Source organism: Pezoporus flaviventris, unplaced genomic scaffold (genome assembly GCF_033815535.1).
Source record: "Pezoporus flaviventris isolate CSIRO_AGI_PZ_B2104156 unplaced genomic scaffold, CSIRO_AGI_Pfla_v1 ptg000036l, whole genome shotgun sequence".
In the NCBI taxonomy this organism is placed as follows: Eukaryota; Metazoa; Chordata; class Aves; order Psittaciformes; family Psittacidae; genus Pezoporus; species Pezoporus flaviventris.
The window spans coordinates 35,014,522-35,158,700 of NW_026892584.1; the positions used below are offsets into that span (position 1 = coordinate 35,014,522).

General features: G+C 38.5%; 4 protein-coding genes across 19 annotated transcripts; 1 reads left to right on the forward strand and 3 right to left on the reverse strand.

Annotated features, from left to right (window-relative positions):
- Window positions 1-1,430: 1,430 nt before the first annotated feature.
- On the reverse strand, window positions 1,431-17,021 carry DDX24 (DEAD-box helicase 24). 2 transcript variants are annotated; one of them, XM_061463889.1, is made up of 8 exons: window positions 16,254-17,021; window positions 12,152-12,523; window positions 10,321-10,474; window positions 9,394-9,909; window positions 7,253-7,328; window positions 6,502-6,690; window positions 4,433-4,562; window positions 1,431-2,623 (listed from the first exon to the last, which is right to left on the reverse strand). In XM_061463889.1, exons 1-8 carry the CDS (start codon window positions 16,984-16,986, stop codon window positions 2,388-2,390), a joined length of 2,406 nt encoding a protein of 801 aa, XP_061319873.1. In that variant the 5' UTR covers window positions 16,987-17,021; the 3' UTR covers window positions 1,431-2,387. The 2 variants fall into 2 exon arrangements, with proteins under 2 accessions (XP_061319873.1, XP_061319872.1); XM_061463888.1 differs by having other exon boundaries at window positions 1,431-2,619; window positions 4,429-4,562.
- A 10,058-nt stretch (window positions 17,022-27,079) lies between these two features.
- Window positions 27,080-111,336, forward strand: PPP4R4 (protein phosphatase 4 regulatory subunit 4). Of its 12 annotated transcripts, none has more exons than XM_061463895.1 (25): window positions 27,081-27,508; window positions 27,999-28,072; window positions 51,753-51,855; window positions 58,312-58,459; window positions 59,135-59,208; window positions 61,695-61,801; window positions 64,249-64,356; window positions 67,214-67,335; window positions 69,916-70,038; window positions 72,367-72,536; window positions 73,595-73,714; window positions 75,585-75,662; window positions 77,028-77,111; window positions 78,410-78,592; window positions 79,272-79,377; window positions 80,191-80,338; window positions 81,752-81,896; window positions 82,759-82,800; window positions 82,889-82,963; window positions 85,117-85,192; window positions 85,594-85,674; window positions 86,011-86,104; window positions 86,535-86,605; window positions 87,480-87,615; window positions 91,105-91,564. In XM_061463895.1, the coding sequence occupies exons 1-25, from the start codon at window positions 27,392-27,394 to the stop codon at window positions 91,154-91,156; spliced, it is 2,637 nt and encodes an 878-aa protein (XP_061319879.1). In that variant the 5' UTR covers window positions 27,081-27,391; the 3' UTR covers window positions 91,157-91,564. The 12 variants fall into 12 exon arrangements, 11 of the variants coding, with proteins under 11 accessions (XP_061319881.1, XP_061319883.1, XP_061319879.1 ...); XM_061463898.1 differs by lacking the exon at window positions 91,105-91,564 and adding an exon at window positions 111,173-111,336 and having other exon boundaries at window positions 27,082-27,508; XM_061463893.1 differs by having other exon boundaries at window positions 27,082-27,508; window positions 91,423-92,591.
- On the reverse strand, window positions 95,567-103,328 carry SERPINA10 (serpin family A member 10). The gene is made up of 5 exons (XM_061463904.1): window positions 103,175-103,328; window positions 99,466-100,206; window positions 97,765-98,038; window positions 97,514-97,661; window positions 95,567-95,779 (listed from the first exon to the last, which is right to left on the reverse strand). The coding sequence occupies exons 2-5, from the start codon at window positions 100,172-100,174 to the stop codon at window positions 95,588-95,590; spliced, it is 1,323 nt and encodes a 440-aa protein (XP_061319888.1). The 5' UTR covers window positions 100,175-100,206; window positions 103,175-103,328; the 3' UTR covers window positions 95,567-95,587.
- A 9,811-nt stretch (window positions 111,337-121,147) lies between the features above and the next one.
- Window positions 121,148-130,811, reverse strand: LOC133274547 (alpha-1-antiproteinase 2-like). Of its 4 annotated transcripts, none has more exons than XM_061463905.1 (6): window positions 130,729-130,811; window positions 128,683-128,752; window positions 125,149-125,814; window positions 123,895-124,165; window positions 121,955-122,102; window positions 121,148-121,394 (listed from the first exon to the last, which is right to left on the reverse strand). In XM_061463905.1, exons 3-6 carry the CDS (start codon window positions 125,795-125,797, stop codon window positions 121,200-121,202), a joined length of 1,263 nt encoding a protein of 420 aa, XP_061319889.1. In that variant the 5' UTR covers window positions 125,798-125,814; window positions 128,683-128,752; window positions 130,729-130,811; the 3' UTR covers window positions 121,148-121,199. The 4 variants fall into 4 exon arrangements, with proteins under 4 accessions (XP_061319889.1, XP_061319890.1, XP_061319891.1 ...); XM_061463906.1 differs by lacking the exon at window positions 130,729-130,811 and adding an exon at window positions 129,102-129,244; XM_061463907.1 differs by lacking the exon at window positions 128,683-128,752 and having other exon boundaries at window positions 130,729-130,806.
- Window positions 130,812-144,179: the final 13,368 nt, after the last annotated feature.

Below are 144,179 nucleotides of genomic sequence, written 5' to 3' on the forward strand. Positions count from 1 at the left end.
CTCCCTTCCTGCAGTAACCTGGTTCCCATTGGAGGAGGGCAGCTAAGTGGTAATATTTTCCAGTTATTGTTTAAAAACTTATTTAAATGAGGTAAAGCAAGTATAAGTTTTTTCTCTAGGTAGAGGACTCAAGGTATGCTGGTAAGGACAAGGCAAAGCAGGAGGCCACAAGAGAGCTTTCACAGCGCTAGACAAGTATTTTTTTTAAGACACAGAGATATTTATAGAGTCCAAGCTCTCCTTGAGCTCCTGTGGGGGTGCAGCATCAGCAGATTAAGCATTGAGAACTCAGGCTGAGTACATCAGAGGCTGTGGGAGAAAACCAGCAGCAAAGCATGCCCCACAGACGAGCATGAAGGTGGTGAGGAGGGCAGAAGTGTCGAGATCCATCCTGGGGGGACTAAGCAAGACAGCGGGCTAGGAGTGTGAGAACTAGGTTGGTAAATATAGGTTAACAGAAGCAGCTGAAAAACTTGACAGGAATGATGGAGAGGAAATAACAACCCCCTCACTGTCACCCAATTCAGTTCTCATAATTATATGGAATTATAAATTGCCAAAACTGTCCTGCCTTATGCAAATTTCAAACAAGGGAGGAGATGCACAGCTCTAGTGTCAGGATTCAGCCTTGATTTTGCTGATGAATTATAAGCAGAAATACATCACAAGATGCAGAAAAGGCCCACCTGGTCTTCAATCCCTTCAGGGATGCAAAGTCAATGCAAGTTTCCTTTCCATAATGTAAGAATGTGATTAAAAAGGCACAGAAAAGGAAGGCAGGCATGCTTGCCTTTGCTCAGTTATTTTTTCCTTTTCAGATTTCCTTACAAGGAACATCCTTTAAATTCTTTTTCAGATGTCACATTAACTTCAAAGATGTGTCATCTTTTCACATGGGTGAGGAAGCAGAACCCTACCATCTCTTCCCCAGCAAAACTTCCCCCTTTTACTCTGAAGGGCACTGGACAAACAGTGCAATGCAAGCAAAGTTTCATACATAAATGATAAGCTCTGTATGCTTATGTCACAGCTCTTCAGTAAGGCAAGAAAGCAAAAGAAAAGCCCTCCAGAGATAGGAGGTCGGAGGGGGCTTAATTACTTACATAGATTAAAGAGTAAAGGCTTTGCCTTTCTCACATAACCAGCAAGTGGTTGGAGGGGGCACGCAATGCCACAGATTGCTCTTTCACTAGCTGAGTAAACTGGTGCCTCCCATCCTGGCAACAACACTGGTTCTATACTGTGTGACATGCAAAATCTCAGCCCGATCTAGAGCTCACAGCTGAAGGTTCCCTGTGCTCCCATCAGCGCAGATCCCAGTGCTATTTCTTACCTTTTGGGTGCTTTTCCCCTCCCCTTGCATGCTAAGCGCAAACAGCATCTGCTACGAGGAATTTAGAAATCTCAAGGGACTGTAAACAGACACAGTCTTTGGGATTTACAGCAGATATATTTTGACAAAAATTAAAAATATACTTTTCTGACATATTTTTAAAAATATGTTTTAAAAATTATTTGCTCAGGTCAGGTAAAATGATTTACAAGCATAATTCTTAGTAATCACTCTTCAGAAGTGACATTTCACATCTGTCCCACTCAAGCAAAGGTTCTAATGTGTTTCAAAATACAGACTTAACTCCAGATATTAATTAATAAAATACTGAGTAGCAACATTTATTCCTCAAAAATCTACACATCTTCCAAGGTCAGTCCTGGCCCATTGTCACCTTGACTTTTTTTGCACATTCTAAAACATATTAACACAGGACTAATGGAATTAGATCCAGCGGAGAACAGAACAGAGAGATATTATCAGAGGAGAAAGAAAATTGGAAGAGATTTCCATAACCACAATTATAGACTTGCTGGTAACACTGCCTATATTTGCTGCCAATCTCACTGAATTGGCTGCAGTAAAAGCCAAACCTCCCACTAATAACAGCTCAGACTGCACTTGGACTGTACACAGCCTATCTTCCCCTGTCCTTTAAGGACATTAAAATTCAGATCAAGTTCTGTTTAAACCAAGTTTAAAATTTAAATCAAGTATGCCCACCGGGAACTTTACCCAGTAGCTTTTACCCATCTCACAAAAGGGAGTAATAAACAGTTATTTCAAACCAAATTAACTACTATTAATACACAAAGTAAGAAAAAAAATCAGTCAAAAAAAAAACAACCCAAGATTCAAGACAAGATTCAACTGTAACCACCTGCATGTTAACAGAGCCCTTTAAGTCAACGTTTTGCTTTGTGCCTGCACAACCAAGACACAGGCAACATCCTCTGATACTACGTGTCTTTTAGCTGAGTTCCTCCATAAGCATTGACAGCCTTGATAAGGATTGTCCTTGCTTCCATCACACTAAGTGATCTCACTCAGTTACTTAATTTAATTTTATTGATTTCTTCTTCTTGGCTTGTTGTTTGGACACGGTACCCAGAGCAGATTCTGAAATGCTCACTGATGTCTGAGGCAGAAGTAGTTTTCCAGACTGTGTTGGGTACTTGGTTTTCATAAGAACTTTAAACAGTGGCTGGGACAATATATGTTTTAATTGTTTTTTCATCCCCTTCAATATCTTTTGCTTCTGGCTTTCTTCTTCCTCACTAGTTTTTCTTCCTTTGGGCAGAAAATAAAGACACAGAATGTTACAACAAGAGAAGAACTTGCATTGGCCTCTTTCACCAGGCTTTTGTAATGCTATAGTGAGATGCTAATCTCATCTTCCTCTAACAAGGTCACAACTCCCATACAGTCTGCCAGTCATTTGTGACACTTTCAGATCACCAAGGCTGTCCACAAGATAACAAGATCAAGAAGAATCCTGACTACTGAGCAATTATAGCCCACGTACTATTCTACTAAATCATTCAGTGGACTCTCAACCCTGAATGGAATCAGGAACAAAAGGAAAGGGGGTCCAGAATACAAGGTGTTAATCCAGAGCTTCTACCTCAGGCAGAAGCTTCTTCTGTGTATTTTGTTAGTTTATGAGCCTTATTTCAGCATCTGTAAAACAGGAAGCCCTTTCCTCCTTATACATGAACACCAACGAGGTGTTCAGATTTAATAACACAGGAGAAAGAAGGGCACAGAAGAGATTTGAGAGTTAATAGGGTCAGAGACTTGAACTGGAGAAAATAAACGAAATCAAGGTTGCTGTGATGTAAATTGAAAGAACATTACTAAATCCTTTGTAACAGTGTAAGAGGCATTTACTTTATGGGAGGAATGACTGATTTTAATTGGTCTCCAACAAACAGCAGAAGAATTAGAGAATGAATACATTTTAAAGCACGAATATGGCAAGATTTTGTGTGGCAATTACAAAGTGCTTCACTTGAGAGCTACAACATACTTGGACTGGATGTGCTGTTTTGAAACTCATTCCAAAGCACAGCACACTCAGATTATGTGAAAACAAGACAGCAGAGTGCTAATTATCTGAGAGTGCTCCTGAACAATTTGGACTGAGACAATCAGTGTTTGCTTGCAAAGTGGTTGAGAACAAGCCAGTCCAGCCATGAATAAATAAAAAAATTAATCTGATCATGCTTCAAAATTAAGACATCTGCATATTTAGCAGCTAACACATTAGAAACAGCTTAAGCTGAAATGGCCCAGGCAGCACCCCTATTCAGCATGCTTTCAAAGAATTGGTAAGAAATCATACCTTCAGCTCCTAAAATCTGAATACAATGTGGCATTTTACAGTGCATCTAAGCATTGCAAAACTTCATGGCACTGAACTAATAGGCACCTCTAGCTACACAGGGCTATTCTGTGCAGCCCTATCTGAGAGAATGCACAGCAGGCATTCTCTCAGGCACAGACTTCAGAACATTTCATTTTTAAAATGTATGAAATTATTTACTTTTATAACACCACTAAAAACCTCAGCAATTTGAATCTAAGTATTGGCTGTTTAGCCCACACAGCTCAACCTAAATAAGGCTCACACAATTTTGGCGTTAGCTAGCACTTCTGGGTGTTCCCACACAGAGCTGTCAGGCTCCCGTCCTGCTGCCTAACTACAGGGGGCTGACAGAGATAAACTGAAGTAGAGAAACAGCTTTTTCTTTGACACAGAGGGAACAAAACTCAAGCAGATAGTTCTGGGCTCTTAGATTACTCTAAAATGTTTGCCAGAAGCTAAACGGTTCTTGTCCTATAACATGTCGACTTGTTTGCAGCTTGCCAGAACTCTCACACCTCACTCACTCAGCTCCAGCACTATCTACTGTACAGCCAACCTGGAAATACCAGCATCACTATGTTCTAAGTCATGACAGTCCTTTCCTTCCCCTTCTGCCCTGCAGGTTTTAAGAATTATTCTGCCATGGTGCAGCTGCTTCTGAACACCAGTTCTATCAGAGCACCTGAGCCCCATAGGTTTATATCCATGAACAAGCAAAAATTTCCACTTGCCCATAAGCATGTCATCATCAAGATCAATCTCAAGAGCCTCTGCAGCTTGCTGGAGCCAAGAGTTGTGTTGTTTTGCCCGACTGTTGAAAAATTCTACGTTCTCAATCTGCCGTGCCAAATTCACCCGCTCCTGCAAAAAAAGTGCATTTTAGACACTGTGATCACGTTTAAATGTGGGGCACTTCAGCAGAATCAGTGCTTGAGAGCATGCATTACAATGCAACCAAGATGCAGAGAGACACTTCTGTTCCCTACTGATATCCCAAGCCGATGCCTCAAATAACAGACCATTTGCTGAAGCATTCTCCTCCTTCACTTCCATGATAGAATCTGACTTCTAAAATATCTCAACTACTAAACAAGCCAAAAAGTTAACTACTCCTTCTTTAAATGAAACATTACAAAAACTTCAGAGAAGTAAAGGACAAACCATGATTCAGACATTTCCAAGGTACATGGTGCACCTTATTGTAAAGTTACTAGTCTCAGGAGTAAAGGGCAGCCACTACCTTCATCCCACTCTGAAGAAGTAATCTCCTGCCACCCATACGGAGTAAGGTACTCCTGTTTTCAGAAATGCACCTGGATCTTGTTTAGGCACAGGACAAAATGTCCTGTCCTTCTTCCCAGCTGCACACTGATAGAGCAAAGATGTCCAGCAAACCTAACATGACCTGCAGCCTTCCAGCTGGGCCAAGCTGTCTTAGATCTAATTCGTTATGGGAAGAAAATCTGCACTGACAATAATAATCAACCCATCAGCAAGTTCTGTGGCTTGGAACATGCCTGTGGATACACAAAACAAACCCCTGTGCTGGACACCCTGACCACCCGTACTGAACAGTCTGGTGCTACACAGTTAACTGCATCAGCTAGAACTGCCACATAATTAAGATGTAGAGAGACAGGAAATTAAATGTGCAGTGAGCTAATAAAATAAACCAGTCACATCTTCTTAGACCATTACAAGAAATTTTAATCAGTTTTTCCATCTCTGTAAAACTTGAGTTCTCTTTCAGTCTTTCTTCTACCATGGTTCACCAATTCTATTCCTCTCAAGTGTGAAATCCCTTCAGACTTTTCCTGAACTTGAAGGGAGGCAAGCAGAACCAGGAAATGAGCATGCCAAAGGGACAGACATAAAGACCCAGCAGCACTAGTTGTCCCAACTACTACGGCTTTGTGACTAAGCCTAGGGCAAAGTGTAAATGAGACCTGACCCATATGAAGGGCCTAGAAGGCTGAAATCCTGTACTTACAATTACAGGCATCTTTTCTGGGGAGAGGAGCACTACTACACGTAGGAGAGATTGTGAGATGGTGTGGAAACAGTATCTATTTACTCATTAATTGACAGAGCATGATAGGAGCCGAGAACTACTCATCAAGAAACACAGAAGGGACCTCTGAAGAAACACTCTAAAAACAACAGATTTCTTTCAGTAACCAGAAACTTTTGGTGGGTGGAGGGGGCAGATGGAGGAGGAGATGGAAGAAAAAAAATAATTATCAAATTCTCTTTACCAGAGGAGAAACATGAGACTGTGGAAGCATTTATTTGATTTCTTCCTCTTTCAGAAAGCTGCATCTCCTGGAAGATTCGTACTAAATACCGTTTTGATGGGCTTCAGTAGCCTCACAATACAGGAACTTCTAAAACCAGCAGACAACTCACAACATCAACTGAGAAGAGGCAGATGAAGACCACTGAAGATCCCTGGACCTGCTACTGTTCTCTAGTCTAACACCTAACAGAGCCATCTTAGCACCTGAGCCACAAATCATACTTGCTTCCCTGTTCTCTTTTTGGGAACCTAGTCAGGAGAAGCTCTGCGTATCAACATGCAAGAAAACTGTAAGGGATATTTATGTGTGAACACCCTTCTTCGGCCAGTTACTGAAATCATAAATACTGTTTAAAATAAGATGTGATTAACTTCATTTTCAAATCTGGGCCCTGAAGAGTAACTTTCATCTGAAATCTGGAAAAAATGTGATGGGCAATGTAAACGTATATTATAAGTAAGCAAGCAACTACTCAGGCTGCAAAGAGATTGCTGTTTCTTTACCTTGATAGAAGTCATGCACTTGGTTTCAACTGGGAAAAATGGCAGTTCTTCACTTTTCTCCAATGTCTTATAAATTTTCCTAAAATTGATTAAGTCATCAGGGCCAATCAGTAGTAGGCTGAGGCCTTCATTGGCAGCTCGGGCTGTTCTACCGCTTCGGTGTACGTACAGCTCAGAAGTACGAGGGACCTGCAAATATTCAGAAAATACTATGAAGCTCACCATGGAAAACTAGCAGCAACCTAGTGTACTCTGGCCAAAAGGTTGCCACAGGACATTGTTTTTTATATACACATGGCACATTGCAAGTAACGCAGCTGAAGGTAATATAAAAGACGATGTCTGGAGACACTTCCTGTTCCCTAGTCCACTATTCTTCCTTGTATAATCTTTTGTGAGTCTCTACTAACTTCTGACCGTCTGTCATTTAATTTGAAAAATATTGTATGTCTTCAGAGTTATTTGACACCTCTGTATATCAAAGTTAATCAAAAAGCCCATCAAAAAGCGCATCATCAAAAAGAATCATCTGTTATGTCATTCGTCATATATAATCACATATTATGTATAGTCAGCCACTGCAACAATGAGATCCTTAAGTAAAAAGCTCTAAGTACAGTTGAATTAATGATGATTAAATCTCTATACTTGGGACTATACACAGGACCAAGAATCACAGATTTAGTGTCCGGGATCAACAAAATTTAATTACAAAACCAAAACAATAAAAGCAAAAAAAATAATATTTAACCTGGTAGTGGATGACATACTGCACATTGGGAACATCAAGGCCACGAGCTGCAACATCTGTTGTGAGGAGGACACAGCTGAGAAAGTAATAACATTTAATGAACATAAAATTGAACAGTAAACCATCTGCCTAGGAACATAAAATACAGCAGCCCAGAATTCTGCCACAGCAATTTAAGGAACAGATTTGTACTATATCATCTGCTGGAAATACACTGTTTGTTTGGCCTTACAGAAAATAGCACCCAGTATTATATCAGAAGCAGTCTTGAAACAGCAATTCTTAAAGTAAAACAAAAAAATGCAAATGCTACCTTCAGGAGGTCTGTCCCGTTTACAATAAAGAAATTCACTACCTTGCTGGATCCTGTTTTCCCATGCTTTTATTCTCTCCCAATTCACAGGAACACTAGTGCATGTCACTATTCAATGACCTAACTCAACCATTTGGATATGTTCCCTTTCATTACATTTTTCAGTGCTTGGCTCAGGCTGGGTTTAAAAATACCTTTAGCTTGATATGACATTACTATTAACAACACAGCTGATCTTTTTGGCAGTACAGTTTCACCAGTTGAGAATCACATTACTAACTTTGTAATTAAGAGCTTTTGGGGAACTTCTACCAAGTTGCATTTGCGTAAGTTCTCTCAGAAAATTAAAAGCTAGAATGACAAGGGGGGGGATTCTGTTCTGACAATTAGTATTTCTCCCTACCCTAGAAATGAAGACCTAAAAAACTTAATGACCTTTTATATAAACAGTCTGCTACAGAGAAGGATGTCTCCTTAGAGTATGGAACAATTTGATTTTAAAAATCTCCCATCAACTGAAATGAGCTACTTGTAGGTGACAGGAATTTCTTGAGATTTTATGGCATACAACTGTATACTCTATTGCTACAAGATTCAAAGGAGAATTAAACTAGAAAAATCTATGGCTTGCAACCTGCAAGATGCCATGATAGAAGGCCTCACAAATTTCTTCTTGCCTTGAAAATGTGCAGTCCCTGAAAATGCCCTATCTGGCCTAGACCAATGCTACTGATACTACATTTTGCCAAGGAATACTGCAGATCTGTCATAGCAATTCAATCTCTGTTCTCCCTGCCTCAGTCTATTTAAAAAGTACAAATTCCCACACTCAGACACCATGCAGCACTTCACAGCAGGACTAAACTGAGGTGTCTGGATTATGGAAGTACTGAGACCATCAACCTCCTCCCAAAGGCCATTCCAAAGCCAGCAGGAAACAGTAACTTCAAATGGCAAGACAGGCCTGCACGGGCAAACTTGACTGCCTACTGTTGCTGAAAGACATAACTGCCCCTTTTCTTGCATTGCTGCAGAATACCTTGACACTCAGGAAGCTAATTCATCTAATTAAACCTGCAAAATCCCAACTCAGCCAAAAGTGGTTAGCTTTCTGATGGCTTAGTGGGATTAAATGACTTACAGAAGTATTCAAATGAGCTGCAGAGCTAGGGCACGGGGGCAGAGACAAGTGCAGGATAGTTATAAGAACATATGGCTGCAAATGGGGCAAGTGACAGCTCCTTCAGCAGCAATGAGCTGCCAGACCACAGGATAATTCAGGCTCCAAGAGACCTAAAGAGGTCTCTAGCCCGATTTCCTACTCAAAGCAGAATGAGCAATAAGTTTGGAAGAGTTTGCTCACAGCTTTATCCAAGCGAACCTTGAAAACCTCCAAGAACAAGTAGCCTGTCCCAGTGCCTGACTGTTCTCATGGAGGAAAAGCTTTTTCTTAGACCCAGAATCTGTTATTTTAACTTATACCCCTTATCTCTCACCCTCTTACTGTGCATCACTGTGAAGAGCCTGGCTGCATCTTCTGGATAACCTGAAGATACCTGAAGGCTGCCATTAGGTTTTTCCCAGGTGATATACAAATCCTAAGCCTCTCACCCTTACAAAGCCAGTGCTTCTTGACCATCCCTGGTGGCCTTCCACTGAACTTGCTCTAGTTCATCACCTCAACCATCCTGTGAAACCTCGTCCTGAATTGTTAATAACCTCGCTTCCTCAGTTACCTTCCCCAAGCCGCTCCTACTCTAACAGCTGTTTTCTTTCCCTGCTACCCTTTACATGATTTCCTCTGCTAGGAAGTAGAAAATCAATTCACCTCTCTCGCTCAGCAAACCTTTCCAGGTTTTTCAGCCTTTGCTTTTGGTGCATGTTGGCGTGCAAAGGAAGAGGATCACAATTTAAGATTGTGAGGAGAGAACTGAGGCGTTTCACACAGTCTATACTGTTTGCAAAGACCATGGTTCTTCCTGGATACTGGAGAAGAAAATAATACAGATAATAGTCCTTCTCATTTGTATTACAGTGAATTCTGGTTTCTGTCAGTGTTTCAACAGTAGCCTCTTTTCTTGTTAAGTCTATTACTTTGGGTTTGCCCTTTATTCCTGTTTTTTCCATTAACAATTCTAGTTTGGTCTTCTTGTCCATCTTTTTAGCATTCTTCTTCTGTAAAACTCTTGTGGGAGTCAGATGGACTAAAGTCAAAGTGGCAGAAAAAACAAAAGTTTGTCGTTGAGGGTTATACTGTGAATCATTTAAGATTTCCAGCAACTGAGACAGCTCTGAGAAGTGACCTTTCTCAACCATTCTGTCTGCTTCATCAATCACAAGGCACCTGTCAAACAGAAAACATACAGTAAAAATTCACTCGTACATATAAATACAAACCTGGTATGCTTAAAATGAACATTTCCTGATGAATACATGAGGGAAGTTCTAAAACCCATCTAAAACCCAAAGAAACACCAGGTACACGAGGGTAGCTACAGTAGCCTTACACTTTTTTAAAAAAACAGGTTTTTAAAGGAAAAAGGGTGGTTTTGCTACTGGTTTAACTGACATTTAATTGACATTTCTCATCAATTGACCCTCCACCCATATAACCACTGTGCATTTCAATAAAACACTCTGGCAAAGAAATATGTGATCTTATGTATTCTAAATTATTTAATCAGTTAGTAAACACAATCGGCATGCAGTGATGCCCAGTTCAGCATCCAGCAGTTAGTCTAAAAGGCACTGTTACCTGAGCTGCCGAAGATTTGAAAGATGTGGATGTCTCTCTTTAACTAACTCCCACAGGCGGCCTGGGGTTGCAATTACAATTTCTGGCTTTCGATTCAGCACACGTTCTTGCTTCTGTGCAGCCATGCCTCCAACTATAATTGCAGTCTTAATGCCTAGAACACGTAAATAACAGTTTTGATCTCAATAATTTATAAGTGAATGTCTTTACATACATCCATCCACCAAAAAGAATTATTTTAAGAAGTCTGCAACGCAACTTTCAGCAAGCATTTTGGCCAGGAAACTTCAAGGGTTTTATGTAACACTGAATGCACAGCAATGCCCTTAATTTTACAGAAAAATCCTCATTATAATTGGATGCCAAAAACAAAGTAGTTTTTCTTTTACTGTACCTATCTTCCAACAGCAGGAAGAATCACATATGCCCTCCACAGCTGTTAGCTTTGCTAACCCATATTTCAGAATCTCATGTTTTGTCAATGATATCTGCATGAACAGGTATGTTCCTGTTAGGAATAACCAGCAGGCTCCTCCAAAAATAAGACCAAGAAATGCTTGTCTTGCTAGTAACTGCTTATTTGCTATGGAATAATCCTAACAAGAATGCTTCTGCCCAATTAATGATTTTCTGGACTGCACGGCAGCACAGACCCTAAGTTAGCTTTAACTAATTTGCTCAGGTACTAAAGGGAGTTTACCTTTGGAAGCAGAGAGTCCACACATGGCTTATTTCACCCTATTTCTTCGAAGACTACACTGGCCCATAACAAACTCAATGCTAGTGTGCAAGATTCCTCCAGTACCCGAGCTACCACTGCTCTCTCTTCCTATTTCTTGTGGAATCCCATTCTTCCAGGTGGGGATTCTTTCCAAAGTGAATTTGAGACAATAAAGAAAGCCCTGCTTTCTATTTATCTTCTGCTGCAGCAACTATACATCACTTGGTGAGCAGATTTTTATGCACAAATAGAACTACTCTTATCAGAACTGTACTGACATAAATTGAGGAGTTAAAATTAGCCTTGCAATTAGCTGTAGATTGATGAGCACAGCAGGATGTACAGACACCAAAGGAAGATGTGCTTAAAAGCAGTTCACTGCACTACATATCCTCACCAACAATTACTGCTATTGGAGAAGTAAGTAGGGAGTTGTTTCCCAATTATCCCTATCTTGAACAGTTTCACATCCTTGCTCAGTCACTTAACAGATGTGCTGACCTCTGGTTTGGAAGAGAAAGGAACAGGATGGAATGTCTTTCATTGGCCTTGTTACCCAGCAAAATGCTGTGGCCTGACTGCTGCAGGAGGTAAGTCAGACAATCCAGCAATACCTTCCTATACATCCTTAAAATTTATGGCCACAATTTCTTTTTCTGATACACAGATAGGTAAATGAAAATGATATATATAGAGATATATCTGTATGTATTAGCTACATAGATCGAAACATCTGTCAAAAAGAAAATTATGATCTGTATTTCTTATATATATACAAATTATTTTTCATATACAATCTACATTATCCAAAACCAGGACAAAGCTGTGGCTGAGTACTGATTCTGTGTTGCTACATCACCAGTTAATAGCTATTTGAAAAAAAGAAACAATTTAAAGCAAAATATCCCATATTAACTGTTTACTTCCACATGCAACCCATTGAAGACTCTTAATGCATTTCTCAAATATCAGGGACTACAAACCCTAGCCTTGCAAAAGCCATCCCAATCTTATAATGTGGAAGAAACTGTGGCACACATTCTGGCTCAACACAAATGCTAAAATCCTAACCCAGCATAATCTGGGACATGACCCATGGGGTCTACATACCTGTAAACTTTGCAACTGCGTCAATGTGGTGTTTTACTTGTACAGCTAATTCTCTTGTGGGCGTAAGGACCAGTCCTAAAAGTGGCCTCTTCTTACGGTAGTCAACAATATGAGTCTCATCACCCGAATCAAATTCAAAATTTTCCAGCACCTTCATACAACCTGTTGTGAAAGATGCATCATCTCCACAATCTTCAGCCTGCTGATGGGTTAGTTTTTCTGCTTCATTCTCATTTTCCCAACTTGTTTCATCATGATGCTGATGGGAGTCTTTAAAAACACTGTCATTTCTGGTTGTTAAGCTGTTTGATTTTTGCCACTGCAGCACAGAATGAATCATTGGAATTGCAAATGCAAGCGTTTTGCCGCTTCCTAAAAAAAACAAACAAAAATAATAACACAGACCAACGAGTCATTTATTTGAAAAGATGAGAAAAGCAACAATCGCACACTGTTCTTATACAGTTGTAACAGACACACACTATTGATTTTCAGAAGACCAAAAACTTGGAGCAATAGCATCTTTCCTCCTGTTCCTTTTATAAGTCTTGAGGTCACCAATAGCAAATTTCCTGGGGAACAGGTATTTTTCCAATTACTAGCAGGTCAGGCAGATTCATTTGCTCTCAAAGTGTTTTTTAAAAACTGCAGTTGCAGGCAAGGTATTTTTATGCCCGTAAGGAGAACATCATGCCCTAATTGACAGTTCCAATCCATGTTCTCCAAATAAGGGAATAGCAAATGAGGCCAAGGACAAACCATACTTCAAGGATTCACTTCCATCTTCAATTTACAGCACTGTGTTTACTACCTTCTAAGAAACTGTATCTGGAAATACTACACCATCTAATTTCCTGATCTCTCACCAGCTCACATTTTTGCTATCAAAACACATAAATCTGATCCAAAACAGATTATGCACTTTGGAGACAAGAGAGTTGTCAAATACAAAAATGCTCCCTGACTTTAATTTCAGGGGTCTACTGTACCAAACTGTGAGTCACATTCCTGCCACATATTCCCTTCTGAACTGGCACTAATAAAGATATTAAGAGAAGCCTGGTAGCACAACCACCCCAGTTAAAGTTCTCATCAATACCAGCTCATCAGCCACAAAAGAAAGAGCCAGAGCACAAGACACTATTATACCACTCCTGTAATAGGTGTAATAGGCAGGCCAGCGCTGGGAAGCAGTCCTCTGGAAAGCTCAGTTCCTTAAGCATTGTTTGTCCATATCACAAACCCATAATGGTTTACCAAATTTAGTAACACAGGATTTTGCCTGTTTAGGAAAGAACCTTAATATTAGTTAATACATAGCTAAGCCCAGTACCATTATTCAGACTAACACTGCTGTGAAGTCTCTTCATATCCCCTTCCCCATCTTTCTCCAAACCTGGGAGGTCCCTTACCATTTCTGCCCTTGAAGCAGAAAATGCTTATATATGTACTTGCAGAGCACTGATATGGTAAGATTCTGCATTACCAAAATATCTGTTTTTAAGGTGAAGAACACTGCTGATCTTGAATTAAATGTAATGCAATTTGGCTGGTGCAAATATCAGTACTGCACCCAGCTAGATTAGGGCTGTGATATTCAGAACTATTCTGCAGGCACTAGATTCACCCACAAATTAATCAAATAATTCCCTCACAGCGCATATTATCTTCACAACACACAGCTCACATACCATAGTCAGGCTTGCAAAACCAGGAGAAAAGTACATCTTAGCAACGCCCAGACACTACAGCTCAAGTTAATTCATGTTTTCAATGGTTTTAAATGGTAAGATTTTTACACAGATAAAGTTGGGTTGCTTAACCAAAAACTTCACAAGTTCTACCTGGTAATGAACAGAACTGGGCAGATCCACTGCAGAAACAGTGAGCCTTGATATTCCCCGCATCAGTTCTCCACAGGAATCTACTGCCGTATACTGTGTGATACTGCCATATCAAAATCTTATCGTTCTTCACGTTACTACCAAAAAGGGGACATGAGTGTTTTTTTGACCTGTCATGTTTCTCCCTCAGGCCCAATGCTATGGGAAGTGCTAGAATGTAGGGGGAGGAGGAAGGAGAAAGCCTGTCCCAGTTGCATCACTTCCTTACAGACAACTGTCCCAATCTTCTCCCAGATTTCTACAGGAACACAGATGACCCATTGGGATCTCTGGAGAGAACCTGGCTTTCTCTCATGAAAGAAGAAAATAAATGAGCAAACCACAGTCCTACTGCCTCAGTGTGATGCAAAACTAGACAATAACAACACAACCTGCCACCACCCATTCTGCAGCTAGAGAGGGATTTCCTTTCCAGCAGTGCCCAAATGGCACTTTTTTGCACCACAAAAACACCATTTAAATTTTCAGTTCCATTTTCAAAAACTCTCCCTGCAGGCCTTTCTAATCCTATTACAGTTAACAGCACTAGCCTAGCTTCTAATTAAAATAAAAATGCAAATCACTACATATCTGATTAGTTACTATACCTTCATGCTCCTGAGTAGTAAATGGCTTTACAAGACAAGCAGTGAGATAAGGCAACTAGAACAGATGAAAAGGACACAAAGGATGCCTTTAAACCAAGGAGCTTCTAATTATGCTTTCACAGCTACAGGTTGGGCAAAGAAGAGATACAGAGCAGCCTTGCAGAGAAAGACTTGGGGGTGCTGGCCGATGAGAAAATGAACATGAGGCAGCAGTGTGCGCTCACAGCCCCGAAAGCCAATTGTATCCTGGGCTGCATCAAAAGGAGCGTGACCAGCAGGTCGAAGGAGGTGATCCTGCTCCTGCACTCTGCCCCTCTTTTGAGACCTCACTTGGAGTATTGTGTGCAGTTCTGGTGTCCTCAACATAAAAAGGACACGGAACTGCTGGAACAAGTCCAGAGGAGGGCCACGAGGATGATCAGGGGACTAGAGCACCTCCCGTATGAAGACAGGCTGAGAAAGCTGGGGCTGTTCAGCCTGGAGAAGGCTGCATGGAGACCTCATAGGAGCCTTCCAGTATCTGAAGTGGGGCTACAGAGATGCTGGGGATGGACTATTCATTGAGGACTGTAGTGACAGGACAAGGAGTAACAGGTTAAAACTTAAACAGGGGGAGTTTAGATTGGATATAAGGAAGAAATTCTTTCCTGTAAGGGTGGTGAGACATTGGAATGGGTTGCCCAGGGAGGCTGTGAATGCTCCATTTCTGGCTGTGTTCAAGGCCAGGCTGGACAAAGCCTTAGTGGCATGGTTTAGTGTGAGGTGTCCGTGCCCATGGCAGGGGCATTGGAACTAGATGATCTTTAGGTCCTTTCCAACCCTAACTATTCTATGCTTCCTATTTTTAGGGGGTTTGAGAAAAAAAAAATGTTCCACTGCTAAAGATGACAAAACTTCAAACGTACGAGCAGCAATGTAATGCTCTGAGACTTCATAGCAGTAAGTATAAAAGGAGCTATAACAAATTTCACAAAGGCTAGCAATATTCAAAGACAAAGTAGGAGCTTATCAGAAGATAGACACAAGACAGCACCTCTCTGTTAGAGTTGTATACATTACAGGTATCAATGTAATACTTCAAGCACAAGCAGTGAGAAGGGCTGGTGACCACATACAGGGCAAGCCCAGAGGTAGAGCCTCTTTTGCTACAATAAAGGCTTAGACCATATTCACACCTAGTACTGTGCTCCAAGTTAGTACTGAGTCCTCTTAAGAGGAACCTACTCCTCTGCTTTGCCTTGGCACAGGTACATCTACAGAAGTTAGGCTGCTGGAAAAATGACCCCATCTGTTTTGTTAGTTCCCAAATGAGAAACAATTTGAGAAACAACACAAAAAGACTTCTGTCAAAAGCAAAAAAATCTCATTGAGACTTCAAAGCTTTGTGCACTGTACTTTGGAAAGACAGAAACTCCTGTATTTGTAAGTTACAAAGCTGTAATACTATACAATGAATCATCACTAGTATGTTGGATACACAGAAGACACAAACTCTTCTTCTACATATAAATGCTGCTTCTGTTACATACGCAAACCTGTAACCATGAGCTGTGTTTAAAGAGGGGAGATGGCAAGTTCCCAGCACATACAACTAGTTCGACAGATCTGTACCTGTTTCCGCAGCACCAAGAACATCCATATTATCCCGGATGGCAGATGGCAAGGCTAAGGCCTGAATAGGAGTTGGAGCACTAAACCCCAGGTCGCTCAAGGCCCGCAACACTGGTTCAGGCACAAAGAGGTCTTTCCATGCAGACACATCTGCTTTGTGATCAGTTGAGGCAGATAAAACTTCTGTTGTCCAGTTTTTAACTTTTTTAGAAGTAGGTACCGACAGAAGAGCTTCCTGAGCTTGAGAAGCCTTATTTTTAGCTACCTTCTTTTTTTTCTTTTTCTTTGGAGCACCTTTTGCTCTTGACATACTGTTTGCCAGATGTCCATGGTCCTCATCATCTACCAATTTGACTGTTTCATTATGCTTTGCCTCTTTATCAACTGGCACATCAAATTCTGCTGCACTAGTATGATCGCTTTCATCTGTTTTGCTTCTCAAATCTTTGGCTTTCTTCTTCTTTTTGGGAGGGATGACAGGTTCTTCTTCTTCCTCCTCATTACCTTCTTCTGAAACACTCTCAGCCTTTCTCTTCTCTTTTACTTTTCCCACTTTGGAAGAACTTACTTGCCTGTAGTCTGTAAGTTCCTCCAAACATACTATATTTCTAAACTCCTCTTCAGCAAATAGATTTGGGTCGATTTGCACAGTTTTCCATTTTCCTATTACTTCAATGCCTTTTTGTTTCAACTTAAAAGAAGATCTGAATCTCCCTCCTTTCCTGGCCTTCATTTTTACCTGGGAAAAAAAAACAAAAACCCAGACCTGGGGGTAAAAAGCAAGCAGGGAATCAGATCAAAAGAATGAGAACTACTCTGATGATACACAAATAAATAAGAATGCAGGACATAGTTTAACTTCCCCTTCCCGTTTTGTTTTTTTAGTTTGTTTTTTTTTGTGAGCTATCATTGCTATGAATGGCCTGACGAGTAAATACAGCAGGGCAGGCCGAAAGCTTCGCTTCTGGAACAGCTCTAGAGGTAACACCCACCACAGTGGCCGAATAAATCCCCGCAGGCCGCGGAGCGCTCCCGCTCCAGCTCCTGTCTACCCCGGGCGTCACCGAGCCGAGCCCGGCCCGGCCCGGCCCGGCCTCCACCGCCGCACAGGGCTGAACTCCAGGCATCTGCGGGAGGCCCGCGGGGCCCCACGGGCCTGCAGGCCAGGAACGAGAGGCTCCCCCGCCACCCCCAGGGCTTACCGCGCTCTGCAGCCCCAGACGGAGAGAGGGGGAGAAGGAGGGAGCGGTCCCGGGGGACTCTGACCGCCACCGGCAACTGCCACTAACGCCGCCACCCGTCGCATGCGCTCCTGGGCGCCGCCATTGCCATGTGACGTCACTCTGCACAGCCACGAGCTCATTCCGGGGTGGACGGGCAGGAAAGGGTGGCGTGTGCATGCGCTCTGGGGGCAGGCGGGGCTCTGCCCTCTTGAGAAAGGCGGGCGGTGTCGTTCGTTGCCTGCAGGCTTTGCTGGAGTTGGTCGGGGTGTTCTTTGTGTGCGGGTTGCGTGGGCTGGGAGTCGGCCTGCAGAGCGGAGGGCTCAAGGGCAAGCGCCTATGGTAGCGGTGGGCTTCCGCGCCGCCGTCGCGGTCGGAGAGGAGGGGGGGGGGGGGGAGAGGAGAGGCAGGGTTCCTGGGGGACGCGGGGCTCTCTGGCAGCCAGGTGCATCGGCTGGTCCTGTCCTTTACCCCGGAGGTTGGCCGGGGGCGGCGAGGGTGCTCAGGTGCGCCGTGTGGGCGACAGTGTCTGATGTCTGTCTCAGAGGTGGGGGTTGTTCTCAGCGAGGCCTTAGTTTAGGTGCCCTAACGCTTTCCCTAAGAGTGCTCAGACTCCCTCAACATTTGGCAGTATGATTGACCTTAACGAGACGAGCTTTCTAATATGTAAGCTACTAACGTGGAAGAACGAGGATATACCCTGTTTCTTCCAGGTTTTGGGTTATGGTAGAGTAGCACCTGCTTGCTAACATTACTATTGTATAACTTGTTACTGAAGCCTATGTTCTGAGCAAAGCAAACAGCAGGCTAGCCGTGGCTTGCAATCCCTTAGGCTGACAATGCAGATTGTGACAGCCACTTCACCAGCATGAAGACAGCTGTTTTCCTAGTCTGGCACTGCCCTTACCTTTCACAAGAACCTTAGTAGCTATGGTGTTGTTCGTGTAAATACTACTACTAAAGGGTAGAGTTGACATACTGCTGCAGCCCTGCAAAGAAGAAATAGGAAAATTTGTTGCTGCAAGTGAAGAATTTATTTCAGAATGTAATCAACATCTCTATAGAGTATTATTGTGTGCATAATACATTTCATTCCGGAAAGAGTACATAAAGGGCCTCTTAAATTTCAACTCTGAAATTAGCAGTAAGGTTGAATGTCATCAGCATTGCTCATTCAATAAAAAAACTTGTTATTCATGCTTGCTTATGTTTTAATGTGTTCTTTATTATTCCCTATTCAGAAGACTCTTGTGGGTAAAGTAATAAAATTTAGAGAGAAGTTGCAAACAGCTATAGAAACAAGCATACCACTGAGGTCACAGCATGATTTTTTTTTTTTTTTTTTCCCTCCTGTGTGGTCAAGTGCCCTTGGCAGCTTGATCCGCCTGTAGGAAAAAGCATCATAAATTATATACTGTGATAATGGAAGATTTTTATTTCTGCTGAAAAACTGGCAAATGCTCTGAGTGGTTGCTTTTCTATGAGAAATGGGGAAGAGGGGGAAAAAAAACCACAGGTGTTTTTTAGGTGGTAGAGGCCAGGTCAGTAGATTAAGGTGCAATTACAGCCACTTACTTCTCTGTGGTGTCTGCAAGTGTTTCTTGGTTCTGTGAGGACAGGGAAATGGAGGGTTGTTTTCTTTCCTGTGTTTTGGGGGGGAGGGGGTTGGGTTTTGGCTGGGGTTGTGTGTGTTTTTGGTTTGTTTTTTGTTTGTTCTTTTGGGAGTGTTTTGTTTTGGGTGGGGTTTTTTTAGGTTTTAAGGTCAAGGGCGGAAATAAACATTAGATTTCTCCAAGGACAGTTTCAGCTCCAGGTACTTATTAATGATCTGTCAATGCACAATATGAGGAGTTGCTTCCAACTGGTATCCTTGTGTGAAGAAGCCTAAAGAGCATTTGATGCTCTGCCCTCATATTCTGTAAGAAGTTAGTTGAAATCAGCGAGAGTCCAGAGTGACTGGTACTTGATGCCTCCTGTGCTTTGCAGGCTGTAGAATTTGCTCTTCCGTCCTTTCTGGCATGCCAATGAGGCCAGTCATTCTGGTCCTGAGGTAGGAAGGTAAAATCTTGGTTCTTCCAGGCTTGAGGCCTTTGCTGTCATATTCAAAAGTTCTGTAATACTGCTCCAGGGCTGACAAGATCTTAAGACATAGCACCATAAAAATAATAACTCTGGGAGATGGTTTGTTAACTGGACAAGAGTTTTAGGTTGGTTTCTTCTGTCTGCCTTCTGTAGCGTTCTGGAACATTTTTTCCTATGTTTCTTCAATTTACTAGTTCTCTATTGTTAAACCTCATTTGAAAACATACCCCTTTGTCTGTGCTGCTTTTTCTTTTTTTCATTCTTTTTCTCTCTTTGTTCTTTTTTTCTAACTTCACAGATTCATTGCTTACCTCTGAAGCATTTTGGTATACAGTGTGCTTTGTCAAAGACATAGTGCTGCTGCTTCAGCTAATGTGTTCACAGAGCTGGGAGAACAAGATAATCTCCAGGCATGAGATTGAAGAGTACTGGCTCATTTAATTCTAGTTACAATAGCAAAGGCTTTTTCAAGTGCAGATGTATCAAGGTGAAGATTTTTTTTTCTGTATGATTGCAGAATAGCAAAGACTCCTTCACTTGATACAAGAGAAACATTTAGAATGGTTGCAAATGCAGTCAGATGCAACAGATACTTAAGCGTGTATTTTGAAGGGAAGAATGGTAAAGGAAGTTACAAAGTAACAAAAAATGAAATAAAAGGCTGTAGTGGTTAACCAAAAGTGGTTAACCAAAAGGAGACACAAACTCAAGCGATGTCTGCTGATAGAGTAACTGGTATTCTGGCAGAAAGATAAGGTTTATCTAAGCTATCTGATCATTCTCAAAATGTTTTCATATTGGAAATAATTAATAACAAGGAATAGGAGAGAACTTGGAGGTGAAAGTAGTTGACTAAAGAGGAAGGGAAATGCATGTTTCATTTGAGGGAACACATTGGTGTGTATATCGATAGATTAATTTATCAGGTATATGGAGTTTACTCTAGGAGTTTCTCAAAGTCTTGAGGACTAATCTTATTCATTAATAACTGTAACACAATGTTAACTTAGTTAACTGATGACACAGTTACTAATACAGAGGGGAACTGTAATATCCGACAGATAACAAGTCCCTCAAGGACCAGAATAATTCAGTTAATTTACTTATAAAAAGTGCAGCACCATTCAGCTAAGACTAATACCAAGAATTTATGCTATTAAGATGGGAGTATTAGTTTTAGATCACTCTGTATGACAGTATTTATTGATCACAAGATAACTGTGAGCTGCCAATGTAGTATATTTTGTAAACTAATTCCTGTACAGATATTCATTCTTCACAAGAGACATTATCTTCCTGAAATGTTTATTTTCAATGCTATATTCTGACCTTAGTTCCAGAGAGTTGAAGTCAAACTGCAGCAGATACCAAGGGGACTGTGAGAGTGATGAGGAGAATGAACAGCCTGTTTTAGAAGTGAAGACTAAATGCTAAACTTAGCTTGTTTAACTCAGGATTATAGCAGATAATGACTGCAGTCTTTAAATAACAGGAAAGGAAGAATAATTTAAAGGACAACACTGTCACAAGAAGAAACTCAGTAAACTGGCCAACAGTAATTTTAGGTAGGAAATCTGAAGTTACTGTGGCAACCAGTGAGTAAAGAGTACTTGAAGGCAAAAAGTTGTTAGTTTTAACATAAAGTTTGACATGTGTATGACAGGTAGTGTTCATGGTTGTCGTAGCAAGGAACTGGAGTCATCGGCTTGCTCTATGTTATGAATATAGCAATGTCAGGTATTAGCTCTGAGACAGACTGCTGTGGTTTAACCAAGTCCGTACTGGTATACTCTCTTCCCCTCCCAAGTTAGGGTTCTTGCATCCTTACTGCCTTGCATGGAGATGTTTTAGGGGCACTAATGCCTGGCCTGAGTCAGGGAGCTGTGTGGGAGTGTGCAGGCTGGTCTCAGGGACCTTGGGGACTGACGCTTTCATTGCATGAATAATGGAGCTCCAGTCTCTGTACCATCTGTTGCTTAATGCTATTGTTTAATCTGACACTGGTTCCAAAGATGTTTTCTCTTCCCTGCTTATTGTTAAGGGTTAAGAAAATTCACAGTAGAATGTGGCACAGACCTCCCTGTTGAAATACGGATAGCCCTGAGATTTTTGTTGTTATTCCTATTCCTAAAATGTAAACAAATTCTGCTTTATGCAGATATTTGGAAATTAGAAAAAGTAAACCTGGAAAAAAAAATGTTATTTTACAATAGAAAATAATTCATTTAAACTTCATAAAGTAGTTAGCTATTAGATCCTACTCTTAGGTCAAAAATCCTACAAATAGCTGGAAGATACGAGGAAAAATGGCACTTTCTGTTTGCTCTGTTGTTATTCTGTATTTGTGCATGTGCTATAACTACTTTGGGACAAAGGGTAGCACATTAATCACCGTAGATGGAGAACATTATTAGTTCATACAGAAGGACACAGAACACAGTGATTGCAAACTTACAAATTTTATATATTACATGAAAACAAATTTAAGGATTTGTTTTTCTGTGTTCTTGTGAATAATCTTTTTGGGTTTTTAGATTGTATTGGAGGGTACTAAGTTACATGAGAGAATATGAGAGATGAGAGAGTATGGGAGACCAGGCTACATATGATGAAGGCACAGTGAGTACACTCCAGGGTTTTTTTCCTTTATAACCCTTTTAATTATATAGCTATTAGAGCAAGATGACCAAAGTGGCAAAAGAACAATCAGACATTTTCTGCAAATGGCAAAGTAGAATGAAGCAACAGTTTCTTAGCAACAAATAACTAATACTTTTTTCTTGCTGAGGTTGTGTATGCTATGTTCCAAGCATTGTTCTGAAGTAGACCCTGATTTTTGTGTGTTTTGTTTAGATTAATATTTACAGGTTTGTCTCAATGTGGAGTTTTTCTGCAGAACCACTGTTTGTGCAAACTTTTATACCTGTGAGTATGAATGGAAATGAAATAAAAAATCTTGTTTTGTAAGGCATTAGATGGAACATTAAAGCTGTGGGGTTTTTTAAGGGTTTAATGGGCAGGGTCTGCTCATTTGGATGGTGAGCGACAGTTGATACAGCTCTGGCCATCTCTCAGTGGTGGTGAACAGACTGAATTGAACTTCTGCACAGTTTAGTTGCTAAGTCCTGAGCAGAAACTGTGATTACAGAGTTCACGATCTACACAGTGTACATTATGAAAGGCTATTTATTTTTTGTGGAGTATTAAATTGATAGAAAAAAAGGAAATGAAGAATGAATTGTGTAATTTAATTTTGACCTTTATGGAAATTCTTCAGGAGTCCAAGTAATAATAATTTAAGAAAACCATAAAAACTCCCAACCAAACAAAAAAAAAACACAATAAAACATGAAAAAGGTATTGCTTAGAAGTTGAACCAAAATGTATTGGGGTTGTTTTGTTTGTTTGTTTTACCCTTCCAACATAATAAACAAATATTCTCCTGGATTTTTCGTCCGTTTTTTTTTTGGTTTGGCCATTGAATAAGAAATTCTGGCTTTTAATCTGGAGTGCACACATTTTGCCTGAAAGCATTTTTTGGCGTGTCCTTCTAAACCCTCCAAACCAGTCCCTTTATATTTAAGCTGATTCAGGCATTCTAAGACATTCTGACACTTCTTACAATTTCAACTTCTCTGTGAGCAATTTGATTTACAGCTTAATTCTTTGAGAACATGTAATAGGTAAAGTAAGAATCACAGCCTTTTCAGAGAAGGCAGACACCTAACTGCTGAGTAGCAAAGGAGAGCTGTGCATCTCTGCCACATGACAAATCCCTTCACCCAAGAGTCCTTGGTCAAGTTAGCCCAGTCAGTGTATCTGGAGAATCCTTCAGGTACACTTCAGGTACCTGAAGAATCCTTCAGGTCCTTTTGCCCTTTTTTGGTTTTGATCTTCATCTATATTGCATTTAGAGTTTATTGCTTTAGAAGGCATGAATAGCACTATTTCTTCCACTAGGTATAAGTGCCATTTTCTCAGGTGGTCTGCAGTTGTCTCCATCAAGGGAGGATTATTTAAAATCAGCTCTGTTTTTGGCTTCACAAGACTTCACAAGCTCCCGTGTTAAAATGGAGGTTCCAATTCATTCTGTTTTTCACAAAGCAGTGTGAAATATTTCTACAGTCTATTACAATTAAGATACCTATGCCAAGGTTAGAATGAAGCTGCAAGCAGAGCTTTATTTAGGAGAAGAGTGGAAAAGGGAGGATCTGAAATCAGTAGCAGTGAGGGGAAGTCATACGTGACCTTCACCACAAATGAGAATGACAGACCACTTGGAGTGAATATGCCCACAGATTTATTGTCAGAGGAGATTAATTTTTATATATGTGGGTTTGGAACAAAATATGCAGATTTTTGGTTTGTTGGTTTAGTTTTTTGTTGTGGGTTGGTGTTTTTTGTGGTTTTGGTTGTTTTTGTTTTTTTTTTTCCCTGGCAAATGTGTGGACCAGAAGGGGATATGTTTATATTGAACCCGGGCAAGCTAATTCCTGCTGTGATATTTATTCTGGCCCAGTATTCAATTTACAGGAAAAAAAAAAAAAGAAAAGTTTTCTTTTTATTCTGCTTTTCACATTTTCACGATATAGGTAGGTCTCTTTGACAGGTCTACTGATTTCAAAATCAATGACAGTCATGAATGCACAGTGTTTTCCCAGACTGAGTTATAAGGACAGGTTATTAAAGGCATTAAGGGAGCTGTTTAAATGTTTGTAAAAACCCCTCTTCTTTAGTGACTTACAAAATTTATGTAAAACATAATATAATATATCAGCTTAATTGTACATCTAAACTCACTTTCAGTCTTTAGAACCAAGCTATGGAATACCTGATTTGAAAACTGCAATGAGTTTCTAATTCAAGGCACATAAAAAAGTGTTCTTAGTCTCATAAGATCTTTAAGATTCATGAGAACTTTTTGCAAGATGAAATGACCACAAATTGGCTGTGAAAGAACTTGCAAAAGGATTTTCCTAACTAACTGTGATTGAGATTTATTCTATGATTCTATGTTTCCCTCATACTTAATCATTGGCAGAAGCCTGCATGTCAGGATTCTGAATTTTGAGAAGAGAACATTCTATAAATCTGTATTTTCTTTTTTTTCTCTTGTGAAGCTGGTTAACTAACTACTCTGAGAAGACCTAGTTCAGTTATAATTATTATATTTGCTGTCTGATGATGTCTCCTGGTTAAAAGGATAATGCAAAGGAGATGTTCAAAATAGCATTTCTCTTTTTAATATGTCATCATGCTTTAAAAGTTCCAAATGTTTTGGTTGTCTGTTACATAGCAGTTTAATTATTTATATGTACTTTGGATTAGATTCTTCTGCTAGTAATTCTGTTGTACATTTGAAATTAATGGAGATGCTTTAGTTTTTACTGTTTTACTGGTTTAACTGAGACAGGATTTGGCCTAATGGGTAGACAGAGATACAAAGACTACACTTACTGTTTTGCTAACTAAAAGCTGAGGTACTTGCCAATTATAAAATAGAAGATAATAAAATTCTGGGCAATATATGGCATAGTATTATCTAATCCTTACATTTTTTAGAATTATTTTTATACTTTATCAACAAAACTTATTGGTCATATGGGCATTTTACAGTAATAATGAAACGTTGCTGCTGCTCAAACAAGCCTTTGTGAAATATTTACAGGCTTTTTAAGTCCTGGTGTGAGTGTTGATTGTTTAGTTGTGTTCCATACAACCATAGAATCACAAAATAGAATCACAGAATAGTTAGGGTTGGAAAGGACCTTAAGATCATTTAGTTCCAACCCCCTTGCCATGGGCAGGCATGCTTCATCCTAGATCATGTTACCCAAGACTCTTCCAGCCTGGCCTTGAACACTGCCAGGGATGGAACATTTACCACTCCTCTGGGCAGTCTGTTCCAGAGCCTCACCACCCTCACAGTAAAGAACTTTCTCCTTATATCTAACATGCACTTCCTCACTCTAAGTTCGAACCCATTCCCTCTTGTCCTATCGCTACCATCCCTGATGAAGAGTCCCTCTCTGGTACCCCTGTATGCAGCCTTCTCTTCTTCAGGCTGAACAGTCCCAACTTTCTCAGCCTGTCTTCACACAGGAGGTGCTCCAGTCCTCTGGTCATCCTTGTGGCCTTCCTCTGGACTTGTTCCAACAGTTCCATGTCCTTTTTATGTTGAGGACACCAGAAGTGTATACAGTACTCCAACTGAAGTCTCATGAGAGCAGAGTAGAGGGGCAGGACCACCTCCTTCAACCTTCTGGTCTGTGAGCTCACACTGCTGGCTCATATTCAGTTTCTCATCAACCAACACCCTCAAGTCCTACTTGAGGGCTACTCTGAATTACTGCAAAAGCCACTGTCTTGAGGCTTGGAGAATTAATTAACTCAGTAAATCCTATGTGCAACTTTGTGTGTTGATTCTTGACCTGCATCCATTTTGCAACACTAACCCCTCCCCCCAAAAAAAGGTCTTACTAAATAATAAAAAAAAAAAAAGGTGTTTTCATGCTTATTTGAACACCAAGTGGGGGTAAAAGCAGTATATCTTTATTTTTAAGTAAATACTTTCCCTTGTACCTGCAATGTAGTCTGTATTTGTGAGCCAGAGGAGTAATCCTACAGCATACAATACCTAACTTCATGGATTGGGGAGAATATCCATGGCTAAATCTGTCCTGCTGTATGAGTGGTGCGTAACCTGAGGTGGGGAAAGGACTTTAAAGGTGAAGAAGTTAGGAAAAAACAGAGTGGTGCCTTTGGTGCAGATTCACAACTCACTGCCAAGGACGTCAAATGTTTTCCTGTGGTTTTTTGTTGTTGTTTTTTTTTTTTTGTGGATTTTTTTTTTTTTTTAGATTAATATATAAAAGCACTGGGGCAGGAACCTGCTTTGGACTTTTCATCAAAGTCAGCATTTTTATAGCTTTCTTCTGTGTAATTCTGCCTTGAAATAGCTGTGACAGTGGGGCAGGACACCGGTGGGGAGTCCCGGCACAGCTGGAAAGGGACGTTACAGGAGTGGACGAGGAGCTCCAGGGAGGCTGCAGCTGCAGCGGGGGAGCCCGGCATGTCAGGCTCCGCTGCGGCCGGAGGCCGGGGGCAAGGCCCCACGGGCGGGTAGCGGCCGCTGAAGGGGCGGCGCCCTCCGCGCGTTCGTGTACTGCCGCGCGCGGAGCTGTTTCGCCCCGCGGGTGCCGCCTTAGAGCCGCGTTGCCCCGGCGACCGGCTCGACGGGGCGGAGGCGGCCCCACCGCGGGGGCCGGCGTCGTGCGGGGCTGCTCCGGCCCCTGGTGCCGCGGCCCTCGGCCCGCGCTGCCGGGGAGAGCGGCTGGGGGGCTGCGTCGCGGGACGGGGGCGGGGAGCGTCACTGCACCGCAGGGACGTCCCTCCTCCGGGCTTTGGGGGCAGAGGCGGCACCCGGGCACCGCGCCCTGCCCTGCCCCGTCGGTGAGGAGCGAGCCCTGCAGCCCGGGCGGTGCGCGGAGAGGCTTCGCCATCCCCACCCACGGTGCAGCCTACCCCATCGCCCCCGCGGGCAGGAGTGGCCAGTAAAGAAGGGAAACTCGTCTCCAAACTCCCCTCCTCCGAGGTACTATCGGCTGCACCGGGCTCCGGCGCCGGCTCCGATCCTTGCCCGCCCAGGGCAAGAGGAGAAAGTTTCCCGTCCAGAGGCTCGGCGGGGGCGAGCGGCGGCCGCTGCCGCAGTGTGTGCGCTGAGGCGAGCGGCGGGCGCGCTCGGAGAGGCGCTGCGCGGTGCCTGGGCTGCTTCCTTCAGTGCTATGTGAGAGAGACTCGGGGAAAGCATCGCTTGCCGAAGGCTTTAGTTGCTACATGCATCCAATAATAATCTTCTCCAAAATGGATTTTAGTCAGAGCAATTTGTTTGGATACATAGAAGACCTGCAGGAACTAACTATTATAGAGAGGCCAGTTCGAAGGAGCCTGAAGGTATACACTTCAAAATACAAGGATGATTTAAAATCCATTTGAAATTGTGCCTGATTTATTTATGGATGGCTAACTGAATAGGCAGTTTATTTTTTACAGCATCAGTATACTAAAAACTGTTTTCAGTCATTTTGGAATAAACAGTCTTGAATTCTATATATCAGGGGCTTAATATTGTCAGTATAAGAATATTAAGAGAAAAATATACTTCGGTCTTTAGATTAATCTATATGTGACTTGTTTGTACTTTAAGTGATTAGTAGTGATAGTGTCTGACATGGAACTGTACTTGTATTACATTCCAGCTTTTCCTGGTGAAAGATTTATTTGATAGAATTTGAAATATTGCCTAGAGATTTAAGGGATTAAATTCAAATTACTCATGGAACCGTCCCTGGATATGCTGGGAAGAAGGGGTTGTTTTAAGAAGATTAAAATGATGAAATAGTAAGGCACTGTAAACTCATAATCTCTATTTCATGCTTGACAGACACCAGAAGAAATAGAAAGATTGACAGTTGATGAAGAACTCAGTGATATTGAAAGGGCTGTTTATCTACTCAGGTATTTCTTAAAATATTACTGTGAAACACTGCTGGCGATCATGCTTACATACAGCTTTTTTAGTGCTTTCCTCTTAACTCATTTTGTTTTCTGTCTTTCAGTAGCAGCTCTTTTTTACTTTTTGCTATGTAAAACGTATAGGCAAGATAAAAATAGATACTGTATTCTTATTCTTATTTTTTTTTTAAATGCATAGAATAGAATAACTGTGTACGTGTATAAACATTTCTGAGTTTCTGATATGGCCCTCACCAACACTGAGTTATACTTCGTCTTCTTTTCGCCTGCAGCTGATTTTGCAAGATTCCCTGTGTGTTAACATTAATAACACCAATCATTCAGTGATTTTGTATTCATTGTAAGAGAATATTCACTCCTGAACAGTTACCACAGGCTGATAACAGGGCTGTTTGAGCATACTGTATATGTCTGGGCTTTCAGAAGAGATTACTTTTATAGTCCTTAGGAAATACTGTAGAAGATACTACGTTAATACTTCCCTGAGTTTTGGTTTGTCATTTTTTGTCTTCCTTCTTGTTCCTTGAAGTATTTATTTGCAGCTACTTGAACAACTTACATCTGACAGTTTAAAGATCTTTCAACTACTATGTAAGTCATCTTTGAGAGTACAAATGTTCTGAGGGATTTTGAGTTGAATATGCATTTTTAAACAATATCTAGTAATTGGAGAACCAGCTGCAGCTCCCTCTCAGTTTGCTTATTCTGCTGGTTTAAATGCTCTTCTAGTTTATGCCTGTCATCAGTGTTCAGAGCAGATATTCCCAGTACCTTAATTTTGTCTTTTGGGGGCACGTGGCATTATTTTTAGGTAAGCATTGATGCTACTTTTGATACTGAGTTTTGGAGGGGTGTTTTCTTTTTTGTTGTTGTTTCCTTGTTTTTTTAAATATTGAACTTTATTAAATAGTGGGTTTTAAAACCTGGTTTGCTAATAGTTCCTGTAATGAAAGCAGTCTGTTGACTCCAGGGAAATGCAGAGGAAATAGTTTTTGTGTGGTGCATATAATTGCAAAGGATGAATATTGGTTTGGGTTTTTAACCTCACAGCAATCAGCATAGTTGACTTCCCCTGTGTGGCAGCAAATTTCTTTGCTGTTTTCCTAATTAAAGATCATGTTTCCAGCAATATGTCTTTACTGGATCATTGCCTTGTTAAAGGGTAAAAGGTCCCATTTCATATCTTTATCTTACTAATTGCTTTTCAACCTGGCCCTTGATCTTCTCCTGACATCTTCATCTGCTTTCTCTCTACTTGAGCAGCTGTTCTGGAAACATTATTTTCCTTGTGGTGAAATTTTCACTTTTGCTTCTGCATTGTCCTCATTGCTGAAAGGTAGCTTCAACTCTGCTTGATAAGTTTTTCATAAGTCAATCACTTGCTGTGATTGTCCAGGGATGTAAATACAATAATCCAGTGGAAGCTTTTGCTGTTCAGTAGCATATTGCCTTCCCTGTACTGAGTGAAGTATAAGCAGAGTTGAAAAGCTGCCTGTAACACAGGCAGGATCCTTTATGTGATGTACGAAGGTATGTATTTTTGGCTTGTCTTGCATTTTAATATCTATTATAATAAAATAACTCTGCCTGTTCCTGTTTGACAGTAATGTCAGTCTGGTCTTTTCATGCCTCATTTCCTCACACAGATGAATTATATGCTGTCCTTCAGGTTGTCCCTGATGTGGGACTTTCCTTGATGTTATCCAGAAACACACTGCCTTTTCTAAATATCCCACTATAAAAATTGCTTTCGTGAGATTGAAATGAATTGTTAATTATGTCAGTATTGTGCTCCATTTGGAAAGGATGATGCTACCTCCATATAATTAAATAACATGCAAGAACAATAATAGAAAGCAAATCTCACACCTTAAGTATCTACAAATAGTATCAAAATACTTAATGGTGTGTCACATTGTCTTTTAAATTGTCATTTATGTAACCCTAACCTGCAAGGTGACGATTTTTTAATTTACTGAGGAGAATATCTTTAGTGTTGCTTGTACAGTACAGTGGAGCTGACTGAGTGAAACCTTAGTATGATACAGCAAAGCTAATATTTACTAATTATTTTCTATGAAACTCCATGAGCAGTCCTCATATTTCAATGGCTTTGCTTCTGAACAAAAAAGCTCAACCAGTTTCTTCTCTTTTTGCATTCTCCTGTCCCTCAAAAACCTGTCCCAAATTTCTCCTCCCCGCCACTGAACTTGGATACATATATGCAGAGTTATTGCATATTTAGTAGATACTTGCCTTTTCTAGAATTATGCTTTTGAAGGCCTTTACTATTGTATTCTGAAAACAACTACATTGACATCCTAGTGGGAGAGAATAGTGCAGCCTTTTATTCTCTGAGGCGTTTGGAGCCTGAATAGTGTGTGTCTGTGTGTGGGGGGTTGGTTGTTTTGAGTGTATGCTTTTTGTTTGTTTGATTAGGTTTTGATATTTTCCCCTGATTCTTGCCATACTGTGTATATGAGAATGTATCAATTTTCCACTTAGTTTCATCAGTTAGTTCTTTTTTCACCTCTTGTGTTACTTCTCATTTGTCAGTAATACTGTGGAGGTTTTTTGGCGTGCTCTTTTGCTACTTGATACTGTAAAAAGTTACTTGTTTTGCTCATCTAGTATACGTTGGTATCCAAGTAATGATTATTTTGTGCTTCCACAATGTTTTGTCTGTCTGTATCTAGCCAGGATGTTTTGTCATAGATTTTGTAAGTTTCTGTTCATTGTCTTTTCTTATGTGTGACATAAATCTGCATCTATAAATGTTCTTAGCACATGGTGAGTACATTCACACATTAACTGTGTTTGAGATCTCATTTTCATGGGGATGTGGCTTCATTTTAATTGGTTTTCTGTTGTTACCTGTCATAGTTTGGTTTTACATTCTAAAGTGCTAACTGTAATTTTGATAATCCTGACAACTTTCTCTCTCCCCCTTGCCTCATTCTTAGGGGATGACTTTGCTTTCAGTCTCCCCACTTCTTCCAGTACTATTCTTCAGGTAACTATGCAGTGAGGTAGATTGACAAGATGATTTAGCTGAAGCTGATAATCTTTAGTCAGATTAGTTTTCATCTAAATCAACTCCTTGATTTGGCTCATCATGTGAATATAGAAACAGTTGTGCAAGCAAACAGGAGGGGACCTGGTAGCTCTCCTAATGGCCAGAATCACTTTAATATGACATAAGCATGGGTGAACTTCAGCTTTAGATCATTGTTGCTCAGAGTGCTCAGTTTTAATTAGATAGTGTTGAGGAATTAGACTAAACAAGATCTAATTTAATAAGAATGTGGTAGCAAATTGGGTCATCATTTGTTGTAATCTCAATTAACCTTGATTCTGGTTGAGGAACTGGGCTTCCTTACACCAGGTTGTCAGGGGTGTTTGTGAACTTCCCATTGAAATCAAATGGCTTTAGGCACCTGAAGTGCAAGAGACAGCTGAGTGTCTAGTATCTATGTTTTTGAGCTTTGGCCTGAGTGCTTGGTGGTTACTGGAGGATCTGCCAGGAATCACCAAGGAGTTGTATTTTGACTACATTTTGCATGTTGCTGGTGCAGCAGAAGAACAAGGAGAGCAAAATAGCTTTGTGCATCTCAGCCATGTTGATGTCAAGATTAATGGCTTATCATAAAGCCATCAGCAAATTAAGACAAGCTGCCAAACTGCACCAAAGCAACTGAAGAGTTTGCATTCTGCTTTAGGACATTGTGACCTCTACTGGCACAGTGGCAATAAGCAGCTCAGGGACAGTAATTTTTATTCCTGCTATGAACTTCTGCCTGTAGTCTTTATTTCCATGTTAGCTGACATTTGATTGATGTCATTACTGATTTTTTATTAGTCTTACTGCAGCTTGCCATTTTACGGCACACAGCCAATAGCAAAATATCTATTCTTTGACTGATGTGAACCTGTTTTGGATACAAGGATGCTTACTAAGCTGCACACTACAAGAACGTTTAGTTTTCTGAGGACTTTTCTGATAGATATCCTAGGGTTTTTACATTGTTCTGTGTACTTTATTAATTTGTATTCAGCTACTTTTTGTTTGTTTGTGCCTGCTTAGTGCTAAAGCTTCCACTCCTTGACATTTCTGTCATACTCAAAATAATGGGGTAGTAATGAGTTATCAGGGTGGAAGACTGGATTCACCCTTTTGGGAGCACAGTGTACTTTAGTTTTGGAGTGCTCCTATCTCTCAGCTTAGAAAATACCACAGTCCCCATCCAAAACACAGTTTTTGAAGACACAATAGATATTTTATCTAGATTGGACAGAATTCCAATATAAACTTAGCATGTCTTTGAACAAAAACCAAAACCAAAACTAAACCAAAACAAAACCCCAAGAAGTTGTGCTTTTGTAGTCATTCTTAATTAGCTAGGGTGTTCTCAAATTCTAAGCACCTCTTCATACAGTGTATGTTGTTAATTGTGTCAATTCCACTACTGTTTAAACCGTTAACTTTTTTTCTTCCAGTTTTTAGCCTTCATCATGTTAGTCTTGGAGATTTTCTTTTCTCTATAGGTGCAGGCATCTCACCTTTGAATTTAAATGAAAGCTTTTTTTTGAAATGTAACTCTGGAGCTGATCTTCTAGCATACATATTGTGGCATTTTTTTGTGCTACGTAATTATGAGAACTGGATAGTCTATTCCATTTATAGTACTTCTGAATTTGTGGTACTAATGCATACATAAGCTACTGAAAGATCCAGCTGTCATGCTAAGCACATTGGAAAGCAATTCTTCCAACTATACTGGCAAGCTATAAATACTAACATAAACCATATTTCTTCAGTTTCTTATCCTCCCCCCATCTTATTTTTTAAACTACAAGTTAAATTTTATAAAAGTTGCATTCCTGATTCACATAGTTGAATGGTTAAGTTAGTTGCCTTGCTCTGTTGTGCAAATAAATTTACATATATGGAATTGTTTCTTTCACCTTAAGGTGAAAAGTGTACCTGTAGTCTTCTGAAATTACACTAAGTCACATACCTTTTTTTTTTTTTCCCCACATACATTAAAATTTAAACTTGTGCAAATACTTGTGTTGATCATATTTGCTGAGTTAGAATGATAGCTGAGGAACCAGCAGGAAGATGGCAGTGCCAGTCCTCTCACCCCTCTAGTATTAGTGCAGCTTTTGCCCATGTGTCTGCACAGCACATTGAGGAATTTATCTGAGGGAAACCCCTCAGAAAATAATGGTTAGTTTTAAAACAGAACAACTAAGTGATACAGGACTTTGTGCACCTGAAAGACCTGTACCAACACAAAGGAATTGGGTAGCAGCATGGGAACTGTGCTCAGGAGTGGGTGAAATGGCTTTTAGCCTTAGCACTGTGTTTGGCTGGCTGACAGTGTTCATGGAGCTAAGGTTTCCTGATGTATCATTTCACAGTAAGGTTAAGCTGAATGAAGCTCTTCCTATAACAGAAAGAGTATGTCTTCTTTCCTTTCCTTATGTGACTGCATGTTACTGGTAAGTTATAAGTGCCAGCAGTAGTCCTATAGCAGTCATGCAGGCTCAGTCAGGTTAGGGAAATAATACTAGTTTTAACAAATCTTTCAGGTGCTCTCTTCCAACAAAATGTGCAACTGTATGACTGCTCATGCTACTCTAAGTGTGAGCGTGAGCAGAGAAGTCACAGGTGGTAGATGGTTCTCTCATGAATTGCAGAACAGATTTAGCTCAGGTTACTCTAATCTGGAATCTATACTTTGTATCTGTGAAGTCAAGTACTAGTTGAAATGACCAGAGTGTAAAGTATCTGCTGTAGCGTACTTAATGAGCCCTTTGAAATGAAATGAATTTCTGGAAGTCTTATGTGTGAGCTGCAGTGGGTGAGATCAGTAGTAGCTCTTCCTTATGCATTGTCAAATTCTCCTCTGGAGTTGTAAAGCATGTTTCAGAGCATCTTTGGGCATGACATAATAAGGAGAAGCTAGGTAGCTGTGTGGATGCCTTTTTTAATAATAAACAGAGTTGAAAGAACCATGGGTTTTCTTAACTTCTAAAAATTGTTCTGTCACCCTGAGAAAAATATATCATGCTCTCCTACAAAATATCTACATAGGAATATCCAGCTAAATATTTACAAAGTTTCTTTCTATATTACGAATCTTATACAGCATGTTACCCAGCAGGAGACTGAGTTTGTTTTTTTTTTTTGTTAGAGGAGCACTGGCATTTAATAAATAACTTTAACAGCTGCACAGTTCATTTTGAGATGGCACATAAGTAATATGTAAGTATAATAGTTTTCCTTTGTATCACCTTCCTTGGAGAGTTCCAAGTGTTTGTAACAATATTTAGCACCTGTAAGGAGTGTTTATTCTCATGCTTGCTCAATGTTACTAGTTTAGGTTTGTATCCTTTGCTCGATTTGGCAAGAGGAAGTAGTATTGCACTAGTTTATGTTAGAACCTAGAGATACATCCAGTGAAAACTGCATGAGGATATAGATGGGAAAATGTAATGATTTGTGTTAGAATATATCAAGGATACAAACTCCTCAAAGAGGTAGTTCAAGCTGTTGGTTTATGGCAGTGCTCTGAGAGCAATTCCACATGATTGTGCCCTGTACTACAATGACTTGTGTTAGTAGCTAAAACAAGTATCTAGCAGATTTTCTTGGAAATTCCTTCAGGTGTTTTGAGGACTATGTTGTAGGCTTTTGGAGCCCTTCAGATGTCGTGGTGTGATGCTTCCACGGCTCTGCACTCTGATTCTGCTTCATTTGTTGCTGACAGAGAAAAGCAGCAGCAGTTAGTACTGGTCCAGCTACTCTTCCCCTAAAAGTAGTAGTAAACATTTCAGTTGTGTGAGTATGACAATATTACCATTACCTGTCCTAAAAATCTGAGTACTCTGAGACTCTTCAGAAGAAAGATTCTTAGTGCTGATACACCACATATCTTTACATTCAGAGCTGTGGAGATTCAGAGGAATCTCCACAAAGGCAGATAACACTATTATGCATTCATTCACATTGCTGCACTTTGTAAACTTTGCATGAGGGGAGTTGTTTCACTGAGATGAAATTCTGATCATAATTCAAGGACTTCAGTGACTAGGACTGCAGGCTCGGGCCTGTGCCTCAACTGATAGGCTATGACGGGAATAATTTGGAATGAGACACAAAATAGCTTCATTGAGATTCAAAATTAATCCTGTTCTTTGTGGTATAGAATTCTAGAATCAACCAGGTTGGAAAAGACCTTTAAGATCGTCAAGTCCTACCTTTACCGCAGGACTGCCAAGTCCACCACTAAACCATGTCGGTGAGGGCCTCATCCACACCTTTTTTGAACGCTTCCAGGGACAAGGATTCCACCAATTCCCTGGGCAGCCTGTTCCAATACCTGATCACCCTTTCAGTGAAAAAAATTTTCCCTAATATCCAATCTAAACCTCCCCTTGCTCAGCTTGAGGCTGTTGCCTCTTGTCCTATCACTTGTTATTACTTGAGAGAAGAGACCAGCCCGCACATCACTACAACCTCCTTTCAGGTAGCTGTAGAGAGCAGCAAGGTTCCCTCTAAGCCTTATCTTCTCCAGATTGAACAACCCCAGTTTCCTCCACCACTCCTCATCACACTTGTACTCCAGACCCTTCACCAGCTTTGTTGCCCTTTTCTGGACCTGCTCCAGCAACTCAAATGTCTCTCTTGTGGTGAGCCCAGAACCGAACACAGTATTTGAGATGCAGCCCCACCAGTGGGCTGTACAGGCGGATGATCCCTGCCCTGGCTCTGCTAGCCACACTTTTTCTCACACAGGCCAGGATGCTGTTGGCCTTCTTGGCTGCCTGGGTACAGGCTGGCTTATGTTCAGTGGCTGTCAATCAGCACTCTTGGGTCCTTTTCTTGCAGGCAGCTTTCCAGCCACTCTTCCCCAAGCCTGTAGCATTTCATGGGGTTGTTGTGGCTCAAGAGCAGGAGGACCTGGCACTTTGTCTTGTTGAACCTCATACCACTGGCCACAGCCCATTGATCCAGTCTGTGCAGATCCCTCTGCAGAGCCTTCCTACTTGTAGAACTGTTTTATTTAGCTATATTAGAGTTAACTTTAGTGGTATTAACATTTTCATCTTTGCTCCACCAGCTGGTAGTCTATAATGCCAACACTGTGGTAAAGTTACACTGGATCTTTGTCACAGGAAAGAAAGCAGGGTGTTTAATTTCATTTTTTACATCAGAAAACAGAGTTGGAATGTAAACAGTTCTTGAGGCTAAGCAATTCAAGGAGGTCTCTATTATTCATTGAGAATTTCTCCTACTTTGGTAGGAGTGTAATCTTTCAGGGGCAGCTTGTTGTATAAGAAAAGTTCTCTTTAGTTCTCTCTTGAAGACAAACTATAAAGGAAAGTTTAAGTGATTTCTATACTGAGAATTTCTCTTCACATAGTCTGGCAAAGCTCATATTACAGCTAAAGAACCAACTCTAAAATGATATACAATTATAGAATCATAGAGTCATAGAATAGTTAGGGTTGGAAAGGACCTTAAGATCATTTAGTTCCAACCCCCCTGCCATGGGCAGGGACACCTCACACTAAACCATTCCACTAAGGCTTTGTCCAGCCTGGCCTTGAACACCACCAGAGATGGAGCATTCACAACCTCCCTGGGCAACCTGTTCCAGTGCCTCACCACCCTAACAGGAAGAATTTCCTCCTTATATCCAATCTAAACTTCCCCTGTTTAAGTTTGAACCCATTACCCCTTGTCCTATCACTACAGTCCCTAATGATGAGTCCATCCTCAGCACCCCCATAGCCCCACTTCAGATACTGGAAGGCTGCTATGAGGTCTCCACACAGCCTTCTCTTCTCCAGGCTGAACAGCCCCAACTTTCTCAGCCTGTCTTCATACGGGAGTTGCTCCAGTCCCCTGATCATCCTCGTGGCCCTTCTCTGGACTTGTTCTGACTTCGTGCCTGAGAAAGAGGTCACTTCAAATTCCAAAACTGATGCCACAAGTAGCATCTCTAGCCAAAGACAGAGTTATGTCCTCAAAAGAAGATTTTTAAAGATAGGCCAGTGATGTGAAAGTAGTAAGAATCTTTCAATTTTAAGGTGATAGTGATGGGAATTCTACGTAGCTAAGTTGTTCTTGAAACTCACACTCTCAGAAATAACATGGCACTGGCATTCTTGCCTCTCGATTCCAGTGTATAATTGCCTTCATAGAACAGGTTGTGTATGGGTCTTTCCAGTCTGAAAATAACAGAATCCTTTGCAGGCTTTGAAAATAAGTGTTTTCTAACTCTTATGGCTATCCCATTCACTGGAGTTCTTGAAGTTGCTCCTCTCTCCGTGAATAACCTTGTTGGTCTAATGGAGACACTTTTTGGCAAGATGGAGTCTTTCCCATTGAGTGTTAATTCCCTGTAGCCTATCAGATAAACCCCCTGTCTAATGGAAAAAAAAAAAAATCTTTTTGCTTTATGAGTCATAATCAAACAGAATGAGAAAAGAGACAAAGAACTGCTTGCAAACATCTGCTAGTTCTCTTAGATTCTATCTGAAACATACTTTATTGCCTCTGGATGATACTTTTATACAAGCAGAAAAATGTACCAGTAATTTCATACCCATGGTATTATTTGAATGGACTCTTGATGATGAAGATATTCTTATTTAAATTCTATCGTTTAGCTTCTTTTGCATTCAGGTATGTTTCCGCATATTTCTTTTTGAAAAGCATTGCCCTGTGAGGGGTTAATGTTAAGGAATAAAAATATCAGCCTCTGGATATGTCCCTCCATATCCTAGTAGCTGTTGTTTCAGGAGCAGTTTTGTTTATTCCATGTTGCATGACTGTGGGTTATGAGAATGTGTGCAACTCTCACGTACGGATTAGCTGAGTCATTCCTTGTCAGTTGTATAGACTCACAGCAGAACCAAGGGGAATTGCTGTGCTTTACTAAACTTGTTAGCTATTGTTGGAAACGTCTTGCCCATCTACTCTTAATTACTAATAGATTTTAGATACCTACCCCTTTCCTGGCAGATTCTACAGATAGACATTACTACTTAGTCATTGTATAATTCCAAAATTGCGCACCATTTGTTTACAGAAACATGCTACAGTGTGATTTTAGTCCTGGTGTTTCTCAGTCATTCCTGCTTTCCTGTTCTTCCACTCCTTAATTTACTATATTTAAGGAAGTCAGACTTGGGTTGAGTGTAAGCAGGAATAGATGAACTGATGTTAATGGAATTGCATCATTTTAAGTATATGAATCCAAGCTGAGTATAGTAACTAGGGGTCTTGTTTTACTGACTTTATCTGCTTAGAGTATCTGGGGAGGTATTTGTAGGACTTTAGGCTCTTTTTTAAACTTATGTTTTCTGTAAGCGTATCTAAATAAAGGTAACCAATTCAAAATAATGTATAGTGATGAAGAAAAACTGAAACCTCAAAGGGCATAGTTTTACATTCCTTCTAATTGTTAGCGTAAGAACTGACACATAACCACCGGAATGGTTATATGAGGTGCTTTATTGCAGCACTGGGAAGCCAGGGGCACATGCCCAAATCTGGCTTCAACCCCGTTACATCGCGCTCGCAATTTATACACTAAAAATGTTGTCACTAATACATATTCAACACAGATTACATCATTGACTAGTACATACGCATCAAGGATTGCCACATCAGTCTATTACGACATCAGCCTCTTCTGCGCTTGCGCAGCCCCCCTCTGGTGGTCATCCTGATGAAGTAAGGAGTCTTCCTTGGATGAAGTAAGAAGTCTTCCTCAGCTTGTCCTGTTCACTTTTCTGTTCCTTGGACATGTCCCAGTCATTATGTGGACGCCAGCATTCTCTTATTTTCACTTGACTACTCCTGGTACCTTCATGAGTTCTGCTTCGGTAGAGTTTCACAATACTCCCCTGGATCCACCCATATACCCTTCCCCATATATGGCTATGTTAATTGCTTATCATTATAGCTACCATTGTAATATTTAGTTATAAAGTAACCAAGATACACAATAGCAGAATTTCAACTTGTTCTTAATACAAAAGAAACCCTCTACTGATTAACAGATTTTCAAATATAATCATCTTTTCTCTTTGTATTATTGTTTCAACGCACAATTTCACACTAACATAATGGGAAAGAAAAAAGCCATTTATCCGTTATTCTTGTCCTTATTCATTTTTCAATAATCATCAAGTTTAAGAGAATTCTTCCGGCTTTGCAGATGGCTCAATACATATCAATACAGGCATTTTTCTCATAAGTTTTTGAAGTTAAATCTTCCACTTGATTGTAGGATAAAAAATTGGATTTTTTTTTCAATTTCCCCAGGGTATCTTAAATCAGAATGATGTAATTTATTTAATTTTGTTAAAAAAAAAGCACTATAACTTTGAATAAAATTGTAGAGTTAACTCAGGGCTTTCTGTGGCTGTCTGGGAGCACGAGGAATGGTATAAGCAGAAAGTCTCGGAGCTCCTGGTTTTTTGCTTATGAAAATGGCTTTGTGTACAAACTGCCAATTATATCCCTAGTAAAAAGTCCACATTTCTTGAATGTGAATTAACTTTGGAAGTAATCAGCTTTCCCGTCCGTTGTCTATTCTTGAACAACAAAGAGCAATATTAAGCACTGGAGCCATTATTTTGTGCTAAGATTAAATGAAGTTGTTCAAAGATCCAATGCATTTCTCTTTACCAGTTGGAGAAGAGCAGGAAAGTTAGACTCAAGCTGGGTCGAAGCATTGATAACTCAATTGATATAAACAGAGCTGCACAGTAGAAGTGCTGTTGCACTCGGTACTACCGTTACATTTTGCTTGCGAAGGGTTGTGTCTGCAAAATGGAATGATTTACTGTTTACCTGTGTTGCATGAGAAGTGCAGCTCATCACCTTGTGGCCTGACATTCTAAAGCAGATTATACTTGTTTTATTTTTTTCTCTGCCCTCTGTTACCAAGAGTGTCTTGAGGAGGATAGACTAGGGGCAGCAGGGAAATACTTTAAAAATGCCAACTATGTTTTTGTTGTAAATATGAATTGATTGTATTATCTCTGAATGAATAAACATGTGTAAAAGAGAAATGTGAAGGGCATCTGCTTAAATATTTGTATTTACATGGTAATACTACTTACATTGTTGGATAGGCCTGGAGATAAAATGCTGGCTTTAAAGGGAGAAACAGAAAAGATGCCATTTTCACTGCTGAAATTGTAACTGAGCTTTTTGAGGAGGACAATTTCTGTCCATATTAAATAGAAAACATGAGTCACTGCCTCATTGCTGCTTGCACCAAAATTCTTCTGTTATAAACAGTTAATCTTTCTGTAATTTCATTTAAAAGCTCCGGATTAGCATACCTATTTCTCTGCCATTTTGGGAGCTAGGAGTTATTTAGGTTATAGTCTTGAAGGCAAGATTTAGTTTTATTTTTGCTTTTTACAAATGCGCCAAGTGATAACCACTGAATCAATGGAGAAAAGAATGAATGCTACTTAAAATTAAACTGCTTCTTTAGTACAGGTTTTGGCCTCAAAGTATGTCTGTTTCCTTTGATTTTTATCAACATATTAGATGTATTTTAAGGGTTACTTGTAACTTCTTTTGAACTTTGCATGCCTTTGTATTGCACACAAAGAAAATACTTGAGTTTGTAATAGATGATTAAGTGCATACTGGTATGGAAAAATCAACTCTTAAGGGCAGATAAACTTATTTGTGCTTTGACCACTTAAACTGTACCACGTATTTGAGAATGATGTGTTACAGAGTAGATAAAGCACTCAAATTAATACCCGGATCTTAGTTTCTTGCTTATTTATTGCCAATTCTGAAGATTTTATATACCTTTTCAGTGCCTTATCTTTTTTTTTTTTTTAGTGAAGAATTGGAAAGTGCCTGCTTCTGGATCTGTTGCATATAATGACCCACACCTACAAGACCCATAAGTTGAAGAAGAGTCTAAGTAGATTTTAGTACTTAATAGTTCATTTGAGGTGTTCATGACTCACTACATGCTTTTTGGTGAAGGATGCAAGTACTAAGTATATTTTCTTTATTCTATAGCTCCTGCTTTTTGAGATTAACATACAGATGATTGATGTTATTTTTCCCCAAATGCTATTCCTTCCCTTGCAAGTGCATACAGCTAGTTTTCCTTTTCTTTGCTTTCATCCCTATAACTGAGGGTTTACTTTAAGATCATTATCCTCTCCTGGAAGAGACTATACACTGAATACCAGCTGAGACAGTTTGTGACACCTGTAAATACTGTTGTCCCTGTGATACTTGTACAGAACTTTGGGGTTCTGGTTGCACTGCAGTAGCATTGATATTCTAAGGACTGTGTGCTGTTTTTAAGGTAAATTATACCTGTAGATATCCATTAGAATGGATGCCATGTCAGATAGGTAATAAAAGTAGCATTAATATATTTTGATAATATTTCACAATGAGTTTAAACTGAAAATTTACTGTCCCACAGCTTTTAATAATCTGTTAATTCTGTTCATTTTCAGTAACAAACAAACTGAAGTGGAACTGAGGGGAAGTGGTGTGCAAATGGTATCATACCAGCAATTGCCTTTTACTGTATTTTTTTCTTTTTCCATGTTACTTTTGCTTGCGTAGAAGGCTATTGATACTAACATAGCAAACAGATAAACCAGATAATCTGGTGGTTGACACTGGTGTGCTATGAAGGATCTATGCAGTGGAACATATTTGACACACATTCAAAGGAAAGAGATATTATTTTCTTCCAGAGATGATCTGAAATAATTTTAGCAAATGTGGGTGGAATTACTGGTAAATGCTTTATTTATTCTTTCCATTGCAGAATGTCAAAGTCTTTGGGGGATAATTATACCATTAGAAATAAGTTAAAATATGAGTATGTGAGTTAAAAAACAATCTAACAAAAAGCTATTTAAGATCACTGTAGTGATTTGGAAAGCAGGGAACATTATTTGGATTGTAATTACCTAAACCTAGTTGGGTAGGCTGAAGATTCTGGTGGTGTGCTCATAATGGTTTTAACAGGAATATGGATGAATTATGTGTATAAGTAATACTAATTATTATCTATTTTTTTAAATTATTCTACCAGAGAACTGGAAATTTGCAAGACTTCTGTCATCACTTCAATTTGTTTATTATGTTAATTGCATTGTCTGGTTTGATTATCTGTCCGCTCCAAGCTGTATGCTGTCAAAGAAACAAATCTCATATATTTTTGAGAGACATGACTCTGACTCTTTCCTCATTTTAATTAAGTAGCTGAATTTCATCCTACTTCCTAAAGTGAACATGAATCAAGTAAAACACTTTTTTGTTTGGCAGAAAGTGAATCAGCAACAACTTGGAGTTGTAATTTTTAGTTATTTGCATGTTTATCTCAGAAGGCTGCCTTTGATCTATGGTTGCTTCTGACAGATGAGAAAGCAACACTAGAGTTAGTTCTTTGAGATTGTATTGCTGATGCATGTAACTGCATCAGTTTGAAGTAATGTCCAATACTACTTGAAAATATTTGAATAATGAATAGAAGGCAAACAAGTAAAGCTTTCCACTACAGAGCTGTGTAAAAGGTGGCTTATATGAGGAGTAAGTTCACAGTTTTGTGTTCATTTTCTAATTATTTTTTTCTTTTGAGTCACCAGGCCCTTAGAGTATGACAGCAATAATTTGGTAGAAATCTAGTATTAACTAAAGTAATTCTGATATCACAGTCAGATTTCCTTGGCTGGGAAAAAAGAACTGCTTCTACAGCTAGAGCAAATTTTTTAGACTTTTGAGTCCATTTGCTAAAGGAGAGATTGAAATATACAAACATAGCTTTCTGAGAATATTCTTATCAGTTCCACAACTATTAGAGTTGCTGTGAATCCCCCCCCCCCCCCCCCCCCCCAAACAACCAAGAATTGGTACAAGATGAAGTATGTTATGGTAAGAGAGTTTGAGAATGCATGATTGAAAGGCATAGATAAGTAATAAAGTAGGAGCTTTTGGATCTGTTGTTTATAATGCCCCATGCTTAGACCCATGAGTTGAAGAAGACTCTAAGCAGATTTTAAGTACTTGTTAGGTCATTTGAAGTGTTCATGTCTTTCATGCCACAAACCGTACCACATCTCTGTGGGTGAAATATACTGGTACAGTAAATAAGACTGGAGAATGAAAAGAGATCTGATGTCTAAATTACACTGTAAGATAAATTTAGGTCAGCAGAAGTAATTTACCCTTCTAGAATTTGTTAGCATCTGTGATTCTTTTTTTTTCTCACTTTCTGTGTAGAAAAATTACTGTGTAGAAGAGTGTACTTTTTCAGAAGACTTCTTATATCATATAATGAATGCATGCTGTGAAATGACAAATCTTGTTAAAAGTGAAAATTAGAATTTCAGGGCCAGTGAATAAAGACTGGGCAGAAAAGAAAATAGCTACTGGCTCATTTGTGTTATGTTACCCAGAAGTTGGAAACTGCGTTATTTTGATGTTGGAGTGAAAAGACTGGTTTTACTCCTAAAATTTTCACTCTTGATGTTGGAGTGAAAAGACTTGTTTTACTCCTAAAATTTTCATTCTTGATGTTGGAGTGAAAAGATTTGTTTTACTCCTGTCATGGTTTAAACCCAGTCAGGCAACCTGTTCACTCACTCCCCCCTTTCTTTCCCTCCCCCTACTACTGGAGGGACAGAGAGGAGAATCGCAAAGAATGCAACTCCCACAGGTTGAGATAAGAACAGTTTAGTAACTAAGGTATAACACAAACCACTACTGCTACCACCAATAATAACTATGATAAAGGAAATAACAAGGGAAGAGAATATAACATCTCACCACCAGCCGACCAATAACTTGCCCCCCCAGCCCGTCCAAGCTCTGACCAATACCTCCTCCAACCGTGCAGTCTCCCAGCCCTTCCGGCTAACTCTCCGTTACATCCCGGGCATGACGTGCTGTGGTATGGAATATCTCTTTGGTCAGTTTGGGTCAGGTGTCCTGTCTCTGCTTCCTCCTGGCTTCCCCTCCTCCCTGGCAGAGCATGAGGCTCAGAAAGGCCTTGGCCAGACCAAAACATCAGGCCGAAAGTCAAAACACTGCACTGCACCATCTACCAAGGAGGAGAAAAATGACTGCTACCGCTGAACCCAGGACACTCCTAAAATTTTCATTCTTGATGTCGGAGTGAAAAGACTGGTTTTACTCCTAAAAGACCATGCAAAATGCAGTATGTTTTATACATCCTCTAAGGAAGAGGAAAAACTTATCTTCTGGGAAACAGTAATCTTGATACAAGGGTAATATTTGAGAGGAAAAATATGTTCCTTTGAGGCACTTTTTACATTCTTGAAACTTTTATTAAAATTCAACAGGGAAAAGATTCATGTTTCTTCATAGTAACTATTGTCTAAACTCACAGAAACTGATGATATTAGGAAGAATGAAGTGATTGTGTCATTATAGTACATTTGGTTTGTCTCAGGAACAGAAAGGAGTATTTGTTTAAGTTAGACACCCTTTCTTTCTTTGACAGTTCAGCAAGCAAACAGAAATAAGAAACGTCAGTTGGCCAAACTGATCCTGGTAAACAAGGTTGCTATGAATACAAAACTACTGTGCAGCTAAATCTTTGTTTTCCATTCTTACTTTAATTGCACTGGAAGTTTCATTTGTATTGGTGCATGATCAGATATGCACCAGAAGCAGATTAATTTCTTCTTTTTAAATATGTAGATCATGTAGATTTTATTCAGATGTGCTGTAAAATCACCATGGGCACATATATCTGAAGTGGAAGATCAGGATGAGAAATTGGTTTTGAAAATTAGATTTTAATAGAAGGGGTACAACGTCAATTGCAAAGGGATGTTCATACTGTGATATTATCAGGACTTCTGACTTCTTGAAAATGGATATTAATCACATGCTACATTTTCAGATTAATTTTCTTCTGTCTTGTTTTCAGCAAAATTATAGCAGCCTGAAAGTAAAATTTCTTCTCTTTATTTGCTCTGGCTAGACAAGTAACAAAGGAAGGGACAGAAGAGCTAAAAGACAAAGCTCTTAATGCTACTTTGGCTCCATCACAGTCTTGGCCTTAGTTATAGTCTGGTTTATATCTCTAGTCTAGAAACTTACCTATTATCATAAATGTCATGTACTTGAAGGCTTGCATATATAAATGTTATACAGTGCATTAGTTCATAGATAAAAAGGACATTAGCTTCTAGGACAATTTAAATTGGTTCTGATGTTGTTACATATGCTCCTGGCTAAGTGTGGTCTTCAAAAGGTGTTCTGACAGTGAAGAAATTACTCCATATTGTTTAGGAGCCCCAATATTGTATTTGAATGCATGAGATTAGTTATAGTGTATTAAAGAGTTAATATGGTACATAGATCTGTAATTATGGGTATATGCATGTCTAAATGAGTAAATCCTTTTAAAATTCTTGTACTAGCTTTCTTTGAGAAAGAAACCTCTTTTTTTTTTAGCAGTTACTGTGCAATGCCAGAAGTGTAAGCAGTTTGATCCATCAGATATCTGATTAAAAATATTATCCTAAATATCTTGTGTATCTTTACAGTTTCAAATCCTAGGAAAAATTATCAAGTAAAGCATTGTTTTGATTTCAGTTACTTTCATTTGTCGTTTGCAACATGGCAGAGGATAATGTACAAGAAATTTTGTACAGTGCTTCATCTATAAAACCTCCCTTGTAATATATAGCTTCAAGGCTATGTTGATATTTGCCCAGCTCAAGCTTCTCAGGCTTTGTTTAACTGAGACTCTTATAGGAAGTTATTTTAATGAAGTGACAGAGCCTTCCATGAGGCTGGGTCTGTTTATAATATACTTACAACAATATATGTCAAATAGATGTTCAAACAGTCCTGTTATATAATTTGTTTACAGAAGTATAAATGTAAGCATACATAACACAAAATAAAAAGAAAGTAACTGTTTTATACCAGTGTTAAGAAAGGGTTATACTTTTAGAGAAAATACCAGGTTTTATTTTATCAAAGGAGTATTCACCTTAAAATAAAATGAAAATTAGTCTTAAAATCACACATATTTGTTATTTCAAGACACTTTTTTACTTTCTGGTGTTTGTTCCTGTCATGGTTGAACCTAGGACAGTTACCTTTTTTGTTAGAGAAACCCCTGAAATTATGCAAAGACAAAGTTAAAAAGAAAACTTGTAAAACTTAGTTTTTACTGAACAAGAATAGTATGTAGAAAGCAGTTCAATAAATTTAAGTCTGTGTCTACCCATCTGTATAGCAAAGATTGCTATGTAAAAATCTTTACGATGAAATGAAGAAAGTTCTCTGAGGAAGTCTTACGGGACAAGCACTTTTATGTTATTGACAGAAATATTTATCTGGGTTTCTAGTTTGCCTTGGCAACCAGTATATTGTACAGGACAAGAGAAATCCTGGAAGGAGAATTGATATTGAATCTTTCTGAATAGGCTAAATCCTGTCAGATACTGACCTTTCTTACAAGTAGGAAATTGAGTTTAGAATTTATGAATCACGGGCAAAGAACAGTTTAAGTGGTTAGGGGCCTCTGGAGGTTATTTGGTCCAATGCCCTGCTCAAAGCAGGGCAAACTTCCAAGCCTAATGTAATTTAGTGTTAGATCAGGTTGCTGAAGACATTGTCAGAGGAGCTTTGAACATCTCCAAGGTTTCCCCAACCTCTGAAACCCTTTTCAGTGTTTGATAGTGCTCTTTGTGAATTTATTCTAATACCTAATTAGTTATTGACTACCTTATTCAATTTTTATCTTGTTATTCTAATCCGTCATTTACTGAAGTTGGTAAATTTTTACTTTTTTTTTTTCCAACAAATTTAGGCCAACAGAGAACGTTTTGTCATCTTGCACTGAAAATAATGTCATTTATGGGCGGTTGAGTTAACATCGTAATCCCCTGCAGCCATCCATCAGAACTACTTGGTCTGTAAAACTAGGTTACACAGCACAGATTTCCGTGGTTGATTCAAGAATTGCTATTTAGCAAATAATTTTTTGCTGAACTGATAGTTAGCCACACTTTAAAGAAAAGTCAGTTCATGAACACAGTGCTTTTATTTAGAGTTGTACTTCAACTGTAGGGTAAACATTGTACTTCAATCTTTTTTCCAATGCAACATTCTGCTCCTGTTTTTGTATTTTTCAGGCTAGTGCAAATAGAGTAGAGAGATATGTAAATCTATCTTCTTTTTCAGACTCCTTGGTGGTAATATTCTCTTTGGGAACATTCAGTGACTAATCTTTCTTCATGCCATAGAAGGAGCTGTAGTCCTTCATTCCCTTTCCAGATACAAATGCTCCTAATTGAGTACCCAGGAACTTTTAATTTTTTTTTAATTCTGATTTTGCAGAATCTGATTTTTAGAATACTTTTAAAATTAAACTTACATTGAATTTTTAAGCATATATTTTCAAGTCGGTAGTTGTTTTAAATACAAGAAATCTTATTGTCAGCCCTGAGCTTGCTGGAAGTTTGCAAACCTGGAAATACCTATCCTGAACACAATCATAGTATAGTTTCACAGTTTCACTGTATTCTAGAGATTGGAAGGGACCTCAAAAGATCATCTAGTCCAATCCCCCTGCCGGAGCAGGAACACCTAGATAATGTTACACAGGAATGTGTCCAGGTGGGTTTTGAATGTCTCCAGCGAAGGAGACTCCACAACCTCCCTGGGCAGCCTGTTCCAGTGTTCTGTCACCCTCACTGAGAAGAAGTTTCTTCTCAAGTTTAAGTGGAACCTCTTGTGTTCCAGTTTGTACCCATTACCCCTTGTCCTATCATTGTTTGCCACTGAGTAGAGCCTGGCTCCATCCTCTTGACACTCCCCCTTTATATATTTATATACACTAAGAAGGTCACCCCTCAGTCTCCTCTTCTCTAAACTGTAGAGACCCAGCTCCCTCAGTCTTTCCTCATAAGGGAGATGCTCCACTCCCTTAATCATCTTCGTTGCCCTGCGCTGGACTCTCTCCAGCAGGTCCCTGTCCTTCTTGAACTGAGGGGCCCAGAACTGGACACAATATTCCAGATGAGGTCTCACCAGGGCAGAGTAGAGGGGAAGGAGGACCTCTCCCGATCTATTCTACAGTTGTGGGAAGGGACCTCTGGAGATCATCTAGCTCGCCTCCCTGCTCCAAGCAGTGCCTATTACAGCAATGTATTCACCTGTCGTTGCCACAGGGATGCATTGCTGGCTTCTGGTCAGCTTGGTATTCACTGGGACCTTCATGTTCTTTCCTGCTAAGTTATTTTCCAGTTGGCTGGACCCCAGCCTGTGCTGATGCATGGAGTTATTCCTTCTCAGCTGCAGGACTTGTATTTCCCACCACTGACCTTTGTAAGAGCCCTCTTTGTTTCACCAGCTACTTGAGGCATCACAGCCATCTGGTCTATCAGCCCTTCAACCGGGTTTTGTGTCATCTGCATACTATCTGAGGGTGCACTCTGTACCATCACCCAGGTCATAAATGAAAACATTGAACAGTATTGCCTGCAGTGTAGACCCTGAGGTAAACCACTCATGGCTGGCTTCCAGCTGGCAGCCTTGCCACTGATCACAAATGTTTAAGCTAAATAGTTCAGCCAGTTTTCAGTCCACGTCACTTTCCTAGTTTAACTAGTTTGTCCTACATTGCTTTATCTATGAGAATATTATGGGGCACAGTGTCAAAAGCCTTGCTAAAATAAATTAAGCCACTTCCACCATCCAAACTAGTCATCTCATTGTAGAAGCCTGTCAAGTTGGTTGGTCAGGCATGTTTTCCCCTTCACAAATCCAGGCTGATGACTCCCAGTCACTTTTTGTCATTTGTATGTTTGTAAATGATTTCTAGGAGGATTTGTTACAGTCTCAAGGCACTCCCAAATATAATACAGACTTCATTTTGTGAGGGTAGAAAAAAGTAAAACTAAATGCAGGGGCTAGAGGGAGAGACTTACTGCTACGCTTACATTTGAGAAGGACCAGTTCTTCAATGAGCTGTGTAGTTAGACCAGCTCTGGTGCTGCTGGCTGACAGTGAGCAATTGATGTTACAGAGGCAGTAAGTGGTAGGACAGAAGCACTCAAGCATGAGAGCTTCCCCTCTGGTTGAGGTTTCCCAGTATTGTAAAGTCACTGGGATCTCCTGTAGGATGAACTCAGAAGATGACTCCTGAAGTTTTATATTTAAATGTTATTATCTATATGCATTTTGCTAGCATAAAAGAGGTTGAGCAAAATTGCTTCTAAGTATAGGGCTCTGTTGAGTTCTTCTATAGTTAGCACAGTTAACAAAGGAATAGCATCTTCATTACACTGAGCTTACTGTGGCTCTAAAGAAAAGATTAAGCATTTAATACATGTATTATTACAAAATTGTCTACATTTGAGCATCTAGCAATAATTCACTATAATCCTGAATTATTTAATATTTAAAGAAAATCTATGGTGCAGCTCCTTTGGTAGATATAGAACAAAAATAAAAAGCAGTTGGAAAATTACAGGCTGTGTAGGTGTTGAAATGCCTCCTGCTTCACTTTCTTAATTGGCAGCAAGCCAGATACTAAGCATTTCTGATTTAAAGTGAGATGCTCCTCTTTGCTTTACATTTCTGGTGGATAAAGGTTGCATTTTGTTTGCGGTTTTTAGCAGTTAGGATTTATTTTCAATTACATAGCCTCTGCAAGTTACCTTGAACTTTTGCATTCTTGCTGGGTAATACAAATATAGGCATCTTTTCCTTGCAAGTTGTGTCATAAGAAGTTGTGGATCTCATCCACATCGTGAGCCTTTTTTACTTTGGGAGCTTTAGATTTCTCAGTTTTACTTTAAAGCTTTGCTGGAATTAGTATGTGATACTTGGGGAAATCTGCTATAAACATGAAAGGCTTTAATATTCATGACTCTAAATTCGGTAATAAAATAGGTTTGAATAATGCAAAAATATTGCAAGCTGTAAATAGATCAGTTATTAATCATTGATTAAATCCATTTTCAGTAGTTGTCAGAATACCGTCCTTTCACTGAGTTTAGATGTTACTGGGAGATGTGTTTTTGTTGAGAGCTCGTAGATATTTATCAAATAAGATTGAAGGGTTGCTAATATTAAGATCAGTCTGAAAAGCTGTACTTTCATCCATTCTTGCTGTTTTGAATGGCATTAAAAAGGGCTTTGGTGTAGCTTTGTCCTGTCAAAACTTGTCAACTTTCTTGTGTTTACAGACAACAGTTAAAAATGTGGAGGGGTGTATATAGTAACCAGCCAGAACATTGGTTCCTAACATCTCTTCAGAATCATAGAACAGTAGAATGGTTAGGGTTGGAAAAGACCTTAAGATCATCTAATTCTGACCCCCCTGCCATGGGCAGGGACATCTTCCACTAGAGCAGGTTGCTCAAGGCCCTATCCAATATGGTCTTCACATCAGCTTAATTTTACATCAGTAGCAGTCATAATCTATAATTTCAGTTGATCTTCTGGAAGACATGATTGTTTTGGGTGATGTAGAGCATTAATGGAATGCTGCAGAAAGGCCTTGCATCTGAACTGTGAATTCCCTAATATACTACAGAGGCAAAACCAGATGAGAGGGTGGTTGTGCAAATTTATTGTCCTGTGATCAATTTATGTACCTAAGTCCCCTTCTTGAGCTCATATATTTCACTAAGAAAACTTGGAATGATGATGGGATGGGGAGTGATATATGAAGCATTTTAAAGTGGGTTTACTATGAATTTCTTTTGAAATTATATGTATAATCATATTGTACATTTAGTTGTAATGTCACAGTAAGCAAAATGCTTGCATGGGTACAGACGAGCTTTGTGTGCTTATTTAAAAATGAACTGCTAAGCTGCTTTAACAATTCTGAATTTGTTTAACAAAATTCATTTGATGCATTTAAACAGGAAAAAGGATGTTTTGATATTTAGTTTTATCCAGAGCCTTTCTCTTTCTTATTTGGTTCTAGAAGTTTATCCACTTTGGTAGTTTTTGTCTGCACTTCATACCTTTTCTTCATAGCTGCCTACCATTTCCCTCCCATTCTACCTTTTTTTTAATCACTTCATTTTTTTCAATTATGGGATACTATTGAGAGACATAGGATAAGGAGAAAGGTACAAGATCTGTAATCTTTAATCATGTTTGTCAATATACATCCGATTATACAGCTGACTGTTTTCCCTACATAAAGGAAAAAATGGTAGATTTCTGTTAAAATGTATGTTGAACGTAATTTTCATTTATATTTCCTATTTGTTTTCACTCCCTATGCTTTATCACTTATATTGTTATAATATTGAAGCTTCCATAAAACCACTGCCTTGATCATTGAGTTTGAAAGATCTCTCAAACATTTTCTGTTTTTTTCCAAAGCTACACTAAAAATTAGAACATTCTGTATTGGAACAGCTTTTATGGTAGATATATTTTTTTAATGTTGCTTTCTACTATATACTGTACAAAAAAAGAGTAATGCCTCTTTTGAGTTACATGAATAACCTGGGTAGTGTGTTTGGTTTTTATTGTGATTTTTTCTTTTTTCTTTAATGAAAGCTATGAGCTTGTAATCATCATAGAGATTAATGTGTTGTATGTATATATTTTTGTAAGTTCTGGCCAGGATATCCAAGGAACAAGTGTGGTGGCAAATCTTCCAGTCCTGATGCGACAAAATCCTGCAGAAACACTTCGTCGGGTCTTACCAAAAATCAGAGTAAGTTACTTGTAATAAGGTTTGAAAGTATCTTTTCCTTCCAGTATAAGTATCATAGAATCATAGAATAGTTAACATTGAATAGTAGTTTAACAAAGGCAAAAGTCCAATTTACTGCAAACTCCATCTCTAGGAGAGGTATGTCCAGTTGATCATCTTCCATATTAATTCACCAAGTCTCTGAAGTATTGCAGGCACTATTTTATTTCTTGTGACAACCCCCCCCCCCCCCAACAACAAACAAACAAACAAAAAAACAACCCAACAAAAAACCAAACTGCAAAACAAAACAACCCCCAGGAAAAGTATGCAGAATTTAGGCTATTTACATATTCTAAACATTTACCAGTGATTTGACAGCTTTTTGAGAACTCTTCTTGAGAACCAGCCAATCATAATGGTTCTTGCTGAAATTTTGTTTTGAAAGCGTTCAAATGTGTTCCTAATTTTATGGGCAGACTCAATTTCCCCATGCATTTTTGGAGGCACGTTTGAGATCTTCGCTAGTGTGACAGTCATGATTTTACCAGGACACTTTGTAGATTTTTTTTTTTTCCATATAATATAAATTCTTTCCTATTGTAACATAGTTTGCCATCAGGATTGTTATTTTATTTTGCAAACAACTAGTGCTTAAGAAAATTATTTACATCACTTCAGAAAGGGGGAAAGAGTTTAACTATTTGTCCTTTCTATAGAAAGCACTTCAGGGTTGAGAGCAAAAAGTCTTCTGTAGTGGCTGAGTAGCTGCTGTGAGTTTTCTTGCTGTATCTGTATTGGATTCTCATTGCCAGCTGTAAGAGAGTAGACAATTATATTAGTAACAAAGGTGAAATAGCCGAGTTACATGCTTATGTTATAGAGTTTTCTATTGACCAAGGATGTGATTTCTAAATAGCAAAGTGAGCCTATGTGAAAATGGTACTTATTCCAGTAAATTCTCATTTATATTTCATTGACGTTTGAAAGAACTGAATTCCGTCTTTTATTGAAGAGCTGTGTGGACATATATCTATCATCATTTTTTAAATTTTTCTTTCTACTTTTAAGGCAGCTACCTAAACATTACATTAATAGAAGAATTCCAGAAAAAATATGATATTATGAAAAATTGGTGTATTTCTTACTGTTTGTGGAATTGGTCTTAAACTGAATCCTCCTTCTGTCCCCTGCTCTTAAGAAAGAGGCTGCTCAAGGGACAGTTTAGTATTTATGAATAACTGATTTAATGACTTATGTTCTGCTCTTTTGGTATGAATTCATTGACTGAAAGATATGTATGTAGTCTTCAACAATTAGTTAGCAAATATTCTTCTGTAGGATATTTAAATGCAAGCCCTACTGTAGAGGAGTCTTACGTTCCATGTGGTAGATTTATTCGGTAATAATCTGTGCACCGACAGATGCGTGGGTCACCCTGCTGAAAACACATGTGAGTCATTATGAACACCAAGTTGAACATGAGCTGGCTTTGTGTCCCTGTGACAGAGCAGCCTGGGCTGCATTAGACAAAACATTGTCAGCAGCTTGAGGACAGTGATCCTTTCCCTCTACTCCTCCTTCAACTCTTCTACACCTGGAGCATCCAGTTCTGAGCTCCCCAGTACAAGAGATGCATTGACATACTGAAGAGACTACAGTGAAGGGCCCTGAAAAGGATTAAGGGACTGGAACATCTTTCCTATAAGGAAAGGCTAAGAGGGCTGAGGCTGCTCAGCCTGCAGAAAAGAAGCATTGGAGAGGATCTTATCAATGTATATAAATACCTGAAGGGAGCATGCAAAGAAGACGGAACCACATTCTTCTTAGTGATGCCTGGTTACAAGACCACAGGCTATGGGCAGAAACTGAAACACAGGAGGTTCCCTCTGGGTATCAGGAAACACTTTTTCACTGTATGGGTGACCAAGCACTGGCACAGGTTGCCCAGAGAGGATGTTGTCTCCCTCCTTGGAGGTAGTTAAAAACTGTCTTGGACATGTTCTGGCTCTAGGTGTCCCTGCTTGAGCAGGAAGATTGAACAAAATGACCTCCAGAGGACCCTTTCAGTCTCAGCCATCTTGTGATTCTGTCAATATCAGATATCACCTTTCAACTTTTTATTATTTCCTGAACCTTTTGTGATCCTGAATGGGAATACAGTTTTTGATTCTACTCTTAGGTCTTTATATATTAACGGGGAAAAAATTTTAAGAGGATGATCATTGGGGTCTGGAAAATACTTGTTTAGTTAGAATTGGAGTTCAGTGTGTTTAGATCAGGCAGTACTTAATTACTTTGTAAAAATATCTCCCTGCAAACTATTGAAGGGCATTTAACAGAAAACAGCACATCAAGAAGGGTTAGAAACTGAAGACAAAAGTATTAGAAATTAAGCAGGCAGTTGTAATAATAACTGAGAAAAGTAGTGTTTTTCATCTTTCAGTGTCATTTAAATCAAAACTAAATGACTTCCTAGATGATAAATTAAATGAAACTTAATGTGCTTAAGACAGAGGTAAAAGAATGAAATATAATGAGGTCAGTTTAAATCTAAGTGTTCCTTTCAGGTTTGAAGTTTATAAATAGAAACTTTCTGGAATGTATATGATTTGAATTTTTTTCTGTGGCTGCACTCTTACAAAGTAGGTTCTTCACTGGTGCTCTGTTATCTCATAATTATTTAATCTGTAATAAAAGGACAGTCTCTTGTACCCTTGTTCACTGCACTTTCAACTGCAAAATCATTAACTTGACCTATTTTTTTTTTTTGTGTTATCCTTTTTTTTTTTTTATTGGAGGAATAGTCCTGAATGTTAAATGGACACTGTTATAGTGATAAAGTCATAATTGAACTCAACTGCAATTGGAATTTTTCACATGTAGTCTGGCACTGCAGGGAAATAAGCTGATTTAAATTAATGCACTTGGTTTCAATTCTCTAGATCAGGAAAAATCATTTATGAATTTCAATTTGCACATAAAACTACTATACAACTCATTTTTCATATAATTATGGAATTGTAACAACCAAAACAACTCTTTAATACTAAGAAAAATGAGTTGTGTGGTAGTTTCAGGGTGCTGTTTATCTGAAGGTATTGTCACCATACGACTGGTAGGGAAGCCAGTGTATTTATTTAGAATACTTGCAGAAGCCCAAGGCAAGAATAGATACTGCTTTTGCTAAAGCTGAGGATAAAACAGCCAGAGGAACTAATACATGCAAGGAATGCTCTGTCTGGATACAATACACATTTTTATTTCACTTGTGAGTAATTGATAAACCTGGTTACTTTTATAAGTAAATATAGACATTAATATATGTGAATTGCTTATCATTCCTTAAAATGTACCTAAATTGAAATGATGTCAAAGACCCTATTTAATGTAAGTTTTTCAGGTCTAAGATGAGAGAAATGAAACATATGTCAACAAATATACCAGATCTAAGTAATGATTAAATTGTGCATCAGTATTCTGGTTATGCTAATAAAATAAATGCATCGTATATCACAGTATCACAGTATCACAGTATGTTAGAGATTGGAAGGGACCTCGAAAGATCATCTAGTCCAATCCCCCATCATTTAGATGTTAATGTAAGAATGAGATTATAAAATATTTTTTAAAATTTGATAATTAAAATGAAGTGGCGTCCTTTTATGGGTTCTTTTGCATAGAGATCCTCACTCTGGATTTCTGCATGCACCTCCTCATGAACCTTGAAAGTCATTGAAATGTGGATTTAGGGAAAGCTTTGACATTCTCATTAGCATTTCTTCTTGCGCATCAAATGGCTCTCTTCAAATGATATTATTAGCATTTTCCCTGTTACCCATCCTTGACCACCACCACTGAAAGAAGTGGAGGTAGATTGCAGGTGTCTGATTAACTAAGAAGAGACTTTTCCAAATGCTGTGATTGCAGAAAACTAGTGTTACTCTTGTTGAAGTGTATACATCAAGCCTTACTTGTTGCTGTTTGATCAGTTCCAAAACTCATTTTCACAGCTACTGAATTTTCCTAGTATAGCAGTCTCCCTTTGAAAGCTTCTGTTTTTCCCTAGTTGATTTTATAGTTTAAGAAGAGGCGGGGTGATTTTCATCCTGTCTTATGCCTAGTATTTATTTTAAGGTTCATCTTCATTGTACCTTTGAATTTCTGTAATCATCATTATTTCTGTGTCTTTCTAGTCCTAAGGGAAGGGTTTTCTTATACCAACGCAGTTACTAAAACGATTGACTATGTTTCTGCTTGCAGCATTCTTTCAAGAGAATTCTGTTGCTGCAGCACATAAAGTGTGTTAAATTAGAGGTGAATTTTCTGTTTTCCAATTAATGGAGTAAGCCAGGCCTTCTAAATTTCGCAAGTTTGCTTGCCTGAGTTTAACTTGTAGACATAACAATAGTTCAAGAACATGCTAATACCCTCAAATTCTGTTAAATATGCTTTTCTGAGTAAGACAGGAAAAACTTTTTTCCTCTGGAATAAAAATCAGTGGAGGATCCATGTATGGAAAAATAACATTACCTTCTAAATAAATAAGTTTATATTAAGTAAATTTAAGTCACTTGGGTTCAGTTAAATTAGAGTGAGACCCAAATATTTGCATATGTGGGACTGTACGGTTCTGAGTGCAAGCACCAATGTAAGCAGGTGTGTAAGCAATCTAGAAATTTACATTTCAGTGTCTCCTGAGGTCCATGAGGAGGCACATCCAGAGAATGTGTTCTCACACATGGTTATCCAGAGTTGTGTGGATCTGTGGAGGAGACTATGTGGAAACTTTATTTGATGGTAAGTAACCCTGTTTGCATTGCGCACAAAGTGAATACATACATAAAATTGAATTCAGCTCCATTACATTCCAGTCTGCAGTGCTGTCTTAGTATCCAGAGTTTGTAAATAGCTCTTTTAATTATTTTGGGTACGTTTTTTTTGAGCAAGTGTAAACCAAAATCCCAGGACAGTGTGCACAGGTATTTCAATACCAGAAATATTCAAATTATAAAATTGCTGGTGTCCTTATTCTTGGCTTTGGCTGTTGTAATAACAATTGAATAACAAGGACAGTGTAGGCTGTGGAGATAACAAGAGGGTGGTTTCTGTGGCTATTGAATGCAAATTTTTTATAACACTTTGATTGGTAAGCTGTGCAGTGCTTCTTTCATTCATTTTGGAGAGCAGGGATGCAGGAAATGCTTTTACAAACATATATGGCTCTACACTGAGACAGATGTTGAGAGATAAGTAACGGTTCTCTTTGAAATAAGATAATCTAAAAGTTACACATTTGCACACAAGCTGGTTGGCATTTCTGTAATGAAAACTTTTTTTTTTTGTTTTGCTTTGAAGTAAGAGAAGTCTACTACATTTCTCAGATGTTCCCTGCAAACTATTTTCTCAACAAAATTTATATGTAATACTTAGGCTCATAATGAACGTTTTCTTATTCTGGTCTAGTGTTTTTTTATTTATTAAAATATCAGTTTATCTTTGATTTTTGATATAGGATCTGAGAAACCACTGTTCATCTCAGCGCTTTAAAAACAGAAACAAACCCATGTATATAACGTGCTATATAGGAAGTATGGGCTTTAAACTCTTACTAAGTTTGGAATCAATTGTAAAATGAATGTAATGCTTTACTAGTACAATAATACAATTTATTTTGCCGTGAGTGAGACATGTTTAGACAAGTAAATAAATGTTCACCTAGCCAATAGGTAGGTACATACTTAAAATGAATGCTATGTTATATATTGCATTCTACAAGCTCTTTGTCGTGTACATAGATCTGAAATTGAAATTTCCTTGTTGTTTCATTTAAATTTAGTAATATTTTATTCCCTTATTACATTTAACTTCTGAACTGATGCTTTTAAAGACAGCCTGATTAATTATATTCTTGTATGGTTAAAGCTAAGTATTTATCTAATTTTACTAAGTACACTAGTAAAAGCTGAGTTACATAGGTAAATATTCTACTACATATTGCTTTATTCTTAAGACTGTGTGTATATGTATAAACTCACACATTTTTATTTGTATTCTGTGTCAGTTGGCAAGGGACAAAATTTAAATTTCCTTCTGCTACTTTAGTGTCTCTCACTGGATGAATGAAATATTTTTTAATCCTTTGTTTGAATTTTTTTAAGGTTCATAGACAGCAGAATTGCAATTGTTAGTTGGTGTATTTTTACCTCTCATTTTGTACGGTAGGAAAAAACACACATAATGCATTGTTGAAGCTGAAAGTCACCAAAAATATTATAATTTATTTTTCTTTGAAGTTTCTGTAAGAGATTTTAATATCTCCAAGTAATTACTATTAAAATACTTTTACAGCCAATTTTATAAGTTACCCACATTGTTGTATATTCACTCTTAAAACCAAATGTACAAATTTGAATGTTCTTTCAGTACATTTTTTTTTCTGTATGTTCTAAATTGATATGATTTTAAACTATACAGGAGGTGCTGCATGTTGCAGGAGTGGAAATGCAGTTAACAGCTGCTGTTTCATTTTTGACTGTTCTGCAAGAGGAGTTGGTGTCCATTCATACGTATTCCCACTCCTTCCTACACATCATTCTCCAAAACCTGGAACACAGAGATGCAGGTCAGGGCTGTACAACTGTACTGATGACTGATCACTTCTGCTTGTTTTGTTTCCTTAGTGACTGTATAATCCTGTGTAAAGCAGTGAGTGCAAGCCCTTTCACTTTGTATCTAGACTTGCATGGTTGCAAAGATTTTGACTACTAACATACTGATATTTAAATCTAATTCTGATTGAAGCAAACAAAAATCCTTTGCCTGGAGAGCTAAAACCCAGTTGATACTGTGCTCGAGCTTCTACTGAAGTACCAGCATTTTGTAGCTGAGAAGATGGAGGGAGGATGTTTGAAGTTTCTTTTGTGATGATTAGTTTTACTTAACATCTTTGACACTATTTTGAGAATAGAAAGGAAAAAAAGGCCTCTTAGAAAACTAGAAAGTTTCACTGGGCATCAGAAAAGAATGTGCTTCCAAATGAGGGAAATATTTTTTTCAAAACAAAGAGAATAATTATTTTTGCACAGGAATCTAAAAGATATAAGAAAATGGGGGCAGAATTTGCTTCTCACATATCCTGCTTCTTAGTTTGAAGTCTTAAATATGTAGTTTGGTGGCTTTTAGATACAAGCTCCTTAAAGAGATGTGTGTATAAATAACTAATTTTGTAAAACTGAGGTGTGTTTTGTTATACTTATTATATGTACAACATAACATATAACCCATTTCATTGTAACAGGTGTCAGCAATGCATGGCTAGAAACTCTTCTTGCTGTAATAGAAGCTTTACCAAAAGAGACTGTCAGACATGAGGTAATAATACTTTCAAGCTTATGCTAGCAATAAATTAATAATATTTTATAAGATTGTATTTCTCTGCAAATTTCATTCTTGGGTTAAACCTAAAAAGCACCTTTGAGGTGGATTGGTTCAGGGAAGAGGCAAAAGGAGATATTAAGTCACAAAATGAGCTAAGCTATTTTTTTGTCATCTTTCTGTGAGCATTTGAACTCTGGCAACTTAAGTTGGCTCTTCCATAGAACTGTAGAATCATAGAATGGTTTGGGTTGGAAGGGACCTTAAAGATCATCTAGCTCCAACCCCCTGTGCCTTCATTAAGATTTGTGGAAGTTCTATGCCTGTGAAAACAGTCTGTGGAACATACTGTAAGAGAAGAAATGTGCTAAAAGGTGAGACAGGAAGGTGATATTAAAAATGTTAATGTTCTTCAGCAAATAATACTTCATACTGCAACACTTCCACTTCACTTAGTACTCCCCGTAACATGTTTCATGTATCCAGTTTTAGTTTACAGGTTAGTATCTCTGTCTTCATGAAAAAACTACATTTTGTTTGCTGCTGGACTAAAATTCTGATTTCTGTTAAATGGAACTGAATGCAAAAGATCCATTTCATTGTGTATTTCAGTGTTTGTTATACACCAAACACCTAATGCCCTGGAATCACTCTTAATTTTTCACTGTGTAGATCAAGAAAGAGGGAGGAAATCTGTCACTAATTCATAATATCACTTCCCTTTACTCTGATACCAGTTTTTCTTTAAGTATTCATATTTCATTGTTAAATTTAAAAGCTTTGCAACAGGCATATTTTACTGTGTTTATAATTTAAAACAATATCGAGAATTAAATATAAGATTGTGTAGTATAAAAATATTTATTAAAATCAGTGGCTAATTGAAATTTGGTACTGTTTAGAAAATAAACTTCTAAAGGGTAAAAAGTTAGGTGGAAAATTAACAAAAGATTAATTATTCTAGTCACCTCCAAAATCGAAATGAAATACAGTTTTACAGATGCCATTTAAAGATGGTGGAGGTTCTCCCCTGATTTGTCTCTAGGAACACATGTATAAGTTTCTGCAAAGACTTGCTTTGGGAAGATCACAGCTGATAAAAGTACTGATTCAGGAGCTATACAGAAATCTAAATCTGAAAAGAGGCCTTTCATGTTACTTGAAGAATCTTTTCACGTGGCAGGGGGTTGGAACGAGATGATCTCTAAGGCCCCTTCCAACCTAAACCATTATGTGTTTTTGTATCAGAAAACATGGAATATTCTAGAGGTTTTTTTTCTTGAAGTTTTGCTTGTTTTTTTTTTTTTTTTGTTTGATTTGGGGTTTGTTTTCTTTTTCATAAGTAAAAACCATAGGGCTATCATAGATTCCAAGGATATAAGGAAAGGTGTATGTCTCAGACCAGAGGTCAGCCTCACTCAGTATCCTGTCTCTGGCAATGGCTACTTCTTGGGAGACACTGTGTCTAGGTCAGTGATTGAAGTTAGTATTACTAGATACGGTGTGTTTGCTGTCACAGTTCAAAAGGCAAATAAGTAATATACAGTTTTTAGATAACTAATGGTATGTTTCTTATGCAGTATTATAGGTAGAAGCATATTTTATGTACTAATTCTAGTTTGAGTGATCTATTTATCCTTACAGTGGTAAGATTCTCTTGCCTAAAAATTTCAGCTGGTCTTTTAGAATATTGGTGGACTTTCCTGCCCTGTATATTATCCTGTTTTGAAGCTCTGCAAAAGAGACTGAGTGAGGAACTGTGGCAGACGAGATACATTTCTGTAATGTTCCTCTTAGCCTGACACCTGGTTTTCCGTGATTATTTCTGCACAAAAGAATAATATATTTAAAGGCCTTCCTTAGTTTGTTTCTGGCACCATAGAGGTGATCTAACAATTGATGGCAGAGCTTCCATAAAGATGCATTTTTTTCTACATCTGTATGGAAAGGAAATCTCTTCCCTACAAATCCCCAAAGTATGCATAATCGAGAGGGATCATTGCCTCAAAATTTTACATCAAAGGAGGTGTTTCCTGGGAAAACTTACAGAAAGAACCTCAGAGAGGCTTCCTTTACCTTTTGGTGCGTATTTTCTTTTTTTCTTGTGCAGGAATGTATTTATCAACTTCTGTGAAAATTACCAGCTAAAACCTATGAATATTCATATACAACATAGCTTCAAAATAAAGACACAAGTAGACAGATGTGAAACTGTGTCTGTGATGTGACTCATAAACCGCTATTTGGGCCAAAATTTTGGGTTTAATATGCTATAATTAGCACTGAATATTGAATATGGGTTTCCAATAGACTATTAAGACATAGTACATAGACATCATTACTGTTAGTGCTGGTTAATTCCATGAAAAGGGTAGATAACAGTTGGGATATGTTTTTCTAGATGATATTTTTTTTAAAGAGGAATACATTATTTATTGCTCACATTTATTCTGTTGATATTTCTTCTTTTTTCTTTCGTATAGATCCTGAATCCACTTGTTTCCAAAGCACAGCTTTCTCAAACACTTCAGTCCCGCTTAGTTAGTTGTAAAATCATGGGAAAATTAGCTAACAAATTTGAAGCTCGTATGTAAGTAGATTGTACACATATTTTAATTCCACAGTATATACCAGTATTTCTTGGTTAGTGGGCAAAAACTTGCTGCAAGAAAAGTAGACTTTACTGCAAAAATTAAATGCTTTCTTTTTACAGACCCTTTTATCTGGATATTAATTACTGATTAAAAAAAAATGTTCACTATGTCACTAGCCTATTCAGACTTGGTGATGTTTCTCAGTTATAATTTCAGTTTTTTTATTCTTCCAGAGGTTCAAATAGGTTCACTTTCATGCCATTCTTCCATATTGTTTTTCTTACTGGGAAGTAAGCCAAAGAGTTAATTTCTCTGAAACTTACAGAGAGAGACAACATCACCTTAGACTTTCTTGACATAAAGAAAAGAATCCTGTTCCTTTTTATTTGTATAACCAAATTTAACATGTAGATCCTTTTTTTTTATTTCTATCCCTAATTATGTGGAGATGTACCAGGTTCTGCTGTTTTTATCTGTTATTATCCAGTTCTTACATTCAGTGTCTGTGAGTTTCAACAGCAGTGCAGAAGAGGGAAGCAATGATGAAAGTAAATCTGCCCAAAGTAGTTGGTATGGTACATTCCTTGGACAGTTTATCCAGCCTTATGATAGTGGGGCCATTTCACCAGACGTGTTTTCTATCCAGGTAGCTAGCCACATGAGATTTTGAATTACAAAAGAAATCCACTGAGGGCTACTAAATGCACAGAAATTACATCTAGCTGAGGATTTCCTCTCTAATAATGATTTTGATTTGCCTTAAAATGCAAAAAATCAGCATAACAAAAAAGGTGATCAACAGGACCATATTACAAGACATTTAGGAATATATTTCTTTAAATTATGATTTTTTTTTTTTCTTCAAGAAAAAGAACTGGAAGCAGCCAAAAGGAAGCTGTCTACATCTTTATTTGCTTTGTAGAATACACTTCATGGGCATACAAAAGTTAATGAGCATGATAAAGTAGTATTTTTTGATAATATTACCAAAGCCTTCAAACCTTTATCTTCAAAGTTGGTAGGATTCTGGCAGAATTGCTTTTATTTAATCGATGGTACATTCTTATGAAAATCAAGTGACTTTCAGATTACTTGGAATCTTATGAGAAATTTTAATAGTGTTAGGCATTATAAGTTCAAATAATCATACCTTCTTTTGCTGTGTTTCTTTAATATGATTCCTTGCTGTTAGAAGCAGGAAACCCTCCATTTCAGTGAACAGATAGTAGCACCTTTTCTGAACAGAAGCTACATGTTAAGAAGACAGCTGAGAATTTTCTGGGATGTAGTGATTCTCTGGTAAAGTGGTCTGAGTGCATGCAGTTCAGAGGGCTGAAAAGATACCAGGATCCACAGGTTAGGATGTCACAGGTGGAGTAAGATTAATGATGCACTGTTGTTCCCCTAGCAGGAGGGGTCTTGCTTGGTATAGTCTCAGGAGACGTACTTGACCTCTGAAGTAGGCAAGGTATAAAATCTATAAGTATATCTTCATGTTCTTCTTCAGAATGGCATAATTTTTCTTCTTAAAATTTATACTACAATTAAAAACTTTTCTTTTGTATTTCACATGACTCCCAAGTTATTTTTTAGAGTGTTGAAAAAATCCCAGTATTGGAATAGAACATCAGTTTTTCTATCCTCTGTTTCAACAGCTAGTTAAAAACAAGTCTTTTTTTTGGAAGTAGTCCCTACTTCAGAAAATTCTTACAAAGCCAGATTCCCAAGACCTTGTACAGTTCTTAAAACTTGAGGCCAAATTTTGTTGTAAGAAGTAAATTAATTTTTACTGAAATGAGGGAAGGCTGAGCAAGCTCTCTTGAAGATTTCTTGTATGTCTCTTCATATTTCTGTTGGGTTTTGCAACAGCATAAGGGTTTGGATAGAGATATTTTATGAATACTCATGAAAGGATCTTGGGCAGTGAAAGGAAACACAGTGGCTGATTCTGCCAAGTTTTAGTATGTGTTCTTACTTAAATAGATTCAAAATAGTTATTTTGTATTTGCCATTGAATACTTGGGTCTACTTCTCTGTAGAGGCGCTGCAGCACTAAAGATTTTAATCTTAAACTCTTTTTCTATTTTTTTCCCCCAAATATCTCCTTGGTGATACGTGTATACCAAAGATGAGATATTAGATACTAATTGGGATTTGCACTTCCATTTATATAATAGTTTGTATTCTTGCAGTGGCTGCTCAGAGATTGTACTGAAGATGGTAATTGAATGAGGACAGCATTTGTAAGCCTACCTACTATTTTTGTAGGTTTTTTTTTTAAAGTTGGAATATGAGCAAATTACAATGACTGTTTCTTTATAGAAATGTGTCTGATGTCCATATAATTTTCTTTAGAAATAATATATAGGTAAAATTTGAGTACTACAGAGTGGAATTTATATATTCTTGTCCTGTAAATTAATAAAAATATTCACATTTTTAGTGTTAAAAGAGACATTCTTCCATTGGTAAAATCACTGTGCCAGGACGCGGAATATGAAGTTAGAACTTGCATGTGTCGGCAACTGGAACATATAGCTCAAGGAATAGGGTGAGTATAATTTGCATAACAATCTTCTAAATGCAAAATCTCTCTCTAAAATATTTAATGGTAACCTAAAAAGTCCTTTTAAGATTTCTAACTTAATTCATGTGTACTCAGTAATGAATTTGGAGTGTACAGATGTGTTCTTAGGAATTAGTGGTTGGTGCTTGTCTCTTTTCCATTTTCAAGTTTTTGTTTCTCTGTGATAGTAAGATTGCTGAACTATGCAAACAGCTTTTTTTTTTTTGTAAATAATGAATTCTTCTACACTTCTTGAAATCATCTCAATTACCCATTGATGTCACTCTGTTTACTTAAAAATGGAATGAGATTATGGTATGTATTAGAAGTTTCTAATAATTACTGTGCAGTTATTTGTGAAAAAATGCTAAATGTGTTTAGTAAGTGAATTTCAGTTCAGTATCAACTTTAAGATGGAAGAATTTCAATATTGCACATATAGGAATAGAAAAAGTGTGGAACTTTTAATAAATAGTACATGTTAACTACCCACACAGGAGTGGTCTTTGGGTGAACAAATGCATTAAAATTCCAGGTCTCCACCTGTTACTGTGTCAGGAAGAAAAAAAGCAGTAACTTCTCTTACAGGCTTAAAGAAATGATCAAGCAAGGTTCCCTGCCCTGTGTTACACAGTAGGAAGAGATTAGATCATAAGAGTCCCTCTAGCTTTTTAAAAGGTGAATTTATGGCAAATACAAGGATGAGGCTGAAAATGAAATGTAATTTGAAAGATACAGTAAATATACACTTTAGCATGTTGGTACTGGTGCTTATGGAAAAGATGCTTTCCTGTGGCTGTGGAATGATTTTTTTAATTATTTTTTTAATGGAGAACTATGTTGTGATTTAAATTCTGAGTTATTGAAATAAAAAAAAACAAGAAAACAAACAAAAAACAACAAACCAAACCAAACCAAATAAACCCAAAACACCGGAAATTCTTGAAGCAATGTGATTTACCTCTCAGCTGTGGAATACTGCAAAAGCGTATGTTCATGCAGTGTTTTAGCTTACTCAGATATAGGGAATGAATATTCATGGCAGGAACTAAACATTACTGCCATATACTTAATTAAACTTTGGTTTGGCAAGCTCATGCAGGATAGTAATTTCTAGATTCCTAGATAAACTTGTCTTTTTTGCATGTAAAATAATCTTTTATATGTGCTATAGGCATCTCTCCTGCAAGGTCTTTGCCCTGAAAAAGTTCAGAGGATGTGAATAACATGAAATCACAATATTACTCAATAAAGTTACTCCTTTGGTTTTGTGCTTATTTTATAACAAAGCATAGGTTAATGTGGTAAATCATTTTAACATTTTCCATACTGAATGGCTTGAATTTAAAAGAACTTGTGATTGTAGAAATTAAAGGTAGTGTTTGTCAAAATTGTTGATTTGTGAAACTGGAAATTTAACATTCATTTTACTAAATTGAATTACTGAATAATTTGAGCTTATATTTCTTTTTACTGAATACATGTATCTTTATATATCTTAAAGTTTACTTTTGTTTAATGGGAGATTAAAGGTGAGTGAAAGAAAGGGTTCTGTTTATCTTCAGGGAGTGAGCTTTTTTTCCCCATAACTACCAAGACTTGAAGGGAGGAATAGTTCTGTCATATTAGCTTGAAGATTTTTGATGCCACCAAAACAGAAATTCCTGGAAACACATTTGCAAAGCATTTATTCCCTCCTCCCCATTTGTTGTCATGTCTGTCCACATTTCCTCCCACAGCTCAATTTCTGGGTGTGAAAAAAAGGGTATTTGTACCCTTCTCTCACCTTCCTGGGCCGTATGTTCTCTGTCTCAATCACTTTCCTTCTTCTTTTCTTTTTTTGTTATTGTGCAATCCCATGAGATTTTTTTGGTGTCTTATTTGAGATACCATCTGCATTTCCATGGGGAAAAGATGGAAATACTGGATATGTCTTCCCAGTTCTAGTAGGGCTGCAAAAGAGGTCTTTCTAATCTCTTAAAGCAATCAAGAGCTGGCTATAGCTGGGATATAGGAAATTAGGCTGATTGGTAGCTTCTACAGCAGCTATACTTTTGTTCCAAGGATCAAATCTCTTTTGAACTTAATATGCCAGTCACCTTACAGTGTAAATGTTTCTGTGTCAGAAGTATTTCCTCCTTAGTCACCTCTCTCATTAAACTCTGATTTCTAAATCAGAGTTTACAGGACAATAATCTGTTGCCAGTGTATAGATTCAGGTTGCCAGGACCATCACACACAGCAGCAGCCCTAGTAATTACCAAGGCAAAACCAGACAAGCAGAACCCTTTCCTTACTACTTTAAAACAAGCCTAAGAGCTAGTATTTGGACTAGTTTGGAAACCATGTTTTCTCTGAGCAGTAGTTGCTTACCCTCTGGAAAGAAGGCTCATCCTTGAAGTGTAATATTTCCAGACACTTCAATCCAGCATGATATTTAATATTTTTTGGCTTTGGATGATTGCATTGAGCAGTTTCTGCCTATTTGATCAGAATATTTTTTAAATGACAGAATGAAATAGCTGTATTCCTTTGATTTTTTTTGATTTTTTTTTAAGACTGCATTTTCTCTGATTTGTTTTGAGCTAATTTGAATGCTTTTTATTGATGAAGTTTTGTGTGTTTGAAGATTGTGAAGTTTGAGTGTTTCTTTGGTTGACAAAGAAAAAGGTCCTGAGATTGCCTGGAGGTTTTTATTTGATTTTTCTTTCTTTACAACTTTGTCAATTTTTCATTCTTGACTGCCCAAAAAATACCTAATTTATTATTTCAAGGTAGAATTCTGTTTGGCTGTAGCAATGGTTTCCTAAGTTTTCTCTTGACTGCTTGCCTCACTTTGCAGGGCAGAACTAACAAAAACTGTTGTGCTTCCTGAGTTAGTAGAACTGGCAAGAGATGAGAGCAGCAGTGTACACCTTGCAGCTTTTGAGACCTTAGTGAATCTGCTTGATATGTTTGATGCAGGTAAGAATTTAATACAAGCTTACTAGCCCAGTTCTTAATGCTTTAGTGCATCTTACAAATGTATTTAAATGTTGTGTTTGCATTTTTCAGGCATTTCTCATTTTATTTTGTTTATTGTTTCATCCTTTGTTTATTTCATGTCTTGCAGTGCTTTATACATAGTAAGTTTTAAGGAAGGTGATCCAGTTGTCCATGAAATCCATTATCTTATTCCGAGTTTCTACTGTAATATAACTACATGGAATAAGTAAAATTACTGTGTAATTGATAGGAATATTGGGTTGATAGTACTTGGTTAATGGTATCAATACACAATACAAAATGTTAGGTCAACAAATGCCATTGCTTGGAGTTAACTAGTTTGCTGTTAACTAGTTTTTGCCTCTTAACTGAAGCAAAGCTAAAACTAATTGCAGACTGCGGCCTGCCTTCTGAGCTGAAGAACCCATACTGGGGAAATGATATAGTATTTGTGTGTGTATCAGTAAACCTTGTAGGTTTTAACATCTAGTGTTTGTTATACGTAAAATGCATTTATAAATTTTCGAACAGAAAATATTTCCTTATGTCCCATAAACTGCAGTTTGCACAACTGATCAGTTTAAGAGGTACTAAGTGTCAGCAGTTACTATTTAAATCTCTTTAAACTTGTGGCTATGTGGTACTGAAAGCCTTCTTCTTTGCAATGAGGTAGTGAGTATATCTTATAAAACTTTTTTTTTTTTTAATTTGAAATAGGAAAAGTAAATGCTTGTATTTTTCTCAGTGCTCTGTATCTTTCCTGTGATCAACGTGCTTACTTCATGCTTCTCCAGGTCTGGGCGTGAGTGTCTGTATCTTCATATGAGGAAGGAGAAATTCTTTGTTGTATCCAGTTCTTTTGGCATAATGATGGGTTACCTACATGCATGGTTCTCAGGTTCTCATCATAAGTTGAGTTTAGCATTGATTGAGATAAACTTTAAGGAGAGCTATTGTGACTGCTCCAGTGTAGGAGCATTCTGGGTAACCACCACTGTGCCTTGTCCTCCAATCAACTCAACCACTCTGTCTAGATTTTTTCAGCAGGATGTAGAAGACAGTATCAGGCAGCTTTTCTGGCTGAGTTTCAGTTGAGTTTTCTGCTGGATTTTTTTTACAACTAGAAATGTACAAAGCAGCAAAGTACATGATAGGTCACTGCTATAGTGTATATGAAAAAATATTTTATATTGTTGATCACTGCTCATTATTTGCCACTTTGCCTTTTATACTGTCATTTTCCAAATTCTTCAGTTGTTTATCTTCATTTCTAACTCTGCCTTTTGCGCATTTCCCACTCTCACTCCCATCTTTTTGACTCTATTACTCCTTCCAGATACATAAACGAGGAAAAAATATTTATTGTACAGGAACTTGGTGATGGACTACTAAGCCACATAATTGCATATAAACCATACGGAGAAGTACATAAAGAAATAAGATAGTCTGGGGGAGAATACAATAAGTGAAGTTTTAGCAGTTGCTGTTAATAGTGTGATAGTAGGTTAATTTTTAAATTATTGAGCCTTTTCACTGATGCTATCAAGTTTGTGCTTCTCTTTGCACCTCTCAGTCTTCACTCCTCCTCGTGCATTCCCCAACTGCTGTAACTGTGGCTTTTAGCCATTGAAAAAAGCTTTGAGAAAGCAATCCGGGATAATTTATTTACAGGTTTTCTAATGAATGTGTTTCTAAAATTGATTTTTGTGCAGTTTTTGTTTTCGTGGCTGAACTAGAAAATGAACATTTTGGAGGTAGATGACCCAAAATTATATCCTAGAGTTTCTTTCCCACAATATCAAAATATTTCTTTAGGTCAACCTAAATATTTTGTTCAGCCATAATTATGTGCTGAATTTCAGTGTTGATTTTTGCATTAAAAAATACTACGCCCTTTAAAACTTTTAATATGTTTTTGTACACAAATACAAGGGTTTTATTTAAAACAAGTCAAAACACATAAATTTCTTTAAATATTTGCCTGTTCATTTTATAAGGACACAGATTACTTGGATTTGAATTTAATGATTTAATTTCTTTCCTCCATCTTTAATTAATTTGTTTCTCTCTGAATTTATTATTTACCAAAAGATTTTCAAACTCCTCAGTAGATTGAAAAAATTTACTTCTGATGTATCCAGATTTTTATTTTACTGTCATGTTTGGTCTTGATCTCCCTGTATTCCTACTGTTGTAGGAAATCTTATTGTAGGAGTATTGTAGTATAGTTTCACTCCCTGTACTCTTGGTGAATGGAGAAGTTAATGACTGTTCATTTATTCTCTGTCTCATCCTTTACTGAGTGATGCCTTTTCCCTAAAATTCAAACAAACAACAAAATAAAACAAGTAAGTATTAAAATTTAGGCCCTGCATTATAGTAGTATGTTCATCATTCTCTTCACCTCTTGTTTTCTACCTCCAGTGTGTGTCTGCCAAAAATACTCCTGAAATACTAAATGAGATTTTTCATGACTTATTATGGAAGTCCACTCTCTGCTTTTATTTTCAGGTGTCGACAAATGTCTAACATAAATTTTTTTTTTTTTTTTTTTTTCAGATGACAGGAGTCAAACTGTGCTTCCTTTAGTGAAATCATTCTGTGAAAAAGCCTTCAAAGCAGATGAAGCTATCCTAGTTTCTTTATCTTTCAATTTAGGGAAACTGTGTAATGGATTATATGGTATGATTTCATTTTTTTTTTTTTTTTATTTTTTTTAATCTTAAAAATAAGGAAAAATTGGAGAACTGGAAGCCCTTGGAAAATATCCAGATTTAAATATTTCAAATGAAATTATAGTTATAAAAGTCCGAAATCATCTATTGCATAAATACTGGATTTTTTGAACTTCCTCTTTGAGTATGCGTATCTGTATTGTTTAGGTTTTTGTGCAGATATGTTCATACAGTGTCAGAGATAGAAACGCAGTGGTTTGTGTTTATTGGTTTGACTGATTATTTTGATCTCTTTGTGGATATTCTGGAGCTTGTGAGTTGGATGGCTGAATTTCTGAAACTAGAAACATCTGAAAACACAGTATAATGTTAAATGTGTATAGTCACTTCTGTGACTGATAACCGTTTTGAGGCACAGTAGAGTGTGGCCCTTAAGGAACTTCAGGGGAAAAAGAAGACCTAATGCCTTGTGGATTCGTAGCTTCAGCTGAGGCCAAATCTTTACCTGCAATTTCTGTGGTTTTCACTTGAGCATAGCAGATCTTTCCTTGGTAATTCTGCTCACCACATACCCTCTACACAGAGCTTACCTGCAGAGGGACAGCACAGAATTACAGTTTTACATTTTACATTATGATTTTACCGTAGACTATTAAACCCTTTTTATAATGATCCTTTCTGCTATGCTGGAGACTATCAAAGTGACTGTTGCTTCACTACAAATAACTCAAAAGAGCTGTTCCACAGTGTCAAACTTATTTACAGAAACGCAGAGCTAGGACAGTCCATCCTGTTTTTATTGTGTCTTTCCTGTCTTCTTTTCTCTAGGTTGAAGGACTTTAATTACTGGTCTTTTTTCACCTTTGATCTCTGTCTGCCAAGTTCATGTTTTTCTTGAAGTATTTTGCCTTAGGAGAACTGAACACAGTGGAAGGCTTGCTTCATGTGTCTTGCAAGCTATATTGCTGTTTGGTTTTCAGTGTGAAAAACTGCCTTTTTCTTGTTTTAAGTTTGCACTAGTTTTGGCTTCATTTGTTCAAGTGCAGCCTATGAAGACTTCTACCTTGATGTATCTGGGATCTAGTTAGTCTTTCTCTTTCCTGGCCTTGTGCATCTGATGTGGATCTGCCTAAGCATGGTACCTTGGCTCTGTCCTGCTGGAATAATAATCTAAATTTTTAAGACCATATGTCCACTGTCTGAAGATCATTTTGAAGCACAATCAGTCTCCCTCTTAGGTGTTATCAGAATGTTGGATAAGTTTTTAAGCAAATATCCAGGAAACCCAATGAAAATACTGAATAGTAGCAGAGCAAGGATAGATTTTTCTTTATACAGTTGCCAGTTCTTGTCAGTGAACCACAGGTAACTTTCTATTAACTGTTTTTCCAAACAGTTTTGCAGCATCTCTACAGTTTTCCAACTCTCTTTACTGATTCCTAATATTGCTTGTGAAAAAAATGACCTTTACTGCCTCTTTGTGTTCATAGATCTTTTATCTAGTCATGAAAGGAAAGGGAATTATTTTGACAAGTTTTGCTTTTGCCATGTTGGCTGCTACTCGTTTTCTTGTTTTCTTTTCAGTATCTACAAGTAGATGTTTTGTTGGTTTGGTTTTTTTTTTTTTTGTTTCAATTTTTAAAAAAATTGGAAAGTAATCTGACTGATCTGTATTTATATGGCTTGTCCTTCCCCTTTCCAATGATTAAATATCAGTACCGCTTCAGCCCTTGCGCATTCTGATCTCTCACTTATTTAAGATTTCAGTAGCTAGTACTTCAAACACTTTTGAATAGTGGAATGAAGCACATCTGACCCTGCACATTTTGAAAACCTCTTATGTTTCACTGACCTATTCCTTCTCTACTTAAAGCTTCAGTCTTTGTCACAGTTAATTGTACTGAGCCTTTCCTTGATTGTTCTCTAATAACTAATGTACTAATAAAATTAACTGTAACTTTTGAAGTAATTTTTCTATTTGTATTCCAGTTTGTTTGGAGCTTTCTACTTCTATACCTCTATTATCTGTAGCAAAATGGCCTAAATTTTCAACTTTCTGCAGGCATGCATTGTTCATGTGACTGAGTTCCATAAAGTCCTGAGTATTGCAGAATTACGTAAACGGAAATTAAGATTCACTGTTATAGTTAGCTGTCTGTCTTCTGTAATCACTTTTTCTGTATAATGTGTAGTGGTGATACTCTGGTAGACTTAAGGTGAGGGGAAGAGGAATAAAAATTTATGTATTTGATAGATTTTTGAATAAGATTTGGTTTGGGATGTTATTAATAACATTTGTAATGAGGAAAGTGATTTTTTTTTTTTTTTTTTTAAGGCATTTTTACTCCTGAACAACACTTACGTTTTTTTGAATTTTATAAGAAGCTTTCCACACTGGGTTTACAGCAAGAAAATGGACAAAATGATAATCAAGTACAAGTTCAAACTCTGGAACAAGAAAATAAGTATATTTTGGTCAGGAAGAACTGTGCTTACAATTTTCCTGTAAGTGACATTAATTTAAGGTTAAATAATTTGTGTTGTGCATATAGTTTACTAAATAGGGACTGCATGAGTGATAGAGAAGTTATTTTCAAAATGTACATTTTTAGCTGGACTCTAGATCTTTCCTGAAAAGTTCACATTAATGGCTCAAAGTAGAGGTTGTCCGAAAGAGTCCAGGAAAGATTCCTTTTACAGAGCCTGAGAAAATTATTGACAAGTTTTTGACTGAGCAGGTGTTGCTGTTCTGAGAGGTTACTGGTCTCAGTCTTTCTTATACATTTTCTCCAAACACTTAGCACAAACGGTTTGAGAAAATGTCTGTGAAACAGAAGTCCCCAATTTCAAACTGTCATAGCTAGGTTTTCACATTTGCTGTGTGTCATGGCATTCTAGGGAGTTAAAGATTGAATCTGAATGGTTAGATTAATATTTCAGTCATGTTCCTGCCTGAATACAGAAAGACTTTTCAAGTTAAAGTGAGGTCTTTAAAAGTACCACTCATGTTTCTGTAAATTTACTTTGTATTTTGACATTCTGTATTTATAGTGAAAGAAAATATGTTTGTAACAAGCCAGTAGACAGTTATTTTTATTCTGCCTTTTAAAGAGAAGCATCTTTTATGTAGGTAGACATCTGTTAGTTTATTTGAGCAAAACAAAGGTATGTACGCAAAAAACTATGTTGAAATTCAGGTGCTTGCTTAGCTGCTTGCTAAAATATTTGTTGTTTTTGAAGTCTCCAATTGCACCTTCCACTAGTGTATGGAAATGTTAACAATATTTATAGAAATAAAGTTTTATATCTTGTGGATTTAGTCTATGTCTTGAGAAAAAAAAAGCCTGAAGCATGTCTGGAAGATATGTAAATCCAGTTTAGTTCTCAACTTCAGAGTTTGTCTGGTGCCTGTGTTTTGACACAGCCATCAAAAATGCTATACTTCCTCTTTAAAGTCACAACCTGTTACCTCCTAAGTGTCTTTCTGATTGTAGCTTAATGTTTTGATCTGATAGTGTGGCCCTTTAATTATGCAGTTAATAGAAGACTTTATCCTTCCACAGGCCATGATTGTTTTTGTGGACCCAAAGAATTTCCATTTAGAACTATATTCTATATTCTTCTGTCTTTGTCATGACCCTGAAGTTCCTGTCAGATATACTATGGCCTTAAGCTTCTATGAAGTAAGTCGACATTGGTTCTTTGTTAGTACTTACATGTTTTTATTTTGTTTTCTTCTTTAAGGTTATATTTATGACTGTTTGACCAAAATAGAAAGACTTGAGAAAACTTGTTGAAAGGATTCAGTTTGTCAAAGTTGTTCAGTCCCATCTAACCTGTCTGTATAGCCCATATACACAGATTAGTCTAAGTTGTGTAACATTTGGCTACAGGAGCCTACTGTTAGATGAGCTTTTAAGGAGTAAAACCTGGAAGAAACTTAGAGTGGTCTAGTACTACAAGCATAAGCAATTGTAGCAATTACACTATTTGAAGTTTTTCAATGCTACTAGAAAATAATGAGATGTTTGTTAGACAGGCACTTGACACTTTTGGTCCTGAAAACCTCCTTTAGAACAGTAGAGTTTGCTGGTGTATACTGGTATTCTGTGGAGAATATTTATATGGGTCAAATCTAAGCTAAATGCTCAATTTAATATGAAACTACTTGGAAATTTATGCAGATGTAGAAGAATGTGTATTCTTTTTACTCCATTCAGTTTACGTAAGTTCCAGTGTAGTATTTTCATGAAAGTTAAAAAACGTACAACTGTGTAGATATTATTAGCTATGTGGGGTGAATTCCAGAAAAAAAAATACACTCTCTCCAGATTGTAATAACCTATGTAGGATGATCTTCAAGGTTTTCATAGTGTTTTACTGAGAATCCTTGTGTTTCAGTCTTCGAGCTAGCCTCTTATCCCATTTTCTTTCTGGAGAAATTGGTAAGTTAAGAAGCTTGCTGAAAGCATTTAAATCACTAGTAGAGGCCTAAATGGTTTTATTTCCACCATTATAAGAAAGATGGATGTATTTCCAGTTCTTGCTACCTATTGATGGTTTGCCTTAGGGAATGATAATCCAAGGTAATTGTTGAAATTATCAAGTTAGCATCTAGTTCTGCATAATATTTTGTGTTAGATGTATAATACTTTTAAAGTACCGCCTGAATATGAAGTATTTTAGCTCATTTTAAAAAGCCTGTAAAACTGTACCTTGGTCTGAACATGCATTTAGTGCTTGTTGATTTAATTTTAACTCCATAACTAGGCAACCATATGACAGCCAAAAAATGGGCAATTTATCAATTTATGGTATTCACTGCTAGGTGAACTTTTTTTTTTTTTTAAAATATAAATAAACTCCCTTTAGACATCTCCTTAAAGCTTCGTCTTGATTAGGAGGAAGCTTTTATTTTCACTTGGCTTATATAAATAAAGAAGATCATTTAAAATAGTCATCAAAATATTAAGTATGGCAATAATCTTATTCCTCAAGGCTTTCTCATGTGAAAAGGGTTAAAAATCTTGTAGCAGTCTGGAGATGGACTGGGGGTGGTTTTTAGAATTTCATATGTGATTTATGAATCAGAGTCAAAAAAAAAACAACAAAGGAGGACTGAAAACTTCAGATGGAAAGGTTGGGGAAACTTAAAATCCAGCACAGGCTAAACCAATTTTTATGTTTTATCTTTTGTAAATTATATAACAGTCTGAAATGTTAATTCTCCTAAGGAGCATGATCTACAACATTTGAATATTCCAGAATGAATTTTTCCTCACCTTGCAGTCTTAAATTTTTTTGCTAACTGTGAGAAAGTGTTAAATTTGAAAGCATGTTTGATGGTTAGATAATAGGCCAGTTTCTTGACTCATATTCTTTATATTAGCATATTTTAATGCGATCTATGGGAAAGCACACAACTTTAGAAGTCTGATACTAAACAATTGCTCTTCATCCCATCTTCATGCTTGCCGTAAAGTAAGCACATATTGTTGTAGTGGCATGAAACTAGAGAATGTTTCACCTTGCTATTTTCCTGTAATTTTTTAGGTGGCTAAGCTTTTAAATTCTGGTGTGTATACAATACATAAAGAACTGGTTACACTATTGCAGGATGAGTCACTGGAGGTAATATACTTTTAGTAGAATTCTATTTTGCTTGTTACATTGAGGCAGATTATCTTGATGTTTAATAACTTCAATAAGACAGTAGAGTAACAGTGTGAAAGGATCAACAGCTTTTACTTCTGTTTCACAGATGCTTCCTAAAGATGACAGCCTTCTGTGAATAAAAAAGGAGGAAAATAGGAAGGTGTTTAAATTTAGTAAACCCACACTGAATTTATTAGCTTTTAAAAACATTAATTCTAAATTGTTTTAATTGCCGTGTCATTTATTAACTTAAAAATTTTATGGAAATATTTGGTTTTGATACTGTGTTAAAATAAACCTTTATAGTGTTTAAGGTTTTTGCTTTGGTTTATTTTCATTTCTTCAGTTGAAGGGGAGATTAAGAAGTTGTGTGTGGTTCAAAGATCAGGATTTATAGAAAGAATTTCAGTCCAAGGTCTGTTACAGATTCTGTGAGTGTTTATGAGATAGTTTAGTGTCCCTCAGCTTCAACCTGTGTAAAACATGAGTCACTTAGCTGGATTGCAGGTGACATAGAGTGAGACCTTTTTGGACTTGAAAAAAGACAAATATTTATTGAGACAAAGTCATAATTTCCTTTTGCTTTCAGGTTCTCTATTGTTATCCTTTGTTAGACATTTTCAAGGGAATTCAAAGCATTCGTAGAACAACTACTTGTAGTTTATGAAATTCTGATGCATCTTTAAAGATTTCTCAAGTTGAACACCTGAAAGTTGAGACTTAGAAACAGCTGGTGATTCTAAAAATTTCCCTGTTTTGATACATGTAATAAAAAGTATTTGGTGCCTTATCTTGTTTACCACCTCAGTCAGAACTGGTGCCAAAAATATTTAATTATGTACTTTTCTAATCTATTTGTAAGTATTACAACATTTGAAAGTTTGGCTACTTTATTCATATAGGCTATACATTCTATTTTAATTTATCAACTGCAGTTTTTCTTAAAGCACAAAAAGTTGCTTTTAAGATTCAGTTGACAAATGTAAAAAACCCCATTTCTTTGTGTTTGTCAAGGCTCTTTTATTTAGGAATGATGTTCATTTTAAAATATCTTAGAAAGCATTGACTGTGGTATTCATATAAATTAAAACTACAGTTTGTTTTCTTAAACTTATAATGTATAGTACTTATATTACTACATTAAAACATAACTACATTGAAACATCAATTTTAAATCCCAGTCCTCATCAAAGCAAATATGTTGCATCTCGTTCTTTTTTGTTGTGATGGATATGAGAGAACAGTACCATAAGAGATGTCACTAGGGATATTGTTAGTGAGAGATAAAAATTGAGTCAAGTTAATTTACAGAACTTATTTATGCAGCCTTTCTTTAAATAGGTGCTAGATGCCCTGATAGGTAACCTCCCTGAAATCCTTGAACTAATGACTAATGGAGGAGAAAACCGTGGATCAGAGAACAAGGTGGGTATTCTCATGTTTTTTTAATTTGATTTCTAAATGAAGGTAGTAGTAAAGTTTTTCAGACATACATGGTATGAATATGCCTTTGTTACTAGTTTCTGCTTTGGTGAGATAAAAGTCTCTGTGTTTTTTTTTGATTGTCCTTTGACTTTATAAACTTAATGATAATAATAAAAAAGAATTGTGAAAGACTTGACGTAGTATAATGTTCATCCATGTTCTTTTTCCAATTAGCCACAGATTTCCTGAAATAAATAAAATTTTGAAATACAATCATTAAATTAAAACATAGGTTGGCTTCATGCTAAAGGAATGACAGCTAACATGGAATTTATTTATTTTTTCTTTATGTGGCAACTGCCCATGTTTGCCATTTTCAGGCACAGTTTCTGCTAGAAGAAAGCCTATTTGCTGAAGAAAGGCACTGAATTAGGTTTTAGGAGATCTATATTCAGCTCCCAACTTCAGTAATTTGATTTTATGTGGCTCTGGATGATGGTTTATTCATTGAATCCTTACCTGTAAAATAGCACATAAAAGATCATCTCTTGCTTCAAGATTCTGTTTTGAGCATACTTCTTAAGTGTATGGAGAAATTGAAATATTCCAACAATATAAGAAATGAATAAATTTATTTTCTCGTATGGAGAAAAGTTGAGAGTGTAATTTAAAATGTGAACTTTTCAGATAATGTACTGCTGAAAATCTATATGGCATGTAACAAGTGCAATGTCAAATGTGGCACTCTCTTTCATTTTGCTTAGTGCTAAAGAGACTTTAGCTTGGCTACTGCAAAGTCTTTGCTTCCCACTAAGAAAAGGTGTCTAATTCCTACTAAAATCAATTAGGGAGCTGAGAACAGTGACTGCAAAATCAAAAGGCTAGAAGGAAAATGGAATTTATTTGATTTGAAAAAGAGAAGAATGAAGAGGTTGTCATAATGCTCTTTCATATCTCTAAAAGGGTACAGTGATCAGTTTTTCTTTGTCAGGAGAAGGGATTGGAAATGAAAGTTTATTTAGTTAGGTATCGGAATAGCTTTTTGAGTAGTAAAATAGAATTTACTGCTTAGGGAAGATTGTTTAAACCCAACCATTACATTATTTTAAAACCAAGTTAGGCTAACATCTGCTGGAAGTGGTCACAGTGTAGCTGATCCTGTCTGAGGAGAGGAATTAACTGACCCCTTAAAAATCTCTTCCCCTGATGCATTGTTGTGATGTGCTTTTTAAGCATGGTAACATGACATAAAGCTAGAACATGTAAAATTATTTTAATGTTTATATTTTTATTTCTAGTTATTGTCTATTCCTGACTTGATTACGGCATTAACAACAGCAGAACAAAGAGCAGCAACTTCTTTGAAATGGAGAACTCATGAGAAGTTACTACAAAAATATGCATGTCTCCCTCATATCATATCAAGTGATCAGATTTATTACCGCTTTCTTCACAGAATGTTGACAATCATTTTGACAAATGTAAGCCCACCTGTCTCTTTCATGTTTTTTTTTGTTTCTTTATGCTATTTAGAACAATGACCACCATATATTTGCTATGTGTAGTACTTTTTAATTGTCTTAAAGTACTACTTCTCATTGCATATGGTATATCAGGCTGTGTTTTTTTTAATATGACTGAGAAATTGCTCTGAGAACTTCCCCCCAGTTTGAGTAGCAAAATTTGGATTGACAGGTTGTCATATTTTTCCTCCCACCCAAAAGTTCTTTTATTTCCTTGTGCTCATTATCAATTTGTTTCTAGGTAAATCAAAACCTTTTCCCCTGAGACATGCCTTCGTTTTCCTGATTCCATGCATTATATCACATTGTGTTTCATTCCTTATGAAAGAACACTTTATTCTGATAATGAATGTTTGTTGTAAGAGATACTTTATTTTCTAACACCTTTAATATAGAAGCCACCTCCCAGACATGAAATACTTCAAGGCTTTTAAGAAATAACTGAATAAACACCTTAGGCAGAAGTGATATTGATTGGCCAAACTTCCCAATTACCCATGGCATTATAGCAATTATTTCAAAATTTATAAAGTTGGGTGCTATTTTAGCTATTTTTTTTCTACTTCTAGATTTTTTATACATTTTTAGTCATATTTCTTCAGGTATGTTTAATTGTGTTCCCTTTATTTCTCTCAAGAATGTCCTACCAGTCCAAAAAGCAGCTGCTCGAACTCTCTGCGTTTATTTGCGTTATAATCCCAAACAAGAACAGAGGCATGAGGTTATCCAGAAACTGATTGAACGTAAGATAATTTTTCCATGATTACGTAGAGATGCCAGTTAGTCTTGACTAAAGATCTATTTCTATATATAGTTGTATACATTCAGTGTAACTTTCTGCCTTCATTGGAGGGATTACACTTAAAAGGCATTCAGTTGCTCGTATTACCACCAGGCAAAACATAGTGCATATGCAAGGAATATCTGAAACTTGGGCAAATAAATTGGGAAAGTGGCAATGTGGGAAACTGATAATATGCCAAGCCCCCTCCAGCCCTGCTTCTTGAATCCAAAATGGCTCAGCTGAAAGTGCTGCAATATACAAAACAGAGTTCCTCTACAGAAATAAAATTCTCTAGAGGCTTCATCATAAGAAGTGCTGAATAAATCTTCTCAGAGATTAATTTATGAATGGATTAGTCACCTAAGGTGACCTTCTGGTCTATGCCATGTGTTTTAAAGCTAGGTTAGAATTTTTGAATTGTTCTCATTAGCAATCCTTAAAGTTTACACAGTAATTTTCATACACCAGTGACATGGTTTGGATGGCATACAGGGCTTTGCTCAACACGGTAGCTAGTTCAATTACTATTTCTCCGTTTTCAAATGGTTAAAGAGCCTGACTGTATTTCTGAAAAACAATGCTCACTGACAGGTGTGGTCATTGAATTCAGAAGGGTGGTTTTTCACTGAAATAAAGAATTGAGATAGGCTGGGAAGGTGTGTCTTGTGATGAGTGTGATTATCATCTTTGAAATGTTGGGTTAACCTTTGAAAAGTTATCTCTCTGACATTGAAAACTTAATAGATAATTTCTGTGCATTGTTATTTTTCAGAACTGGGCCAAGGAAAAAGTTATTGGAACAGACTTCGGTTTTTAGATACATGTGAATTCATTATGGAACTGTTTTCAAAATCATTCTTCTGTAAATACTTCTTTCTACCTGTTCTTGAACTTACACATGATCCAGTGGCAAATGTGAGGTACTGTACAAAGAGTATGCAGCAGTGAACAGGAAATAAAAACCTTAAATGCTATATTTAGAAATATTGCTACAGGTTTCATGTCTTGCTTAAATAATGGGACTTGAGTAAAAATGTACAGAGCCTTTAAGGTAACCAGTATTAAAGGTGTAGGGCACTGTGGGAATGATGTTGGAAACCACATAAGTAGGTCAATCTGAGTGTTGGGGGGAACTCACCAAAAATGTCAGGTTTTGGGACTGAAAGGAACAGTGAGGCAGAGGAGCCAACTGTAGGTGGGAAGAAAGTAATTTGCTGTTTCATGGGTATAGAGAGAAATGTAACTTCACAGTCTCCATTAATTTCCATCCATTTCAATCGCTTTATATGCAAAGTAAAACACACAAGCAATTCTTTAAAGTAATCTGAGCTTAACAAGTTAGCATCGGTTTTACCTTATTTTAAAGTTTTCTATTTCATTGTTGAAGTAAGTTAAAAAATAGAAAAATGTAAGGGAATTTGATATGTATTTTAATTTTTTTTTGCTTTCAACAAATGTTTTTATTAAAAACGCTATTGATACAATATTAAAATTTAATGGAAACTTGAAATAACTTGTAAATCCTTAACTGACATTAAAATTAATTTTGTCATAATTCTTTCCTGGATTGTTCCCTAACACTTTTTACAGAAAGGATGCACCATCTATAGTGGACAGAAGTTTAGAAGTCAGACATAGTTGTTAGGTCATGATTTTAAAATGAGCATAGAGAGATATTCTAGCTTTTCACAGAGTGGTGTAATTCTGTAATGGAAGTTGTGAAGAATAAAATGTTTTGAATGTGTGAAAACAGAAAGATGAATTTGTATAAGAAAATCTTTTCAAATGTTATCAATCACAAAGTTTCCTTCATCCTTGCAATTGTATGGAAGTGCAGTTACATGAGTTTTGGTGAGAATTTGGCTGCTTTATACTGATTAACCAGATTTCCAGTGTATTTAGGTACCTGATACAGATAAATAAATGTGTAGATAATTTTGAAAACCTAGAGGTCTGCTTATCATTCTAGCAGAATGAACCAACCAAATGAACAAAACCCAAACCCCTAAACACTCAAACCTGAAACGACAACAAAAAAACCCCAACCAAACACTCAGTCAAAACAAAAATGATAACCATTTAAAAAAAAAAACAGCAAAAGAAAACCAGAGAAATATTTATTGACTTTCAGATATAGGACTCTTTTCCTGACCTATGGAGTTTTTGAAAATGTTACAGTATGTCTGGAAACAATACATAAACAACAAAATTTTCTGAAAATCAAACCTACTAACATTATTGTATGTCATGCTAGCATGCAATACAAAAATTAATGATGATTATTAAACATTGCATGAAAAGACAAATATATACTGTCTTGTTTCTTTTTTTAGAATGAAGTTATGCTATTTGTTGCCAAAAGTTAAATCTACTCTGAGGATACCCACTGATAAACATTTACTTCAGCAGTTAGAGTTATGTATAAGGAAACTTTTGTGTCAAGAGAAAGACAAAGATGTCCTGACTATTGTAAAAAGAGTAAGCATTTTTCTTTTCCAGCAGCATTTTGCTTTGGGGTTATCGTTAAAAGATGATCAACCTTATTCTTTCTGTTGATTCTCTTAATGTGAGAACAGGAGACTAAAGAATTCATTGTCTATCATATAATTTTGGACAATTAAGAGAAGATGTAGTGCAGTGCATTCTGTCAAATTTGAGAGCAGGTGTTTCCTTGGTTGCTAATATTGCGGTTATTTTATAGTGACTGGAATTCAGGACTTCAGCTCAATGGCCGTTTGTGAAAAATAACAGACGACTAAAGATAGGTTTAAATATCAACTTTAGTGAAAATGATCAAGTTTTTGAGGTAGAGGTATCTAGAGATACATATTTGCAATATACAGATGCATGATTTTGAAATGTTACAAATGTCTTTGTACAGTGAATATTCATGAAAAAGTACATCTTTTAGGGATGACCATGCTTAGTTTCAAGTAAGCCATGATACTAAGTAGCTAAAGTAGGTGGCTTCTTTATAGGGCCAGTCTGCAGGAGAAACTGGGTGTGAAGCATCCTGGCTTATCCACAAATTCCTGAGTTGTTTTTGTAGTCCTGGTTCCTAGTTCCATGCTCCAGCCATTCATGCTTCTATGCTTTCCTTGAGTGTAGTTTGAATTCTAAATAGATAGTCTGTCAGTTATTAGTCTGTGAGTCTCAGCATGGCTCTGAGAATACTCTCTGACAATTTTTAACTGTATGTGTATCAAAAAATGCAATAGGCTTCAAATGAAGAAAAGGCATACTTAATTTTAAATATGACTATTCTGAGCTTCCTAGCTGGACAGTTTCTTAGTTGAAAGTATGCTGCTGAGTAACAATAATGTTTTGATTTTCTTTATAGACGGTGTTAGAATTGGACAGAATGGAGATCTCTGTAGATGCTGTAAGTACTCAGTAACTTTAATACAAAATACTTTTAATTCCCATTTTCATAAAGTGATTTTTTATTTTTTATTGATTTTATTTTGAAGTTTCAGAAAAGATTTTACGAAAATGATTTATTGGATCAAGAAAAAGACAGACAAGAACATCTCCTTTTGGAAATGGTGTATCTTATGAGTATAATCGGTCCTTTTTTTATTAGTTTGTAGCTAAATATTAATGAGGCAATAATTTTAAGGTAGAGGAAGTGCACATTATCAAGACACCTTGTAGGTTCATAATCTGTGTATAGTTTCATTTTACAATTTACAATAGGGTTAAGACATATGACATATGACTTCCTTTTCTGTATTACCTAAACTTTACTGTATCAGTTAGAAAACAAACTAATTTCTTGAAAAATATTCGTCTGTGATGCCTTGATAGTTCTAAAATCCAAGCCCTTCAGCACACTTTATGAAATCTTTTTGCGGGAGCTTAGCAATTTTTCAGGTGTGTCTAACATAATAAATCAAATGATGAAACATCTCAGAACTGACAGACAGCTTCCATAGGCAAAGCAATGAATGCCCTAACATTTGTGCCAAGGAAGCCAAAGAAGGCTCTGTGTGTTGCAGGCTTTCTTGTTAATCAGAAAAAAGGCCACTGATATGTGCCGCCTCTCAGGAGGGAGATTTAGTGCAGGTTGTATAGAGCAAAAGGTGCTTCAAGTTACTTACTTAGGATTTGGAAGAGAAGTCTGCAGAACAGTTTTCCAGCTCATAAAAACTATCTTCAGTCATGTCTGTAAGTGAGAGCTGCAGCAGACGCTTCGCCACTTAGCCTACTACATTTTCACAAACCCTAGATGAGATTACTGCAGTCCTCTCTTCCGCTAGCTCCTCTCCACCCAAAGGTGGGAGAAGCTAAGAAGCTGATAGGGTTTAGAAGAGGCTAAATTTCATTATCATGGTTTCTCTGATTTGAGAAAATGAAGCTGCTCTGTAGTAAACCAGAACAGGTTCAAGACTGTCCAAAACCCACTTTTTTCCAATTTGGGATTCTACAGAGCCTGTATTTCTGGCCCGCTGATGTCAGTAGGTGCTGCATGTCTTCTCTTGCGTAGCGAAGGTTCAAGCTTTGTTATCAAGACCTGCATACATATTCAAGACTTGAACTTAGCTTTAGCAGTTTTTAGGTAGTTAAAATAAATGTTTTTGTGGTTAAAGCAGTCCGGGGATGTGGTAAAATAGCCCCTGGTATGCTCTTTGTTACCTTGTATTTTGTAATGACAATTTTTACCCTATTTCTGCAGCTAGAATTTAGAAGAGCACCTGTATTTTTATGATATATATATATATACACCCCTGAAATGGGCATACCTTCTGTATCACAAAGGTCTCATTAAGCACTGTCTGTGAGAGGCATGTTTTTGAGGTACTGGAGATGTATACAGTATATTGTGACACCCTGGCAGTGCTCAAGGCCAGGTTGGACCAAGTCCTGGGGGACATGGTCCAGTGTGAGGCGTCCCTGCCCATGGCATGGAGGTTGGAACTAGATGATCTTAAGGTCCTTTCCAGCCCTGATTATTCTATGTTGCAAACAAATGAGGAAGGGGTGAACCTACTTATGTATCTGAGTGCTGCAGATTTTAATACTGAATATGTTAATATGTTTCCTTAATTTTAGTAAGTGACTTAATAGAAACTATATTACAGCAACCTTGACCTGAATGTTTTTTTTTTCTTTTTTTAACTTTGTTAGTAATTAGAATGAAATGAAAAAAAATAAAATAAAAATAGAGTAGAACAATTATGGTTCACTTGGAACTTTTTATTATTAACATAGTACAGAAAATAAGCTAACATTAAATAGCATTTTGAAGGTGGAGTGGTGTCTGTTCAGCAGCAATCCAGAAGCAAGTATTGGCTTTTGAAGTTATTGATGTAGCTGTGTTAACACTACATTCTGTCTATGAATGTACTCTCAAAAGGTTCTAAGGCTAGCTAATATTACAGAAGGGCAACGGAATTCCCTATACTTGAACAATTGTAATACTTGGTTTTGTTTTCATAAAGGCTTATCAAATGCAAAACCTCAGCTCTGAGGTTCCTTCATAATTACAATCAACATTTTTTAATGTGACATTTATATAGATTATGTACCCTGATTTAATTTTGTTCTACTTGATTGGTTATCAAAATATTCACTAGGGGCTGTACTAAAAGTTGGAGAGAGAAGAAATTGTTATTTTGGTGATTTGGAAGCAATTCCCAGTTGGAAACACAATTTATTTTTTTCTGAGGAATAACTAAGAAAATTATCCATTTTTTAGGAACAATTAGAAAAAGAGAAGCAGCAAAATGAAGGAAGATCTACAAATATTAATAACAAAATATTTGAAAAGAAACGTAAGTTTATTTGTGTACATTTTGTTTGTGCATGTATTGCTCTTCTGCAAAAGTAGGAGAAAGGAGCAGAGAAAAAACAATTTATACAGTAAATAGAGTTTTAAAAAGTGGCAATAAACCTTTTTTTCTATATATTTCTAAATATACTTATAAATACTGGCCTCATTTTATTAGAGGGAAGACTTTTGGCTTTATTAATAAAACACATGACAGTTTTAGTTCTCTGGTATTTTTAATTTTAGCATGTAGTGTACGTACTTGTCCGTGGTATTTCTGAAATATTAGTAGCACTGGATTTGATATTATTGCTCTTTACCCCAGGCCTGTAATACATTACAACATCTTTCTCTTTTTAAAGTTAACCTTTAAGAAAGGAGTATTTATACTTGGATTTTTTTTAGGCAGAGACAGTAAAACTTCATCAGTGTTGGCAAAAAGGATCACGCTCTCTGTTCCTGGAAGCTCTTCTGCTACATCAGCAGGTAAGAACTCTTTAAAAATCTTCCAGAATGTTTTGGTGTCACATCAGCAGGTTAAAACCCAGCAAAGCTGCTGTTGGGATTTGTGGGCTAGTTTAACCTTCTATGCATAGGAAGTGATTCCACTCCTAGAACTGAATGTTTTCTATGTTTTTTAGTTTTAGTTTAATCTTTACTATATAAATAAGTGACATAAAGTTTATTTATTGTTATTGAAGTATTTAAATCAGTTCCTTCAGCTAGCAAAAGTTGACAGAAAATTATATTAAAAGTTATTTTAATTACTGGGGAAATGCAATTATATATATGTTAAAAAAAATTTCCTACTTACAATTTTAGGCAAAGAAGACAAAAAATCCAAGTTGGTTCGAAGCCAGTCTTTCAGTACTCAAGCACTACATCCAAAATACAACGCCTTAGACAAGTGTCCTAAGTATCTTTATTATCTTCATTCCTTACCTCATAGGCAAATGTTATGAAATTATATGCATAAGGCTCTATAAAAGTAGTGATGTGCTCGCTGAATTGTGACCTTACTTTTCAGCTTGTTTAATTGATTCAGTTTTGAACTGAAGGAAGATATATCACTTTAAGGCATGCTGAGTCCTACTCATGTATTCCTTTTAAGTTAATATGTCACCTTTTATCAAAAGTAAAACAAGTTTCAATATGAACTGCAAAGTCTAAAGAAATTTCAGCATAACTTTCTCATTTAATTTTTTTATATAAACTCATAAATAACCTCCAATTTTATATAAAGAGCAGGGTCATTCAATTGGGAGAAACATGTTTCTGAAATAAACAGTTTGGTTTTAATTTATTTGTGGGGTTTTTTGTTTGTTTGTTTGTTTGTTTTTTTTAAGTATAAGCTCTGCTACAGGATACACGTGTTCAGTATCAGGAATGGGAAAGAATTGTATGTTATCCTTTACTGGTAAGTAGGTTATTCCATTACCTTTTATATGATTTTTTTTGGGGGGGTGCTGAATATGTGGGCTCCACATATACCCTATTTACCAGGCATACTGTAAGATACCATTCTGCTAAAGAACATAGAATAATACATATCCGATATGTTTGGCCACTTAAATGCTAGTCTAGTTAGCCTACTTCTCTTTTTTTTTGTTGCATTTTTTGTTTTGCTTTTTGTTTGTTTGGGTTTGTGGTTTTTTTTTGTTTGGTTGGTTTTTGTTTTGTTTGGTATTTGTTACATGTAGGTTTAAAGTTATATCTAAATGTAGTAAAAATAAAATGTACTTGACATCTCTTGATATTTTGGATGTCATAAAAAGGTTGGTCTTGCAATTTGCCTCCACCCGTTTTACATGAGGAAAGGGTTATTATGTATACCTTCTCTTGAATTAGGAGAGGGAAATTGTTGTTTGGAAGTGCCCCTCTCTGCATTTGCTGTTGAAAAGTATGGATCATTAAAGACTGGAATGAGATTAGTGGCTTTCTGGAGGAACCTGTCTTTTTTGCATTCAGTACTAATAGATGATTATCTTGGATTAAATAGATACATTTTAAGTACCTTAAGACTGGCCAATTAAATACCCTTGTTTTCATACATGAAATGTATTAATCCTATCTTTTAAAATGTGTCTTCTAGTTATTTTTACTTATCATTTTTTCCACAAAAGAAGAAGAAATGCTAAGTTGAAACCATTCTGTTACAGAAAGTTAAACTTTTGGATTAGTGCCATAGGAAATATGCTACAATTGCCACAGGAAAACCAGCTCATTCTGTTTACTCTCTGTGTACATTTTTCAGACAAAATTCTTTTCTGAACTGCAACTCTTTATTTCAGATGATTCATTCCAGACTCATTCTGGTGGTAACAGTGGGAATACTGCCTTCCCTTCCAGTTCTTCTTGCAATTTATATAACTCAGCTGACCAGAAGAGCAGTGGAAATAAGGAGATTCAGACCCGAAAGGTGAACCTGTAAGTGGTTGACAAGAGGTTAAATCAAGCTTATGGGTAACATTTTTCAAAGGGAACTGAAGAGACCCATGTGAGATTAAGCCTGTATTTATGATACATCTTCACCCAGATTTTGAAATACTAAATAAACATGGTAAAAATGGGATGTGTGCAATTACGAGAGTTTTTAAGATTGCATTCCCTTTCAGTTAGTCTTTTGCATTGTTTCCTCTGCACGTTTGCATTCAGCTGGAGCATTATGGGGAGGGTGGAATGTGACAAAGTGAAGGTTGTTGCATTTGATGTATAGTAACTACAGTCACAGTGATTTAGCTGCCTATAGTTGGAGAAATAGAAAATATGCATTATTAGATGATTTCATTTTTCTTTTTCCTTTTTATGTACTTCTGTATTTTTGTGTTTGAGAGTTATGTTGAACTGGTACTGCTACTTGTCATTAAGGCTGCTGCCTTTGCCTTACCTTAATCATTTAGATGAAAAAATTTCAATGCTAGGCACCTCCCTTAGGCTGGTTTTCTTTAAACTTCACCCTAAACTGTTCAACATTTTGCAAGAATGAAATCAAAGATGATTTTTTTTGCTCCTGTGATAAAACTGTAAGTCCTAGAAATTTGCTGTGATATGTACATACTTAGTCAAATATCTGTAGACTCTAGCAGCTACTTCATATTCCTTTCACACTATTACTTGTAGTTCTAAATTAGTGTCATTGGACTGGCTGTAATTTTGGGTGCTCAAACTGAGATTTTTCTTTGCTATTGGAGATTTGATTTCTTAGCCAAGTCAGAATGGAGAATAGAAAGGAGCCACCTATTTCAAGAAATGGAGGTTGGGAAAGTAGACTTAAATGTAATAGGAACTAGAACTGGGAGCTGAAAAAAAATGGAGAAATACAAGCCGGGGCCTTGGAAGTCTGTATAGGTATAAAAGACCAAGGATAAAAGAAGAGTCCAGGATGTGAGGTTGTAACTTGCCTCAAAGATAATGGAGCTGAGATAGATGTGTTGATGGAGTCTACACCAGACAGGAAAGAGAAAACACCTTACACTGGTTTGCTAGGTATAAAGAGAAAACAATAGTGAAAGTGATATCTTTTAGTGGTCCTTTCTGGGGTTTTCATGTTCCTGTAAAAAACAAGCCAAAACACTCCCCCTGTCACCACCTTTACTCACATATCGAAGTTAATAAAATTCCCAAATTGCAAAATAAAACACTCAAAATTTTAACAAATATGTGAAGTTGTTCTCTAAACAGCTTGCGTTCAACTACTTGTGTACATTATATTATGATACACAGTCTTTTGCTGTGTGATTACATAGTATTTTTCTGCTGGAATTTTACCACCTTCACTGTACAAGGTAAATTTGTTCTGGAATAAAATCAAGCTTGCATAGTGACCTATTGTTTTTAAAACTGGATTTTCTTTGTAGAAAAGGTTGGAAGATAAGTGGTGAATGAAGGTGGACTGTTTCTGTTGAGTCAGTGGTTTCACAGCACAAGTACTTTAAAGTACCAATTCAAACTGCGCTCTACCCCTGCCTTGTCCAGAGTCTAATGCTTTCTCCTAAGTATTAACCCACAGTACTTCAGACTTTTTATAGGCGATCATTAGGTGGTCACTAATTTCAAAGCACACGATTTCAAACTCAATGTTAGATCAGTAGTCATGCGGATGTTTTCAGCTATCTATAAAGTAAGCGGGACGTGTACCTTTAGTACATAAAATGACATAGAGTGTTCAATATTTTCAAAAATTGTGTGGTCAAAACCCCATCTGCTTTCACTCTAATCACTGTATACGTCTGTTCCTTCTATTTAAAACCAGAAAATTAGTTCTAATGCTATAAATTTTTGCAGAAATTCCAATTACTCATCTGTCTCACAAAATTTTTGGGAAAATAAATGGATTAATACTCACAAAGCAAAGGCTTTTCTATCTATCACTTAAAATAAAACTGATATCTTTTGCTTGAGTACAAAGGGACAGAAAAAGACTCACACAGAGCAGTTTGTACCTTTGTCTTCAGGCAGGAAAGTGGAATGTAAGAGTCTTGGCTTTGAGTCTCAGTGTACCATTGAGGTACATTGGTGAATACCTTAACAGCAGACTATTTGAAAGTAAGTATCTGACCAAACACCATGAACTGGATGCTCTCCCTAGTTCAGAAAGTCCCTAAACTGTATAGTGTTTTTAGAGAAAGAAGAGCAGGCTTAGGATGACCTATATTTAGTACTGAAAAGGAGTTTTAATGTTATATATTCTTATGGGAAAATGCATCTCTCAAGTTGGCATACTGTCTGCTGCACTGTCGATTCAATTTCTGTTTTGTAATCTAGACCAATACTTAACAGTACTTTCATCAGATAATGGAGCAGCTCTATAAGGAGATATTAAGAGGTACAGATACAGGAATAGTTGGTGTTCAGTTCATTTATCCACATTACCTTGTTGACTACAGACATGTTTAGCTCTACCTCTTATTTTTCTTCTGTTCAGAAAATCAGCCCTGGTACTAAATATACACATATTAATAAAAAAGTCAGTTTCAATGAAGAAAGAGGGGTACAGGTTTTCCATCCTCTAAAAAGTGGGAGTAGATTTATTGTTGCATAGAAATCAATTTCGTAATAATGAATTGATATTTACTGTTAGGGTGGTGAAGCACTGGAATGGGTTACCCAGGGAGGTTGTGAATGCTCCATCCCTGGCGGTGTTCAAGGCCAGGTTGGACAAAGCCTTGGGTGGCACAGTTTTGTGTGAGATGTTCCTGCCCGTGGCAGGGGGGTTGGAACTAGATGATCTTAAGGTCCTTTCCAAACCTAACTATTCTATGATTCTATGATTCCATATCAGTATTTCCTAAGATGTCCTCAACTGACCTTTAAGACATCCACATTGGTGTGTGACCATTTAGTAAGCATTATATGCATAAATATTTCAAAGTATTGTCTTTCATTCACTCATATGATTGCTTAGGAAGTTGAGCACAAGATAAAGTAGTTCTGCCACTGATCTACTGCACTTTTGAGTTGGCTACTTAAAACTTCTAATCATGTTTTCATCCTGCTATTCAAGATGCTAAGATTTCTGAGGTCCAGTGGGTCTGGCATGTGGTTTGGGTCCCATTTCTAAGATGAAGCTAGTAGGTACTCTGACACTGATACATTATCATGATGGGTTTCATCAGCAATTTAAAAAAAAATGTGAAACAGAACAATATATTGTGTTGTTTGTAAGTGGTACTGTAAAATATCAATGCAAATTAATATTACTATAGTGTTCTAAATGTTAAGATACAGTCTTTGACATATTTCTGACCAATAAAAATGGGTTGATAATTGACACAGCTACAATTATGAAGTTGAGAACAGTATATTTAAAGATTAAAAATTAAGTCTATGAAAAATCAGAAATTGCCCAATTAACATGGTCAGCAGAATACCTAGGAATAAATCGTATTCTCTCTCGCCCATCTCCACTTTCCCCAGACTATTATGGGTTAAGATGGAGACTTCTGGCATTATTTGTAGCAGCCAGTAGACTTCTTGGACTACCTTAACATCTCACTTAGAGTGACCTCTACACAACCTTCTGTACAAAGCTTAATGGAGAAAAATACACCCTTCTTGTGAAGAAGGCCCTCAGAATGTGTCCATTTGGCTTCTTCAGTGGGTACATTAGAGCAGCTAGTAATTTTTAAAGTACAGCAGCTAAGAGTTGTGTTAAAATGTTACACACAATAGCAGTTTATGTTATTTAAAAACATAGCAAAACCATGTTATGTGTGTTTCTTCTTTTGTATGAAGAAAATCCAGAAAATCAAACTCTTTAAGATCTTCTGATGGAAAAAAAGGGAACCAGAAAGTGGTAGAAGCAGCGTTCTGGTGCGATAAGGTGGGAGCAGCAGAAGGACTCTCTAATGCCTGGAATGAATAAAATGCATCCTGCAATGTTCAAACTTATAGTCTTTTAAATAAAATCCCAAGATGTAAAATAGGTTCCAATAAATAATGTAACAGTTGCAGAATGCTAATGTTGTAGTGAAATGTTATGAAATATAACTTCAGTTATGTACTCTTAATCTGCTGCAGGTAAAGAGAGGATTTTGTTTTCTTCAATTATGCCTTTGTAGTTCAAATTCTTGGATTTAGAATACACATGTTCATTACTTAATTGGCTAATTTACAATTTCAGCAATTCTTAGAACCCTTGTTTTATGCAAGGAATAGAAGGAAATGTAATGAATATGCAAAAGTAATCCCACATTTTAAGGAATATTCAAACTTAATTTAAGACCAAAGTCCAGAACAGTTGATCAGTCTGTATCATAAACTTTAGTAGCATTGTGCTGTGAATTTGGAGGTAATGTTTTTACAAGTACTAAGTAAAGTTCATAAAAATACTGTGTGTTTCAAAGCAATCTAAAAGCAGATGTCTTCAGATGATATAAAAAACCTTTTATTTCATAAATTTTGTTGTATAAATACCTGTTTTACTTTTTAGTATTTCAGATTGTATTTTCACTTGAATAATTTATAATGCTGGAACTAGTTTTTAATCAGCTGCTATTGCAAGCTATCATACTTCAGTGATGTCATCTGCATTTGTTTGTATTAATGCTAATGTTTCTATCAAAATTTGCCTGTGGGAAAACATGCAATTCTGTTTTAAAGAGTTCTACTTATGCCAATACTAAAGAGAAAGCTTATGAAGCTATTGTCAGCTTCTCTGTTTCAGAATGGAAGAAGCATAAATATATTGATATCAGAAATATGTGGTTTTTAAAATTTATTGGTGTATGATAAAGGTGATCTGATCTGTGAATGCATATGCGTGTGTGATTACTTTTTATAATGTAAAAATATGAATGATGATTTACTCAAAATAAAATGTAGGACAATGATGTACATGCATGTTCTTGAAAAAAAAAAAAGCACTCTCAGGGCATCTTTTATAATTAAAATAAATAAAATCATTCACCGTATTTAAAATAATAACAACACTGGATGTATGCGGTCTTGTGTGAAGTACGAAATGTGTCTTTGGATTTAGCAGTGTTTTGCTGTCTGAATTCTTAAGCTTCTTAGATAGCAGTTGGTTATAGGAGTATTCTCTGTTTAGTCACAGACATTGTTTGGATTCTGTGAAAACACTCAGGTTTTCTGTTTGTTCTGTTGCCTGGCATAGGATCTTGTAAATCACAGGTTTCTTTAAAGGCTTCTTCAAGTATTATGGTGTTTAACATTCAGTATTGGTTCAGATGCACAGATGACCTATACTGGCTCCTCCTAGGTTCTGCATTTGTCTCATTAATAAAAACAGTTACTCGCAGTTCCCCAGGGACAACTAACATCCCAGCTACAGCTGCTCACCCATGGGCAGCAGGAGACTGCTCAATCTGTTCAGTCTGACTTCTGCCAGGGACCAAACTCAGATCAGAAATGGCTAGCTGCAGAACAGGACTCAAAACTGTGTTTAACCCTCCAGTGCCTTTAATAGAGCAATGCAGAACAGCAAGTAAGTTCAGAAACTTGAATCCAATCTATTTCTTCTCTTAATAAGCATGTGATGAGTTCTAATACAGTCTGTCTTTTGTTTCTTATTGGCTGTCATATGTCTGTCACTTCTAACTGGTTAATTAATTTAATGCTGATAACACATGCTCCACTCAATAACCCTACTGTGTGTTAAATTCCTGCTATGTAAGCTTTAATTGCTTTATTTAGAAATTTTTTGGTCTGCACATCTTCCTTGTACAATGCACCTGACATCTTCTGTATACCTTCATAAGTCTGTCACACTACAGACCTCCATCCCAGAAATCTTTTTTGGGGCTGCTTACTTCTGGGTTACTTCTGTTGGACAGCACCAATACATCTGACCCTTTTGCAGCATTGTTTTTTACCTGCAACTCAGACTAACAGCTGTAAGTCAACTGTGCAGTGCTAACCAGGTGGCTCTTATATAGAGCAGCATTTCTCCAATTACTCATTCAGAAACAGAAATGAGTGATTCTTTTTCTTTCCTGGTACATTCGTACTGCAATGTGGAGTTAGGTTAGATGCACCTTTGTATTTTAGTCAGATACCAGTATCTGTCTGCTAAATACTTTTGCGAGTGGCCTACACCAGTGTCACAGTTGCTGTGGGTAGACCTCTAGTGGTAACTGACATGATTTTTAGAGGTATTTATCAGCTTTACCCTGTAATATATCTTCTGCATCTTCTCTTGCAGATGCATCTGTCTGTGTGTGTTTACTGATAAACACCTTTGAAGTTTCTATGTCAAATGATCTTGAAAACTCTTCTGTCCCCTTTTGGGCAGCTATTTGTGAAGGCTGTATGAGCAAGTAGAGTAACGTTTAGGTCTTTTAGTTAGATATAGCTGGAAGCAGCTTTTCACGTTGTTCCATGCTTAATACATAGGACTGCTGCTATTAAAAATGTACTAAATGTTAAATACTTGCTGTTTGGTTGGAATCACTGCGCTGCTTGAATAGAGTGAATTGTATCTTGATCATAGAAATATTTTTCTGAAACATTTTTGTTGCTCCTTTTGGATTTTAGGATCAACTCTGTGAACAGATTTATTCCACTTTTATGGAAGTGTGTTTTTTCCTGCCAAAGTCTGTTTTAATTCAGACATAGAGTCCTGTTATGTAGTTCACCCTGACATCTAGATGATAATGCATGCAGAAATTCTGATTTTAGGAGAGGCCTCTCTTGGTATTATAAAGCAGTCCATATTCAGATTTTACATGTTCAGAATATCTGAGTTATTTTTCAGAATTATTTTGTCTTTAATAGAAAGAATATTTGAAAAGCAGACACACCAAGTACCTGGAGAAAATGATAATCTGAATAAACACTTTGAAAGAGGTCACACTCCAAGCCACTGCAGACTTCATGATAGATTGAGTGTAATTTCTGCAATAATAAAACCTCTAGGCAGAGGCGGTGAATTCTCTTTTAGGGCTTGATCCTGCTTCTTTATAAGTGGCAAAATTCAACTAACACTGAGGTCAGTGGGTTCTTCAGTCTCATTTAAACAGAAGATAATATTGAGGAATATCAAGCCTGCAGTGTTCAGGAATAAGCTTCCTGAATATTTCCAAAGTTCAGTTTTGTGTTTGCCTTTTTTTTTTTTTCTATTTATTTTTAATTTCTTGGGAGTTTTTAATCTGCAGGGTACATTTTACAAGACAGATTTTTTCACTTTGGGCCTTAGTGAATTTAGCTTGTTACTTGGGCATTAATATAAATAGGATGACCTATTGCTAGCTGGAAGGACGAAATAGGTTTTTATATTTTCATATTTCACTGTCTTTTTACTCTAATGTAAATTAATAAAACAGTGTCTTGGTTTCAGCTGGGATGCAGTTAATTTTCTTCCTAGTAACTTGGCCCAGTGCAGTGTTTTGGCTTTAGTCTGAGAATAATGCTGATAACACACTGATGTATAGCTGCTGCTATGCAGCATTTACCTTGGTCAATGACTTTTCAGTCTCTCATGGTTTGCTAGTGAGGAGGGGCATGAGAAGCCGGGAGAGAGCAGAGACAGGACACTTAACCTAAAGCAGCCAATGGGATATTCCGTGCAGGCATGTCATGCCCTGTATATATGGCCACCAGGGGAGGCCAGAAGAGGCCGCTCGTGTCAGGGTGAACATTGCTCAGCAGGCCGTGAGCAGTTGTATTGTGCATCACTTCCTTTTCTTGGGTTTTATTCCTCTTGCTCTCTTCTTGTTACCTCCCTTTTCATTACACTTATTAAATTTTATTACAAGTATTAAACTATTCTTATCTCAATCCATGGATTTTACAGTTTTCCAGTTCTCCACCTCATCACACTAGGGGGACGAAGGGGAGTGAGCAAGCTGCTGCATGATACATAGTTGTCAGCTGGGGTTAGACCATGACAAATGGAAATAAAGCCTCTTACACAGCCCAGTAAGCAAAGTGCTTTCTTTATTTACATTTCTGTTGGATCAACTAACCTGCCAATGAACAGTAATGTTTTAAAAGTTTCTTCAAAAATCATAAAAAGGAATGGTCGGTCCACTTTGATGACAGGAGGCACTGTGAATGCAGTTATTTCTGACCCACTAGCTGCTGTGGCTTCAGTTCCTTCTTCATCCACTTCAATTACTGCCTTTTGGACAACCTGAAATGCAATTTAGAAATAAGCTATGTGACAGAGATAAATATTAACATGACAAATGTTTTTCCAAGTGCAAGGCGCTCAGTTTAAATAGGCTTTTATTAAGGATTACAAGGAGTAGGCCTGTGCAATCTAGCTCTGTCTGCTAGAATGGTAGACCCTTGTGCTGTCTACTTTAGCAGCAGAGGGGATAGTACAACCACCATGACCACAGTACTTAACAGTGTGGATGCTAGTATGCTTTTCTACATTTCTGAGCATAGAGGTTTTGTACTTGCAAGTGGTAGCATGAAGCAACCATTGCATTTGTATAGTGCTCCTTTTTGACATCTAACAAGGGAGAGTTTCTCAAAAGTGTGAAGTCTGTTTCATCAGTCACAAAAACTGACTGTCTGGATATGTAATTCACAGTTGATTTTGTGAGAGCTTGGGCAAGTTTGCCAATCATCTTGGCTTTTTTTTTCCTCTATTTTTTTAATTTCTATATTTCATAGCACAGAGTAAGTATGTAAAGCAATGAGGTACAATCCTGGATTGGTCTGAGGATCTTCCCTCCCCATTGAAACTGTGGCCTGCCAAGGTGTAGTACTTTCCCATTTTTGTTCTTTCAGCTTGCATGTATTTCTGGGCACTGTCTCTGTGTTTGGATCTGTATCAGTGAGCTGCTTAGGCAGCTAGTGCGTTCCCAACTCCCAGACTCCTAATTCTAAGACTGACTTATGTAAAGGCAGTTGAAGGACTTCATCAGTGTTGAGCTCTCTGCTAAACATTCTTAAATAATGAAGCTGGATACCGTTATTTACAGGGACAGGATGCTCCTCTGGCACTTTGTAGCTGATGAATATATTACTTTGAATTTCAGCAAGCACTTACTCAAGTGTGATTTTTTCATAACTCAATAGAGTTAACTGCTGGCAATCAGCATGAAATAGTTGTATGATTAAGAGAAAGGGAGAAAAGCATTGCAGATTGCCACTGTGTTTCACAAAAGTGAGATAGTTTATACCAAACTGAAAATTACTGTGATTTTATCTGTTACATATTTATTGTTAGGATGTTATGTTTTACCAGAAAGGTTATTTTGTTAAACCAGCACAATTTTAAAAACTCTAGTTCAGGGCTTAGTATTTTTGCAACTTGTATAGAGGTGTTTATCATACCACCTGTTAACAGTTTTGGCAAATCACAAAGGCTTCTGTAAGGATTTGGTGTAGGGAGACTTGCAACAGCATCACCAGTAGCTTAGAAGCTTGCTTTCTGATAGAATACAAATACCTGAAGGGAGGGTGCCTCCCTCCGTTCCTCCTTTTCTCCTTCTTTCCCTCCTTCTTTCCTTTCTTCCTGCCTGCTTCCCTCACTTTCTGCCTTCTTTCCTTCATTCTCTTGCTCCCTCCCTCCCTCTGGCTTTTCCAATTTGACTGTCATTTTCAATGTCTTTCTTGCTCTTGTTATTGTTCAATTGTACTCATTCCTTGCCAACCATATTCTTCTTCAGGCAGAGCTTTCCTCCTTTGATGTGTTAACTTTGTTTTGAAAACCTATGAAATATTACTGCCACTTAGGTACACTTAATGCTTGAAGCGAGATCCATACTGGTTAAGGTGTGTGGATTGCACATATTTGGCAGATGAGGTCCTTTCCTGTTAGTGCACCTGTAAGTGTATATGACATAGTCTCTTGCCTGGGCCATTTATGTACTATGATAATCCAAGTAGCAAATAATTTTGGAAGGCTTACCTGTGAAACTGCTACATATTCTTGATCTGTGAGATGACTGAGATCTGCTGAACGTGTAAAGAGATTTTTAATTCCAAGGGCATAAAGTAACTTCTTCATTTTGTATTTTTGCTCCAGTTTGAACTTTGGAAATGAAATATCCATTTTCCTGTTTGGAAAAAAAAAACAAGAAGAAAGTTCCTTGTTATGATTTGTTGCTTTGTTGTAATAGACATAAAAGATATTATGGCCAGTGAGTTTTGAAGCAATACCTGGGTTTCATGTTTCCCAGCCAGGATTCCACAAGCTCTGTTGTCAAGTGGTCTTCAAGTGAAATGTAATCTCCCTCCTTTTCTGGGATGACAATCAGCATGTGGGCTTTCCCTCTGTAGGGTATCTTTATCGCAGTGCATCTTAAGTTCTCATCAAAAGTTGAATTAATTTTGTCTGACTTGAACATCATGGGTACCTGTACACTTCTATATTTGTTTATGTGGAAAGTCTCAATTTCTGTGAATTTGGAATTAAATGGGTATAGCCACTTGCCTAGGGAAAGAAAAAAAAAATTAAATAATTCTGTGCATTCAGACTTGCTCAAAAAAATGTTCAGAAACACTCAAAAAAACGTAGAGGATATTTTCTCTATCTATCTAGTTGAAGTGGCTGTCAGTTGTGTCTGGGATAAGTGGGTAATAATTGCAGTATATTTAGCGTATGTGCTTTAATTTTTTTTTTACAACAGAAAAATAATGCACAAAATAAACTCCTTCATTTGCAGGAAAAGAGAAATCTTTTCCTAACATTGATTAGTTACCAGTCAAGTTCAGAACTGATAACATTTTTGTCTATTAAATGCCATATGATCATCCATCTTTAATTAACATATCACCTTCTCCAAAATTCTCCACCAGCTGTTCAACATCCTGTCATTAAATTAATTAGGCAATATTTTGGATGGGGATTCAGTAGTGCACTGATTTGTAAGGTGCATGGGAATGTGACCTCTTCTAAACTAATGATTCTGATCTCTGCTGTTTCTTTCAAATATAGCCACAGCCATCTATCTCTTTTCTCTGACTTTCTGCCAGGGAAAGTAACCTTGGCATTGGACTAACTACACTTTTGTAAATACAAAAGAATAAACCTAGTCCATAAGGAGGTTGTATGGTAATTTTCTTTGTTCTTATGTGTGTATTTATTTTAGTGGGGTTTTCATGGATGGCATCTGCTGAGTACTTTGGCCTGTAGTAGTGGCTGTGAATGTGGGTTCTCTGTAGAGCATTCCTCTTGTCCCCTTTGTCACCCTAACTCTTTCTCTTTGCTTTTTACTAACTGATTATCTCTGGCTTCTGTATGGCTGTTTCAGAGTAAAGGGTGGGCTCCCTGTCATTACCAGGACCTCCTTTTGGAGTCCTTTATCTACCTTCTAAGCCAGTGGTCAGAAAAAAACCAACAGCAGAAAAAGGAGCATAAGACATCTGGCAGTAGAGGTCTTCTCCACAGAACAGTCTCTGCCCTCTACAGGTATTTCTTTCCCTTGTCCTGTAAGGTAATATAATGGGTTACTTTGGTTCATCTGGGGAAAAAGATTCTCGACTGAAATAGAGATTTTTTTTCATTATTTTGTGTACTGTGTACGGTCAGTCAATTATTTTATACCCAGTATCCAGCATTCAAAAGATTATCATGATTAAGAATTTTTCATTTTAAGTGGAGATGGATTGAAATGTTTGTTGCAAGGCTTTTTGTTCTCTTTCAGACTCTGGTGTATGAAAGAAAACATAGAAGAACTGTGGTTCCCTATCATGAAAAATCATTTCCTATTGAATAAATGTAACAGAAGAAACTAAATTTAGGTAGATACATAGAGCAAACAGGGCACCTAAATTATTTTAAACTTCATCTAATGTATCTGAAGTTAGAGTCCTGATTCTTTCATAAAATAATCATTTTGCAAAATAAAAACAAGTTACCTTTAAAGACAACATAGTCCACAAGTAGCAGTTTATTATGGTGGTTAAACTCTTCAAAAAGCTCTGGGATTTTTCCTTTGGTCCTTTTGTTAATGTTTTGATTTATGACAAATTTTGCCTGTGTAAAGTTTTCAAAGTCCACTCTCAGAAATTCCATATCAAAGTACTGCTTGGATAAATTGAGGAAAGACTCCTTGAGTCTAAAGTCCTTTTGGATAAAAGAAAGAGTACCTTGCACAAGGAGAAGTTCTTCATTCATTGTGATGTTATCTTTCAGTTGTTTAAACAAAGCTGGTAAATGATGGTGATCCACTTTGTCCTTCAAAGCATGGAGGTTTAGACCTTTTACTATTTGTCTGTGTGTTTCCCCTTTGGCTGCCAGCATATATGCAGTCATGAGAGCTGATACAGAAAGTGGAGAGATGATGACATTGTTATCATGTGTCATTGCAATTTTTCTATATAGGTTAAATCCAAAATCTGCAGTCTTTTCAGTGAAGTTGTAAAGAGTGAGTTCTTCAAGACTTTGGTCTTCAAAAGGCTTAGAGGTATTTTTGTGATGATGCCACTCTTCAGAAATAGTGACTTTTTTGTTTTTTTCCAAGAAATTATTCTCTTTTTCCTTCTGTGGAATGTTAGGTTTGATGCCAGACTTGATGATTTCAACACATACTTCACTTAAGAGAAGTAGATAAAATCCTGCTTTCATGTTGACATTCAGTAATGTGCTCTTTCCTTTTCCTAGTAAAAAAAAAAAAAAAAAGGGCACCACAATGACTTTTTAGTTTGTTCTATTCAAAATGCAAAAGATCACAGATGTGGCAAGGTAGTCTTCCTGCATCTTCAGTGTATTACTCTAAACCTAAGATCTAGTTCTTATCTGAAAGTTCAAATTTAGATAATTGAAAGAGAGAACTTTCCAACATCATGAAGTGAATCCAGAGATGTATCATGATCTTTTGGTATTGGCAGTTCACATAAGAAGTATGTCCCTGATTTTTCACTTGCCAACCTGCAATTCCTTTGCAAAATGATACCCAGATTTCAAATTAGATTTTTGTCATCTATAAGCACAGGAATTCTAGGAAGCATATGGTGAGATTACATGCTTGCCTTTCATAATTTCATTTCACTTTTCATCCTTCTGCTACAGGTTATTTATTAATCCCTTCAGATCATTCTCCTGATTATATGCCAAAGGATTCCCTGTTCCTTCGTCCCTTACTGTCCAGCAAATTCTGAAGCAGGTTTGTCAGTACCAGCTCTGAAAATACCAAGTTTCAGTGTCAAATAACACAAGGACAAAACAGTTGTTCTGTGCTTAAAATTACAATTTTTTACACAAATTTTGATTTCTGAGCAAAGTTAATACAGGATCTCTCATCTTAACAAAATGTTTGAAGAGGACTTTACACATCTTCCAGGAGGCCTCGTGAAAACTTTGGCGTCATGGAATGGTTTGGGTTGGAAAGGACCATAAGATCATCCAGTTCCAACCCCCCTGCCATGCACATGGACACCTCCCACTAGGCCAGGTTGCTCAAGGCCTCGTCCAGCATGGCCTTGAGACATTGCATGTGTAAATTTGCACACACACGCTTTTCAAGCACAAAATGCAAATAAGCTTATAATTCATCTTTCCATCAAAGCAATATATGAACTTCTCTCCCACACAACAGTGTTGAATTGCAATTTATGGAAAAATTTTGAATGGCCATAATCTTCGAAAATGCATTTTCCCATTGTAAATTGGAGGTTCAAATTGTAAATTGTAAATGGATGTTCAAGACCACCAAGCCGGCACAGAATCTTTTTGTCTAGCAGTGCCATGCAAAAGGATAAATGAGATGAAAAGATGGATTATACAGCCATCATTAAAGTAGTAAGTGTTTCAATAATCTAGAAAACACATGGCAACTATTAACTACTCCTTTTACATTAAGGATCTGTAACAGCAAATTACAGTCATTGTATGATTTCTGACTTGGCATATGGGAAACTTGGTTTTATTTGATTGCTGTTTATTCTGAGTTCAGCTGAATTTCACAGTTGCCTGATTCAGTCTGCAGAAATTTGTCCTGGAAAGGTATGTTGATGTGAGCCCTAAAACATTTGGGTGCCAAGTCACAGGGTGCTTTTGGCAGTCGGGAGGCGTGCTATTTTCTCTGGAGATAATAGGTCACGTTCTGTACTTGGTGCAACACAGACTGGGAGGCACTGAAATCCCTGAATGCTATGCCTCCTCTTGAGTGCATGGCAGGAAACAGAGTAAAATATGCAGCGTTCTGTGGTTGTGAATGTTTTCTGATTTATTTATTTTTTTTCTTTCCCATTAATTCCTGCTTGATTTTCAGTGAGGTTCCCAGTACCTGGATTTGCAGGACTGGAATAGAGAAGGGGATGACTTCAGCTGCTACCCTGCTGGCCAAACAGTGCATGTGACTTCTGCATGGTTGGGATATTTACTCTCCCAGCTACAAGCAGTGCTGTTAAGAGTTAGTACAGTAACTGCTAGCCATTTCTGCTCCTTATGCAGTGACCCACTTCTGTGGGAAGTAACACAGGCACTGAGGTACTGTTCCTGCCACAGTGCTATGCCTGCCCTGGCAGCAAAAAAGTAGTCCTTTCCCCTGGGAGTCATCCCTACTTCAAAGAGGTATCCTTCCACATTGCAGAGTCAGCTCTATCAAAGAGTCAGGGATTGCAAATTTTTGCTTCTGAACACGTTCAATCATGGAGAAAGGGTTTTCTGCAACAGCAGCAGTGTGTCTACAAGAGCATCAGGCCTCTCTGCTCACAAGACATTGCAGAGTACCAGCTCTTCATCGTCTTTTCTGTGCATGGTGCAATATCCATGCCACATCTTGACAGTGTCATATTTGGCAGATGTCACTGTTGTGTCTCTTTCTGAGAGGTCTGGGACAGTACACAGCTCTGGCAAGTCACCAGATGCCCCCAGGAGATGTGAAGGCACTTAATGGGGAAAGCAGTGAGCTGACTTTCAGAGGACTCTGCTTTCCTAAAACGAATAGGTTTCATGCTGACAGGATGGGACAAGCGCAGAAGCCCTTGTTTACAGGCACATCCCAGAGACCATTCAGCACATAGAAGAGTCCTGCATCCTCAGGTATGCACAAAGGTTTGGGTCTTACAAATATCACAGGAATAAGAACCTCACAACTGCACTAAGCATTCAGTGCAAACCTGAGATTAGGAGAAATTAAACTTACCATTACAGCAGCTTTATCATTTACCGTTTACCTTTTGTAACTGTTAGAAATAAAGCATGTCCCTTAGGCCTAGGAAAAACAGTTCTGAAAACAATAAAGTGATGTATTTTTCACATTATAGACTTGAATTATTAGACCTGAGCGAAGCTAATTTTAGAGAACTCACTTTACGCATAATGTAGACAATTCATTAGTAAACATATTAAATATTAGAGCAAAGTGAACATTCTTTCCATTTTAAGAAATACTTGTTTCTAGTAGTCTCAGATATCAAGAGGTTTCTTGCTCAAATGTGTTTTTCTTTTGAAAGCACTAGAGCAAGAGAAAAAATACATTAAAATGCTGATTAGGATCTAGAACCATTTAAAACATCACATCTAGAGAGCAGGTGATAAATATATAAAATTATGTGTATATATATATAAATATAATAATCCATCCTTTTACAATTTAAATGCTTAATACAAATCTTGTCTTACCTATTAGGTAGCTGCCCTGTAACTTTTCTCATCAACTACGTTTAAAAACAAGATGAAGGTATCTGTCCCATATAGAAGTTTTTCAACAAATATTTGCTCTTCCAAACCAGTGATAATCTGGCTTTGTCTGTTACAAATTAACTGCTTTATAAACACCAAGTATTGTGTTTCCCATAAATGGCACAATGAGCAAGGGTTATATTCCAGTAAATACATTGTATCTTTCATGAGAAACAGAACAGCACACTCTTTGCATCCAGCCCTCAGGCACCGTTGTAGGATTTGGCCTTGCGCATCTGATCACCCATGAGAACTGTTTTACAGACAAGCTCTGAGCTGCTCTGTTGTGGAAGCAGTATCCAATCCTGCTTAAAATACCCCTTTTTGTAAACGAATAGGTCACTATTCACCGTGGCAGGGGAGAACACAAGGGAGGGAAGAAAAAGGTACAGAACATTTCTACGGATGTTGTCACCTCTCTTGCTCGGCAATTCGGCCATTTCTTTAGAGGAAAGACCAGGGCTCCACTCCCTGTTTCAAGCACACCCCAGCTATTCAGTAACATATCAGTATGCCAAAATTAACCAACTGATAAGTGCTGAGCAATGTTTCTGTTATAAAAGACAAAATGTGGGAAGCTGATATTCCTGCAAAAGTTGTACAGAGCTATGGGAAGTAAGAATAAACTTTTTGAATTTTCAATTGGTCTTGCTTGGACAGATATGACAGTCTGGTTTTGGGTCTTGAGCACTATTAGTTGGGAATGCACATTCATTAAGACAGATAGTTTACTCAGCAATTTCTGTAGTGTGTCTGCATGATCTAAGCTCCTCACTATTTTGATAACGGGCCTAATTCCAAATAAAATATAAACATGGAACTCCCTACATTCCCATCATGTTCTTAAGTCACTTTTTAAAATAGCAAATGAAACACGACATTTAATTCTAATTTGAATTGTAAAAGAAAAAGAATTTGGCCTTAAAATTTAAGATAAGGGAACAAGCCTCTGTTTTTCAACTGCACTGGAAAAAAAAAAAGAAATTACTATATTCAGTCTAAATGGAAAAGTTGTGAGAGGAAAGGATGGCGTTTTAAAAAGCCCATAAAGCATTTGGGTATCCAGCACTCAATGCAAACAGGCTTTTGTTTGTTGTTGATGAGTATCAACCCCCCCATGGCAGGGGGATTGGAACTAGATGACCTTAAGGTCCTTTACAACCCTAACTATTCTATGATTCTATGATTACTTCTATGAAAGTGACAACACTGTTTGCTTACAAAGTGCAAGATTTGAATAGGAAGTGCTTAAGACTTGAACATAGCCCCTCTGTGGTCTGACCAGGTTTGTATCCACCATCGCAAAGACACATTACTGGAGGGTACTTATGGGTTTTGTGCTCTTAAGAAGTTCAGCACTGGGGACATGAAAGATCACAGGATCTAGGTACGTAAATTCTTCCTTGGTTTAAATTCTTTTAAAATATTCTTCCTTTTAGAAACAATCTTGGTCATGATAACCCCCAGTATAGGTGTTGTATTGAAGAACATCTGAACATAAGACATACTGAATGAAGTCCCTGCCCTAACATCGTGGAGTATTTTCCCTAAACATAAAAAGCCCCACTGTGAATGCCCCAGAACTTCAGTTCTCTGTCCAAAAGACTGGATTTTATTTATTTATTTATTTATTTTTGTACTTCCTAGGCTATATTTATTTGTGGTTAATTCAGTTGGAGTTAAAATTCCGGTGTTTTCTCATTATTTGGAAGAAATCTGTATCTGATATTGTTGAACAAAACTGCATTACTAAGATGTGCTTCTCAATCTGTGCATCTTTTGGAGACTGTGGTACTGTGGTTGTGGCTCAAGAAGGCAGTACAAGGAAAACCCAATGTACACAAAACCCATACCCATCTTTTGTGCTCAGCAAAATTAGCAATGTTATTTTCAATTACAATAGCAATCAAACCTCTTTCTAGCCCTAGCATTACAACTCTGACATGCATGGTCACCACTGGAAGCCCTGCCTGAGTTAAGATCCAACAATATTAATATTTAATATTCAAAAAGTCTTGTTTATAAATGACAGTGAAAATAAAGGTTTGAAGAAATCTTTAAGAAGTCTTTGAATCTCTCAGTTAGATCTTTTCTGGACAAAAAGTCCATCATCCCTTTAAAAAGTACATCAATCCTATTTTACCTGGAAGAAAAATGAAGCTGCTATGATAAACTTCGTCTATGTACAGAGATCTGAAGGAATTGTCTTTCTCTGTATTTACTTTACGAAGCCCTTGCTCATTTTTTATGCTGGGTAACACCTTGCTTAGAGTATCCTCCACACACTATTAAGAGTAACGTATTCCTCCCACCAACTACTGTTCATATTGTCAGTCCCCCCTTGGATTCAGCTTTCTGAGCAGTAGAACACCACACAGCATATGGGCAACACTCTGCTAAACTATACATATTTGCAGAGTGATTTACTGGGAGAGGACTGCCAGTGTGTCACACTGGCAGAATTTAAGACAAAACCACCCCTGAGACCAGAACAAGGGAGGGCAATACAGGTGTATTGCTGCCCAGTTGCGTCTCTGCTGGGCACCTGTGCTAAAGCTGGGCAATAGGCAACTGGTATGTCAGCAGCTGAGCTAAATACTGTCTGTTCTCTAACAGACAAATGGTTTTGCATGCATATACAACTCTGAAAACTTGGCAGTGATTATGTATCCAGGTTCTCAGCAATCTGTCAAAAGGCCCTGAGACTCTTGAGTACGTGGTGGGGGGTTGCTGCAGAATCAGGCTCAGCTGCTTGTTCCAGATATTCAGAGGGTAGGTGTTACAAGCCCCTTTCCTCCTTTTGCAGCTCTTGTGAGGCTGACAACACCTCTGCTTCAGTGGGTGTTTTTCCTCTTATTTTCCTCAGTCTCATTCAGGAAACCTTCAGTGACTGTGGAGCAATCAGTCATCTTAATAATTGGTTTGTTTTGGGCTCAGGTTCTCTGTGCTCTCTGTAATTCCTTCCGATAACAAGCTCCTCAGTAAAGCAATAGTCCTTGCTTAAATAATGCCTCTGTTTTACATGCTGTGCCCTAGTTTAGCAATATTCGTAACTCGACCACAGCTGAGATTCAAAGTAGTCTATGAGATATGATGGGCATGATTGCAGAACTAAGAAATCAGGTTCCAGGAAGGAAACAGGTGGATTACATGAGTGTATCTGTACAAGGTTCCCAGTAAGAGCGTTTTTAGGAACTAAGTTTCTTGTCTGGCTCAAACAAGGCAATAACCAAAAGATACATTTCACTCAAGGCCCTGTGAGTTTCTGTTCCCTGCTAATGGCTACCCATTTTGTTTCTCAAGGGCAGACACAGGATATATACACCCGTCTTGATGGAGCTAGTTGAGATCAGTCAGAAACAGTGTCCAGGCTGGAATCTGCTGAGAAAAAGAAACATTAAGGTAAAAAGTGTTGATTTGGAACATTTTTTGCATTGCATGTAATCTAACCTCTTCCACGTTTCTTAGACTAAACAAAATACCAGTGTACCAGGAGTAGTACAGGAGATACACAGAGATGATTATCAAAGATGCGTATTTATTCTGAAGTTTCACTGTGAAATTACTCATAAGACATAAACTAACATGCTCTAACAGTTCTAAACCAGCTCTTTATATAGTCTCTTGAATATACTTAGTTTGTTAATAAGATGATTCATCAAGGTGGCTGCTGCTTCTCCCACTCGAAGACTGCACATTATAATTGAAATCAGCAGGATGCCAACACTCTCATGACTCCACACTGTTTGTAAGTCTGACCCTTTTCGCAAAGAACTAGGACTATGCAATTGTTCGTATGGGAGGATTTGTGTAGTAAAAGCATCTTTGGAAGGTATATATTCCTGTGTCTCACTGGGGTTGGAGGGGTGTGTTACTGTACAAGATGGACAAGGCAGTAAAGCTGTAGTATTTCATAATGCATGGCTGAAATACCCCTTCATATTTTCAAATTCAGAGTCAAGCACTGTCTAATTGTCCTTGAACACACAAATAAAATTCTAATTGTCTGCTAATAGGACATCTTACTATGGAAGCTTTTATAGGGAATGCAAAAATGATGAAAAACTGTAAAATAACAGGTAAAACAATCATGCCTGGGGTATGATGGAAGTAGCATGAATCCTACTTTATTCCACAGGATGGAGTAAATGATCTTTTAAAATAACTCCCAGCCTTGTTTCCTGTGATTCTCTAACTCACAGCAAAGGAATGTTTTCATTCTCAATAATTCATTTCGTCTGTGTTTTCATATACAAGAATCCAAGAGCTGCAGCAGGGGCTTGGTGTTGGCCTAGTCCCTGCGGAGCCAGCAGGTGTCATCAGAACCTTTATTTCTTTGTGGAGAAGAAGGATAATTTTGTGTGCTTGAACATCTGCCCTTCTTTGTGCCTTACTAAGGTTGTATCACAGGGCAGGACTTAAGCACACAGGGCACAAACTTAAAAAAGGCCCTGGAAGATATTTCTGTTCTCTTGGGAGGGCATCTTACAGTTTCTCCCGTAGATGTGAAATGCAAGTGTGTTCCTATTTTAAATTCCTGGAAAAAAAAATCAACTTTAAAGTCAGGAATTGAAAGGGGGGGGGGGGGCGAACTCATTATTGCATCTTCAAAGTGGCAGAAAATTTTGACATCGCTGACTTCTGATCACCTGAACTTGGAATATCCTCTATCCATATTCCATATTTACATGCGCTGAGCATGCATCTCCTTATTACTGTGATAACCAAGTTGAGTTCCTGTGACTTGCAGTCTTTGACTGTCTGGTCTAAAGCAATTACCAGATGCAATGAAGAAACCTGTGCACTATGGCCTCTGTAAAGGACAAGCAAATGGTGCCCTCCTGCCCTTGTGAAATGCGCTGAGGTTTACTAAGTACAAGTTAGTTACCCACATTGCCAGAGTGGATAACAAAGAGCTCTGCATTGTGGGGTTGGTTTTTTTTGTTTGGTTGTTTTTGTTTTTTTTTCCTTTTAAACATGGATATCAATACAGTAACCTGCTGCAGGTCTGGTACTAGTTCTCATGGCTTGAGTGTGGGCTTCCTGTAGGCTGCATGTGGTGGGTATTCAAAAGCAATCCTTCTTCCTAGAGAAAGTATGTATCTACCTGGCTGTGCCTTCACAAAGTATTTAAGCAGGGGTTAGTTTCCCTGCAGGACTTGGTTTCTGTATTTAAATTGCTTCAGCACTTTGCCCGATCTTCAATGAGACAAGTCAGTGTCTGTGTGCTTCTGTTCATTTCTGCATGCTGGTCTGAGGACCAGTCCCTTTTTAAAAGACAATGTCTGAGTTTACCTGAAAACAAAAAAGTTGAGAAGCAAGGGCAGATAAACAAAGCTTTCAGAAGGTACAAACATTTTCCTCAACTTCCATATGAAGCTGTCATATGGCCACAGCATAGTTCTTGTGAGGTTGAGTTAAAAGCATAATAAATTACATGCTGCTACATACAGGAGACAACCATAACAGTCTCAAATGTAAGGCCAGAGACATTGGATACTTGTGTCTATCACTCAATCATATCTATAATATTAATTTTCAAGAAACAGACATACTAAGAATCCATTATCAGTTGAAAAATTGTAACTAATAATTCCACTGTTTCTTTCCTATAAGGAAAAATATTTAGATAGTGAAATAGTTAAATGAAAAGCAACCCCTGTCTGTGAGCTGTGTGGGAGCTCAAATATGGTTTCTGTTTCATAAGAATATTGCATTTAATATGTGGACAGTGCCAGATGTGAGGTGTTATTTATTCATTTCCTTGATTTAAGTGTTAATATCACTTAGCAACCCTACTCATCTTTGAAATAGAGCTTTTTAAGGATGCACATACATTGCTAGTGAGAATAACATTTATATTAGAAAAATGATTCGGGAAATGGAGCAAATGCATGAATCTCCTTCTTTATGGGAACTGAGTAAAAAGTTTATAGTTCTTTTGAGAGGTTTCCTGTAGACTACTACAGCATTTAGTTGCTTTCCTGGCTAAAATGCCATTCAACTTTGCAACTTTGATTCAGTGAATTTTCAGCTTGTTTGTTTTCTTTAAGGAACCTCAGATTAAACTTTCTCTGTCTCATACTGTTTTACTTTCTCTCCATTTTGTTTCATAAATTAGAAAGTATTTTTGCATCCAAACTGACAAAACAATAAAGGTCTGAAACATACCAAATTCATACAGATTTCATGAAGTTGGATGACCTGATCTAGGTCAGAAATATTTTTACTGCCTGCACTGTGGGAGAAGGCAATGAGCTCATCTCTTGTAGCCATCAGAGAACCCACACCAGAGCAGCTATGGAATCTGTGGTCCAGATAACTATTTCTATATTAAAAAAGAAGTGTGTAGGCTTGCTTTTTGATATTTTTATGCTGGTAGGTTAGGCCCATCAGTGTGCTGGAGGGAAATGAAACCTTAATATTCACTTGCTGGATAACAGAGAGTAGTGAGATATGAGTATGAGCAATTTTTATGTAAGTATCCATACCTAGAGGGTGAGGGGAGAGCAGGAAGGAGGGGAAAAGAAAAGGTAGACAATCAAGGTTGCCAGAAGTTGAGACTTCATTGAACAGAGGTCAATTGAACAGAGGTTCCTTGCCTAGCAACAGCATTTTGCCATGTGGTTGGTGCTGTCAATGCAGTCTCTTTGGGTGCTGACTCACTTGGAGTAGAAAGTTGTGTTCCTGCAGGGTGTGGACAATTGGCCAGCTTAAAGCACCTTCACTGTTACGGCCTGTGTGGAGATTCAGCTGTAGGTTAGTCTTGCTTTTCTGTGCTACAGCCATAAGCACAGTATCAGCACTGCTCTATATGCCTTTTCTTGAAAAGCTTCATGGTCTCCTGCAGTCAGGATTTTGTGCCAAACTGAAGTGTTTAAAAGCCTGTAATACACTGTATTATATATCCCTTTAAAGAAAATGGTGTCTTCAGTGTCTTCAGCAGTGTTATTTCAAACCCTTCCTGGGTCTGTGGCCAGATCAGAATAAGTCACTGAACACATCCAAGACACACTTCTTACCACCCAGAAAGTCTCATCGGGCATCTTCAGTTGTTCCTTCTTAGACATTTTTGATTGACACCTATTTTGTTCCCTATATAATGAAACAATTTTTGCAACCCACTGAAGTCATTCCATAGAGAATGATAGTAACCTTGGTCAGCAGATGATTATAGAATGAATATGAGATTTCTGCATCATATAATTTTCCTTTGATAGAGGTATTCATTTTTCTTTTTGGCATTGTAATAAGCATGGAAGCATCTGCATTGACAGGAGGTTCAAAATACCATCCACGACCCATTCTTCTTCAGTGAGCAGTGGTGCCTTCAAGTTCCAGTCATTGTCCTAAAGAACAGCCAGTCCTGCAGTCAGACTTCTTGTCAGCCAACATTTCTATTTAGTAGAAGATAATGTTGGGTGAGTATCATATTCCAACTACATTTGATTGAGCGAGTGACTATATTTAACAAGACTTTGCTCTCTGACCAACAGGAACACAAGTGCTTTTGTGAATAGCAGTGCAGTAATAGCATGAAATTGAGGAGTTTGTATCAAAAGAGCACTTGAGAACAGCTTTAGTCTTTTGCATTATACACTTGAAACCCAAACTTATATCTTCAGTTTAACCATAGTTATAGCTTAGGCATATCATATCCATAATATGCACGGGAAAATCTAAGTTTGGGCACAAAGATGTTCTGCAGTCCCTTACAGTAAGGATATAGTCATTGGACCTACTTTGATACCTGTCAGACTCAGTGATAATCCACCTTGTCAGTACTGCATGTATGTAGGAGCATGTAGGCAAATGTGCCAGGCATCGGGTCTCAACTCCTTCTTAGACTTGTATATGACTAATGTGGACAATACGTGACAATGTGCTCAGATGCTCATACTCCTGCTTCTGTTTATCAGATCAAATTGTTCTTCCCAGATAATGCATAACATGGTGGGCTACAGAGGAGGCGTGTCTGCTAGCAGACACTTTGGAAGCACTAAAGAGAATATGGAAGACAGAAAACTGGTGTTTTTCATCTGAAGAAAGAAACCTGTAAGATACAGACCATTACAATAATACAGAGAGGAAAGTCAACAGTCTTTTCAGTGTAGATATGTTTTATCATTGTATCAGACTAAGTTTAACTGACAAAGGACTGTCTTCATGAGGAAATCATGTAGTCGAACTGTGATGGGAAAATATTGCTACACTAAATCCTTGTGTAAACTTGCATTCCAGCATAAGAGTGACTTCTTGGTTGAGTTTGAATTCTTTGCCAGGTGACAAATTGTTGTGGTTTAAGTGCAGTCAGTAACCCATGCAGCCTGCTCGCTCACTCCTCCCCTTTCTCTGCACGCCCCCACTCCTGGAGGGACGGGGAGGAGAATCAGCAGAATGTAACTCCCACGGGTTGAGATAAGAACTGTCCAGTAACTAAGGTATAACACAAACCCACCACTGCTACCACCAATAATAATAATGATAAGGGAAATAACAAGGGAAAAGAATAAGATACCACCCGTCAATACCCAGCCTGACTGAGCAGAGAGCCAGCCCTTCTGGGTAACTCTCAGTTACATCCTGGGCATGACATGCTGTGGTATGGAATACTTCTTTGGTTAGTTTGGGTCAGGTGTTCTGTCTCTGCTTCCTCCCGGCTTCCCCTCCTCCCTGGAAGAGCATGAGACTCAGAAAACCCTTGGTCAGACTAAATATTTGAGCAGTAACTAAAAACATTGGTGTTATCAGCGCTGTTCCCAGGCCGAAAGTCAAAACCACAGCACTGCACCAGCTGCTAAGAAGGAGAAAAAATGACTGCTGCTGCTGAACCTAGGACACAAATAAGGAATTTCTTATGACATGGAACTGTTGGAATAAGTCCAGAGGAGGGCCACGAGGATGATCAGGGGACTGGAGCACCTCCTGTATGAAGATAGGCTGAGAAAGTTGGGGCTATTCAGCCTGGAGAAGAGAAGGCTGCGTGGAGACCTCATAGCAGCCTTCCAGTATCTGAAGGGGGCCTATAAGGGTGCTGGGGAGGGACTCTTCATTAGGGACTGTAGTGACAGGACAAGGGGTAATGGGTTAAACCTTAAACAGGGGAAGTTTAGATTGGATATAAGGAGGAAATTCTTTCCTGTAAGGGTGGTGAGGCACTGGTATGGGTTGCCCAGGGAAGTTGTGAATGCTTCATCCCTGGTGGTGTTCAAGGCCAGGTTGGACAGAGCCTTTTGTGACATAGTTTAGTGTGAGGTGTTCCTGCCCATGGCAGGGGGGTTGGAACTACATGATCTTAAGGTCCTTTTCAACCCTAACTATTCTATGATTCTATGAAAGAACAAAAGTTTCTGTACAGAAACATTTTACTTTAGAGCTATATGGCTTTAAACTAATCCTTCATATAACAGGAGAACCTTGCTCTTGTGTGCATGCAGTATTAATGTGAAGGTAATGTGATTTTTTTTAAATTAACACAGCTGTTTCTGCCTTTTTGACCAAAATTCAACATGTGAGGCCTTGAAAACTCATAACTGCTGCTGCTAGTCAGAACCACAGAAGTAGGTGTATCACCCTGCTGCGTCTGTGTGACTCCTATGCTTACCTAACAGAGCGGTTCTCGCCCTAGGTGTGCCCAGACCTGCCATAGTGTGATGGGTTTTGAGTTCTCACTGAGAGCTGGGCCAGTGAGAGACTCATGCTGCCCAAGGAAAGTGGCATAAACAGTCTCTGTAGGAAGCAATTGTATAATGACATAACCATATTACTTCACTGAGCAGGCTGTTGTTTTAACTGTCCTTGCTCAGGCAAGGAGGACCAATTTAGTAATTAATCATGCACATGCTGCAGTTTATGTTGGTAAACGGCACATCTAGTTCAAGCAGATGCAATGGATGCAGGTGTTGAGGCCAGTCTGAAGCATGAAAGCCTGTAAGCAAACAAGATAAGCTGCAAAAGGAAAAGTTGAATCCAGGCTGGAAATTTGGTCCTAAGCACTCATGAAATGACTTCTGCTGAAAATAAAAATAAGCTGTGCAATGGATTCTTTGCCCAGAGATTTGTCTCCCAGTTTAAAATCAAGCAACAGGGTGTGGCGGTGGAAGAAGTATGCAAAGTCAGCATGCTCACTGCAATGCAAACATAAAGGTTATCTTAAATTTACCCTGAGAGACTGGAAAAAAAAAAAGATATAAGCTAGCAAAGCATTTTCTCATAGAATCTCTATGACTCATTGAGAGTGTCTTAGCCACAATCTGCTATAGAGTGATTTGGTTTAATTATAACAACAGTGGTTAATGCATTTGTGTTCCCAAAACATACACCAAAGATGAGCATGTGTGTGTGCATGTGCATTTCTGTGTGAATTCATCTGCAGGAAAGAAATACAGTAACACTGAACACAGCTAAATGCTAGGACACCAAGAGAACAGGCCCGGAGCTGATGGGACAGCCTTGTCACAGAGTCTTGGTCACTTCTCCGTCTGTATGTGGTGTAAGAGTCACCTCTTTCTGAAGCACTCCACAAGTCATTGTGCTCTGTGCTGGTAAATATAACCTGCATTAGTTACAATTTGATATACACAGTCGGCAGAGCCTAGCTGAAACAAGATGTGCCTGCTGTCCTGAAGTGTCTATTTTTGATTCTGCAATGATACAGTGATCCCAGTTGCTATATCTGAAATACGTGGGTTTTATTTGTATCAGGTTAAAGGGAACAGCTTCCTCTGCTGTCCCCGTGTGCTACCTGAGGAAGGACAGCACAGGCAGGGGCCCAGTGTGGATGACATGGGAACTCTTGCCTCATGGTCAGCAGCTCTCCGCTTGGCAGTGAGTTTGGGAGCCACAACCCTGTCACTCCTTCCACCCAAGGTCCTGTTTATCCTCAGCCTTCACTGTAGGGATGTCCCTGATTTCTCAACATAAGTGGCCTCACACAGAATCAGGCTTATCCCCAACATTGTCAGCCCTGGTGGCCATGGGAAAAAGCAGAGTGAGCTGGCCTCCCATGCTAACCAGGGAGGCTGAACTTTTCTGCAACCACCAGATTAAACACACCCTTTGTTTCTTGAACTTTGTGTTACTAAACCCTGGAACAATTGGAAAGGTTTTCTTCTGTGACCAGGGGAAGCTGACTTCTTGAGAAGTAATGTATATGAGATCTGCCTGTTTAGGAAGACTGCTGAGTCTGCCATGCATCCCTGACTGATGCCAGTGGGCTACAAAGATGGCCACGCCCTCATTGCCCGGTGTGGCAGGCTGAGCTCATTGCCACTGTAAAGCTGCTCAGGAAGTGTATCTTTTCCTCACTAATGTGTGAGGAACTCAGGATATATTTTGAGAATATATTGAAAGTAAATCCCTCCAGTATATATTTGTAAAGCTTTAGTTAAAGTTTTGGATGTTATACAAATATTAAGTCATGCTAGACTTTTACCTGTGGCCAAATATGTTATGTTAGTTAAACAGTTATCTCCCTCACTTTGAAGCCAGCTATTTCAACATACTAGGGAGTCTGATAATCTCTCAGCTGTATCATTTAGCCAACAAATAGATTCTCTGTGTAGAGAAAATACCAACATAGCAAACCCAGGGATATAAAACAATGGATAGAACTAGATCCAGCCATAACATGAGTACTTCAAATCCATATACTCAAATTGCCTGGAGATAGATCAACAAACACAACCAGATTCTCACATTGGTCTCCTATGACCGATAAGATGCACAACCATGTTCACACCTGGCCTGCAACAAACTGTCCTTGAAAATGCTGATAGTCATCAGTGCCCCAACACCAACAAAACTGTATGTTTCAATGACAGCTCTGGTTGGAGTCTGGTCACTCTGGAAGCGGTGATTCTGACACATGTGAATGAGCACACATGGGTTTTGCCATAGCAGCTTCTGTGTAGCTGTCACAGAAGGACAGTCACAGTCTTTTACACCTGGGAAGATTTGTTTTTTAATAGTTTTTTCCAAGTGACCATGAAGAAACCAACCCACTAGAGATTTTAGCTGTGATTTCTCCTCCTCTTGAAGAGCTACTATCCCTTGCCAGTGAGTCGAGGCATGCCGATGCCTTCCACTAACCTGCAGCTGATTGGCTCAGTTACTGAAGATAAGACAGAATAAATAATGATGAAATCTTATTTCCTATGGCTATGCAGTAAAAAAAAAAAAAAAAAAAGTGCTTTTGGTCAAGTTGCTAAATGTCTAGTGACTGAGTAACAGTCAGGTAAGATAAGGAGGCAAAGAAAAGGGAGTCATACTGATGCCTGTTGTACTGCCTTCCTCAGTTTCCAGACTCACAAAGCTGTTTGAAATATTTTCCATGGGACAGGTGTCCTCTGGCCACCTCAGCAGAGCGGAGGGGTGCCTGTTAGCCCTGGAGTGGTCACCCAGAATGTCCCTAGGCTGTGGGACACAGCCTCCTGCGAGGGGGTGTCCCCTTGAACCCAGAGGGAGTGAGGGTGGTCTGGGTGTCCTCCCTCTGCTGCGCAGATCTTGTCCTTCCATGACATGGAGAGGTCATGTCACAGTCCTGTGCCAGCCTTCCCCCACCTGTGAGCAAGAGCTAGAAGCCCTGTGGTCCAACATGTGGAAGGGGTCTTGATGAGAAGGCAGGCCAGGCAAAGGTCCCTAGAGGTCCTTGGTGTGCCCTGGGGCTCCTTGCCAGCTGCTTTCCCCTTTTGCCAAAGAGATGTGCTGTACATGTCTGTTGTCACTGATACATCTTTGTGTGTGATATGTCAGCCCTTCAGGTGTCACTTGGTAGAGGGAAGAAAAGCTGTAGACAGCCATGGGTAGCAGGTGTTGGTGCCTTCATGGTGAACGTTCCCATTTTCCCCAGCCCTGGGGTCTACCTTAGCATCTCTGACATCCTGCAGTAATTATGATGACAGAGAGCAAGTGAGATATTAGACATGCTTGTTCATATCTGTGGCCTGCAATAGCCACCAACTTGAGTCTCAGTCAGGGGAGCACTATATTTTCTGGCAGCACTGTCTCTTCTTGAAAGGACAGGGTTCTGGTCATGCTCCTCCTCCAGATCCACTCATTTCAGAGATTACCTTGCACTGTATGGGGTATTTTCATATTGCATATAGGAAGCAATGAAGAAGTAAGGCTGTTCTATCCATTGGTGCTATGCAGGTATGTATGGGACTCACTGATATTACTATTTTATTTGTATCCAAGAAACAGAGTAGCTGGCTTGAATTCCCACCAATTTCTTGTACTCAAAATCCTGTTCTGGTAAAAGAAACATGCCTGTATGCAAAGATGAGAATTTGTTAGTAGTATATTTTAAATCTTAAGAGTCTCACCCAAGGATTATTAGTGTGATTACAATACTAAGACTTGCAGTTCAGATTATACATAGTTAAAATTAACACACAAACTTTTTTGTATTTTCCCCATTCTGTGGTTTTATGCTTAACTTTTGTCCCATTGGTTCCTCAGGTCAACAGCTTCAGCACAAAGGAAAGGGGACAGCAGGACAGTCACATCCTGCATCTGTGCCAGGAGGAGTATGAGGGTGGTGGGTGCAAGCTGCGCTCTGGGGTCTGCCTGGGGTCATTTTTATACGTTTACTCACATGCTCTACCCCTTTCCCTTCCTTCATTGGTTCACAGGTCCACATTACTAACTGTGTTATGTTTTACATACACTGGAAACTCAATCTCTGCTATCCTAGTTATCTCTGAAACTGGTTTTAGCCAGCTCCCAAGACTGCAGTCCTTTGATGACCAGTAACTTAGCCCTGGTGAGCTTTTTATAGCCCCAAGGCTTCCAGTATCACCCTATGCCTGTGCTCTCAATCCCCTGCTATCATCCTGCCATGCCTGTACTCCTTTATTTTTCATTCTAGAGCCATAGACACTGCAGTCTATGCAGAATAACTGCTTGTTCTTCATACCTCTAGGTACAGAAATGTCTATACATGTAACAATATATAAATGTTATACCATATGATTGTATAAAGTTAAGAAAAAAAAACAAACCACAAACTAGGTAATAGCACCTGATTGCTGGATAATTACTGTTACAAACAAAGAAGCTAAACAAAACCCAGGCAGGCCAGGACAAGTCCAAGCAAAGCCTGACAAGAGCAGAGACCCAAGTGCTGTGCTGTTAGCTTAAAGCAGGTAGCTGTGTTACAAGCCACAACACTCCTATACTAGCAAAGCTAAAGGCTATGCTGATCCATGCCTTTCTTCATGCTGAACACAACTATCAGATTGAACCTGCCTGAAGTGTAAATGGGGAGTTTCTCCCTTGATTCTTCTTTGTAGGGGGGGTGAAGGACATGGGATGGGAAGTGAGATGAGTTTTGGTTCCCTTCTCCAGGTACAGCTTTGGATGATGGTGAGAAAAGAGCAAAACATACCCCAAATGCCTCTTTCTAGAGAGAGTGTGTGAGCCAGGAAGGCTGATGCAGTCTTGGGATGTGGTACTTGGCTCTCAAGTTACAGCTGATGACATAACTCTAATGCCATCAATGAAATGGGTCCCTCTGCTTGGCTACATGATAAACAGGTTGCCCAAACCTGGGATCACCTATTCTCACGCTCTATAACTGTGTCAGCTGTATCAACAGCTAATGGACCTGGTACTTAACTGCTCTTGAGATGCACCTGTGGCTCGTTAATATCCACACATTGCTTATCACATCAACGTGGAATAGCTCAGTGACCTAAAATCTTGCCTTTCTGCCCAGCCTTCCCTGCTGATCTATGAGTGCCCTGTGGGAGGCAATGAACCTCCCACCCTCTATTTTTTTGGGAAGGAGAAAAGTAAAACCTTATGGTGGAGCAGGTGCACAGCCAAGCTGGCAGCGTCCACCTCCTGCACAAACAAATGGTGATGGTGGGTGGGAGGGATAACACGTCAGTCTGCAGCAGGAGAGTGGGAAGCTGTGAAAAAGAAATGTGAAGAGTGAGCTTAATAGGGAAAAATCTGTTTAGTGTTGCTTGCAGCGACGAGATCAGGATTAGGAAAGTAGGACTTGGTGAATGGGGGCAGAGATGAGAATGGGCCACATAACAAGCAGTGTAGTACAGCACAGATGCAGGCAGGGAGCAAGCTGCCTGCTGCTCTTTTGTGCTAAGTGAGTGTCGTGCCTGTCTCTTCTTCAACACTGGCTGGCATATCCTGCAGTGAAAAATCACAACGCTATGTCAATACAGCAGGAGCTGTTGCCTGATGAGCAAGTCTGGCAGATGGCTCTCAGAAGCTGATCTTGACATTGGCAGGAAATCCCCTGTGGGAACAGCAGACATCCCTCCTCTCCGCATGGCCAGCACACAGGTAACACTTCACTCACTGTCCCTCTCCAACACATTTCACAAACACAAAGAAATAATATAGGAGATGCAGTGAGAGGGGAAACATGAGCTGTGAAGTGCCTGTTCTGAGTGGCAGTATGTCTGCCTCTGTGCCTATCTCCTGGCCCTGTGGGCTCATTTTCTTGGAATATAGGAGGAAAATAAAATTCCATATCCTGCTTCCTGAAGGGGGCGTGTGTTTGTTAGAGCACCAAGATACTGAAGATAGGAAAGAAAGGTGTCTCCTTTCCAAATTATGGATTAACAACCTCCAAAAGCTCTTAGTCTTCAAATCTGCCACAGAACCACATAGGAGATATTTTCCTCCTTGTCCTGGGTTCAGCAGTATCAGACATTTTTCTCCTTCTTAGTAGCTGATGCAGTGCAGTGTTTTGACTTTCGGCTTGGGAACAGAGCTGATAACAAGGATGTTTTGGTTTGGCCAAGGACTTTGTGAGCCTCATGCTCTGCCAGGGAGGAGGGGAAGCCGGGAGGAAGCAGAGACAGGACACCTGACCCAAACTGACCAAAGAGGTATTCCATACCACAGCACGTCATGCCCGGGATGTAACAGAGAGTTAGCCGGAAGGGCTGGGAGACTGCAGGGTTGGAGGAGGTATGGGTCAGAGCTTCGTCGGGCTGGGGGGGGGGCGAGTTATCAGTTGGCTGGTGGTGAGGTGATGTATTCCCTTGTTATTTCATCATTGTTAATATTGGCAGTAGCAGTAGTGGTTTGTGTTATACCTTAGTTACTAAACTGTTCTTATCTCAACCCGTGGGAGTTTCATTCTTTTCGATTCTCCTCTCCGTCCCTCCGGGAGTAGGGGGAGGGAAGGAAGGGGGGGGAGTGAATGAACGAGTTACCTGACTGGGTTTAAACCACGACACTCCTACTATGCTGTATTTCTATGTATGTGTCTCCAGCCACTCCAGAATGGTTTGCAAGTGAGTGAGCAATATTTAGTCCTGCAGCTGCCCCAGATAACTGCATCTGGGACCTGTTTCTTCTCCATCTCTTCATGTAGACTGAGGGTCGCTCTACTAAAATGAATTATGCAAATTTTTCAACTGGTGCAAATTGGTGTGACTCTAGGAAATTCAACATATAGCTAAGGATCTCACTTCTGAGCTTTCTGATCCCTAAAGGTTTTGCTATTGCTTTGCTGAATGCCTGTTGTCCAACAACACTTAACAGTACGAACCATAACGACTTAGACTGACCCTATCGATGCAATGCCAGGCTGTAAAGCCACCAAAACAGAGGGAGGTAAGTGCAGGAGGAAACTGAGAAGATGATGTGGTGCACATGCATTCTTTTCACTGGGAGTCCTGCCATCAATGTCTGTGAGTTGTTGTCTATATAGAGACTGTATCTGTTTAGTCAAAAAACACTGTCAAGCACCATGTATGGGAGTTAACAGAAACTTTTTACTAAGACCACAGAGCAGAAAGGAAGTTTTCCTTTTGACTGTGAAAGTGGACAGTGCTTTGCACCAGATTGATAAAATCACACTTGCTGTTAATTTCACAGAAGGCACACAAGACCTTGCTGAGGTTGTGTTAGCTTCCCAAGTTGATTGACTCCTTGCAATGTGAGTCCCAGTGCCATGACATCATTTCATCTCCTTCCAAAAACACAACTGTAGGGAAGAAAGGGTCAACTGTGCACTTTCTGGTACCTGTTGCCAAGGCAGGTCTGTTGAAAGTGGTTACTAGACAGCCCTCAAGCTGCTCTAAGTCCTACCCGGGTGCCTCCTACCCCCTGAGTCAGGCTATCTGCTTAGTGGGTGCTCACTACCTACTTTTTCAGCTGTAAGAGGGCAGAACTTGAAGTATTTACCATTTTATAGACCCTCGTTATATGTTTTCCACAAAGCTGATGGTATGCTTGTGTAATTGCCATCCAATTACTTCATGTGCCCATCCAGCTACATCCTCCTTTTGACTACTGATGGATACATGTATGAGAAGTCAGCTACTTGCATGGGCCATATATAAGTCCATCAACTTATCAATATGTGGTTGAAAGTCTTCAGGTTCAAGAGTGGATTTGATCCTCCTGCTCTGTTTCGAGCTGCAAGAAACTCAGGAATATTTGCTGCTAGATTAATACCAAAAATGATAAAAGGTGTCTGGTGGAGAAAGCAGATATCTTTCTCTGTTGAAGACATCCCCAGTACTGTTTCCATTAGAAGCTTCTGTTTCCCATGACCCTGCATTGTTGATCCAACTCTTCCCATCCCCTGTTTACTTACTTATGGTAAATTACAGCCATTTCTGCTTTGTTTGCAAGAGTGTTAATCATTTTATCTGTCATTTGACTGACAACCACATATTAAGCAGGAGTTTTCCAGTGTAATTCAGGTGTCTCTCTCTGAATGCTGGCAAATCTTAGGTCTTACCTTGGCTTTCAATCAAGCAAAAGAGGCATTCTTTGCTAGGTGAATTTAAAACAATTTCCTTGCTTCCTCTTGAGGAACTGTCATGGTCAGTATCAATATTTTTTTTATAACGGCATAGAATAAAAACTCTTGCTAAAAAAGAGCCACATACTAAGCTGGTACAAATGAAAATAAATCATGTCATGCAGTTTCACATCTTCTTTAATCAGTAACAACAAGCAGAGCTCATATGTCACTTCAGCTAGTGATAGCTGGGTTAACTATTTTTCCTATGAAGAGGGTACTGTTTGTATCTCTATCAAAAATCAGCATGAGGAAGGGACGGTTGAATTCAATGACTGGAGGAAGAGACATTGTCATTATTTCAGCAGCAGTTGCTGCTGCTGCCTCAGTACCTCTCTCATCAACATCCAGAGAAGCCTTATGAACAACCTAGGAAGAAAGAAAAGAGGCAGTCATTCTGGGCAGAGAACAGCCACCTGAGAAATGAATCAGATCCTTTTAAAGCAGGCTTGCTTTTGTAGGATCCTCTGAAAGTGATCAGAGGTAGCAGAGGTGTGAGCGTGTTGTTGTAGTCATAGCTACTTTAAAAGAGAACCAAGACAGAGCTACAGAACTCTCTCTCAAAAAAAGCCCCAGACTATTTTTCATTTGTTTAAAAGATTGGATAAAGAATGTGTGTTTGGGAGCATTAGCGGATCCCCTCGAGGAGCCAGAGGTTGATGTTCCTTTCATGTTCCAGATACTGTCCATGAAATCTTGGCTGATACTGGTCTTTGAAAAAAACAGACGTGCATCAAACTAATACAATCTCCACCATCCTTGAGGACTAAACTCCTTGTAAGCTTGCAGGCTGAAGCCAGGGTGAGCCTATCTGCAGGCAAGCTGGGAATTTGGGAGTTGTATTTAGCTGGTGTTTCTAGATGCTACTACAGAAGGGTTTTCCTGCATGTTTGTGAAAGAAAGGAGAGGGCAAACAGCCATGGACTTACTTTTGAAACCTTTAGATCTGGGGTGCCAGTGATGCCAGAGAGATCTGCCTGGTCAGTGAACACATCCACAATTCCCATCTTGCTAAGCATATTTGTTATTTCATAGCTCCCGGAAATAGAGAACCTGGGGAAGTAGAGGCTCAGCAGTCTGTTAGACAGAAGATAAACACAAAAGGTGGTGAAAAGGATTTTTCGCCTAGGTAAATGATAGTAAGAGAAATGTGTACTTCTCACAAGTGCCAAATCCCAGAGGATTGGACCCTGAGTGTGAGAACTAATTCAATTGCTGGTGCATATTCTCATGGTGATACAGGCACCATCATTCATCATCATCATAACAGTAATATCTATTTGGTGTTTTGCTTCAGCAAATCTGAGAGCATTCTGAAAATGAGGACAGTAATGAGAGCCCTCCCTTAGAGCCAGAGAAGATGAGGTGTGTAGGTGGCAGCCCATGTTGCTCGAGCAGTTGGAGACCTGAAGTGTGGCACAGGGAAGTGGGGAGTACTGTGGCAAATCCCAGCACTTTAGAGCAAAACAGTGTGTCTGGCATAACTGTGTTATTTGGCATGGCTCCAGTGCCCTGCTGCCTACTGCTTTGGACACCCTATTCTCTACTTGTCATCTTCCTCCCATGGGCTGGCCATGATCGAGTTTGCCTTTGACTGGGAGGTATCTGTAGGCAGCTCCTGCTTAGTATGCTTTCTGTTTAATTTCTCTTCATGCACTGTCTAGGGAACCTCAGAGCCTTCAAGTCACATGCTGCAGTGATTACCCTTTAGGTAGCTGAAGTCTTTTGCTGTCTTGCCCAGAGACATACTGGGTTGAACAGCAAAACATGCAGGATCCAAACTGCACTGCTGTAACGTTTATGTGATACTGCCCCGTGCATTAGAAGATGATGGGACAAAGTGTATTAGTGCTCGCATCAGCATAATAGCAGAACTGAAATTGCCATTTGGTTTTGAAAAAACTCATTCCTATGTTGATCTTGGAGGAACTTGCACCGAGAATTCATTTAGATAAAGATCTTCCTGGTTTTGCAGGAAGAAAATTATACATTTTTATTTTTCATATTTGAGGCCTCATGTTATTAGTTCATATCCAGTTTGCTACCCATTATATTTTTATTAACCGTGCTGGCATTTCTGTAATGATGCATCAAGAATCATGGGTGTGAACTGCACTGCCTTATTAATTATGAATCAGGGCACAGCTTGGTAAATAAGGCACATATTAATTTGATATTACTCATCTACTGGTGCTAAGATATCCTCCTTCTCAAAACCTTTACAAACAAGGTTGTAAAATGTGTCAGCTGATGTGAGTGTCAATGGTAGGAGCTAACAAAACCTCATTAGATTTTTATAGTTTCAAAACGAAAATGCCAGAAAATCAGGACAGCCACAATTAATCACTAGCCTGTTCTAACAGACACTATGTGCTGCAATGGTTCTTGTAAGGAAGATACTTGCGTAGGACATATTACATATGTATGCATTACTACAAATTGTTCAAGTTATGGTTTATTTAAGGTTTATACATATGTCTGAGTCACAGTGTGCCAGTGACATATAAGAAGTAAAGCACATTAGCTGAAACCTCAGTATAGAAGATTTGGTTTAGAATTGCCACCTTCCCACTCAGTCAATGGACTATTTTAGAAACATCAATCTAGGCTTGCTGTTCAGGACTCCTGGGAGCTCATCAGTATGGTCTCCACTCTGACGGGGTGAAGAGCAAGTCACTCAGGCATCAACAAAAGAATAGTTAAATACCAACCAGCTGCACGATTTTTACAGATAGGGTGCACGAGCCAAAAATAACCCACTCATTTCCCAGAATCAGCAAGTTCATAATGTTTACACTCCCCCCCCCCCCCCCAAAAAAAAAAGGACTATAAATCTAGGTGCTGCTGCAGCTGACTGGCAAAAGATTACCTCTTGAAGAGATGGTCTGACCATTCCTGGATGGTTTCCTTGACCAGAGTTTGTTCTAACTGCTTCATTTTGCCTTTTGCTGGCAGAACCAGAAATGCAGTAGCACTCCCATTATAATGAAGCCGGACCACAGTGCATGACAGATCCTCATCAAAATAGAAGTCAAACCTTCCTGTCTGGTGCATCATGGGGACTTTCACAGTAGTTTCAGCATCCACAAAGAACTCCCTTTCTTCAGTATGCTCTGGTTTAAAAGACTTTTCCCAGTTGCCTGATACAGAGAAGAAGAATGCAACTGAATATCCCATGACATAATAAATTGAATTTTATATCACTAGGAATAATAGTCACCTATTGCTCCATTTGTTAAATTCAAAATCTTCAACATAATGTTTTAAAATGTATATCACAGTAAGGCAAGAACCTGGTCAAAAGAGTGCACTAGATTCCAATTTCAGTTTATTTTTCAGATGCTAGTAATGAACTAATTAGGCATTTTTTTTACTACCTATCACTACATTTCTATTCAGGTGATCTAAGTGGCCTTCCTGTAAGCTGTCATTTAAGGGCTTTCCTGACACCATCTGTATATATACATACTGTATGCATTTCATTTCTATTGACTTTAATCATAGTCCTCAATTTGTAGATAAAATTAATGTAGAATCTCATATCTGAGTGCTGTTATGTCAGGTTTAAGAGCACATCATCTAACCCACATCAGAAATACACTTTGTTTCTACTTTGATCCTTAAAATGTCCTCCACTGTTCATCACTAGCTTCTTCCATATATAAGTAGGTTAGTGTGTATACATAAAGGACTCTGATAGGAAAAAAACTCAAGTATGTAGTAAATTAGGCCACTGAATCATGCATACTTTTCAATAAAGGCATTAAAAGGATTAGGTCATGCATGCTTCTCAGCGCCTTTACAGAAAATTGGAGGAACATGGGGCAATCAGAGTTACATCTAAATCTATGAAAGCCAGCTCAGGCTGCATGGGAGGCTATGGCTTCCAGCAGAGCTCCTGTGACTGCCACAAAGAGAACCAAGCCTGTGTGCTCCCCAGCTGCCTCCCCATGCCGAGTGGGGTCCTGGCACCTCTCCACTTTCTTCACTACACCATTAGGGCCTCTTCTGGCCCAGCAAAGAACATAAGAAATTTTCCCCAGGCCCATTTTAAAAAGAGGTAGCTGACATTAGATCTGTTGATAAGAATAAAGTATGTGAATGTGAATCTTAAAGGACTTACCTTTAAAGAAAACGAAGCTACCCAGAAGCATTACAGTCTGTGGATCCATGTCCTTGACCAAATTAGTAATTTTTCCATGTGTTTTCCTCTCTACATAATCATTGATTTGCTTCTCAGCTTCCCTGGGATTGTTAAAGTCAGTGGTAAAAGCCTCCAGCTGATAAAGAGCTTTGGCATCATCTAAAAACTTTTTTAGAGGTTTCAGCTTATCTGTTAGAAAGATGGCATTCACCATGTTGAGCTGGACTTTGCTCTCAGGATGGTTCAGCATGTGGATGAGGTTGTGGAAGCCTTCTTGTATCTCTTTCTCCTGAATCTCTGTAAGGTTGAAGGAGAGTCCTTCCAGGATCTGAGTCTGAGTGGTTGATCTAGCCCCTAGGGCCAGCATTGCAAATGCAGTGGAGATGCTTACAGGGGAGAAAAAAGCATTCTTATTAGGTACCTCCAGTATAATCTCTTTAAAAAATTGAAATGCAAAGTCAGCATTGTTTGGAACTAGTTTGAGGCAAGCAATCGCTTCACCTGCATGATGCATATGGTGCTTAGGTTCATTTGGATCATGTCCATTGTGGTGGTTGGGTGGGAGATGACCATGGGAAACAGCATGAAGGCCTGCCAGTAGCAAACTTATGTAGAATGTGATCTTCATCTTCTTGTATTAAAATCCTACGGAAAAAAAGGAGAAGCTACTACTAAGTAAATTAATTAAGTAGAAATAGTTATTCTGTCATTCCCACTGAATAAGAAATCTCTTTCTTTTGTATTCAGCTTCCATGTTCTCCAACTCTTGCCAGGTTTTTTTGGTTTTAATTTTCCCAGGCCTCCTGGCAAATGTCCACCAACTCTTTCTGCCACTCTCACCCTAAATACCTGCAAAGGCAAAACTCAGCATGGACTTGCTGAATACACAGCACCCTCAGCAGGCCAGAGTACAGAGCATATCCTGCTGGAAAACACACATGGCTAATCACTGGAGGGCTTTGATACCACTGTGCTTTTGCCACTAATGGTCTAAGATGATTCCTAGGATGTGCATCATAGAAGTCTGGGTGTTTTGTGAGTAAAAGGAGAAAGAGGAAGTTCATGGAAGTGGGCAGCAAGCAATAGCCACATACAGACAGAATTTGAGCAAACAGGCATGAAGGAAATCTTTAAATAAACTTTTGGCCAGACTGATTGATAAGCCATCCTATTTCAAGAGAGGACAAATGACAGTGGTCATTTTTCAGTAGCAAACCAAATATAAAGCCTTATGTCTCTAAAGAATAGGAGTTTTTTCTGAATGAAAATGATGTAACAGTTTAAATAAGAACCTGAAGTAATGTGTTGTCTCTTAATCAACAAACCAAACCATTGAAGTGGGGTCATTTTCCGCATAGCAGAGGGAATCAATGACATTAACAAAACCAAGGCCTTATTTTTATCAGATGCTGTACTGGTCAAAGGGCAATACATTTATCAACCTGTTACTCTTGGCTGTGGTAGCTGCATTCCTTTGCAGAGCGGACACTCTGCACTGTATAAGCTCTTACAAAGAGACCTTGGAAATGCAGATATGAATGTCCCAGTGGGCCTCATTTCTGAGTAGGAATCTAGGGCAAAGAAAGGGTGAGAGAGTTGCAAAGGATTTGGGGGAGATAATTAGCCAGATTTGCTAAAACTTGTGCTAGGAGGCACCTATTAAATCAATTGCACCTTTTCTGCTCTGGCATGATTCAGCTTGAGAGACTCTCTTCAGAAAGTGAAGCTCATGGCCCTGCTTTCTCCATAACATCAAAGGGAGCAATCTGTATTAGTAGTTGAATACACAGTTACAGTTAGACCTGAATAAGAACACCAAAACCTTTGAGCTATAATCAAATATTCAAACATTTACATGTTTGATATATGTATTTCTAAGAAGCAGGCCTATTTGCAATAACACCTACTGTGTTACTGACAAATGGAAGAACCATAAGGGTTCTTGGTAACTACATTTTCTTCAATTACTCTGCGCAGTAGTTTTAAATTATAGTTTGGCCTCCTCTGATTTTGACAATGAAATGATACTTTTGATATATCTAGCTATTCGTAATTCAACATAAGAGCTCCAGTTCTTAATATTTAAAACTGGTGTCAGTAAGCCAATATATTAGTCAGACTTTGACAAGAAAGCAGCTTCCAAAAAACAGCATCAGAGCCTCATCTATTTCAATATACCCAGGCAGATTCAGAAGCTGCCTCTGGGTAAATTACTCACTGTAAACTATTTACTCAGCTGCAGTCACAATTTAATAAGAATAACATGAATACTAAAGAATGAAACATTTCATTTTAAACATAAGTCACCACCTGTTCTCTATCTCATCACATTTATTATTTATTACAAAACACAGCAGATAGATGGACTTTTCTATATACACATTGAACTGCCAATTTCTATTTATCTGGAATGCAAAGTAGACATGGAATTAACTGACCTGGCCTGAAAATTATAGCTAACGGATATACCATGGTTTTGCTGTAAAGGCTCTGTAAATTATTGGTTACAGACTTCTGAATGTTTTTTTTCCTATCCTGATATTTTTTCTCTATACAGTTATGACATGTTTGCATTTTGTGGTTACTTTATGTACTTTCATGGAATTATTCTCATTTTGTTACAGCTCTGAATTCACAGATAATTAAATCCAATTTGAATCTGAATCATCCGTTACTCAGTGCTGGCCAATCACAAGACTCATGAGTCAGCTCTCATAAAAATCTTGATAATGGTTGATTTTAAAGTCTTAAGATTATAAAAGACTCAACAGCTGCAGTCTATAGAGGTCTTTGTTATTTAAGACTTAAAGGTACAAGTGGCCCACTCTATTAGGCCCTTCTTTGAAACATAAAGGTACTTTTATAATAGAATTTGCATTATATAGAATGGAATTTAGAATATGATTGAAGATTGTTACTTCAAACTTCATATTTGCTATTGCATTTAATAGTATTATAGCTTCTAGGTTAGCAAGTGAACACCCAGTGATAAATTGACAACAGAGATCCTTCCAGTATGAAGCAGGAGATGCAGATTCTCACATGGTTCTAATGACTGAGGGATTTTTGTACCAAGCATACTTGCTAACAATTTATTAAAAAGCAAAGAGCTGAGAACCTGTGCTAAAACACTCTTACGGAATTCCCTATCTGAAGGGGCTAATTTTGCCGGAAGCTTCCTATTTTAAGACCTTTACCTGTATGATTTCCAGAGAAATATTTTGTCCATAAGCATTGGAGTAGCAGCGAAAAACTCTTCGATCCTAATTCCAGATTTACACTGACTTGTTGAATACCCCCAGAAGGAAATCCATTTACCGCTCTCTTTTATTCTCTTTGTCTATGTAACAAAATTACAATATATTTGTGGTATTCAAGAAAAGGTCGGTTTCATGAAGAGGTTTCAATCAAACCAGACAATAACACAAGAGCATGCCAACACCTGGCGGACAGTGCTCCTTTAAGCAATTTATTTGTAATAGATTTGGTGATAGCAGTTGTTTAACGTCTTACCTCTTCCCTATCACACAGTCTTTCCTACCATGCAACCCAGAATGGAGCTACTTATTTTGCACTGTGTATCCTAGAAAGAAAATGGAAAAAAAATGGGATTAGCTGAAGTTACCCAGAATAACTTCACCAGAAGTCCTCGAAGTGAGCTGGATAAAGTTTTCTGACTGACAAAACTTGCTTCTTTGTGGGTACAGCTTATTTATCCATTTTAGGACTGATTTTTATCTCTGTGATTTGGCGAGACAATTCTGAAGACAATTTTCTGCCATTAGAGTCCACTGTAATAGCCCAGGAGATGAACAGTCATCCCATGCTATTCTTATAAGGGAACCTCACTGGTAATCTCATTTCAGACAGCATGAAAATTTGCACTGCTCAGAAACAGATGCAGGCACGGAACAGAAAAGCTGTTTGCTCACCAGATGGTGCTGCTTCCCTCCTGATTGCTTCTAAATGAGGAAAGCTGAGAAATCTGTTTTCTGAAAGGTGCCCTGTGAGGGTATCAAGACATAGTCTTGTCACTGCAAGTGGTGTCTGATGAACTAATCTCAGCTACTCAGGGCTATATTAAAAAAAAAAAAAAAAAAAAAAAGAAAAAATAAATCACCTCAAAATACACACAAAAGTCACAAAAGAAAGACTTCACTGGGAACATCTGTGTGTGAGAAAATGACCTCAGAAGTCTACTGCCCAGAACTGCCTACTGCCCAAACCACCTACTCACAGGAGCACCACAAACTCTGCATTGCCCACTGTCAGCAGCACATGGACACACTCAGGGGATTTTCCAGACTGATCAGCTAGACATTTACTTCTCCTGTGATTCAGAGTTTTGATGCCTCTGTGCCTGAGGCCCTGAGAAGATTGCAAGTACAAGCTAAGTACACTGGATTCTGCAGAAAATCCAACAACTGTGGCTATTTCATTAAAAGTAATTCCTTTTGCAGCAGAAACATAGAACCCAATCATTTGGTTTCTAGCATTTCTATCATTCTATCATCTACACTATCATTTAGAAATGTATGTGACTGTTCACAGAGCTTTTCCCAGTGTCATCTATTTTCTGCAAGACAGCTTAGCATTGGAGATCTCACTTGGTAACCACATTCTCCAAGAATGGCATCACCCACTTCTAAGCCTCCTTTACCTGGAAATGTGAGCTTTCACTCTCCTACCAGACCACCATCAATACTTGCTGTCAAACCTGAGTTACTGCATATGCTCAGGATGAAGCATCGCTGAGGCCAGAGGATAAAAAAAAAAAAGATAAAACAGAACCAGTGGAGTAGTTAGGGCAGTTGGGTGGGACAGAGCAGCAGCAGTCCCAAGAACAGATCAGACCAGGCTCCCAGTTTCTACTTTCCAGTGTGCACCTGACCACTGCCCAGTCTCTGGCTCTATGCATATGTTAACCTTACTGTGATCTTCACTCCCTTGAGCATGTGGGCCACACCATTTTCTCTCCTGTCAATGATCCTATAATTTGATGATGCTTAGAGCAATATGGAAATGTCTCATGCAAAAGGGAAGCACACCTTAGATAACCCATTCCCTAAGCAAAGATGTTTTAAGACCTTGAATATAAAAATCACCAGAATTACTTAAAAGGAATTACCAATACCTTAAAAAAAAATAATTAAAAAAAAAAGCTCTAAGCATCCTTCCTCAGGCTTTTAATGGAGCAGAGTCTATCTCCTTTAGCAAGAGGTATATATGGGAAAGACCTGCTTTTAGATGCTTAGGATTTCCTGGCTCTAGAGATCACTTTGCTTCCCTGCAATGCAGCTAGACACCCGACTCTGGATTTTAGATTCCTCCTCCTCCTGACAGCCACCTGGCAGCGTGCAGGCAACTCCATGCCTAAATTGTGATGTCTGTGTCCTTTATGTCCATCTGACCCTATCAAAACCTCTTCATTACAGGAGCAACTGCTAAGACAGATTTCAATGTAAGATACAACCCCAAGAAAGGTTTAAAATCAACTGCATGCAACAAGAAGATACACTTTTGAAGTCCTTATAGGAAAAAAAAATAATCACTACTTACAGCAGCTTCCAAGGATCCTGCTGTCTTCACTAGGACTACTCTTCGGTTCCCTCTCTTGTTTATACATTAAATAGCATTATGAAAGTGGAGCGTCCTCTAGAAAACATTAACCAGGGCAGACAAGTGTTATTACTTCAGGAATGGTGCAAAGTAAACAGTGAAGACAATTTTTTGGGGAGGCACCTGATTTTTGCTGTACTTGCATCGCCAAACCCAGCTTTTGCTTAAACAGTTGTAAGAGCCCTTTTGCATTTCTGCAGATCCTCCTGCTGGGAATCCAGCCCGTCACTCTAGCAAATACTTCACATGCTTCATTCCCTTCTGTGAACTGCATGAATTCATACTGAAATATGTAAAATTGAACACATACATAGTACTAGACAGGAGCCTAAGGAAAAGACAGCTGGATGCATGCTGCAGCCAGATCTCATCTTAGTATTTTGCATAGAGATATTTTGCATAGAGATATTTTGCTTCCTCTACACCAGACTTTTAATAGCTTTTATATGGTATATTTGTTAAGTAACCCACTATTCTTAACTATCTACATTGCCATTAGTAAAGGCCAATTTCTGGGGACATCACTGGTAAACTTAAAGCAGTAGTACTGATGTTTTAAGTAGCAGAGGGTTGCTATAGGAGACATAATGTGAGAGATGGGCACTCAGGAGCCCATGGTACCCAGCACACTCAGCCAGACTGGCGTTTACCTGGTACCTCATGCAGCATGGACTGAAGGACAAACTGGACTATCGACTGAAGAGCACTGTGCTGTGAGTGTGAGCTGGCACTAGGTGCAGGCACTGCTGAAAATGCAGGTAAAGAAGTGCAGGGTTGGTGAACCACAGCATGCTTTCAAAGCAGAGGTGGACCCATGTGGTCATGCCACCTGTGCTACATGCTCCCTCCTTATAGCCAAACTCCATGTAGGAAGTTGTGCTCCTGCAGCACCCACAGAGGGGCAACCACAGGGGCTGTGCTAATGTGGGTATAACTGCGGACCTAGAAAAATCTCACAGGTCAGTGTCCAGCCAGTACCCATGCAAAGGTAAGCAGAGAAGTTCAGTGCGAGTTTTGATCCAGGCTGCTAGAATACACGTTTGAATTGTTTACCAGCTGATAAAACAGCAGCTGGGCACATGCAGCCTTCTTCTTTTTAAAGTAACAAATGAAAAGCCTCTGAAGTTACAGAACCTTACCTACAACACATGCAGACTCAGATGAATGATATATACACTGAGAGACAGGTGAGAACACAAAGACAAAAAGTGCAGCTACGATTAAAGCTACTGAGAAAAGTTAAACTAACTGACTTAACATGGCTTTGTTTAAGAGCAGTTCAGTCTTGCAATTGAAAGTGACCTTTACCTGTTGATGTTTCTATGGGAGTGCAAAAGGGAAAATTAATAAAATCAAATCTAACCCATATCAAGCTCCAATGTTATACACAATGTGATACCCAATTTCTTTTCTTTCATGTATACATCAGTTTCAGCCAATCGTGTAAATTATCCTGAAATTTGCAGACTCTGTTGGAATATTTGGTAGCAGAATTTGTTGCATATGAACTTGCAGCTATCTTTTTGTGCATGCAGAGGGCTTACGTAGGCTCTACACTGGTATTCTGAACGACAACTTGTTACCAACTGCTCTTAGGAATCCCTCCATTCACTCTTCTTCGTCTGGAACATTAGGTGTCATTACTTTGAACTCCAAGATATTTGGGGGTTTTTAACATTATTATTATTATTATTATTATTATTACTACTACTACTACTGCAAGATCTTATCATTTTCAGTAAATTGGCAACATTAACAAGTCAACCAGCATGAATTCCCTTGGAAACAGGCTGGCTGTAGTCCAAAAAAAGAATTAATTATTTAAGTTAGAAGAACTGTATGCTTGCTTCTCTGGCAAAGAAACACTCATCTTTTTAAAATATTTAACTAATTACCCTGAAAGCCCTTTTAAAAGATGATGGGTTGTTGTTGTTCTGATGATGCCCGCTGGAGTACAGAGAGCACATGAATCCCTCCTACGACAGCGCTGAGATTAAATGTCGGTTTGGATGTGGTGAAGGTTGTATCTTTCTCTCTGCTGCCAGTGTATTTTTAATTTGTGGAGCTCTGTTTTTCACTGTGTTTCAAGGGGAAAAGAACTCGTAATTACATGAATATTTCAGCAGTGACCCACAAGTTACCCACAGCGCCAATACAGATCAGTTAGAGGTGTGTCAATTGTCTACTCTAGTCCTTCCAAGCAAATGTGTGACAGGCCTTCACCTTTAAGTTGCTTCTCCCTGGATTTCATGCTGTACATTTTTCTTGCTCCTTTCCACCTCCACCCAGTAGGTCCAGGTTCACTCCAAGGGGGATTTAATTCCATCCTCAGTAAGGGAACGCACACATAGCACTGTCCCCTGAGCCACCCCAGTGAGTTTCTTGCTTTCACTCTACCATTAGTTTCTTTCTGCAAGGTACTAAGACCCTCTGGGTTCAAGTAGGTTCTTTTTTTTCCATCACTCCCAAAATTTGGCTTTGAGTCCAATTCCTCCTTTTCTCAGGCTGTGGTCTCACAAGTGCTTCAACCTGAGGAAAGTGCAGGATGCCACTGCCAGAGGTATTTCATCTTTGTGCATCCCTACCATCTCTCCAGGATGTTCAGGGAGCTAGGGCCCAGGACAAGTGAAGAGAGGCCATGACACATGGGCTTGTAAAGAATGGGAATCTAGCTGAGAGTTAATTTCCACTCATGACTGAGAGACATAACAGAGTATGTTTCCGCCAAAGTGTATTCTGTATATATGTTCATTGTGACTGTTTGCCTTAAGAAGGCAGGAAAGAATAGGTGTGCAGCTGTTCTATGACCTTCATACTTGGCCGCACCAGGCGCCAACGCTCTCAGCATGGACAACAGTGAGATCATGAGAAACTGCATGGCCCCAGGAGTAAACAGTCACAGATCTGGCATAAAGCCGTTTGTTTTTCTAAGAGTATAAAAACAGGACCCTCTTGTGGCCAAATCTGAAGCCTCACCTATGGGTGGGAGGGCCGTGTAGGAACTTTCCCAATTACCTGAAACTCCTGGCATCAGCTGCAACAGGGCTTCCCAGCTTGAAGTGTGGGCCTGGATGATGATTTGGTGGTGACTGGTGACGTATTTCTTCTTAATCTCTGTTCTCTCTATGCAGTAATGGTTTGATATTCCTAATTTTCCACTGTATTTTACATACATATATATATTTCTGATTTCCCTTATTGGACTAATTTACTATATAGAGAGATGTATACACAACTCACCTTGGTGTGCTTATTCCCTTTAGCATGCTTGCTTAATAAACTGTGCATGTTACACAGCTACCAAATGGTCATTTTGTTGCATATCCTGCCTGCCAGCAGAACAGGGCTTGTTCAGCTTGGAGAAGAGAAGGCAAATGGGGAGGCTGTACCTGCTGTCCTCCCCTGCATAATGAACTAAATTAAAAAAAGATGGAGCCAGAAGTGTACAGTCATAATGTGCAAGGCAGGGGACGCGAGCTGCAGAAAGGTAAAAGCAAATGATATATAATAAAAATTAATGTTCACTGGGAGGTGAAACACAAGGGCAGGTCACTGTATGAGGCTGTGAAATTGTCCTTGAAGCCGTACAAAACCTGGCTCGGTGTGACCCCGAGCAACCTGAGCTAGATCCTGGGCTGGTGCTGCTGCGAGCGGGTGGTAGGATTGGATGACCTCCAGAGATGCTTTCCAACCAAAATGATTTTCCTTTTCTAATAAAAATGACTGTGAAACCATGTTCTCAGGAGTCTCTGTCTCCACTCACACTGCAGGTTTGCACCTCACCCAGCAGTGAAAACTCCCTCTCCTTCTCACTGCATGACTCCAGAGGCTTTTGCCTGAAACAGCCTCCCTGAGAAGGTGTCATCTCCCTTGTCCCCTGGCATGCCCCAGTGGAGCTGGCACGAGGCAAGGAGCCAGCCTCCCTTCCAGCTGCCCAGACATAGGCTCTGCCAGAGCACAGCACACAGTGTGCATGCTGGGAACAAACAAATCTGGTAAACCATCTGCTGAGCTCCCGGCATGCCAGAGCCATGGCAGGTCGCATGCACCCCTTCAGGATGCCACCTGGGCTCAGGCTTGCAGCACAGCCCAGGACTGTGCTTTTCTCCCAGGAGACTTTGAAAGTTTCCAGCACTGGTTGTGATCTCAGCAGGGATCCACATAGCTGCCTTGATTTCTCTAACCTACCTGCAATTATACCTGATAATGACATGCTTTTAAAAACCTGTGTGGGAGGGGAAAAGGAAAATGGTGAACCTTGAACAGGCAAACTCAAATGGGAGATTTCAAAATTAGAAGTAAGTTGCTGCTAAAGATGCTGTCATTTTGCTTCATATATCTCTATTAAGAAGTTAAATTTTCAGATATGTCCTTAGTGAAGCATTCAAGGAGTTGAGTTTAACGCCATTTCCTTCCTTAAATATGCAAAAAGCATGACTGTGGGTGTCTCGATAGGTCTGATTCATTGCTGTCTAGCCTCAGGACAAGATAAAGCATCACCAAAAGTGAACCTGTGTGATTGCAGTGAGAACTGTCTCTGATTATTGACAAAAGCCTTTAGCACAGAAGAAAAGTTTGGAAAATGTGCAAATCCATGCTAGTTTGTTTTGGACATTTACTTTGTTATCTCAGTAGACTGATGTTGTGCTTTCTTCTGCTATGAATAAACAATACATGTGAGTGGGTCTGAAAACATTTTGACAGTTCTCTTTTATCTGGGAAAATTTCAGTTCTCTTTGTGTCTATTTGCAATTGCTCCCTCTGAAGAGCCATCGGGAAGAGGAAAATACAGTGAACCTGTTGCTTTTATGCTCTAAAATTATGTGGTTTGAACGTAGTGTTAGATCTTTATTTATATAATGGATGGTTCTTTCACCAAAGAAAAGCCTTAGGTTTCTGCAAATTTAAAATGTCTGCGAACCTCTTGCCCTGTGCTGTGAGACAAGACGATCCAGAAGAGATTAAAACCCTGGAAGCTGCCCGGGGGTGCGAACTTCTGCACATGCCCCATGGGAACACTTTCTTCTTTCAAATCCCTCCTTAAAAAGCACATCACCCCTGCCAAGATGCATTTAGATGTCTCTGAAATAGCTAGAAAATTGGAGACTGACCACTTACTGAAGTTAGGTACTTCAGACTGAAAACTAGCTTTTAGTTTAGCTTGATTTTAAACCCTGTTAAGTCTTAAGTCTACCATCACCTGCGATTGCTGATGCTCCAGCATTTGCATTATTTTCTCTTCCCCCAGAATCTCATTCATTGTCTCACCCACCATCTGTAGTGATTATTATGTACTTAGACACTTCAGAAATAGGTATTGTGGGATATTGCATGTGATAAAATCTGGGACTTTTGGATGGGCATTTGTAAGCGGCGAGGAGAAGCAGACAGGCCAACCCAATATGGGTGGTAAGCAACTTCTCCTTTATTTGTGACGCAATTCACACATATATAGGAGTGGTATTCAGCCACTCCTTCTTGGTATAACAGTATTGGTTAGCCCCCACAGCTTCCTCCACATTCTCCTCCCAGGTCCGGTCTCCGGCCACCTGTGGGGGCCACCCCCTGCCTTGCTTGCACAGTCCTCCAGAACTCTATGGTCCTGCTCTTAGAGTCATTCTGCAACAGGCATTCACATGCCAGGTACCTCAAAGGGACATACTAACTGCAAACTCCTCCTGCAGTTAGGAAATGCCAGGATGAAGTTGGCAGTGCTGAGCTGTTTGGCCAGAGAGCTGGAGTCCTGCTCTGCTGGCACTGATTTGACATTACATTTCTCCAGAGGCAAAAGTGGAGCTTCCCTGTTCTTGTACGTTGCTGCTGCATCCTGCCCCTGGGCTGCACTTTGCCTCCCCCTCCTGTCATACCTGCTGTCTTTATACCGGTGATAATGAAAATACTGAATTGGCCTACACCCAGAGCACGCCCCTGAGAAAGCCCAATTTCTCCTTAATGCTGGATCACTAAAACCTCTGAAACCACTTGAAAACAAGTGTCATACCTTGCATCTATCTTTTAGAGAATATTTCTGTACCTTATGTAAGAATGTCACCTAAGACAATAACACCTTACTAAACCTAAAAAAAGCTTAGCTATTGCTTAGCTAAACTGTACTTTAGCTCAACTATTTCCTAATGACAAGGTATGTTACTCTGCCATTGGAGGGGATTAGGCTGGTCTGATGCAGTTTGGTTTTGACAAAACCATTTTCATTTTGTCATCTTGCCTTTTTTTTTCTTTTTGTTATTCATAGTCTTGTTATTTTCTAGGTGCTTTACTAATATTTCCAACATTTTTCCAAGAACTGGAGTGGGCTGATTGGCTTATAATTCCCTAACTTTTTTTTATTCTTAACTGCCCCCCTCCCCCCCCCAAACTTTTTATCTTTTTCTAGTGATCTGAAAACGTACTTTTTAGTTTTGGGTGGGGTTTCTTTTTGGTGTTTTTCTGTGTAAGGTTGACTTGTTTTCACTTAGAAGCATGCAGTCATGTCTGCCCCTTTGCAGGGGCTGGAAGAGACCTGAGGAGCTGAGAAGGGCTATGGGCCATCCATAACTGAGGTGGGGAACTGGGGAAAGCTGTAAATGGAGGGAAATGCATGTAATGGTGACTCCCACATACAGACTTTTTCTCACCACTTCCCCAGACTAGGGCTTGAGTAGGAGTTACACACAAGCTTAAAGTCAAAGTAGTGTCTGTTTATGTAGAACTCATTATAATCAATGCTGGCAGCGCTAACCCCTCCAACTGAAAGCTTTTAATTAGCAACAGAGTAACCACTGTGGAAATACACCTTAATAGCCACCTTCTGTTGTTGATGTAAACATGATTTACTGATCTACTGTAATCAATGAATCAATGCTAAACTAGTGTCTATGTAGACTGTTATTCCCGACTTAAAGGCATCTGATGTTTCTGATTGTTTTGTTTACTGCTTAATCCTCCAGTCAATGGAAAAGTAAACTGCAGTGCATAAATCAGTGCTTTATCCCCATTTAATATATCCACAGACAAAGGAGTAGCTGAAGGGCTGCTTGTGAAATAGTTTTTCCCTATGGCTCAGAATTTCTTCTGACAGGTTATCTTCTGCCTTGTTTATTCGTTTGTGCTTTATCAGGCGGGGTGAAAAACTCGCTGGCATTTTCCAGGGAAGATAACCAAGGAAAGCCCACTAGCTGCTCACCCTCACCCAGGGTGTTCATAATACATTGTCCCCCAGCAGATAATACACTTGTTTGGTGATCTGCAGGAACATCCACCTCCTCATGGAGTTCACCAAAGTTTTTCTCCAGTTGGCTTCTGGCAATTGAAGATAGAAAAGCTTATGTTTTTAGTGTTTAGATTTTTGTCTTAATCTCCAAAAGTGTTAGCTTTACGCACTTTCTCTCCAGAATGAAAACTGAAAGAAGAGTCAGGAAATGTGTATTTTGTGTTAGTAGTGTGTACTGAAAAAGCCATTTAATCTTTGCTAGAATAGGAAATTAAGGGTTTTTTTGCACAGACCAAGCAAAAGTCTTCATTTCAGTCTGAACTGTTCATGGCTTACCGGGGAGCTATGACTCCCTGTCTATGTTTTGGCTAGTCTGTGGTGCTTTCTGACACCTGCAGATAACCCATTCTCAGGAAGGGCCCACAGAAGCTGCTGTGCCCTCACAGCAGTGTGAGCAGTGCAAGAGCTCATCTTGTTACCACAGCTCAAAGGATACACTGCACTTGATTACATGGATGCAGAAGGTTTGATTTTCCTGAGTGAAATCTCTGCCAGCTTATACCTGTAGCCATTAAAAGTACATATTTTGATGCAATCATATTGATTTTGCTGATAAGATTGCTTCAACCTAAAACTTTTTCACTTGTCCCCTGGTATTTTTATTGGCATTTGGGCTGCATTTAGAGATTTCACTTTTGTATTTGGGAAGATTACACAAGTTTGAAAATGCTTCTCCATTGTGGCATACTTTCTGCAGGGTCAGAAACACCTGGGGACTTTGCAAAAAAAAAAAGAAAAATTAAGCAGGTACTTCTTTATCATAATTACATAATATTTTGCCATTACCTTTGCATTTGTTCGATATTCTTCCTTCTGACCAGAAGTACTGTCTGGAACATTTATACTTATTTGTGGTACATTTTAAATACTGTATTCAGCTACATGTGTGGTATATAACAATATAACTCTAATTCTATCAGATGTGTGCAATACAGCTCTAAAACCTCCATGGTGACTGTGAAGTATGAATTCTTTTGGGAAGTCCCTAGTCATAATCCCCTGCTGGGTCTTATTTTGCAAGTCTCTGACAGTGAAATGCCCATGTGTTCTTCAATAGCTCTTCAGTGAATTTTTCAGTAATTTTAAAACAGTGTATTTATGTCTTCACAAGTTACGACACTGTTTGCACTAAATTGTTTTAAAATGAAATCTACCCTCTTTCAGCTTAAAGCCATTCCCCCTTATCCTATCTCTACATGCCCTTGTAATACGTCCCTCTCCAGATTTCTTGTAGGCCAACTTTGGATACTAGAAGGTCTCCCCAGAGGCTTCTCTTCTCCAGGCTGAACAAGACCAGCTCTCTAAGCTTGTCTTCATATGAGAGGTTGGGGGCCTCAGAGCTGAATGCAGTACTGAAGATGCGGTCATAGGAGTCCCTGCAGGTGTCCATCCACTGAGATGCTCTAAACAATATTACTGTCTGTAACTCAGTCCCTGCCATTTGTGGTTTGCTTTATGCATAGGCAGAAGTAGAAAACAGTATAGGATGGCTAAATGACATCACCAATAGACATCCATGCTGCTATCAGTACTGATCATGGTAAATGCTAAGAAGTCACCAGGGGTTCAACATGCTTTTGGTACAAAGGCAAGGCAGCATGGCATGAACTGCAGTCCCACTGGTCCTTCCCTCTCTCTGTTGCTCACAACTCACCAACTGCAGAAATACTAATAGCTGTTCATAACTAGAGAGGAGTTGGGATCTTTAACAAAGTGTTATGTTTCAAGTCTAAGGACAAAAGAAGCTATAAATTATGTGCTTTAGACACCTGCAGATTCCACATTGCAGTTCATCATCTTGTAGGCTATCTGTGGTTTCTTGTTGGTTTCCATCCCGTTCTAATGTACTGAAAATTACCATTCTTGATCCTGGCCAGAGCCACAGCATTCTTCCTGTACTGCTTTTGCAAATGTGAATTCAATTTATTGAGCAAATAACTGCACATTTCACATTGCTAAATCACTCTCCTCTGCTTATACTACTTGAGTCCAAAAGATGCAGGGCCTTCTCTAGCTGAGGTGATTGATTTTCATCTCAGACTTTGGATAAGCTGCTGTCTCACACCCATCAATATTGTTCTCAAACACACCAGAAGAAAACAGGAAAAAAGCAAAACTCAGATGTGCTTCTTAAGAGGCAACACTTTTAATAGTATTTCATTGATTACCAGTATTTTCCATACATCTTGTGTGTAATTTGTTTCTTCTGCTTTCATGGCATTCAGGAATTTCAGTCACCAGGAGCTGCTGCTGAAGTGAGTGTGCATGCCAAGAGAGCCTTTCCCCTTGCAGGCAGGCTGATGCCTGTTCATAGTCTTCCAGACCCTTCGCTAATCCCCACCAGTCTCATCCCCAGATCTGCCCCCGAGTTAATGAAACGCCATGCAGTGCTATCATTCAGTTTCAAATTTGCACTTTGAATGAAAAACATCCTCAGGAAACCACTTTTCATTTTCTCAGTAAATGAGCTGAAAGCTTCTCCAGGTCATCAGCATGCCTTGTCTGACCTCAGCTGAAAAGTTGTGCATTACTGAGCTAGGGGAGGTATTATAAGAGTCAGGCAAAATTTAAAAGAATATCTTTGTTAAATACTTTTCAGGTTCAGAAACTGTAAATGCTTTAGGTTTTCATCTGAAAAAATATTTGGGGAGAAACTATTCAGTAGATTCAGCAAAAGCTTCAGGAGCTGCTCTTGGCAACCTGACACAACATGTTTGGATGAAGACAGGTTTTGACAGGAGGATTTCACCCTGTCAGAGGCTCTTTCCTCTTCACCATGCAGCTGACCTCCCTCTAAGTAGAGTAGACTTCCCTCAGCATTTGTGAAAAAAGGAACACAAGCAATGTCTACATTAGTTGCTGTTCCTCAGGAATGATTTCTGTCTCTGGACTATTTAATATTTGTGGTATGGTTTGGGTTAATAACACTGTTCCACAGCTGAGGGAATATGAAGAACCCAAAGAGCTCTGTTGCTCTGACCTTTCCCTGTGCACTGTAAATAACCAGCTAGAGCAGGAATATGCCTTCAACAAATGGCCAGATTTAGAAGCAGCTAAGAAGATCTGAGCACCAGATCTTTCACAAAGTGAACCCAATGGGACCACTGGTAATGACTTCCGGATGTGCCTTTCAGCTTGCCATCTCCAGTCATCTCCATGCCACCATCTCCCAAAAGCTGGGTGTGTAAGTTGGGATCTTGACAGGGTTGAGAGCTGGGCCAGCGCCAGCCTCATGAAGTTCAAAAAGACCAAGTACAAGGTCCTACACCTGGGTTGGGACTATCCCAAACACAAGTACAGGCTGGGTGGAGGATGGATTGAGAGCAGCCCTGAGGAGAAGGACTTGGGTGTGTTGGTTGATGAGAGGCTCAACATTACCTGGCAATGTGCACTTGCAGCCCAAAAAAAGCCAACTGTACATTGGGCTACATCAAAAGGAGCATGACCAGAAGGTCTCTATTCCCCTTGCTGCTCTACCTGTCAGTCCATGCAGCAGCAGGAAGGAAGATGAGGGAAATGTTGGACAGTGGCTGGCAGATCTTTTCCACTGAAAATAAATGGGCAAATCCAATTTTAGTAGCACAGACAGATAGTGTAGTTAAAGGCTGAGTACAGCATATGGGGTTCTTTTTTTGTTTTTTATTTTTCTCTTAAATCAGGGGCAGTGGTACACAAAGGTTTTAGAACTGAAAGAAGGTGCTTTTAGTGAGTTGTTATTCAGACTTGCAGCTCATCAACACTGGGCAGGGATGTCCTTCATTCATATCTGAATTTATTAATAAGCTTTTGGAATAAAGATATGAACTGTCACTTCAAACCCCTTTGTAGCTTCCTAGGTTTTTGGTCTTCAGGATTTCCCCAGAAAGCCTGAAAACCTGCACTAGAATCTGTTGGGAAAATCTAATTTCCTTTTCATTCCTGGTTCTATGAGAAGAGTTTGTTTCACTGAGGAGCACTGCCTTGGGGTCACAGGGCTGCCTCTGCTACAAAACCCTCTTCTTCCTGTATGTGCTATTTGTACACCCTGACTCTCCCCTACCAGAAGCTTAAGATATAAGGAATAGTTGCTAGATGCATCTTCCTAGTGCCAATTACAAGTATTGAGGACACCACAAAGTCAACCTTTTTGCCTTGAACTCCAGCAGGAATTCCCATGTGTTTGTTCTAGCATGTGATGCCAGTGAGGGCTCTCTCTGTTCCTTAATATTTGCAGATCAGCTACTTGGATCTTCCGTGTATGTTTTGACCAGTTAGCACACCAATGCACAGGTATCATGAATAGGCAAATGTGATCACCTCAGAGTGAGAGGCTCTGGTCCAAGTGCAGGTAGTTATTACTGCAGTAGAAGTGTTATGTGGAGTCTGTTTCTTTAAAAGTTTAATTCAAATGGCATCTTCACAGCAGTGAAAGCCTCATCCTGCCTTACAGAGTAGACTTTTAGAGGCAAAAGGACTTTTTCCAAGGAGAGTGAGAAAGCATTGCCCCCTTAGTATTGTATGAAAAGGAAGAAGCTAGACTACATTTGTATTGCCAAGGCATAGGTTTCTGGCCTGTTCTGGCCTCAAGTGTATGTAAACATAGCAACTGATACAAATTTGTACTCCATTTTTTTTTTTTTCTATGTTTATATAGCATTTCATTCTAATGGGCCTTCTTTGCCTCTTTCATTTTCATTTCTGTAAAATAAACGAAAGGAGAGTTACCCTGTCTATGGGATTTTGCCACCCAGGCAGGCAGCCACCCAGTGCTCATGAAACTCACTGTAATTTTTACTCAGTTTGGTCCTCATTTGGGATCTAACTGATCTTTTGCCATCAGGCAAAACCAAACACCATCATTCATTTTATAATGAAATTCTTTGTTCATGAGGCTTTAGAGAAACAGTGGATAATGAAACTAAAAGAAACTAAAAAAAATCAAAAGATCAATAATTAGGAAATAACGAATCACTGTTTAGATAGTTATTTTCTTATTTTTTTTTTACCATGGAAATCTTATTTCTGCAATGGCATATCTACCCTTGAACCATATAGGTTGATTCACCACGCATTTACTTGGTGCTCTGAAAGTTTTATTAGCTAGTAGTATTCCTGGTGAAAGGCAAATATGAGAAATGAACAGAAACTGATTTTCTTTAAGTTTGAAGTTTTAGGAAGGCTAGTTTTCCAAACTGGTTTTGGAAGTTGTTTCACTGAGGCCCTTGCATGTGTTTCAGATCAGTTCCAGATCAAACTGTCTCATTTTTAGAAGTGTAGAGAAATGAATAAACCCTCTATTTCTTTGGTGTAACTGAGAGTTCTTCCCCTGAACCCTTAGAACATGGGGTTCAATGGCTAAGCTGGATCATGTTTAGCTTGTATCTAATTTACTTTCCTTCTGTGTTAGCACAGGGAATGCAAGAAATAGGGACCTACATGGGAAAGTGACAGGCATTCAAAGTTTTTATTAATGATACCTTTTTTTTATTTGGAATGGTTGACATAATCCAGCTAACTTCAAATTTACAAAAGGTCAACTCACCCCCCACCTACAACCCTTATGGACTACCAAAAGTCCTTGCACCAAGCAGCCTTCAAGATAGGAAATCAAATTGTTCAAAACTGATCCTGCCAGGGAAAATAAATCCTGGTGCTGCTTTCTCCCATTTCCACCCATGTGCATATGTGGGCCACAACAGGGCTGTAGGTGGGGAAGAAGGGACATTTGGGGAACTAGCATGTTGAGCTTGGTCTAATGTCATCTGCTATTTTTGGGAGGGGCTTGTGTCTCCCATGTGAACCACTTCATGGTCAGCTGACCACTTTCTGAACAGCTACAACACTTCAGCTATTGATTAGTTTTCGGTTTTAAGGTGAACGTGCAGGGTTGCAGACTGTCCCTCACAGAACACAATAGATAGTGCTCAGGTTGGGGCACATTGCTCTTGAATGAGATAGAGCAGTGTAAAGGCATTGTGCATGCAGTGAATGCCACAGACCCTGCAGAAGTTTGGAGAGAATGGCTGTATTCCTGAATTAGACATAATATGTGGATATTTAAATGCTAAAATCAATCCCACCTGCAGTACCAGCAGCTGATATGTTATCTACGGTTCCCATTGACTTCCACACAACATGTAGG

Excerpts from the sequence above, each read along its gene's own strand:
- DDX24 (XM_061463889.1), bottom strand. The coding sequence starts at position 16,986 with ATGAAGGCCAGGAAAGGAGGGAGATTCAGATCTTCTTTTAAGTTGAAA. Across the intron at positions 7,329-9,393 it reads AGGTTTGCTGAGCGAGAGAG|CTGTGTCCTCCTCACAACAG; the intron begins GTGAATTGATTT and ends TTACTTTCTCAG. Across the intron at positions 4,563-6,501 it reads AGTGCATGACTTCTATCAAG|GAGCGGGTGAATTTGGCACG; the intron begins GTAAAGAAACAG and ends CTTTTTTTGCAG.
- PPP4R4 (XM_061463893.1), top strand. The coding sequence starts at position 27,392 with ATGCATCCAATAATAATCTTCTCCAAAATGGATTTTAGTCAGAGCAAT. Across the intron at positions 61,802-64,248 it reads AACAAATTTGAAGCTCGTAT|TGTTAAAAGAGACATTCTTC; the intron begins GTAAGTAGATTG and ends TCACATTTTTAG. Across the intron at positions 73,715-75,584 it reads TGGCCTTAAGCTTCTATGAA|GTGGCTAAGCTTTTAAATTC; the intron begins GTAAGTCGACAT and ends GTAATTTTTTAG.
- SERPINA10 (XM_061463904.1), bottom strand. The coding sequence starts at position 100,174 with ATGAAAGCAGGATTTTATCTACTTCTCTTAAGTGAAGTATGTGTTGAA. Across the intron at positions 98,039-99,465 it reads GGACTATGTTGTCTTTAAAG|GCAAGTGGCTATACCCATTT; the intron begins GTAACTTGTTTT and ends TTCTTTCCCTAG. Across the intron at positions 97,662-97,764 it reads CTGGGAAACATGAAACCCAG|GAAAATGGATATTTCATTTC; the intron begins GTATTGCTTCAA and ends TTTTCCAAACAG.
- LOC133274547 (XM_061463905.1), bottom strand. The coding sequence starts at position 125,797 with ATGAAGATCACATTCTACATAAGTTTGCTACTGGCAGGCCTTCATGCT. Across the intron at positions 122,103-123,894 it reads TCAGACCATCTCTTCAAGAG|ACTGCTGAGCCTCTACTTCC; the intron begins GTAATCTTTTGC and ends TCTGTCTAACAG. Across the intron at positions 121,395-121,954 it reads CAGATCTAAAGGTTTCAAAA|GTTGTTCATAAGGCTTCTCT; the intron begins GTAAGTCCATGG and ends CTTTCTTCCTAG.